Here is a 144179-nt window from a genome sequence, read left to right on the forward strand (position 1 = left end):
AACATAATATTTGTACCTGGATAGAGAACTGGCTAAAAGATAGACTACAAAGAGTGGTGGTAAATGGAACATTTTCTAATTGGACCAGTGTTGTTAGTGGAGTATCGCAGGGCTCTGTACTAGGTCCCTTGCTTTTCAACTTGTTTATTAATGACCTGGAGGTTGGCATTGAAAGTACTGTTTCTATTTTTGCAGATGATACTAAATTGTGCAGAACTATAGGTTCCATGCAGGATGCTGCCACTTTGCAGAGTGATTTGTCTAAGTTGGAAAACTGGGCAGCAAACTGGAAAATGAGGTTCAATGTTGATAAATGCAAGGTTATGCACTTTGGCAGAACTAATATAAATGCAAGTTATACACTAAATGGCAGTGTGTTGGGAGTTTCCTTAAATGAGAAGAATCTAGGGGTTTTTGTAGATAACAAGTTGTCTAAGTCATTCTGTGGCTACTAAAGCAAATAAAGTTCTGTCTTGCATAAAAAAGGGCATTAACTCAAGGGATGAAAACATAATTATGCCTCTTTATAGGTCCCTGGTAAGGCCTCATCTGGAGTATGCAGTGCAGTTTTGAACTCCAGTCCTTAAGAGGTATTTAAATGAGCTGGAGAGAGTGCAGAGACGTGCAACTAAACTGGTTAGAGGTGTGGAAGTCTACCCTCAAGATTAAATTATGAGGGTAGACTGTCAAGGTTGGGGTTGTTTGGCACTTGCGTGGGGACATGATCACACTTTACAAGTACATTAGAGGACATTATAGACAAATAGCAGGGGGGGCTTTTTACCCATAAAGAGGATCACCGTACCAGAGGCCACCCATTCAGACTAGAAGAAAAGAACTTTCATTTGAAGCAATGTTGGGGGTTCTTCACAGTCAGGACAGTGAGGTTGTGGAATGCACTGCCAGGTGATGTTGTGATATTGTGCTGATTCAGTTAATGCCTCTAAGAATGGCTTGGATGATTTTTTGGACAGACATAAAATCAAAAGCTATTGTGATACTAAACTCTATAGTTAGTATAGATATGGGTATATATAATTTGTGTGAAAGTATGGAGGGGTGTGTGTATGGATGCTGGGTTTTCATTTGGAGGGGTTGGACTTGATGGACTTTGTCTTTTTTCAACCCGATTTAACTATGTAACTATGTAAATCCTGATAAATATATTGTAAATATAAAAACAAGTTTCATTTTTATGCAATACTCATTACAGAAAAAAAACATTTTTTTGTTCCATTTTCCTGTAATATATAGAGAAACCTTCAGTCAAATCTGCCATTTCATCCTTCCACAAAATCAGATACTTCCTCCATGTCTCTTGTTGCATATAATACCGTGTTACACACTTTTGGACACACTTATTCACACTGTGCAATAATCTATGGTAACCAATCAATAACTAGCTATGTTCAACCATCTGCAGAAAGAGTAATGAAAGCAAAATGTGATTGGTTGCCATGTGCAAATCTGCTCGATTGCGTTTTCCAATAGTACACAGTAACGTTTATTTATCATGGGCTGCACGTGCCAGACCAATAATGGGGGCAGAGCCTGTTGGATAAAAGTGTGTGAACGAAAAAAAAACCTTGTTGATTTGTGCTTTTATTTACATTTACAGCAGCCTTTATTTTTCTAAATTAAATTTGCAAAAAAAAGAAATAAATAAAAAACAAAACAAACAATTACTGTTGATGTGGTTTTAAATTATAAAGAGAAGAAAATCATTTAGTTTATGCTATCCTGTATAAAGGAAGAACATGTAAATTGGAGTAAACAAAATGCTAGACTGAACAATAAAATCTATCACAATATATGCACATGTATAACAAATACGTACTTGCCGGTTCAATCAATCTACAGTATATGCATGCTTGCACAGATGTACTTTTGCTTTGTTTTTTTATTCTCACAAAGTCAAGAGATTCAAATTTAACTGAAAAAGAATAAACCTTTGTGGAAGGAACAAAGCCCAATAAAAACAGCACTTGTCTAAATTAAAGAAAGTAATAATACAGCAACTGTTCTAGATACAAATATTGTTGTATTGCTTCGCATTTTAAAAAATGCAAATAAAAATAACCCAATTGGATTCTGAAATATATTTTTAAGTGCCATAATACTAACTTAGGCCAGGTTAAAAATAGGGATGCACCAAATCCACTATTTTGTATTCGGCAGAATACCGAATGCTGAAAAAGGCTGAATCCCGAACCAGATCCTGGATTCGGTGCATCCCTAGTTAAAACAAAGATGTTCAGTTTAAGGCTTGTAAAGGACCAATTATAGCTGAACGTTGAAGTTGTCTTAAAAATAATTCTCTGGGGCTTCTGGGAATACTGTAGTCCAAAATAAAAATTGGAAAGCTGCACAAATGACACCAAAAATCTATATATAGATAGAAAGATAACATTTAATTAAACTGTATACAGGTGTGTTATCCAGAAATCGCTAAAATATGATAATGACTTCCTCCATAGTATCCTATGTAAACCTGTTTTTCCCTATTTTTGGGCCAATAGCTTTTTTCTCTGTATTATTATGTTAGCAAAGCTAGCATAAGTCTATGTAAGAACAGTTAGTTACTGGGTTTCTTAATGTCTTAGTAGACCTGAGACATGGTACCCCACATTAGAGAAAACTCCAGTTATTCATAAAACCCCAGGTCCAAAGCATTCAGGATTATGCCTGATGCATATACATGATACAAGTAATGATTAAGATGAAGGTGAGAAATCAATACAAGGCAGATCTATTAGCTACAAATCTGGAAATAATTGTTAATTATTCTCCTAATTCATTCATTTGTCCAGTTGTTTTTTCTGCTCTTGTTTATTGATTAAAGACCTGTTAATTTTGAAACATTATTACATAATTTCAGTCTTATATACTGTTATATTGTAAAATTTAGCATTTCTGAAAAATTCCATTTCAAATTTAAAAAAAATTCTCCTTAGTTCAATCTTCACAAAAAAAAAAATAAACAGCATCATAGACTGTGACTTTTTTGATATTTATTAATTCTCACAGGTCTTCTACCCAGAATTTCCTTGCCTAACATTTTTGCTCAGATTCAACCAGCCTTATGGGAACCTCGTTCAATGATAAGAGAAAATTTATTACAACCGATTAAAAATCAGGAAAAGGTACTCAAGACTTTTTAATAGTGAGATCAGGAAATTTGATAAATCTGACCCCATGTATTTGTAGCTCATTACTGTAATATTTTTCCTCTAAATACGTTTTTTTGTGTGTAGTTAACAAAATGCAGATTTGTATTGTTATAACAGATAATGTAGAAACGAAGCAATCTCTTATGCTTATGTATTCACCAACATAGAAAACCATTTAGAATACAGTGTGTAAGAAGGCAATTGTAGCAATGTTCTGCCAAGTATGAATTCAATCCCAGCTGCAGTTATCCGCAGGCTGCACTGGTAAAATAACACATATTTCACACAAATTGAACTCCTGAGATTCTAAATTTGCTCTTTAATGCTAATATCTTATGTTTTTTTTTAATATTTAACAGACCAGAATATCTGGCAGAATAAAGAAAAAAAAATTCTTAAAAAAAGTTATCTTATACTTTGATTAAAAGAAACCTCAGATGTGCACTAGAAATCGACGCTGGCAAGCCTAATCACTGGTAGCTGTTAATGCTAAGCAGATTTACATCAAGGGGCTGATTCACAAAGGGTCGAATATCGAGGGTTAATTAACCCTCGATATTCGACTGGGAATTAAAATCCTTCGATTATTCCTTCGATCGAACGATAAAAGCCTTCGAATCGAACGATTCGAAGGATTTTAATCCAACGATCGAAGGAATATCCTTCGATCAAAAAAACTTAGGAAAGCCTATGGGGACCTTCCCCATAGGCTAACATTGAGTTCGGTAGCTTTTAGATGGCGAACTAGGGGGTCGAAGTTTTTTCTTAAAGAGACAGTACTTCGACTATCGAATGGTCGAACGATTTTTAGTTCGAATAGTTCGATTCAAAGTCGTAGTCGAAGGTCGTAGTAGCCCATTCGATGGTCGAAGTAGCCCAAAAAACACTTCGAAATTCGAAGTTTTTTTACTTCGAATCCTTCACTCGAAGTTAGTGAATCGGCCCCCAAGTGTTCTTCAAAGTGATACCAGAGTCTTTTGTTAAAGTCTACAGTAACAAAAGCTGTTGAGTAAAAGAACAGAACGACAACATATTTCACACATCTGCCTTGCATGCTCAGGGATTACTGGTCATGATCTCCGTTCTGCTAAGTAGGTCATTTTACTACGTCCCAAGTATACGTTTTTTTTTACTAATTTTACCCACCTAAGAAACATTAAATCAATTAATCAAAAGTACAGTATGTTTGGAAAAAATAAACGCAAACATGGTTAGTGTGGATGTTTTCCTTAGTAGTTGTTTATAATTATATTTACTTTTTCTATGGGAAGGTGGCAGTATCGTTATTAAGTAAGCACATTTATTACAAAATATTTACTTCCCAGAAAAACACAAATGTTTTATCCTTTTAACAATGAGCTTTTTCAGCTCAGTGGAATAGAAAATGTATTTCAAGTTATGCAAGGAGAAGTGTGAAAGTTCTTCATATGCAACAAAGCGAGACTGCAATTATTAAAAAAATATTGTGGGCAATAAACTAACATAGGAGCCAATTGTATTTGACCAATTAGTTTTGATTAGTCTTATACAAGTTACAAACAAATATCTAGTTGGCGGTTGTGGGTCACTGCACTGGTGCAATTAGTGTTAGTAATTCATTTAAATTTATACAAAGCTTTTTATGCACATAGAATGAATTGAACTAAGTTTGTTAGTTGGTACTGGTAAGTTTTGAATTCCTCAGAAAAATGGTTTGCTCTAACATGACTATACTACAGCTTTACTCAACTCAGTGTAGGATTTTTTTTACATAAGCTTTCTTCTTTTCAAAATATATTTCTGTGCTGAACTGTTCCCTTAAATGTAAGTAGCTTCTAACTTGTCTTGCTGAGCTCCTTTTGTATATTTCCCCCCTTCCCTGTGTAGGAATTTTCCACCTTCCCCTGTTATACTATATAATATTAGCTTATCTCTTTTCCGTTTATTTTCCTACCGATACAGAGAGCTCCTTGAGAATACCGGTGATCAGCAAACTCGTAACTCCAATTTGTAATAGGCACACTTTGAACTTCCTTTGCTGGATCAGACCCAGTGCGTCCTATCTGATCGTCTGCTTTATGAATGCAATTTTTCTGTATGTGAAGACAAAACTGAACTGAACTGAATGTTCCCTACACTGTATTGGGAAGGAAAGGAAAGATAGGAGCCAGGCAGACACAAATAAGACAGCACACTCCCCCACTGCCAAAATGCCTATTGATTTCCAAAAAAGTAGATGCACAGGAACAGTACGATAATCCCGTTGTCCCGTGGGCCAGTCCGAACCATGTTCCATGAGCAGCAATGGAATGATTATGGATAATACTAATGATTGTTTTAACTTCTATTGCCCAGAGCTTTTAACTTCTCCCACTCCTTTTTTACTCTCATCACTATCAGGCTCCCTGTAGGGGAAGCAAAACACAGCTTCATAGGATCCCTGTAAGAACCTTCCAACTGCTTTCTGTGTGTATGTACTGCAGCACTGCCCCTACTTTTGAAGCCTGTCAGTTTAGACAAAATTATTAAATTATTAGAGATGCTGATTGTTCCATTGCTGGCCATAGACACAATGGAAATTAGGCACAGTTGACAATATGTGCCACTTAGATGGAAAGAACAGCTAGAACTGTAAAATACTGATATACTGGGCCAGAACACAGATTGTTTTACTGGTTATAAAAAAATGACATATGGCGATTTAAACAAACAGCTAGGAAACATCAATCGAAGTAACATATTATAGGTATACTGTTGTATTTACATTGGCATTTACAACTAGATAGTAACATTTTCTCTGTTACTTACATGCAGTTAGTTCAACTAAACAGTATCAATAACTAGTAGCAACAATATTTAGAGAAAAATATACTGTATTAATTACCATTCATTTACTTGCCATACCACAATTATTCAACATATCTTTTACATTTAAATGGTACAGCAGACGAATGCAAGGCATGTGTCATTATGTAAACCTTAGGTATGGCTGACAATCAAACATAGCCAGGCCAAAATTTGTTTATACACCTACTGAAAACAAAAGACATACTATAACCCCTTAAAAGGTGAAGGGCTACCATAGCATGGACACGGGTACCTACATCAGGCACAGACAACTTTTTGTAATTTTCTTATCTGTTGCTAGTATCCACACAAGCTGTGGCAACTCTATCTTAACTGTTGCAGGTAATGGCCGCCAGCGGCCATGTATTTGGACAGACCAGAATATGTACAGTTCGAATATAGGGCAACATGTCTATACTGACATGCTCTGAAAGGGGAGCCATCACTATAAAAATATACTGTACTGGAGTTTCAATATATCTGTTTCATGAATAGTCATTTTTTTCTCTCAATTGTCTATATATTTACAATTTCCTTTCGAAGAAATGAAAAATAAAATCTGTGAAAAAATTATTAATCATCCACTACAGTTTGGGTGCATCATAGTTCCCCTTTTAAGTGTTGAAATATGTAAAATAATTGTGAAATCTACTAGGAAATCAGCTGATATTTTTGCTGATTCGTTTTTTAAAAATGTCATTTACTTAACAAAAATTAGCGTATTTCAAATCACCCCCACACTTTCCAAGGCTATTTATATATAGAAACATGCTCTAAGCATTTGGTGAGTGACTCTAACTAGAGATGTCTCTGGAGGCTTAAATAGTCAATAACTGGAAAATGAAACATTTGTTGACACTTTTAAATAATTTGAAGCTTGATCTCCCAGTAAGATACAAGTACATGCTATATGGACAAACTGTGCACAATGGATGGGGAGTCTTTTTTGACTAAACATAGCAAAATAAGAATGTATGTAGTATCCTTTGCTGTATGTTTCCACTTTTCATTCAAGGTCAAAATTCAAAGGCATGTTGACTTTAGATGTCCCAAGCTGGTACACTGACGGTATTATTAGAGCTTTTATTGTCTACATCTTCAACTACACGGGCATGGTGAGCAATCCTCCCACTCCTTAAAGAGAACATACCACCTTTTGGAGCAGTACTGTTGCAGGAGTCTGAAGCCTGACCAGAGTCACTTGGCTGCACTTCAACAAAAATCCTGTTACGAACCCCAAAGAGGAAGCCACTGTTTTTCCTCTCTGAATATGTTTCTTTGTGCTCTCTTTTCATAGAACAGACCTGGACTTTAAAAGCTTCTTGGAAACCTCTGCGGAAGTTTTCATTGAAATATCCATAAATAATTGGATTGACACTACTGTTGAAAAAGGCTAACCAATGCGCAAAGGGAAACACATAAACAGCTATCAAATTGAGCTGATAATCACGGAGATGTCCATAGTCGGTGAGGAGCATTAATGTCCAAAGTGGCAGCCAAGAAAGTGAAAAGAAGAGCGCTACAATAATAAGCATATAGATAACTCTGACTTTTCTCTTGGAAACCCTCCGCCCTTCATTCTCTTCTGACATTGATCCTCTAATGGGACCAGATGACTTGAATAGCTTGAAGGCAATGCGGGCATACATGATAACAATAAGTGTGAGAGGTGCAAGGTAGATGTGGGAAAAAAGAACAGTGGTGTATATCTTCCGCATTTCTGTATCGGGCCACTCCTCCCAACATGAATATAGAGGATAATTATTGTTGTAGTCGTCTACCATAAAGTGAAAGTCATCTTTTGTTACAGTTAGCGTAACTGCAGAGGGGCACATAATAATTACAGCAAGAACCCAAATGATGATGATGGTGATTATAGCTTTTTTTAGGGTCAGCTTCTGTCTGAAGGGATAAACAATACAACGGAATCTGGTGGAAAGAGGAAGAAAACACAAATTACTTGGAATAATATAGATAAAAAAGGCAATATGCATGTGTTGAAAAAATATATACAGATGGAGAATAATTAAGAAAAGTATTTGACACAAAATAAAAGACATTAGAGCTCCTTTCACTCATAGTAAAGTAAAAAACGGGTGTGTCAATTCCTTCACTGAAGTCTTATCTCATTCTCTGAAGTATTATCTCCTTCACTGAAGTCTTACCTACATCTATACTACTGCCACTGTTAATTGACAATGAGAAATCTGTTTCAGGTTTTGGGCTAATGGTTAGTAAAATATAATTGCTATTAATTGTATAATTGCATTTGAAACTGATGTAAAGCCTTAGAAGAAGCTTCAAATAGCCATACATGTACATGGATACAATAAGTTTTTTGAGTTAATGTTTGTTTTCCATAGGCCCTTCTCTTGAACCTAAATTAACTTCCCCCCTATGATGTCTTGTGCATTTCTGGATGGACACTTACATTAGCACCGAGCAACTGCCCTTCAGAGCATTGCTCTACATGGCCACTTAACATATGCTTGGATGGTTGGTGTACCACAAGGGAAGAGAGCCAAAGCCTAAGAAAGATTATGGAGCAAAACTTAAAGTTGAAGGGTTATTGGATTTATATTTATTTTAATTGTACTTTGTACTTATTTGTATTTATGATTGCAATGACCCCCTGTTTGTTCTACTAATTTATTGTTCTGCTGTACAGTGCTTTGCTGTCAAGGAGTGCTATATAAATAAAAATATACATACAGAGATACTGTAAATTACATTAACTTTGTTTGACTTTTTTAGGGTTTTTTTAAGGGTTAGTAACACAGATTAATTATTAAATTAAATTATACATATTATTTTTTTATATGTTTTTTTAGGAGCTCAAAAAGTAAATGTTGACCTATCTACATCATTGCTTTGTATGAACATGCATTGTTAAGTAAAATAGCATGCAGAGGGGTTTAGAACAGTGATTCCCAACCAGTGGCTCATGAGCAACATGTTGCTCACACACCACTTGGATATTGCTCTGAGTGGCCACAAAGCAGATATTAAGGGACAGGTTTATCAAAATGTGAGTTTAGAGCTTAATAAATAAATGCTCACCCTTATTCTATTAATTTCTATGGGTATTTTAGAACTGTGTTTATCAAATGGTGAGTTCTATATTTCACCCATTCATAAGAACAATTTCTATTTATTAAGCTCTAAATCTGCCCCTTATTTTTGCTTAGAGGCAACTTTTAGCTGCATAAAATCTAGGCAAAACAGTCCAAATAGGAGCTACCAAATAATCAATCACAGTCCATATTTGGCATCCCCAGGGACTTTTTTCATGCTTGTGTTACTCCCCAACTCTTTTTACATTCGAATGTGGCTCACAGCTAAAAATGGTTGGGTACCCCTGGCTTACAAATACCTACTATTAAATGATTGTGGTTATTTAGCCAACATTTTTGTTGACCCAAGGAACATAAAGGAATGTATTGGCACTAAATAAAATGTTAATAATAATTACAATAATGATGATGTTTTCTGTGCTTTTCCTGCATGTTGTACAATTATATGTTGTTATTGTTTCAGATGTGTCATTGTTTTTCAAGAGAAATGTGCTCCTTTTTTGTAGACAAGATTGCCTTCCAGAAAAACGTCACTTAAGTTCTCTTGCCCAAGCTGTTCTTAATTGTGATTGATAACAAACATTCATGTGGAGGTTAGAGAAAATCATGGTTTCTTGTTTCTGTGGCTTAAGGGTTAGCTTCCTATAAAGAGTATGATTTATTATGGTAAACATACCATTATGGTAAACAACTATTGCACACAATAAGCTTCCTTTTTATGAGATACCAATAGGAAAACATTGGTGCCTCTTTTCAGCTGTGATGATTCAGCCTGCCAATTATCATGAAGTGTTTTCTAACTGCCCTTAAACCCTGGACCTACTATGAACAATGATGAGTCTACCCCCACTTGTAGTTAAAGTTATATATACAGAGCAAGAATAGCAATAAGTGTGTGTATTGGTGCCAGAAAAGCTTTCTTTTCTTTATAAGTAGCATTTTGAAGAATGCATTTTATTCATATAAATTATTAAATTTCCAAACTGGTTAGAATCAGCTGGAAATTTTGTATTTCATCTGCCTGCAGGGTCACTGCAGTTGTGTTCCTCAGTTTATGAAAAAAACGGTTTGTAAGAAAGACAATAAACCACAACCATCTCAATGACAGAAAAATAGCACAGCATAGATCAACACATCAATTTAGATAAAGCCTCAGTAGCAGCAGAATAATGTGGGCTGCATTGCTTTTATCTGAACTGTAATTCAGATTCTTATGAAATTAAGCCTCTAGAATGTTTAGTGGTAACAAAGCAACAAAGCATATAACACATTGTCAGAGCCAATTCTTTTGTGCAGAACCAATATGAACTGGGATGAGAGAAAATCTATGCCCAGTTTATTAGACATGGAAGAAGTCAAACTGTGACAGGCTATTTATGGGCAAAACAACCTGCAATGTACAGCAAAGCTTTTGCAAAAACATTATACCTAATGTATATTCTTTCCCAGATTTGCTGCCTTTCATAATCAAAGTGAGTGAAACTAGTGCACTGCTTAATTGCAATATAGGTCAGTATATAATGGAGATACAGTACATATAGAGATACAGTACATATAGAGAGACCACGTTACCTTGTTAATGAAAACTTTACTGTAAAGTTGCATCTGAGAGAGTGAAATTACATATGAATAACATATGACATGACTTCTTTGAATGCAAAATGGCCCTTAACCAGGGGATGGAATATTTAAATAAGACATTGGCTGCAGAAGCGGTAGCCATAAAATTGAGAATTTTTTTTAATTCATGTATGTCAACCTTCACACAAGCTTTCAAGGAGTTCCATGCCAATTATCACTTTAAAAAAAGAATTATGGAAATGTAGTATATTACATTAATACGAAGGAACTACTTTGGGGTGTGCTTCAGCAAAATACTCAGTTGATCATAAAATTCACATGGCTGTGAACCGGTATGCACATCGGCAACCTTTGGCTAATTCCTAGCCTTTTTAAGAATGGGGATTGACCTTCTTTAGATGTATTACATTTTATTGCGTCCTTTGTGTAGGACCCAGCACATTTTAGAGGGGCACAATGAACTAATTAGCTGTATGTTTAAGTACATACACAGACTTGCCAATATACCAGTATACCAGTATTATTCAAAGAATAGGTATAATAAAGTTTATATGTTCATTATACTGTAGCACCTATCCCCAGAGAGCCACAAAATATATTGGTCTAAAAGCAATCTCTTATCCCACCTAACTCTACAAATTAGGCACCACAGACTTAATTATTAGATTAATTAATTATTAATTAGTTGCAAAAAAAATATCCAGTGAGAATCTTCTTTACTACAACCAACTGGCTTTTATCTGGTACTGTGAGGTCATTATGCTATTTTACTCTGTAATCAAACATCAAAAAGAATGATGAAGTGCTATTTAGCTTTTTAGCATTTTTAGAAAAATATATTTCAATAGAATCTAAATACTGTGATTTAGCTAGACTTTACTCAGTTGGAGATGGCCCATAAATCTCAGCATCAAAAAGAATGATGTAGTGCTTATGAGGTTTTTAGCGTTTTTAGGAAAAAACTACTTAGAGAATCTAAATACTGTAGCTGGGATGAGAGGAATAAAATTAGTTGCAAAAGAAATCTCCAGTGAGAATCTTCTTTACTACAACCAACTGGCTTTTATCTGGTACTGTGAGGTTATTATGCTATTTTACTCTGTAATCAAACATCAAAAAGAATGATGAAGGGCTATTTAGCTTTTTAGCATTTTTAGAAAATTATATTTCAATAGAATTTAAATACTGTGATTTAGCTAGACTTTACTCAGTTGGTGATGGCCCATAAATCTCAGCATCAAAAAGATTGATGTAGTGCTTATAAGGTTTTTAGCTTTTTTAGGAAAAAAAAATACTTAGAGAATCTAAATACTGTAGCTCAGCCTTAATTTAATAAGTTGCTGATGGACCATAAATCCCAGCTCATGTTAACATATTACCAAGGTCAAGCAAGCTGAAAGCTATAGTCCAAAAACACCAGGGTTGTATTCTTAAAGAAATATTTTATTTCCCCACCAAAACTGCCCAATGTTCTTTGTTCTGCAACACAAGAGAGTTTGTATCTCAAAGAACAACAAAAGAGCAGTATGTTCTCCCCTGTGATGTGCTGGTAAGCAGCTTTCTAACTGGTGAATTCTCTAGCATTTGTAATTTGTTCTTGTAAGCATTTGTAAGTTTTTGGTCATCTCTTTTTGAGAAATATTGGAGTGTGTAGATCATGTTTATATTTTATATGACCTAATTTTGCCTTCTATGTTGCCTTGGGTCTAAATCCAACAATGACAAACTTCACAGAGTACGATAGCAGTTATACTTTGTTCTGATATGCATAATATTGTAATGTTCAAATTAATGCACTTCATGACATATCTAATTTCAACTTCTAACTAATAATTGTAATTTAAAATCACTTAACCAAATCGATGATATTGATCTCTTAGGGGGTTATTTAGTAAAACTTGAATTTATTTAATTTTTATTAAACAAAGCTCGACCAAACCATCCATGATTTTATTTTATTTATCAAAAAGTCAGTTTAATAAATAACCTCAATAATGTACGGATGTAATTGAAAACTGAAAATACATTCAGGACAATATATATGTAGTAAGGAAATGTTATATAGCAGTGGTTAAAATATTTTTTGATATATCCCCTATTATCTCCCAGGTCCTTTGTTAAGGAAACAATAACCCAGGTTGTATTTCTGGTTATTTGTTCCTATAATATAGGTAAAAGTAAAACTGTTAAATATGTAACATTAACTCTACCTGGAATTAGGGGTCTATTTATTAAAGGTCTCCAAACTAAAAAAATTTAATTTTTAGAGATTAAAAATTAGAATCCAAAAATATTCCTGCTAAAACCGGTCAAATTCATGTAAAAGTCAGTGGCAGAGGTCCCTTTAACTATTTGAAGATGTTTTTTGTCTTCATGATTTTGGGGTGTTTGATGCTGGTTTTTGCTTGAAAAATTTGATAAATGCAAGGTTTTTAAGCCTATAAACTAAAAAAAATTTGGGGTATTCATAATATTCAATTTTTTCTCAAGTTTAATCCTTAGTTAATTAGTCAAATTAATGGATGGGTGATAGGTTGAGTTTATTTCTGGTACAATATGAGTAAAAACAAGTTTTTGTAAATAACCCCCTTAATGTACTGTATCATTAAAATAAAAAATAATTTTGCAGATAGCTATTCTGTAAATCTTTGTGATCAAATTTGCATGTTTGTTTGGATTAAATAGCAGAATAAAGTTTGGAAAGAACCCAGAAAAGGGAAGTTAAAAAAGTCATCAGCAGTCTAGTGCTTAATTAGCTTCTGAAAATTGGACTTGTTTAGACATAATTTTCTTTGAACTCAGCCATTAGCCCTGGACATGGATGGTTTATTAGTTGGCCTCAGCTAAAAGATGTAACCTATCACTGACAACAGTCTTCCTCCTGATCTGAAGATACTTAAGACAAGGAAATTAAATCAGCTTTACAATTTTCTTTTTAACCTTTAGCAATTTAGTGAGTCAAAAAAGCTTAAAGGAAACATAACCTTCTCTAAAACTGATGCTATGGATGAAGATAATTAATCGGCACACATTCATCCTTGAAATTGACAGTAACTGTACCTGAATTTTTATATATTATTATAATATTATATTTAGCCCCATTAGCCCATTTATTTTAATAACTCAGTTTTATGTCCATACGTATTGGGGCAAACTTGACAATGAAATGCTTTATAGTAGGTGGCTACTGTGCAAATGAGTTAAGTGTTGCTAACCATTCTGAACGTAACCAGTATTTTTCTGGCCTAAGATCTAAATTGTGAATCGCTGCCATATTGTTGTTTCTACGTTCAACAGAATATACTGGCACAATTAACTGATTTTTCCTGGGGTAAAATTTCAATGGTGTGGATTGAAGAAACAGGAATTAGGTAAAATAGTGGATTAAAATAAACATCATAGGAAAGAAAAAAGCAACAAAGATGAATTTACAGGGAAAAAGAAGTGGCACATGTTGGAGGTTTTTACATAGGGAATATGGGTTTGTAATGGACAATTCAGCTGGAGCGTTTGGGGATGCATGTAGACTTTGTGGTCCTGGCCTGAAAAATATGCGAAATTCGCGAAACATCGAAAAATTCACGAAATTTTTGATGCCGGCGCAAACTCGCTGGCGAAAATGTCCATTTTTTGTGATGCAGGCGAATTAACGCGGCGGTTTCGTGAATTTATTTGCCGGTGGCGAATCGTGGGAAATCGCTGGAATTTGCCGCAAATTCGCACCTGCCGAATAAATTCACCCATCACTAGTCAACAAGTTATAGCAATGAGTCTTCTAATTTATTTTTAATTTAAAAAATAGAGTACTTGTAGGGTGTGTATGTGTCCAGCCAAAAGATTTGAAATCCTTATAATATACATTATGGAATATTTCTTATATGCATAGAAATATTCCCATTAATACCATATAATGAATTATTTTGCTTTTACATTGCAAATATACCAATTGCCACATTTTTCAGGTAAAAATCAACTCAACCTTTGATAAATAACCCCCTCAGCACTATTATCGGAATATTAGCAACTATTGTATCACTTGTAGCAGCTGCAACTTGGGATTCTGCTCAATAGGGCCAACTAAAAACTAAGGGGCAGATGTATCAAGGGTCGAATTTCGAGGGGTTAAATCCCTCGAAATTCGGCTGGGGAATAGAATCGAATAGGGAATTCGGGCGAATTTACGCGCTAACGAATAGTCGAATGAGCGAATATTCGCCGGGCGAATAGTCGCACGTTCGAATATTCGATCTAATGATTTTCATTCGATCGAATGATTGATTGAATGCCTTTTTATTCGATCAAAAACTTTCCCATAGGCTTTTAAAGCAATTCGGTAGGTTTAATCTGGCAAAGTAGGCAGTCAAAGTATTTTTAAAAGAGACAGTACTTCGACTATCAAATGGGCGAATAGTTGCAGCATTTTTTGGCTCGATCTATTCGAATCATTCTACTCAGGCGAATTTACGCCAATTCGATAGTCGAGGAGCACAAAAAACTACTCGAAATTCGAGTTTTTTTCACTCTATTCATTCACCCGAGCTTGGTGAATGTGCCCTAAATGTATCAATTGAGAACAGTTTACAGAGTTGGCCACCCCCCCTCCCAGAACTGCTTCAAAAGGTAAAAGATGAAACTTTACACTTAAGGGTCTATTTCTGGTGGAGTTTTTTAGGGGGAAACTCAATTTTTTAGAGGAAAAACTATTTTTTAGAGATTTATACAAAGCTGCTAAAAATCAATCCAACTAAAACTTGTTAAAGTCATGTATAATCATTGGCAGATGTCCCTTTTACAATCTGAAGATGTTTCTTGCCTTCAAGGGTTCTTCACTAAATTTTTTAATTCCTTTTTTTTTGATAAATTAGATAAATTTGTAGATGGGAATTAGGTCGACTTTGATTTAATAAAAAAATAGGAAAATCCCCCCTTAAATATTAGAAAAACTGTTAACATATATAGATAATAGCAAAAAAGTTATTAGAATAGAAAGAAATAGAAAGTAATTGGAAATATCTTTATTTCTGGTGAAACAAACTGAACTGGAAAACTTGTTGGAAGGTGAACATCCCCTTTAAGACTTGGGCCTCATTTAGGGGGTGATTTACTTAAATTTGAGTTTATCTCAGTTTTTTATTAAAACAAATTGACCTAACTTCGATCTACAAATTGAATCCATTTATCATTAATTCTCCTCAAAAAAGTCAGTGCAAAAAAACTTTGCAAAAAGTCAATTTGAATCGCATGATTGACACTATGTAAACTCGAATTTATCGGATTGTCAGGGATAACTGCCACTGACTTCTACATGAGCATGCCAGGTTTAATATGGAGTATTTTCAAATTCAGATTTTTAGCAGCTTTGGGATATCATAGATCTCTAAAAATTCAAGTTTTTTTTCCCCTATAAAAATTAGAGTTTTCCCTTGAAATACTCGACCAGAAGAATTTGAGGTTTAATAAATGGGCCCCTAAATGTTAATGATTTGTTTTATCAAACTGAAACAAAATTAATTAACTAAAATATAGAAACAAATCAGAGTGGTAAGGGTGCAGAAAAACTAATTTGACAAAAATGCATAACCTATTTTTTATTATAAATATGAGTTATGCCTTAAAACAGTGTTAAAATTGTCCATTCAATCACGTTTCATTTCCACTGTTACCTTTTCAGAAATTTGCATTTTTTCAGGGCCTCCCTGAGCCCCCCCTGCTACGCCGATGCTGAGCCACATGTGTGCGCACACGCACAATGTTTTTGCCGCAACCGCCCGACAAAGGGAGGTCGCAGCGTGGCCCACAAGAGCCAGGGGGCCAACCAGGTTTTTTTCCCTGTGTCCCACCGGTCCAGTCTGACCCTGCTTACAAGCATCTGATACTGGTATCATCTATTGTATCGCATGTATCTTAGATATAAGGCTCAAGATACATGGACACTTAAGCATGGTCATACCAAAATCAACTTTATAAGACATTAAAAGAATCAAAGAAGGGCAGAGAAAAAGAAACTAGTACCACAAGAAAGAGGGAATTGTGCCCAAACCATAGTTATCTGTTGAAAAAAGACAATAATCCATCACATTCAACCCCTCCAAATTAACCCCAGTGGCCCAGTGCAACTGTTAAGCAATTAAACATTTTCATAATGGGGGCCCCGATATATAAAATGTATTTTTGATTAAATTCATATTTGACATATGTAGTTATTTATTAGAAAAAAAAAATTCTTGAAAACTAAAAACTAAAAAAAAACAAAAACTAAAAACATGAAGCAGGCCCGAACTGGCAATCTGTGGGTTCTGGCAAATGCCAGAGGGGCTGCTATGAGGTGCAATAGAAAGTCAGTATTTTGTGGGCTGGTGGGGGCTGTTTGGGCCTCTGTGGGGGCTGTTTGGGCCTCTGTGTGGGCTGATTGGGCCTTTGTGTACTTGAAATGCCAGGGCCTATTTTAATTCTCAGTCCGGACCTGACATGGAGGTATGCAGTATTTTACTCCAACATTTATGCCAACATTTCAACTGTGTAATGTTTTTGATAAAAGTGATTTCCTATTTACAAACCCAATTTTTGTCAATAAAACTTACTTCTCTACAAAAGGAAATTTGAGATATCAAGAAATGTTTCATAATTTTCTGTGCATATTTCACCCAAAATCTTGGTTAGGACTAAAGAATAAATTAAAAAACTGAGTGTGCATAAAAAAGCACAATTTCTGCTGGCAAAACCCCCATAATTTCCCTAATTTTGTTGAGGTTTTCCTTCAAAAAAATGTTTAAACCTAACAAGTAAGTTGGTTGTTTATGCACATGTGTAAAAAATCAGCTGGCAGTAAAGGGTTTGTTTTAGTTGAGGATTTACATAAATACTGATCTTGTAAAAGGTGCTGTGATTTTTTTAAATCCAAAACCAAATCCTATATTTGGTTTATATTAGAGACTGGTGATAAATTACTTAAGAAGCTTTGATTCACACAAAGCACAAAGTTAAAGATAATAAATTAAAGAGAATATTTTTCAAAACTTTAGAATTTTTTGCACTTTTCTCATTATAGAGAGAAATGCTAGGGCCAAATTCAAAGCTATAGCAGGTGTTTCTCTGCCGGTGCAGCAACCACTAACATATCAAGGGTCGAATTTTGAGTTCATGGGAGGTATTTTAAACTCCCATGAACTCAAAATTCGACCAACTGCAATTTATTAAAAAAAAAAACAGCAATTCAGCAGGTTTAAGGTGAAAAATAGTCGAATTCGAGTTTTTAAAGGTCCAGTGTATGATAAATTTAGAAAATCGAATTTAGAAAACCTCAAATCTAATTTTAACAATTCCCTAGTCAAATTTGACAGTTTTGGCCATAAAAACTCGAAAATTAAAATTCAAAAATTCGAATTTTCACTTCGACCCTTGATAAATCTTCCCCTAAGTATGCCATAAGCGTTAAGTCTGAAGTTTGTCTTCAGAGAAAAATAAATCAAGATAAAAGTTAGAGCTTCTAAGTGATCATCTTACCTTTCCACTGCAATGGCCACAAGGGTAAAAACTGAAGCAGATACGGACATGCCTTGTACCAGACCACTCATTTTGCACATGATGATGTCAAAAGGCCACCCTAAAAACACAAAATAATGTTAATGATCATTAAAGGAGTATCTTTCTTGACCCAATGTTTTGTCAGATATTAAATTCTTACAGTATAGTATAATTAAGCTTTTTTTCCCAAAAAACATATTTACTAAACCACCATTCCCATACATGGTGCTCCTAACGCTTTACATTTGATCATATTTTTTATTGATGGTCACCTTGCTGCATTTCCTTGGGAGACATCTCCTGACAGTCCAACAGGCTGACCATCCCATCATTCATCCCATCAGCTAAAACTTTTATCTAAGGCAAAAGTTTCCAAGGCCAACACATAAAGCCTCATTTGCGGCAGGACATGTTGGAATGGATGCAAAATTATGCTCATGTTGATGCCATTCATAAAAAGTACTTGCACCCAAACATTCTCCTTGTACCCCAATGATCTGGTGGTAGTTTCCATACCAGGTGCAATCTATAAACTCAACAGACTTGCAGCAAGCGGATCACATGCTGTCAATATTGAAGACAATGGACCGGCAGAAGTGACACCTTCCACACTCTTATTAAAACAGCGACAAACTAACTTGACACAATGAAAATGTGCACATCTAAAAATGTGTGTGTTCATGCATCCAGAGCATATATGGTAATGCAGGTTGGTTTCTGAGAAAAGACACAATATTTGTCCAAAAGCTTCATATTGCACTTTGGTGCATCTAACTTGAATGAGGCTGTTATCTTTTAAAAATTTAAGGCCTTTATTGAAGTACCTGATTTGAGACAAGTGCTTTAATTACACTGAATTTCTCCCCCACATGCTCACCTTACCTGTCTGAGTTCTATCCTGGCTCCTTGCCTTTGCCCAGGGTAATTTGCCTTCTTAATGTACTGCCCAGGCCTGCAACATGTTGGGGACAGAGGGAAATTATTTGTAGCTGCATAATGCTGTTATATTTGGTGATGGAGCAGCCACATTCCATGTAACGTATTTTAAAACATGTTGATCTAAAGCTTTATTTGCCCTTGAAAAGTTAACATTGATACTCAACTGCCACCTTCAAAAATGATTGCTAATTAAACATGACACATGCAATGCTATCTAATAGAGAAAAATATAATTCCTCATTAACCAAAAATAGGACTGAATGGCGTGTTATGCATGAAATAACTACTCTTTCTTAAAAAATGGAAACATGCAAATAGGAAACACTTGTGTCTACAGGATGACAAAGGAAAATGCCCTAAGTATCCCTTAAGTTTTGCCCCTTAACTGCTATACTTTGTGCTTGCCATGTGGCTAGATCAGTGTGCAAATCCTTTTTACAATTAACTAATAGCATGTGTTGCACTGTTTATTCATGATTCCTCTTCTACTGTCACAAAATGATTAAGTTTGAAAAGAATAAAAAATGATCTGCATTCATCAAAGCTGACCTTGCCCTGATACTTTCTCGTGCTATTATCGATTTTGAGTTGAAAAAATAAGGGAAAAGACAAACAAAGCAAAATCAAGCAATTACCAGCGTTACCTTGAAAGGATACAGCTTGCACATAACCTTCTGCTTTATTATACCCTAAGTGATGTGAAATACAAGTCTTGTGATCCTTGTGGGACAACAGACATTGAAGAACAAGAAAGAAAAAGGGAAGGTGGAATATATGATAATTCAATCAGCAGCGGAGCTGAAGCCCCTTTAATCACAACTCAACATGCATAACAGAGCTGAGATAAATAAAAGATGTACTGCTAAGTATTTAGAAAGGCATGTTTGTTTTATTATGATAATAGCTCTGTGAATATTTTTATAGTCAATATAAAATTTTGCCATGAATGTTAGAGAAGGTATAATGGTCTAATGCAGAGAAGGCAACAATCCTGGTTCTTCCAAAAGCCTTTCAAATTTATACAGGTGATTTGGACAGGGCATAACTGGGGCGGTAGGCTCTATAGTTGGGCATGCTATGTGAGTATCCAAAAAATAGAAGAGAGAAGAACAGAAAAGATGTGCATTTAGTTGACATAAATACCACAGGAGTATAAAAACGTAACTTTCTCTTCTTTTCTTCTCAGTCCGATAAAATAATCCATGGCATTCTGTGTCCACAAACATTCTTCTTTCCCTCCTTTTGGCAGAATGTTCTCCTTCTCTGTGACGTGAATGGACTAACTGAATAGTTACATTGCATCATTGCGATTGGATTACTGGAGGAATTTATATGCCGAGGACTAGTCAGTTCAATGATTACTCAGCAAGTCCAGTTGTTTTAAAATTACTTCTGCTAGATATGATTTTTTATAAGTGAATATGGACACAAGAGAGTTTTGGAATTATCTTCCAGTGTTCTCTCACATAAACATGTAACTGCCTTGTACCCAACAGGCACCCCAAGCATCTCTTTCACACCCTCCTTCATACCACCAACATGTTAATCCATCTGCACTGGTAAATTGCATACAAGGTGTGGTGATCACTACTTAGTGGCTGCTTGCAATTGTGCCGGAATTCTCAGAGAAATACTGTATTGTGGGTAAAAAAAATTATCATTAGCAGCTGCTACCATTTCATTTTTATTTAGTAACCTACAGTGAAATCCAGAACATGTCATGGGTGTGTATTAAAATGACTGAAATTGCTTAATTGAATATACTTTAATGGACTGTAGATTTAGCATGAAAATAAGAATCAAATACATATATTTCATTCAAATAAATTCCAACAGTGCAGAATGAGTAGTTATACCAACACGTGACACTAAGGGGCCGATTCACTAAGGGGCCGAATATCGAGGGTTAATTAACCCTCGATATTCGACTGGGAATTAAAATCCTTCGACTTCGAATATCGAAGTCGAAGGATTTAGCGCAGATAGTACGATCGAACGATTAAATCCTTCGAATCGTTCGATTCGAAGGATTTTAATCCAACGATCGAAGGAATATCCTTCGATCAAAAAAACTTAGGAAAGCCTCTGGGGACCTTCCCCATAGGCTAACATTGAGTTCGGTAGGTTTTAGATGGCGAACTAGGGGGTCAAAGTTTTTTTTAAAGAGACAGTACTTCGACTATCGAATGGTCGAATAGTCGAACGACTTTTAGTTCGAATCCTTCGATTCAAAGTCGTAGTCGAGGGTCGAAGTAGCCCAAAAAACACTTCGAAATTCTAAGTTTTTTTACTTCGAATCCTTCACTCAAAGTTAGTGAATCGGCCCCTTAATGACAGCTAGTGAGAACATTAGAAAAGAAGAAACCTGTATAGGTATAACATGCACTTTACTTTTACTTTAAAAAATGCCTATTCTCTTCATATTCCTAGTTTCGAAAACAAGTCTCTCCCCTCCATCACATGCCGCATATTTAAAACCTTTCACTGCTATATATTTTTCCACAGACTCAACTACCAAAAGCCAAGCAATGTGTTCTTTCACTTAAGGGTGAGAAATTTTTATTTACCTAGCTTTACGAAGATTCCTGGCGTGTGTAGATCAAAAATTCCAGGACCAAAATGACCCAAACTGTGATTTGACCCCAAACCATTTATAAAGTTCACAATCTCACAAATTCAACTTGAGTTTTACCATTTGTAGCTTTTTTTTTTTTTTTTTTTAACTTATAGTTTATTGGATTTTGACAGTTTTTCATCACAAATCATAGCTGTTTATATTCACAGAGACTTATGATATCAAAGCATCAAGTCACACCATAATAGACAAGCTGAAGGTATATAAAGAAAACAGTAAAATCATACATCAATACAGCAGGTAAATTGACACAATATGTTCTCTTATTACGGTCACTATATATTCAATACAACAATATACAATGTTCACTCAGGTACATGTTATATAACCATCAAATCTCTATAAACCTCCCACTATTTCCCATTTCTGTGGATCAAACGACATATAGTCAATTCAATTCACCCACCAGAAGAGCAGCAATCATTCGCACTTGTAGCCTTGTAGCTACCCAAAAAGGGGAATAAGACCTCTATCTCTGAGAAATATATAATCCCACTTAGACCAAATTTTTTCATGTAGGGGCATCCTCCCTTTATGTTTGACCATTTGTAGCTTAACGCCAACATATTTTTGGGTATAACGGCAAGTCATAATATATTATGTGGTCTTCCGTATCTATAAATGATGTGTGGATTTCCTTCAACACATGGGGATAGGGATTTTTTACGTTTGTGGACTATACCTAGACACAGTGCTTTTGATACACTACTGCTGGAATTCTTTCACATAATTCATGAATCCAATATTTCAGGATTGCTCTATTGAATTTTAGTGATCTTAATTTACATTAACTTTGATATTGAACTAAAGATAATTTGCCAATGTTACTTAGCAGTTATTAATCAATTTATGGCATTGAGTTCAGTAGTAATTCATCACTATTTTATAGTAACCTTTTAGTAGTTTTTTGGTTTAGTAATTTCTGGGTCTACAAGACGAAGACAGAACAGAACACCTATAGGATTAATTTATGATTGCAGTACAAAGTTCAAAAATTAATGCAAAATTGCATCAGTTCCAAATGCTATTCACAAGAGTATTTGAGTTAATATATGCTCCACTACAGGTTATTATATACAGTAACACCACTACGGTACACAGTGCTTCTCAAGGTGTATAAACAAACACAAGTAAAGTTATTATAAATTAGTGAAAATAACTGCTTATGTGCCAAAAATGTCAATACACAGTTGGGACAATGTCTCTGTCCCGAAGACCTCACAGTCTATTAGGAGGAGGTGACAGACAGAAACAAAATACTCTTGCTGCAGGTGAAGATTAATGAAGTGCTTCTGACAGAGAATAAAATTCTGTGTATGCAGATTCCTCAGGGATGAATTCTGTTCTCAAGGTAGTCTTGGTAATTAGTACTTTGACCTTGGGGAAGAAGCATCTGATTATATATATGGTTATATGAGAAGTTTTTAATTTTTTGTGCTGTGAAGAGATATCTCTATGCTCTCTCACAATGGTAACAGCTTTTTACGCCCTTAAGTTCTTATGTCATACGTTTCCATGTTTATAAAAACTCTGTGATTCCTTTGTTCAGGGTTCCGACTCTTTGTGAGTTCAGAATCTTTTTTTTAACCTCAAGTGATCTCCGGTATGTGAAATTCCACCTCACTTCCTAGCCAAATTTTTAACGAACATTGAACAAGTAGAGTATGGGAACTTTTTGATGTAAAAGGATACAGAAATACAGTAACGTATCTATTTCGGTGAACAGTACTGTCAAGATAGGGATCAGAAGGGACTGCATAGCAGATGAATATAGAGAGAGAGAGAGAGAGAGAGAGAGAGAGAGAGAGTTATAAAGGACAGAATAGTAATTTTATATTTGATATGCCACTGAATTGGGAACCAGGAGACAGACTTTAGTTGGGAAATGGATTGCAGTCAGTTAAGTCTGCTTCATTGTATTAGGAACAAGTAGAGATGTCGCGAACTGTTCGCCGGCGAACTTGTTCGCGCGAACATCGGGTGTTCGCGCTCGCCGGAAGTTCGCGAACGTCGCGCGACGTTCGCCATTTTGGGTTCGCCATTGTTGGCGCTTTTTTTTGCCCTCTCACCCCAGACCAGCAGGTACATGGCAGCCAATCAGGAAGCTCTCCCCTGGACCACTCCCCTTCCCTATAAAAACCGAAGCCCTGCAGCGTTTTTTCACTCTGCCTGTGTGTGCTGAAGAGATAGTGTAGGGAGAGAGCTGCTGCCTGTTAGTGATTTCAGGGACAGTTGAAAGTTTGCTGGCTAGTAATCGTTTTGATACTGCTCTGTTATTGGAGGGACAGAAGTCTGCAGGGGTTTGAGGGACATTTAAGCTTAGGTAGCTTTGCTGGCTAGTAATCTACCTTCTACTGCAGTGCTCTGTATGTAGCTGCAGTGGGCAGCTGTCCTGCTTCTGATCTCATCTGCTGACTGCTGCAATAACAGTAGTCCTTGTAAGGACTGCTTTTATTTATTTTTTTGTTGTTTTACTACTACTACTACTACTACTATAAGAGCCCAGTGCTATTAGTCTAGCAGTGTTGGGGAGTGGGACTGGTGTGCTAATCTGCTGCTCCTAGTAGTTCAGCAGCACCAACTTTAATTTTTTTTTTTTAATATTCATTTTTTTTTATTTTACTTTTTTTTATTTTACTACCGCTGTAGTAGTGTATAAGTTGACCTTTTAGGCATTATTTGCCCTGTAGGCATTATTTGCACACTGTTTTCTTCAACCCGCCATCTAGCTGTGTGACCTTGTTCACATTCTGTCTAAATATCCATAATATTACCGTCTCCAGAAAAAACACCGGAGTGACTTTTTTCAAGCAGCCATAATATATTTTACGTAATCCGTATCCACCGCTGTAGTAGTGTATACGTTGACCTTGTAGGCATTATTTGCACAGTGTTTTCTTCAACCCGCCATCTAGCTGTGTGAGCTTGTTCACATTTTGTCTAAATATTGATAATATTATCGTCTCTAGAAAAACCACTTGAGTTACTTTTTTTCAAGCAGCATTCATATATTTTACGTAATCCGTATTCACCGCTGTAGTAGTGTATACGTTGACCTTGTAGGCATTATTTGCACACTGTTTTCTTCAACCCGCCATCTAGCTGTGTGACCTTGTTCACATTCTGTCTAAATATCCATAATATTACCGTCTCCAGAAAAAACACCGAGTGACTTTTTTCAAGCAGCCATATATATTTTACGTAATCCGTATCCACCGCTGTAAGTAGTGTATACGTTGACCTTGTAGGCATTATTTGCACACTGTTTTCTTCAACCCGCCATCTAGCTGTGTTGACCTTGTTCACATTCTGTCTAAATATCCATAATATTACCGTCTCCAGAAAAAACACCGGAGTGACTTTTTCAAGCAGCCATAATATATTTTACGTAATCCGTACTCCACCGCTGTAGTAGTGTATACGTTGACCTTGTAGGCATTATTTGCACACTGTTTTCTTCAACCCGCCATCTAGCTGTGTGACCTTGTTCACATTCTGTCTAAATATCCATAATATTACCGTCTCCAGAAAAAACACCGGAGTGACTTTTTTCAAGCAGCCATAATAGACTTTAGGCATTATTTGCACACTGTTTTCTCAACCCGCCATCTAGCTGTGTACCTTGTTCACATTCTGTCTAAATATCCATAAATTACCGTCTCCAGAAAAAAAACCGGGTGACTTTTTTCAAGCAGCATAAAATAACGTTCCTTGTAGGCTTATTTGCACACTTTTCTTAACCGCATTAGCTGGTGTTGTATCTGTCTAATTCCTATAGTTCAGACACCATATTTTTTAAATCATTATTTTTACTATTTCCACCGCTGTATAGTGTAAATACCTTGTTAGGCATTATTTGCACACTGTTTTTCAACCCGCCATCTAGCTGTGTGACCTTGTTCACATTCTGTCTAAAATCCATAATATACCGTCTCCAGAAAAACACCGGAGTACTTTTTTCAAGCAGCATAAATTTTACGAATCCGTATCCACCCTGTAGTAGTGTATACGTTGACCTGTAGGCATTATTTGCACAGTTTTCTTCAACCCGCCATCTAGCTGTGTGACTTGTTCACATTGTCTAAATATCATAATTTACGTCTCTAGAAAAACACGGAGTTACTTTTTCAAGCAGCATATATATTTTACGTAATCCGTATCACGCTGTAGTAGTGTATACGTGACCTGTAGCATTATTGCACATGTTTTCTTCAACCCGCCATCTAGCTGTGTGACCTTGTTCACATTCTGTCTAATATCCATAATATTACCGTCTCCAGAAAAAACACGGAGTGACTTTTTTCAAGCAGCCATAATATATTTTACGTAATCCGTATCCACGCTGTAGTAGTGTATACGTTGACTTGTAGCATTATTTGCACATGTTTCTTCAACCCGCCATCTAGCTGTTACTTGTTCACATTTGTCTAAATATCATAATATTACGTCTCAGAAAAACACGAGTTACTTTTTTCAAGCAGCATATATATTTTACGTAATCGTATCCACCCTGTAGTATGTATACGTTGACCTTGTAGGCATTATTTGCACACTGTTTTCTTCAACCCGCCATCTAGCTGTGTGACCTTGTTCACATCTGTCTAAATATCCATAATATTACCGTCTCCGAAAAAACACCGGAGTGACTTTTTTCAAGCAGCCATAAATTTAAAAATGTATACGTTGACTTTACTATTCACATGTTTCAACCCGCCATTAGGTGTACCGTCACATTCGCAAATTCCATAATATTACCTCTCCGAAAAAACACGAGACTTTCAAGCAGCCATAATAATTTTACGTAATCCGTATCCACCGCTGTATAACTTCTGTAGCATTATTACACTTTTTCAACCCGCATCCTTGTACTTCACATTTGTCTAATTTATATTACCGTCTCAAAAACACCGAACTTTAACACCATATATTTTCTAATTACACCCGTATGTAACGTCTTGTAGCATTATTTCACACTTTTTTTCACCCATCTACTGTTGACCTTTCACATCGTCTAAATCCATAATTACCGTTCAGAAAAAAACCGATGACTTTTTTCAAAGCCATAAATATTACTATCCTACACCTTAGTATTATACGTGACCTTGTAGCATTTTGCACATGTTTCTTCAACCCCACTACTGTGTACCTGTCACATTTGTCTAAATATCATAATATTACTCTCAGAAAACACGAGACTTTTTCAAGCAAAAATTACTAACCTATCCACCTTAGTAGATACGTACCTTACATTATTTCAACTTTTTTTCAACCCCCATCTAGCTTTACTTTTCACTTCTGTCAAATATCTAATATCCGTCCAAAAAACACGGATGACTTTCAAGCAGCCATAATTTTACTAACCGTACCACCGGTATAGTTATACGCTTAGATATTTGCACACGTTCTTCAACCCCATCTACTTGTGACTGTTCCATTTGTCTAATATATAATATTACCGTCTCCAAAAACACCATACTTTCAACACCATAATATTTTACATCCGACACCTGTAATTATACGTGCCTTAGCATTATGCCTTTTAACCCGCCATCTAGCTTGCCTTCACATTCTGTCAATACATAATTACCTTCCAAAACAGGAGTGATTTTCAAACCAAATATTTTAGTAATCGTATCCACCCTTATAGTGTATACGTTACTTGTAGCATTATTTGCACACTGTTTTCTTCAACCCGCCATCTAGTGTGTGACTGTCACATTGTCTAATATATAATATACGTCTCAGAAAAACCACGATACTTTTCAGCAGCATTCAATATTAGTAATCCTATTCACCCTTAGATTAATGACCTTAGCATATTTGCCTGTTTTCTCAACCCATCTACTGTTACCTTCACATTTGTTAAATATATAAATTACCTTCCGAAACACCAGTACTTTTTTCAAACCAAATATATTTCAACCTATCCACCTAGTTAACTACTTGCAATTCATTTTCTCCCCGCTCACGTGACTTGTCACATTTGTCTAAATATGATATATATCGTCTCTAGAAAAACCATGAGTACTTTTTTTCAAGCAGCCATCTATTTTACGTAATCCGTTCCACCGCTTAGTATGTATACTTGACCTTGTAGGCATTATGCACACTGTTTCTTCAACCCGCATCTACTGTGTGACCTTTTCACATTCTGTCTAAATATCCATAATATTACCGTCTCCAAAAACCCGGAGTACTTTTTCAACAGCCAAATATTTTACTATCCGTATCCACCGCTGTAGTAGTGTAACGTTGACTTGTAGGCATTATTTGCACACTGTTTTCTTCAACCCGCCTCTAGCTGTGTGACCTTGTTCACATCTGTCTAAATATCCATAATATTACCGTCTCCAGAAAAAACACCGGAGTGACTTTTTTCAAGCCATAATATATTTTACGTAATCCGTATCCACCGTGTAGTAGTGTATACGTTGACCTTGTAGCATTATTTGCACACTGTTTTCTTCAACCCGCCATCTAGCTGTGTGACTTTGTTCACATTTTGTCTAAATATTGATAATATTATCGTCTCTAGAAAAACCACTTGAGTTACTTTTTTTCAAGCAGCATTCATATATTTTACGTAATCCGTATCCACCGCTGTAGTAGTGTATACGTTGACCTTGTAGGCATTATTTGCACACTGTTTTCTTCAACCCGCCATCTAGCTGTGTGTATTATCGTTTCCAGAAAAACCAACTGAGTTTTTGTTGTTGTTGTTGTTTTTTTAAAAATAATGCCAGGCAAAGGCAGGCCGCCACGCAGAGGCCGTGCTAGGGGCCGTGCTGCTATGCAATCCTGTGGCCCTAGCAAATTGCCCAGTTTTAAAAAGCCAATGACCCTGAACTCCCAAAATGCTGAAGAGGTAGTTGACTGGCTTACACAGCACACCCCATCCTCTACCGTTTCTAACTTTACCACAACATCCTCCTCATCCTCCACTGCTATGGCCACCCCACGTAACACTTCCTCCACCACCGGTGCCCCTTCTTCACTGGGGTCAGAGGAGTTATTTTCCATGAGTTTCTTGAACTGAGTAATGCGCAACCATTATTGCCAGAAGAAGATGAAGGAGATGAGGACCTTACACCAGATTTAATTCTGGCAGAGAACACGATAGAGATGGACATAATGAGTGATGAGGAGGAGGTCCCCGCTGCTGCTTCCTTCTGTGATGTGTCAGAAGAAATTGATGCATCTGAGGAGAATGATGATGAGGAGATTGATGTTTTGTGGGTGCCTAGTAGAAGAGAGCAAGAGGAGGGTAGTTCAGATGGAGAGACGGAGAGTCAGAGAGGCAGTAGGAGAATAAGACTTAGAAGAAGCAGGGAGGACAGCCCGCAGGGATCAGTAGGGCAACAACATGTATCGGCACCTGTGTTCAGCCGGCCAACGCACCCGCCATTGCCGCCAATGCCGCCAACTTCTACTGTTACCGCCAGATCGCACACTTCCAAAAAAGTCAGCAGTGTGGGATTTTTTAATGTGTGTGCCTCTGACAAAAGCATTGTAATTTGCAATGAGTGCAGTCAGAAACTGAGCCTTGGTAAGCCCAACAGCCACATAGGTACAACTTCTATGCGAAGGCACATGAGCGGCAAGCACAAAGCACTTTGGGAGCAACACCTCAAAGGCAACAGGCAAACTAAAAGCCACACTCCTTCTGGTCCAGCATCTTACTGCTCTACCTCTGCTCTCCTTGACCCGTCTGAACCACCCTCCACTCCGCCTTCCACCTTGACCACCTGTTCCCATTCCCAGTCATCTGCCACCAGCCAAGTTTCTGTGAAGGCCATGTTTGAGCGTAAGAAGCCAATGTCTGACTGTCACCCCCTTGCCCGGCGTCTGACAGCTGGCTTGTCTGCACTCTTAGCCCGCCAGCTTTTACCATACCAGCTGGTGGACTCTGAGGCCTTCCGCAAATTTGTAGCAATTGGGACACCGCAGTGGAAGGTACCCAGCCGCAATTTTTTTTCTAAAAGGGAATACCACACCTGTACCAACATGTGCAGAGCCAAGTTACCGCATCTCTGTCACTTAGTGTTGGGCCAAAGGTCCATATGACTACTGACGCATGGTCCTCCAAGCATGGTCAGGGCAGGTATGTCACCTACACTGCCCACTGGGTGAACTTGGTAATGGCTGGGAAGCAGGGAATGGGTAGCTCAACAACAACAGTGGAGTTGGTGTCACCGCCACGGATTGCACGCGGTTCTGCTCTACTCCTCCATCGCTCTCTACCTCGTCTTCTTCTTCTTCTTACTCTGCTGCTGGGTCCTCCTTCTCCTCCTCCACACCTGTGCACCCCCAGCTCCCCCTAGGCTATTCGACGTGCCAGGTACGCCGTTGTCACGCTGTCTTGGGGATGACGTGCCTGGAAAGCAAAAACCATACCGGATCTGTACTCCTGTCATCTCTGCAGTCACAGGCCGATCGGTGGCTGACCCCACACCAACTGCAGATCGGAAAAGTGGTGTGTGACAATGGAAGCAATCTGTTGGCAGCGTTGAGACTAGGCAATTTAACACATGTGCCCTGCATGGCACATGTGTTAAATTTAATAGTCCAACGTTTTGTCTCCAAGTACCCAGGATTCCAGGACGTTCTCACCAGTCCAGAAAGGTGTCGGCCCATTTCAGACGTTCCTACACAGCCATGGCACGCCTTGCTGACATTCAGCAGCGCTACAACATGCCAGTCAGGCGTTTGATTTCTGACAGCCAGACTCGCTGGAATTCAACGCTCCTTATGTTGGAACGTCTGCTGCAACAACAAAGGGCCGTCAACGAGTACCTTTTTGAACTGGGTGGTAGGACTGGATCTGCACAGCTGGGGGATTTTTTTCCCCCGTTACTGGGTGCTTATGCGCGATGCCTGCAGGCTCATGCGACCTTTTGAAGAGGTGACAATATGGTCAGTCGCACCGAAGGCACCATCAGCGACCTAATACCCTTCGCTTTCTTCCTGGAGCGTGCCGTGCGACGAGTGACAGATGAGGCTGTAGACCAGCGTGACGAGGAGCTGGAAGCGCACGATTTCTGGTCGGAATCACCAGAAACGAACCCAGGCACCTGCTGCAACGCAGGGAGAGGTGCCAGAAGTGGAGTCAGAGGAGGAAGGTGGCTTTGTGGAGGAGGAGGAGGAGGACCAACAGGAGCAGGCTTCCCAGGGGGCTAGTGGTGACCTTTTGGGGACCCCTGGTCTTGTACGTGGCTGGGGGGAGGAGACCGTGGATGATGCAGTCCTTGATAATGAGGAAGCGGAGATGGATAGCTCTGCATCCAACCTTGTGAGAATGGGGTCTTTCATGCTGTCATGCCTGTTGAAGGACCCCCGTATCAAGAGGCTTAAGGAGAAGGACCTGTACTGGGTCGCAACGCTACTAGACCCTCGGTAGAAGCATAAAGTGTCAGAAATGTTACCAACATACCACAAGTCCGAAAAGATGCGGCATTTACAAACCAGCCTGCAAAACATGTTGTACAATGCTTTTAAGGGTGATGTCACTTCAGGAACTCATCAACATTCCAGGGGCAGAGGTGCCAGTAATCCTGCCACGAGCACACCTGCAAGGACAAAGCCCTTTGGCCAGTCTGTAACGTCAGACATGCAAATGTTTTTCTGTCCAAGGCAGCGCCACAACCCTTCTGGATCCACCCTCAAAGAACGCCTCGACCGGCAGGTAGCGGACTACCTGGCATTAACTGCAGATATCGACACTCTGAGGAGCGATGAACCCCTGGACTACTGGGTGCGCAGGCTTGATCTGTGGCCAGAGCTGTCACAATTTGCCATGAACCTCTTGTCTTGCCCAGCCTCAAGTGTGCTCTCAGAAAGGACCTTCAGTGCAGCAGGAGGGATTGTAACTGAGAAGAGAACTCGCCTAGGTCACAAAAGTGTCGATTACCTGACCTTTATTAAAATGAATGAGGGGTGGATCTCGGAGGGTTACTGCACGCCGGAAGACTTGTTCTGACTTCTATGCAGCTGTCCTTCTCTTCAAGCCTCATGACTCCACACACAGCTGTCCTTTAGCGTCCTCCTCCTCCCTCCGCCACCGTTACAAACTAGGGTGCAAACCCTACTGGTTTAATTTTTTCTGGCCTCTGTGCTTCAGTGGCTGCAACCAAAAAAACTGGGCAAACAATGTCTACAAGGTCAACGTATGGCAAAAAATTACTATTTTCAGCATTTATATGGCATATTTTTTCTGGCAACTGTGCTTCAGTGGCTGCGTCCAAAAAAATGCATATTTTCTGCATTTATATGGCATAATTTTTCTGGCCTCTGTGCTTCAGTGGCTGCAACCAAAAAAATGCATATTTTCAGCATTTATATGGCATAATTTTTCTGGCCTCTGTGCTTCAGTGGCTGCAACCAAAAAAATTTATATTTTCAGCATTTATATGGCATAATTTTTCTGGCAACTGTGCTTCAGTGGCTGCGACCAAAAAAATGCATATTTTCAGCATTTATATGGCATAATTTTTCTGGCCTCTGTGCTTCAGTGGCTGCAACCAAAAAAATTTATATTTTCAGCATTTATATGGCATAATTTTTCTGGCAACTGTGCTTCAGTGGCTGCGACCAAAAAAATGCATATTTTCTGCATTTATATGGCATAATTTTTCTGGCCTCTGTGCTTCAGTGGCTGCAACCAAAAAAATTATATTTTCAGCATTTATATGGCATAATTTTTCTGGCCTCTGTGCTTCAGTGGCTGCAACCAAAAAAATGCATATTTTCAGCATTTATATGGCATAATTTTTCTGGCAACTGTGCTTCAGTGGCTGCGACCAAAAAATGACTATTTTCAGCATTTATATGGCATATTTTTTCTGGCCTCTGTGCTTCAGTGGCTGCGGCCAAAAAAACTGGGCAAACAATGCCTACAAGGTCAACGATGTTGACCTTGTAGGCATTGTTTGCCCAGTTTTTTTGGCCGCAGCCACTGAAGCACAGAGGCCAGAAAAAATATGCCATATAAATGCTGAAAATAGTCATTTTTTGCCATACGTTGACTCAACGTATATGGCAAAAAATGACTATTTTCAGCATTTATATGGCATATTTTTTCTGGCAACTGTGCTTCAGTGGCTGCGACCAAAAAAACTGGGCAAACAATGCCTACAAGGTCAACGTATGGCAAAAAATGACTATTTTCAGCATTTATATGGCATATTTTTTCTGGCAACTGTGGCTTCAGTGGCTGCAACCAAAAAAACTGGGCAAACAATGTCTACAAGGTCAACGTATGGCGAAAAATGACTATTTTCAGCATTTATATGGCATATTTTTTTATGGCAACTGTGCTTCAGTGGCTGCGTCCAAAAAAACTGGGCAAACAATGCCTACAAGGTCAACGTATGGCAGTTGTTTAAAGAGAACAGTAGATTACTAGCCAGCAAAGCTACCTAAGCTAAAATGTCCCTCAAATCCCTGCAGACTTCTGTCCCTCCAATACAGAGCAGTATCAAGCAGATTACTAGCCAGCAAAACTTACTATCATCTGTCCCTGAAATCACTAACAGCTCTCCCCCTACACTATCTCTTCCAAGCACACACAGGCAGATTTTTCAGATACATTTTTGCCCTTGATCCCCCTCTGGCATGCCACTGTCCAGGTCGTTGCACCCTTTAAACAACTTTAAAATCATTTTTCTGGCCAGAAATGTCTTTTCTAGATGTTAAAGTTCGCCTTCCCATTGAAGTCTATGGGGTTCGCGAACCGTTCGCGAACCGCTCGCGTTTTTGCGCAAGTTCGCGAATATGTTCGCGAACTTTTTTTCCGACGTTCGCTACATCCCTAGGAACAAGGTGCACAGAACAAGGTACAGGTATGGGACCTGTTATACAGCATGCTTGGAACCTGAGGTTTTCCAGATAACGGATGTTTCTGTAATTTGGATCTCCATACCTTAAGTCTTCTAGAAAATCATGTAAATATTAAATTAACCAGATAGGCTGGTTCCGCCTCCAATAAGGATTAATTAGATCTTAGTTTGGATCAAGTACAAGGTAATGTTTTATTATTACAGAGAAAAAAGAAATCATTTTAGATTTTTTATTTATTTTGATAAAATAGAGTTTATGGCATGTGGCCTTTCCATAATGAAGAGCTTTCTGGATAATGGGTTTCCGGATAACAGATCCTATACCAGTATAATGAAAAAAGGAAGCCCTGGAATTAAATTAAGTCCCTGTTGATGAGTGTTGTATCGATACCTGCAACTGACTTTCACCTAATGACTCACATGCTATTGCCATTTCCAACTTTGTGAGCATCACCATGCTGGAGATTATACAATTTTCCCCCACATGGACACAATCAAATCACAGTAACAGCTTGTTTGTGATATACCAATCAGGATGCAAAATTGTGTTGAAGATACAATGTATGGTGCTTTGTGAGTATCCAAAATTGAAAATATAGCAAATATGGGAAATGTAAACCTATAATATCAGTGTAAGTGATAAAAAAAAGTAATAACTAATGAAATATAGAAGAAAAAATGCACAATCAATCTGTTGGGCCAATGAATAAGTGATCATATGAATGAAGGCAAAGCAGATAGCAGATCATATAATGGAAAGAGTCAAATTAAATCATCATATGCAATATGCTGCTGCTGATGCATGCATAGTTCTTTTTAAGCTTTAAGCCAATGTATAAATGTATAGGAGTGTTTTCCATATGCAGATATACGAATATAAAACAATATACATTTTGCTTGTGTCTAGGTATGAGTAAAGGTTTAGTCAAGTCACATATTATCTTTGATTGACCTAGAATAATTTCCTCACAAGAGTCATATATGGCTTTGTGGTTAGGGCCAGAATTACGGCTTTAAATGGAGTGCTTCAGGCTTCCCTAAATTTATTAGTAGCAATGATTTACCATTAACTAAATTCCCCTGCACAATTTTGCAGGACATATGACAATATGGAAGCTTTCAACATATACAGGTATAGGATCTGCTATCCAGAATGTTTTGGACCTAGAGTTTTCCAGATAAGGGATTTTTTTGTAACGTGGATCTCTATACCTTAAAGGCAGGGGTCCCCAACCTTTTTAACCCGTGAGCCACATTCAAATGTAAAAAGATTTGGGGAGCAACAAAAGCATGAAAAAAGTCCCTTGGGTGCCAAACAAGGGCTGTGATTGGCTATTTGGTAGCCCCTATGTGGACTGGCAGCCTACAAGAAGCTCTACTTGGGACTGTAATTAGTTTTTATGCAATTTAAACTTAATTTCAAGCTTGAAATTCAAAAATAAGCCCCTTCTTTGAGGACCCTGAGAGCAACATACAAGGGGTCGGAGAGCAACATGTTGCTCACGAGCTACTGGTTGGGGATCACTGCCTTAAAGGGGACCTGTCACCCTAAGAAATAATTCCAAATTCTTTTCTATCATGTTAGTTGAGTAAAATAAACTTTACTTGCACTATATTTATTATTTAAATTGTGTTTCCTTCAGTATTGGATTACACTATATCAGCAAGCAAGCAGGAGCCATTGTGTGGCAATCTGTTATTAAGATAAATTGTGTATCACCCCAAAATCTTGTGTATGCACCAGAATGGGGAACCTAATTCTCATGTACAATGCCCTATATAATTACAGAGTGTGCGGGAAGGGGGAAAGTGAAAAGTGCAGTGACATGTAAGAAGTGCTGAATGGAAAGTGAAAGTAATTGACTGCCCTACCTCTATGCCTCAGGTGTAGAGGCAGGGCAGATAATATTTGATTGAGAGCTCAGATACTGTATTTAAACACCTTTATAACCAGTATGGATGTTTTAATGGAAAAAAGGATCTAGGTTTCATGTTTAATTTGCAAAGGACTTTCATTATGCAGTTTTTTATGTGTAGGTGACAGGTCCACTTTAAGTATACTGAAATTTTTTTTAAATAAACCCAATAGAACTTTGCCTCCAATAAGGATCAATTGCAGCTTAGTTAGGATCAATTACAAGGTACTGTTTTATTAGTACAGAGTAAACGGAAATCTGAGTTATTTGATTAAAATGGATTCTATAGGAGATCACATCCCATAATCCAGAGCTTTATGGAAAACCGAACCCATACCTGTATGCATTTTTTTCACAAGAAAATAAATATACAACTTACCCTAACAGCCAGACAACAGTTTAAATAAAATTCTGGAAGGTGAATAGGAGAAGGTCTGAAAAGCTGATCACAATAAAATTCTAGCCTAGGGATTATTTACTTTTTGGTTGCTGGGATCAGTGACTCTGAAAACAAGTTATCATTTTCTATTTTAATATGGTTTGAGAGTTCTTACAACCACATAACATACAAAACACGTTCTACTGAGTTACTCTGTTGGATCATATTGGTTTATTTGCAGAAATTCCAGAGGCAAAAGCACTAAATGATAAATGAACTAATACCTATATTACGGGGCCTATTTACTAACATTAGGATTACCATTTTTTCCACAAATCGTATTTTTACTGTGATTTTTTAATTTCTCTTAGGGGACCATTTATTGTTCGACCCATATATTATTTATGGTTGAGGATTTTACATGGAAAAAAACTTGAATTTGTAGAGATTTATCATACCCTAAAGCTGCTAAAAATCTGAATCCAAAAATACGTCATCTCAAACCTGTCGAGGTCATGTAGAAGTCAATGGCAGATGTCCCTGAAGTTGTTTCTTGACATAGTGATCTGCACTGGATAATCAGAAAAAGTTAAGGTTTTTGTCCGTTAACCCGAAAAAGTCGAGTTTTCACAGTGTAATTTAGATAAAACTGAGTTTTCAGAGGGTCAATTGTACGATACGAATTGATGCTTGATTTTGTCATGATGTTTAATCACTACGATTTATTCAAGAAAAATGATTGATAAATGCGTTCAATTCATGGAAGGGAGTTAGGTCGACTTTGTTTTCAGAAAAAAATTAGAAATTCAAGTTTAAAAATTTGAGATTTATTAAGTGTAAAAAACTCAAAAAACTGTAATAAAAACTTCTCCAAGTAAAAGCAATCTAGGACCCATAGAAGTCAATGCTTTTCCTATCGCATTTTTTTTTATCAAAGGTCGAGTTTTAGAGGTTTGTGAGTTTTTTATACCTCAAATGAACTTACAACTCAAATGTTTTCTGATTTAAGAAAATACTAGAATGTAAAAAACTTGAATCAGTAAATTCGGGGCGAAGAACCTGAAAATGCAAATTAATTGAGTTTTTGGAAGAAAAAAAAACTTGAACTGCTCGAATTTATCAAGTTTTGATGCAAAATACAGCGAAAAAACCCCAAACATCATGAAGGGTTTTTTTTTAAACCCAAAAAATTAACTCGACCATTGATAAGTAACTCTTAGGGGCAGATTTATCAAGGGTCGAAGTGAATTCGAGGGAATTTTCGAAGTAAAAAAATTTGAAATTCGAAGTAATTTTTTGGATACTTCGACCATCGAATAGGATACTACGACTTTAATTCACTTCGACTTCGATTTGAAGTAAAAATCGTTCGACTATTCGACCATTAGATAATCGAAGTACTGTCTCTTTAAAAAAACTTTGACTTCAGTACTTCGACAACTTAAACCTCCCGAAGTGCTATGTTAGCCTATGGGGACCTGCCAGAGCGTATTTCTAAGTTTTTGGGTTTCGAAGGAATGAATACAATCCTATTCGATGGTCGAATTTCAAAGTATTTTCCACTTCGAAATTTGACCCTTGATAAATCTGCCCCTTAGAGTCTTTTTAAAAAAAATTCACAAGTAATTTTCCAAAAACTGGAATTTTGAGAGGTTTTCCTATTTTTTTCCAGATCATTTAGCACTTTTTTCCGTTCTTACTATTTCTTTCAGATCTCATAATAACTTTAAATGTGACCTTTAATAAATGGGCCTCTATGTGTTATAAGCCACCTAATATAAAGAGGTGAAAAAATCTAAATATTGCAGTGACTGTCATATCTAAAATAAATTATAAAAAACAAACAAGCATCGTAATATTAATGAACTGAAAATTTGGTATTTTCATAAAAATTATGTTTTTTTAACATTGCCCTTATTAGGGTCTCCCTTTCTAACACAAGGCTTTTTATTTTATATATGTTTAGTGTGTTGTTTATTTCATTCCAAAGTTTTTATTTCAAAGAACAGTTGTCTTATCTCAAAGAGCAACAGTTTTTTTTCCAAAGAGTAGCTGTTTAATCTCCGTTCTACTTTGGCATATGGGAAAACTTGCCTTCCAGCCCTATAGGTGAATAGATGTGACGTGTGAAGTAGTCCGTTTTGTAAGCCATTTTACTGCTAGAAATGCAAATTTTTCTCCCCCAAAAATACAGAACACACAAAAACAAATTATAACTGCCACAATAATGACCTGATCATTATTTTAATGTCAATTTTATGTTTATAACAAAAATTCAAGAATCTAATTTAACGCTTTTACATATACAGTATTTGCACACAGGCCTGCATATCTGCTTTTAACGTTTGATTGTTTTAATTGCCTAATGTGCATTAAAAACAGTGTAACCAGATATAATTATATAATATATAATCAATATAATTATGTAGCACACAGCATTTCATTTAATAATCACGCAACGACCAGAGTTTATTAATATGTCACTAAGCAGAAATTTCCATTTGACAGAAAAAAAAAGTTTATTATGATGCCCCACCAGCTGCTTACTTGGTAAGGGCTCATTAGGTTTGGACCCAACATATCTTTCTTACGGGAGAAATGGTTTATTATATGCAGCGAATCATTACCAGTTTTACTAAAAAAGGTTCTGAACATTGTTTTAGCTTATTTAGCACATACTGATATTTAAATGGTGATGTGTCAGCTGTTCTATAAGCTCCAGAATGAATGCATTGTATGAACACTGTAATTACAGTCAATGTACAAAAATAACAATGATTATAGCATCTGAATGCAGAGACTTTATAATGCAAAAGTGTTTGGAGCTTTGGTATGGTTTCTTATATCTTCTGCAATCCGTTGTATTCTTTTTATAATAAATTGAGGACCATATTAGGAATCAGCAATACTGAACTATGATGGGAAGAAGCATGCATTGCAACTGCAGCTAAATATAGCCAGGTGTTTCAGTTTAGGATCTAAAATTATCTAATAAATGATCTAATTTAGGTTATAAATTGTTTGTTATGCTTCTAAATTAAACAGCAAAATAGCTATAGTCTGAAAGAAATGTGCATAACTGAATGACTGAGGAATCATGGAAAATTGTGAAGCTTAATAGTACAAGTATGGGATCCATTATCCAGAAACCCGTTATTCAGAAAGCTCCGAATTACAGGAAGGCCGTCTCCCGCCATAAGCAAGTAATTCTAATTTTTAAAAATGATTTCCTTTTCCTCTGTAATAATAAAACAGTACCTTGTACTTGATCCAAACTAATAAATAATGAATCCTTATTGGAGGCAAAACAAAAAAAGTTTATTTAATGTTTAAATTAATTGTATGTACAATGAGGTCCCATTTATTAAACCTCGAATTTATCTGGTCAAGGTTTTAAAGGGAAAAACTAGAATTTATTATTTTTTTAAACCCCAATGCTGCTAAAGATCCGGATCCGAAAATAATCCATCTCAAACCTGTCGAGGTCAGGTAGAAGTCAATGGCAGATGTCACTGAAGTTATTTCTTGACATCACGATCTGTGCTGGATATTCTGAAAAAGTCAGGGCTATTTTAGCGTCAATTCAATAAAGTTGAGTTTTCAAGCGTCAATTTCTTTTCAAGAAAAATTATTCATAAATGAGTTCAATTTGTGGAAGGGAGTTTGGTCGACTTTGTCTCATACCTGTACCTGGTTATATCTGGCACCCCTGGGCCCCTTCTCAGTCTGTATTCTGCATTCTTCACTATGCTAGATAAACTTACTATAGCCCATACTTGTGTGACTTGACTGACACAGCCTGGTTCCCATACCCTATTTGTTTATCATACTAGGCACATGTTACGTTCATAATAATGAGGAGTATTTAGACACATAATAATCCTGAATGCTGAAAAAGTAGGTTGAATTATTTTCCACTCTTCAGCTCCATTATGCATTAATATATGTCTGAATGTCTACTTGATATATAAAGATTAATTAGACCAATTATGCCATCCACTCAATTGCAGTGAAATTATAATCTTATTTATAAATATGATATGTGTGTGTAACACTAATTTGGTTACTGTCTCTTTAAATCACCAAATCACCACTTACCCATGGCAATCCAGGGGCCCTGAGTTCCCTTTGCATATGAAAAGTACTGGGAACTGGGAATTACAGCGCAGTGCCTCCACCTAGTGAACACTGAGGAAGACAACTCAGGGGGTTACACTAGGAATAATAAAACACACAGTTTGCAATTTGAACCAATATAAACTTTATATAAACAGAAGTAAACACTTGGGCAACTAATACACTCTGCACTCCTACACTGGGGACACGTGGGACACTCCCTAAACCCGTATTAGGTGCTTAACTGTTGCTTCACACAGTCCTTAGTAAATATCACAGTCCTTGGTAGATATCACAGTCCCAATCCTCCTGAAGGGGTTAATAATCACACAGTTCAAATGATTGTCCCTTCCCCAGAGCTCTTATTCCCATGGTAGCACTACCTTATTCCCCAAAAGTACCTCTCCCTTTTGAAGTTGGCAGCAGCTCTCTCGTAGCAGGTAAATGGTTAAAAGCAGTCTTCAGTATGGGGCCCCACGCTTGTATCCGTGCCAGTATCCTCCCTTGGGTGGCTCACTCACCGGGGTGCTCTCAGAGGAATTCACACTGGAGATCACACACAGCTCTGCAGCAGAAACAATCTCACTAGTGGCACCTTTCTCCTTCTGAGTTTGCAGCAACTTGGTAGGGGACAGGCTGGGCTCAATCTCCCAAGATTCAGCAGCTTCTTCTCTGCACCTCACAGTCTTACAGCTACTCACGCTGGCTCTCTCTGCTCTCTCCCTGGGAGACCCCGTGCTTTTGGCTCCAAAGTCAGGCACACCCTTTCTCCCCAGGATGCACTGTGGTTCCCAGCCAATCGGGTCACTATCCAGCATGCAACTGGGCTGGATGATGTCACTGGAAGACAAACAGGGGAAGGATTCTTTCTGTCCCCTGCATTCTCCCCTTGGACAAACTGGCAACGACCTCGCTTGCCGCACGCCCTGGCATGCCTGAACAGTAACAGTCAATAATGTTGGTATCACAACTGTTACCTGAGACCCTAACATTTGCCCTACGTGAAGACCTGCGCTTATCCAGACCCAGTCCTTTAGATCTATCGGGGGTATCCGAGGTTTCAGGAACCACCTTCATGCCAATAGGGTTCTCCACAGTAGTCTTCTCTCGACTCAACACCTTATCCTCTTCAGGGGAGTCACTCTCACAGATGGAAGGCTCATAATAAGACTTCTGTACTGTAACATTTTTGTAAGTCTTACAATTCCGGGCCTGATGACCCATCACTTGGCACTTGTAACATCTTCCATAGAAACTTCTGCGCCTACGGCGTACTTTACACAGTGCAGATTGGGTTTCACCTTCATCAGGAACTGGACAGTTTGGCTGGATGTGGCCAAGCTTGCCACACCGGTAACACTTAGGAACTTTCTTAGCCTCAGCTGGGGGTGGTCTGGCTCTCTCAGACAGTTGAACTTTTAACTCCTCCAACTCTTTGCAAAGCTTCTTGTTTTTCTCCAACAGTTTAGCATCAGCAGGGGATTTCTCTGTATGCCCTGAAGTGGGACTTCGTCTGACCCTCACATAGGCATCTGCCTCCTCTCGCCGAACTCTCTCCATCAGAGCAATGTACCCAGGGGGTAGCTTATCCTGGTAGTGTGCTCTAATTGTCATGGCAACAGGGTCACTATTCAGGGTCCCTCTCTTCAATTGCCGAATTCTCAGAGGATCCATTTCACCGTCTGTAATTACACCAAGGCTCACTAGCAGTCTCAGGCCTTGTTCTAGCCGCACAAGATAAACAGACAAGTCTTCCTTCTCTTTCTGAAATGTAGAGTGGAAGTGATGAAGCATCTCTGTAGCACTCTCTACAGGGCCAAACGTCACCTCCAGGACTTCAATCAGATCACCTGAAGTAGCATCAGGGTGGCCAACCATATAGGATTTAACAACATCCCTGGCAGGACTGCGGAGACTCTCAAGGATCTTCCTTCTCATAGTCGTCTCGGGGCCAGTCCAATCTCTCACGGACACAACAGTGGAGTCTCTCCAGCTCTCAAAGGACTCTTCACCAGTAGGTACAGGATCTGTGCCGGAAAACACTTTAAGTCTCTTAAAATTACCATTCCAGGCCAGCTGTGTCAGTTGGTCAGTCAGTTGTCCCAGCGTGCTCACAATCTCTAGGGTATCCAGCCGGCCACCAGAGCTATGCCGACTCCCCTTGGAGACCATGCTCTCACATGATGGACATCTCTTTACTTGACTTTTTCCAGCTGGCGAATCAAACAATGTCTTGTCCCGCAGCACACTTTCCTGTGCCTTCACTGCATACTGAGTAGTAAGGGCATCACCCTGGGAAGTTAACTCATTTGCGTCATCAGACATATCAGGCAGAACAATCTTCCAGGGCCCTTCACTTTCAGCATCAATATCAGGGGGAACCCGGTCACGATCTATCTCTTTAGGGCTTTCTATAAGAACATTCAGTAGGACCCCAGCAGAATCTCTCCGTGATGCAGCCACCCTTGGGTGCTAAAAAGTCTGTTCCCCATCGAGAATTTGGTAAATAAATTCTTCTTTCACTCTGGGCACCATAGGCCCCACAGCGGCAACCTTTTGAGGGTTAAGTCCCAATGCAGTACACCACTGGCGAACAGTTTGTGGAGTTTCAAATGAAGACATATTTTCATCAAACATATCTCAGCAGTGTCTCCAAAATGTAACACTAATTTGGTTACTGTCTCTTTAAATCACCACTTCAAATGAAGACATATTTTCATCAAACATATCTCAGCAGTGGCTCCAAAATGTAACACTAATTTGGTTACTGTCTCTTTAAATCACCACTTACCCTTGACAATCCAGGGGCCCTGAGTCCCTTTTGCATATGAAAAGTACTGGGAACTGGGAATTACAGCGCAGTGCCTCCACCTAGTGAACACTGAGGAAGACACCTCAGGGGGTTACACTAGGAATAATAAAACACACAGTTTGCAATTTGAACCAATATAAACTTTATATAAACAGAAGTAAACACTTGGGCAACTAATACACTGTGCACTCCTACACTGGGGACATGTGGGACACTCCCTAAACCACTATTAGGTGCTTAACTGTTGCTTCACACAGTCCTTAGTAAATATCACAGTCCTTGGTAGATATCACAGTCCTAATCCTCCTGAAGGGGTTAATAATCACACAGTTCAAATGATTGTCCCTTCCCCAGAGCTCTTATTCCCCAGGTAGCGCTACCTTATTCCCCAAAAGTACCTCTCCCTTTTGAAGTTGGCAGCAGCTCTCTCGTAGCAGGTAAAGGGTTAAAAGCTGTCTTCAGTATGGGGCCCCACGCTTGTATCCATGCCAGTATCCTCCCTTGGGTGGCTCACTCACCGGGGTGCTCTCAGAGGAATTCACACTGGAGATCACACACAGCTCTGCAGCAGAAACAATCTCACTAGTGGCACCTTTCTCCTGAGTTTGCAGCAACTTGGCAGGGGACAGGCTGGGCTCAATCTCCCCAGATTCAGCAGCTTCTTCTCTGCACCTCACAGTCTTACAGCTACTCATGCCGGCTCTCTCTGCTCACTCCCTGGGAGACCCCGTGCTTTTGGCTCCAAAGTCAGGCACACCCTTTCTCCCCAGGATGCACTGGGGTTCCCAGCCAATCGGGTCACTATCCAGCATGCAACTGGGCTGGATGATGTCACTGGAAGACAAACAGGGGAAGGATTCTTCCTGTCCCCTAGATGTGTATGAAGGAATATGTCCATATGGTGTTGCTCCTTTTCTAACAGGCTGTGTATCTGTGGTTAGTGAGAAAATTTAAAGCATATTTAGGAATCCTACCCTAAATTGGTATGTTAAAAGTACAGCAATGTATTACTTTCCAATCATGCTTTCTGTTTTTATTGGTTATTGCCAAATACCTTGCTCTGTCTGTCACCTTGCACTATTTAATCATACTTGTGATAATATAAATAGGGCATAATGTAATTTCAAGGGCAAAGTCTGGCAGCTCTGGATGAGTCGGCAGTAAGTGTTTACTGATCTTATTCATTCTGGAAAATGAATACAATATTTGGTTGTTAGAAATTCCTTGACCTGGGAAAATTATATTATTACACTCTATAAAAACTATAAAATGCTAACTTCAATTGTCAGCATAAAAAGACAATTGTTAAACAAAAATTAATTTGTTACTCAAACAGTGAAATCTAACTATCCTCTGAAGAGATTCATAATCATTGTATAATTAGAGTTTCCATAAGAGACAAAGGGAAAGATCATTCATTCATACATTTTGTAAGGCAAAGATACTTTATATTATACTCAGTATCTAGAGCATTTAAATATTAAAAAACAGCTCAGTTAATGTCAAACCTGACTACAGTACAGTGAATATGCAGATCTTTACACACCATAATTAGATTAAAGAATCCAAGGAGATTTTTCACCTTAATAAATAAAATTATATATTCTTATGTTAACGTTTTGTGTTACTAATTATTTTGTGTTGTGAGTTCCTCCCAAATATCCCCATATCAGATAACCACCCCAACCCTGTGCAAGTGTAGGAGCTGAACTTGCAGTACTCCCTATTTGATCAGTTTATTTAGAAATGAAAAAATCACCCCTTGTGTGGCCCCCCACATGAAAGTCAGCCTGCTGTGACTGCTTACCTTGTGTAAACTTTAAAAAGGTATCAGTACTGAGATTGGTCGTGATATTTTTCCCTGTCTCCTGTTGTTTTGTGCCTTCCCTATGCTCCCTGTGTGTGTCATACTTTGCCTGACCTATGCTCCCTGCATGTCATTCACTACCTGCCCTATGCTCCTTGTGTATGCCATACTCTGCCTGCCTTATGCCCCCTGTGTGTACCATACTCTGCCTGCCTTATGCTCCCTGTGTGTGCCATATGCTGCCTGCCCTATGTTCCATGTGTGTGCCATACTCTGCCTGCCTTATGATCCCTGTGTGTGCCAAATGCTGCCTGCCCTATGTTCCATGTGTGTGCCATACTCTGCCTGCCCTATGCTCCCTGTGTGTGCCATACTTTGCCTGCCCTATGTTGCTTGTTTGTCTCCTGTTGTTTTGTGCCTTCCCTATGCTCCCCGTGTGTGTCATACTTTGCCTGCCCTATGCTCCCTGCGTGTCATTCACTACCTGCCCTATGCTCCTTGTGTGTGCCATACTCTGCCTGCCTTATGCTCTCTGTGTGTACCATTCTCTGCCTGCCTTATGCTCCCAGTGTGTGCCATATGCTGCCTGCCCTATTTTCCATGTGTGTGCCATACTCTGCCTGCCCTATGCTCCCTGTGTGTGCCATACTTTGCCTGTCCTGTGTTCCTTGTTTGTGCCATACTCTGCTTTCCATGGTAGGTGTTGCTTGCAAAAACATGATCTATTTGAAAGATCATCAGGAGGAAGCCTTATCTCAAGTGTCAGTGTTGGAGGTATGCAAAACAGCCTCTAGACAAACCATAGGCCTTTTGGAAACAAGTGCCGTGGGGTGTACAATTTAACTCTTTGGCCACAATCTGTTTGGAGGAACAACAGCAGAATTTGATGAAAACATATTTGCCAACTATTGTGGTGGATCCATAGTGGTGGCTACATTATTCTTCGGGGTTGGCACAGCAAACATTGTACAAGAAGAAGGAAGGATTCCAATAAATATAATTAAATTAAGTCTATCTTTATATGAAATATTTAAAATTAATTTAGCTGGGAAAAAGGCAAAAAAGGCATAGGTAATGCAGAAGATGTAGTGTATATATAATCAAACACTGAGTTTTGCAATTACAGAAAACATATTCCAGTGCAATGAACTGCAAAGTCATCTTTAATAAAACCTTTTTTTTCCCCTTCTACATTACTCGTGACATTTTAAATTTCATTCAAACACAGCAGAAGTGAATTATTTTAATAAAATATTCACCAGATCTGATTGATATCCCTCTGGGCTGATATGGAGGCATAGCTTTAAAGAGAAATTCACACTTGAAAATATTAATTCTATTTGCATTAAAACAAAATGTCAAAGGTATACTACTTTTTGCACACAGGTTTGTAACTGTTGGCACCCTAAATCTAGAACCGATGCCAAGTACCCTGGTCTCGGCTCGTGCTTCTGCCTGTAGCAGCTGCCTTTGGCCTCGAGAGGAGCCCTCAGCTACTCAGATGCCACCAGGTCTTAAAACGAGAGGTGCAAGGCGAGGGGTTCTAAACAGGCTGAGGGGCACAACTGTAAAGCAAAAGTCTTTGGGCAGAAGGTCGCAGTACAAGGCGTTAGATAGAATTGTAGTCATATCAAGCCGGGTTGAGGCAGGAAGAGTACAAACGAAGTCAGGCAGGCAAGGGTCAAAACTGGGTGATCAATCAGAAGGGATTTAGCAGGATCGGAGTCAGATAACAGGCAAGGGTCAGGTTTCAGAAATCAGGATTGTCGAAAAGACAGGCAGGGGTCACAACAGGAATGAAAACAGGATCAGAATACAAATAGCTCAAAGCTCAAACACCACAGGATTAAACCTATAATGGGCAAAGACTGGAAGCCCCAAATGAGCTATTTATACAGTCCAAATGTAGCGCCATTGCGCGCTGGCGTCACCACGCCAGCGCGCCTTTAAATATTGCAGAAGCACGCCGTGCGTGCCCTAAGAAATCGGCGCCTAGCAGTGGAATTGCCAGAACAACGCGCCGGGCGTCCCCGTCGAGGGGACTATACCACCAGGTATGATTGTTACAAGGTTACAAGGTTCATGTATACTGGTGTTAAAAAAATGTATCACATTTTAAAACAATATAGCCACTTCTCTAAATGCATAAGGCAGAATATCTAATTCCGTCTACTACTGTTTATCTGATTTGAGTTGTAGGTACGGTCTCTTAAACTATCCTGCACCATTCTGCAATTGGTGCAGTTAGATTTCTTTCCCTTATTTATATAGCACTGGCACATTTTCATAGCACTTTGCAGAGATTATGCATTATTCACATCAGTCCCTGCCCCATCAGAGCTTACAATCTAAGATCCCTATCACCTATTCACACACAGTAGGGGCAATTTTATCAGGAGCCTGTATGTTTTTGGAGGAAAAATAAACAGATACAGGGTGTACATGCAAGCTCCTTGCAAATAGTGCCCTTCTGAAATTTTGCAGGAGTGGTACATGCTGTTTGCTGGGGATGTGCTTGGGCTTATTTACAAGTTGGAGAAAATTGAAAAGCGCAAAAAAGTTTTAATACCTAGCCCCACAGAGGTTTATGTGTTCCAAGTGAATTTCATTGTGCTTGCAGAATTGCACACAGAGTTAGTGTTATGAATGTAGAACTGGCTGGGTACTTACAAATCTGTATGATCCCACGTGTATTCCCCTTTATGAACCGACCATCAAATTGCAAATGTCAAGGCCAGAAGAGGATGAGCCTCTACTGTTTGCCTTATCAAAAAGAAATAGGATGTTTTATCACACAAATAGCAAAGTCATTTTCAGCCTCACAACAACAGTAGTAGTGATTACAAGAGGTCACCTAGGACTCAAACAATGTGCGCTTCTTCAATTGGAAAAGTTAGTCCGTATCACCTCAAAGGTTGTTTATATCTCATCTTAAAGACTGAGGCTAAAGAGGATTTATTGTAAATATTTAAGAAGGTCAGATTCCAAATGACCAAAGTCTGCTCCTAGCTCTGTTATAACCTACCCATTTATGTTTCTGCTCTTTTGTGTCATCTATATCTGCCCTACTTTTGAAAGTAATTGAGATTTGTCAATAGTGCAAATGATTCTGTGTGGATAGTGGCTGTTGTCCCTCTTTCTTTTATTTTTCATATCTTTGGATTCTCTAAAATAAAATAAATAAGAGCCTTCATATAGATAAATATATTTATGTTATGGTCAATTTGGGAAAATAAAATGTGGAGGTCTTTTTTATCAAAGGTCAGATTTTTGTGATTTTAGAGGTTTTTGAAACCATGGCTAAGCTCACTTTCTCTAAAACTACAAATGTTATGATATTTATTAAAAGATCTGATTTCACTGAACGATGCGCTAAAAAATACAAATACCTTGAAAACCTCTAATAATAATAAATAATAAAATAATAATAAATAATATGTTTCTCTGACAATTCCTAGCCCTCCAGGACACCGGGGGAAAAAACGGTGGGCCCCAGTCCTTTTGGGCCCAAGTATATTCGTACTGTTCTTCTGTGCATCTACTTTTTTGAAAATAAATAGGCATTTTGGCAGTGGGAGAGTGCGCTGTCTAATTTGTGCCTGCCTGGCTCCTATCTTTCCTTCACCATACAGGGTAGGGAACTTGCCTTCCTCCTACTGTCCCTCCTGTTTGATAATATTAGCTTATTGTAATGGAAACTGAAGTTTCTTACCCTCGTGATGGCCATGGCGTCCAAGATGGCGAGGGCGTCCAAGATGGCAACGGCGTCCAAGATGGCGACTCCTTCCTCCCCCATGTGGATCCTGCTGGTCCCTGTGTGATGACGTCGGCTGCCTCTCGCTCTCCGATTGGTCGCCGGCGACGGAATGGTCGCCGGCGTCAGAACGTGCGTCGGCGTCACAACGTTAGCGTCTTGACGCCGGCGTCAGCGTCATGACGTCATCGCGTTCAAAATCTTGGCGCCAAAACTTGCCTATTTAAACCCCCTGGACATTGCAAACATTGCCCAAGTATAGGTTCATCTTCGTGATTCCTGGGTGTTATATTATTGACTGATTTCTTGTGTACCAACCTTGCCTGTTATTCGGATTGACCCTTTGCTGCCTGGATTGAACCCTTTGCCTGTACCTCGACTATTCTTCTGCCTGATCCCTTTGTACCACGAACTCGCTGACTACCTGCCTCCTCCTTGGTCCGCACTCCAACTGCGCCTTCGGGCCCTTACATTATACTTGGGCCATGGACCCATCTGAGGAGGCTGCGGCTCAACCAGATTTCAGAAGAGCCTTTCGTGGGATTGCCTCACGCATGGAGGCCTATGAAGCTCAGCAGCCGCACTTTGGCCAAGCTCTTGAGGCCATTTTGGACAAGTTGTCGGCTCTCACTCCTACGGCTCAGGTTCCTGCTTCTGCTCCGGCCACTATTCCAGTGGCGCCGTTCCATGTCTCCGAACCCTGGATTCCGGCACCTCCGCTCTTCAGTGGTGATTCTGAGGCTTGTAGAGGATTCATCAACCAGTGTGAGATCCAGTTCACTCTGCTACCTCATCAACACGTCTCAGAGCGTGCAAAGGTGGGATACATCATTACCCGCTTGACCGGGAAAGCTGTGGAATGGGCATCACCGTTGTGGGAGAAAGAGGACCCCCTGATAGATGATTTGAAGGCCTTTATTCGTGAGCTACGCACAGTGTTCGATGCTCCCGGCCGGTCTGCATCTGCCTCTTCTCGCTTGTTCCAGATCCGCCAAGGTACACGTTCGGTGCCAGAATATGCCATCGAATTCCGTACTCTGGTGGCCGAGACCAGCTGGAACAACGACAGTTATCACGCTGCCTTCTACAACGGGTTGTCCATGCGCCTGAAGGACGATTTGGTTTCACGTGAGTTGCCTACTCGTTGGGAAGATTTGGTGGCCCTGGCAGTCAAAGTAGACACCCGCCAAAGAGAGCACCTTGCCGTAAAGGAACGTGTGAGGAAGTTTCAACCTCCCCTGGCTCCTCGTTTCCAGAGACCTGTCCTTCCCAGCACTACTTCTTCTTCTTCTTCCAGCCCAGTCCTTGGTCAAGGTATCCTCTGTTGTTTTAAATTCTTCAATTCCTCCTGTTTATCAAGATTTCTCCAATGTGTTCAACAAGAAATCTGCTGAAGTCCTGCCTGCCCACCGGCCCTATGATTGTCCCATTGAGCTTCTTCCTGGAACCATGCCTCCAAGAGAACGTACTTACCCGCTCTCCCCCTCTGAAACTGCGGCGATGAAAAAGTACATCCAGGAAAATCTGCTTAGGGGCTTCATTCGTCCTTCTTCGTCTCCTGCAGGAGCAGGCTTCTTCTTCGTAGAAAAAAAAGATGGCAGTCTACGTCCCTGCATTGATTATCGCGGATTGAACAAGATTACAGTAAAAAAACGCTATCCGCTCCCCCTTATTTCCGAGTTATTTGACCAGCTCAAAGGTGCCAGCATCTTTATCAAGCTTGATCTCCGTGGAGCCTACAATCTCATTCGGATCAGAGAAGGGGACGAATGGAAAACCGCATTTAATACTCGTGATGGGCACTACGAGTATCTCGTGATGCCCTTTGGACTTTGTAATGCCCCTGCGGTTTTCCAAGAGCTGGTAAACGATGTCTTCCGGGACTTACTTGGCATAAGTGTGGTCGTATACCTAGACGACATTCTAATTTTTTCTTCAAACCTTTCCGAGCATCGAATCCAGGTACGGGAAGTTTTATCTCGTTTAAGGAAAAATAATCTGTTTGCCAAGCTGGAAAAGTGTTCCTTCGAAGTTTCTTCTATTCCTTTTTTGGGGTACATTATTTCCCAACAAGGCTTCAAGATGGATCCGGCCAAAGTCTCAGCGATCCAGGATTGGCCCCTCCCCACCTGCACTAAAGCTATCCAGAGGTTTATTGGCTTTGCCAATTACTACAGACAGTTCATCAAAGGCTTCTCCTCCAAGATTTCCCCTATCCTGTCTCTCATTCGGAAGGGTGGGAAGCCCCAATGTTGGACACCTCAGGCTTTAGAAGCTTTCAAGAACCTCAAAGACTCTTTTTCATCTGCTCCAATTCTTAGGCACCCAGAACCTCTTCTACCATTCTTCATTGAGGTGGATGCCTCTGACGTAGGGGCTGGTGCGGTGTTGTCCCAAAGGTCTTCTAATGATGGCAAACTTCATCCTTGTGCTTTCTTTTCTAAAAAGTTTTCTTCTTCTGAGCAGAACTATGACGTGGGAAACCGTGAGCTACTGGCAGTTAAACTAGCTCTTGAAGAGTGGAGACATCTGTTGGAAGGTTCTTCGGTGCCAGTATCTATCTTTACGGATCACAAGAACCTTGAATTCATCCAGTCCCTTAAACGCCTCAATCCCAGGCAAGCTAGATGGGCACTTTTCTTCTCCAAATTCAATTTCGTGATCACATTCCGCCCGGGGTCCAGAAACAAGAAAGCTGACGCTCTTTCCAGAAGCTTCATTCCCGAGGATTCGTGTTCCGAAGACCCTGAACCCATTGTGCCTCCTGTTAAAATTATTGCTGCCTTATTCCCCACCATGGCCTCTCAGTTATTGTCCGCACAGTCCTCTGTTCCTCCAGATCTCCGTCATTCTATCCTTGCTCAGTCTCATAATTCCAGACAAGCCGGCCATCCTGGTATCAAGAAAACTACTGAACTCCTGTCTCGCCTAGTGTGGTGGCCTTCTCTCCGAAAGGACGTCAAGGATTTTGTCTCCTTCTGTTCTGTTTGTGCAGCTTCCAAGTCTGGCCACTCTCCACCCAAAGGATTACTTCTACCTTTACCCATTCCCTCTCGTCCATGGACTCACTTGGCAATGGATTTCATTGTGGATCTGCCTGTTTCCCTCGGTCATACTGTTATCTGGGTCGTGGTTGACCGATTCAGCAAGATGGCCCATTTCATTCCCCTGCGAAAGCTACCTTCTGCTCAGGAACTCTCCAAATTATTCATTCAGCATATCTTTCGCCTTCACGGATTCCCGGCTGAAGTGGTGTCGGACAGAGGTTCCCAATTCGTTTCCAAATTTTGGAGATCGTTATGCAAGGCACTTCATATCTCTCTCCAGTTTTCCTCTGCCTATCACCCTCAATCTAATGGAGCTGCCGAGAGAGTCAACCAAGCATTGGAGCAATTTCTTCGTTGCCATGTCTCTTTGTGCCAAGACGACTGGGCAGACCTTCTTCCTTGGGCAGAATTTGCTCACAACAATGCTATGCACGCTTCTTCTGAAAAGTCTCCGTTCTTTTGTGTCTATGGTCAGAATCCTCTAGCTTTTCCGCAAGATCTTCTTCTCACAAACGTCCCTGCTGCCAATGATCAGGCCGCTCATATGCTTGCTATCTGGGTTGCCACTAAAACTAATTTGGAAAAGAGTTCTCTGTCTCAGAAGAAATTCGCGGACAAGAGAAGAATTTCTTCCCCACAATATTGCCTCGGTGATAAGGTTTGGCTTTCTACACGGAACATTCATCTTAAAGTTCCTACTCCTAAACTCGGTCCCAAGTTCATCGGTCCTTTCCCCATTATAGAAATCATCAATCCCGTGGCAGTTCGTCTTCAGCTTTCCCCCGAGATGCGGATTCCCAATGTCTTCCATGTATCTCTTCTCAAACCGGCAAAAGATTCTTCTTCTTCTTCCTCGTCTTCTCCTACTCCTGTTCTTATTGATGACAACCAAGAATTTGAAGTCAAAAGAATTCTGGACTCTCGAATTTCCAGGGGTAGGTTACAGTATTTAATCGAATGGAAGGGGTTTGGTCCAGAGGAATGCTCCTGGGTAAAGGACTCTGACGTCCATGCTCCTCTTCTTATTCGAAGATTCCACAAGCAATTTCCTTCCAGTCCCGGTTTTGGTGGTCCTGAGGCCCCCCCCTAAGGAAGGGGGTACTGTAATGGAAACTGAAGTTTCTTACCCTCGTGATGGCCATGGCGTCCAAGATGGCGACGGCGTCCAAGATGGCGATGGCGTCCAAGATGGCGACTCCTTCCTCCCCCATGTGGATCCTGCTGGTCCCTGTGTGATGACGTCCGCTGCCTCTCGCTCTCCGATTGGTCGCCGGCGACGGAATGGTCGCCGGCGTCAGAACGTGCGTCGGCGTCACGCCGTTAGCGTCTTGACGCCGGCGTCAGCGTCATGACGTCATCGCGTTCAAAATCTTGGCGCCAAAACTTGCCTATTTAAACCCCCTGGACATTGCAAACATTGCCCAAGTATAGGTTCATCTTCGTGATTCCTGGGTGTGATATTATTGACTGATTTCTTGTGTACCAACCTTGCCTGTTATTCGGATTGACCCTTTGCTGCCTGGATTGAACCCTTTGCCTGTACCTCGACTATTCTTCTGCCTGATCCCTTTGTACCGCGAACTCGCTGACTACCTGCCTCCTCCTTGGTCCGCACTCCAACTGCGCCTTCGGGCCCTTACACTTATCTGATCATTCCGTCTTTCTCTTTGCACACATACAGAGAAATCGCCTTCAGAAAACAGGTGATCAGATAGGACACAATGGGTCTGGTCCAGCAAAGGAACTTTAAAGTGTGCCTATTACCAATTGGAGTTACGCGTTCACCGCCATTCTCAAGAAGCTCTCTGTATCGGTAGGGGAAAAAAAAGATAAGCTAATATTCAGTATAGCAGGGGAGGGAGCAGGGAAGGGTGAATATACAAAAGGAACCCAGCAAGACACGAAGATATTTACATTTAAGGGAACAGTTGAGCACATAAATATATTTTGAAAAGAAGAAAGCGTGTGTAAAAAAAATTCCTACACTAAGGGGGTTATTTACTAAGCTCCGAATACCCAAAATTCCCCGAAATCCGAAAAATTTTCGATTTTTATAATAAAATCTGAATTTATTAAACCCCGTGGGCTAAAAAGCCCTAATATAAAAACACGGCATTTTCAAACCTGTAGAGGTTGCTTAAAAGTCAATGGGAACAGTCCCATTGATTTTTGGTTGGTTCTGGGGTTTCGGGCAATTTCCTGATGTTTTCGGAGCTTTCTGGTGAAAAATTCGGAGATTTCGGGGAAAATTCACGAACAATCGTGAAAATCTGAGCTTTTCCCACAAAGCAAATTTTCAGGAAAATGTAATAATAAACAAGCATTAAAAACCCGGCTTAGATCGGAGTTTGTAGCAGCTGATATTGAGATAAATTTGGACCTTGATAAATAACCCCCCAAGTTGAGTAAAGCTGTAGTATAGTAATGTTAGAGATTTTGCCTTGATAAAGCGGATGCAAAACGTGCGTCGGCAAGCCTTCAAACCTTTTTTTTTTAAAAAAAAAAAAAAAGCTTATTATTGAAATCTTACCTTTTTTAAACTTTAATTGAATCTCAGATTCAGAGAAATTTAATGGAATTGTAGCGCTACTAGCACTGCATTCATTCCTTTTATTCTCTTTTATCTCTAAGGCACTGAGGATTTGTTGGTTTTATAGCAAAGTTAGCTCTCCTTACAAGACAGTTAAACGTAGTAACGAGACCACAGTCCTCAGTGTTCTGCCTTCCTCCCACATGTGGTGTCCCAGGGCTTTGAACAACGCAGCTAGTTTCTTCGGGACAACTCCACCTCTATACTATTTTCTAATTTCTAACTTTTATTCATGAATTGCTGACGCTTTATTTTTAATTGTTTGGTACCATGAACTCACTTTAAAATTATAACTACAGCACTAGCACCTTATTTATTTCATATAGGAACCATGAACTTTTAGAGTATTCATTAATTGTGTGTAGATAAATGTTATTGAAGTCACAGCACTATTGAAATTTATAGCACTTAAGCACTTTAATCATTTTAATTATTTGTATATAACACAATCGATTGTATGTTGGTGCTAAATTGATTGAGATCTAAGCATATGATTATAACAGCACTAAGCACTTATATAATTAGATCTCAATCAACAATGGCATACAGTAAAGGTGTGGATTGCAGTCTATTTGAAGGCAGAGAGGCGCAATAATCTTCCTTGTCAGCACTGACAGTCTCTAACCATTGCACCATTCTACATATAGTCCTTAGCATAAAGACCTCTGCTCTGCTATTAGTTCAATTTCCAATCTCTTTAAAACAGTTAAATCACATTTGTGCCCCCCCCCTTTTTTATTAAACTAATATTGTCCATCTTGCTTTTATGTCACTATCATTGGACAATTCCAGAGCGAGGAACGCAAAATGTTGCCTAGTACATTCAGTCTTTAAATAATAATATGTGAGGAATTGCTGCTCTATGAAATAGCTCAGTATGTGCCTTGGATACCATGTTTTTTTTGCTTGTTAGAATATAATGTAGCTTCCGAAGCGAAATCTGATATTACTATGGAGATAGCCTTTGGTTTAAAGTATGGGTATTAGAAATATGGACCTTTCAAGAAGATTAGTCGCTGCTGGAGCTCCTCATATTTAATAACCCATTGTCGTGTTCAGCACCCTATATCCAGAACCCAAGTTAAGCTCCCTGGTCTTGGCTCTCACTTCTGCCTTTAGCCGCCGCCTTTCACCTCAGGAGGAGCCCTTGGCTAATCGGATGCCGCCAGGTCTTAATTGAGAGAGGAGCAAAGCTAAACAGTTCTGGACTAGCAAAGGGGCACGATCGTCTCACCAGGGTACTGGAAGGAAGAAAACCACCAGGAATAGGCAGGCCGGGCCAGCAAAAGCAGATAATCGTCAGACAGGCCAGAATCTGGATTGGAGAGCGTGGAAAAGTCGGAGGACAGGCTAAGGTTCAGTATTGGAGAGATCAGAGCAATCACAGACAGGCAGGATCAGGATTGGAGATAGAGTAGTAAATAGACAGAGCAAGAGTCAAAACAAGAATATCAGTTATAATTCACAATTGCAAGGCACCTAGGAACAAATAGAACCTAACATCAGGCAATCATATGCACAGTGAATTCACCTTTTATACTTTTGAAATTCGCGCCCTTGTGCGTGACGTCATCACGCCGGCGCATAAACCAGGAAGAGCACCATAGGGGAACTGGATGCACGGACAGCAGGACGCATTCGGCGGGGGTCCCGGCCGGAGACATGGCGGGGGACCCCGCCTCCCACTAGACCACCAGGGCAAGGTAAATTCCTTACACCCATAAAATGGCATATAAGAGTACACATTGATCTGAAAATGTAATAAATAACTCAGGGAATACATCCATTTGTAGTTCCTTTCTATATTTGTATAAATGGGATATTCATTAACATTAATGTTGGCTTCCAAATGAAACGCTAAGAAAATAAGTCTTAATTGACATTTAATAATGATTATTTCCTCAATATCATTTCTTATCTATGTGTAGATTTCTTTTTTAAAATTCACTTTTTAGTATGATTTAGAGAGTAGTATTCTGAGACAATTTGCGAATTGTTTTTCATTTTTTATTATTTGTGGTTTTTGAGTTATTTCACTTTTTATTCAGCCGCTCTCCAGACTGCTATTTCAGCAATCTGGTTGCTAGGGTACAAGTTACTCTATTAACCATGCATTGATTTGAATAAGAGACTGGAATATGAATAGGAGAGGCCTGAATAGAAATATGAATAATAAAAAGTAGCAATAACAATACATTTGTAGCCTTACAGAACATTTGTTGTTAGATGGGGTCAGTGACCCCCATTTGAAGGCTGGAAAGAGTCAAAAGAAGAAGGCAAATAAATCAAAAAGAAAAATGAAGACCAATAGCAATGTTGCGTAGAATTAGCCATTCTATAACATACTAAAAGTTAACTTAAAGGAGAACCACCCCTTTAATGAGCAACAATTAATTTAAGGCATTTAATCGTTAATTTTTGCATACAGAAACCTCAATTGAAAGGAAGAGGGGGTCCTAAAAATTGCCCTTGACAGGTGCAATGTTAACAAACAATGATTATGCTAAATATTTAAATTTTTCCTTACTTCACTTCTGTAGCGTTATTGGTGCACTTGTGTTCTAGCAGCATTTGAGGCTGTGCAAAGTGCATTGTAATGGCATGTTCAGCGTGCTACATGGTCACCGGACACTGCATTTATAGCAGGGAAATTAAAGAACAACATACTAAAGGGTCACTGTGAAGCACACGGAGGGAGCTCTGGCAGTCTATGCAGGAAGAATGGAGTGCTTAACAATGTCCTCTTGGATCAATGATGTGGACTGTAAAACTTACTACAGTCTACTGGGCAAACATTATGCTCTTTACTTTAATGGAAAGGTTGGAACTACCAGCCCTAAGACTGTCACAAACAGGGCCGCTGCTATGAATATGGAAGAAGATTAGACCCTAAGCAACTGAACAACAAAACAAAAAAAATTTGATCTTCTGGCAACTTGGATATTTGTGGATAGTTGCAGGACCAAAATATCCCACAGAGGTCCCATGAATTTCATAGCAAACTATGGCCTTCATAACCTTATCTAGAAAACAATTTCACGCTAATTGAAATAAAGTTACAAAATTGAATCTCCTTAGAACTTACAGACACCCATAAGGATGGTCTTTGACTAATTAGTGAGCAAAATATCTTCCCCTGCTCGGTCATTCTGTTCTGCACATTTACCCCTTGCACTATTATATAAGTAAGTGACACTTAGGGCCAGATTTGTCAAGGGTCGAATTGAAAACTCTCATTTTAAAAGTTGAATTTCAAGCTAATTTTAGTGTACTTCAACTAGGGAATAGTCCGAATGCGATTTGAATTTTAAAATTTTTTTAAAATTTTTTTAAAATTTATCATGTTCTCTCTCTTTAAAAATTCGACTTAGACTATTCGCCATCTAAAACCTGGCAAATTGCTGTTTTTGCCTATGGGGGACCTCCTAGAACCTATTTAGAGTCATTTGATGGACTTTGAAAAATTCAAAGTTTTTTTTTTTACTTCCGAATTCGATTCTAACGATCGAATACCGCCTATTCACTCGAAGTTAATTTTTTTTTTAAATACATTCCAGTTGATCATTTTTTATTCGAATTTCAAGTTGATGGGAGTTTAAAACTCCCATCACATTGAAATTCGACCCTGCCCCTTAATACTGCCTTTCATTGAGGCCAATCAATTAAGTTTCCCTTCACTGCTATTAATATGTATTCCCTTCAATGTTTTTAGCATGTATTATTAAGTGGCAACAAATTCCGCAGAGCCGTACAATAAGGGGGTTATTTATCAAAATCTGATTTTTTCTAATATTTTGAATAAAAAAAGGCAGACCAGACTAGAATCTACGATTTACCCTTTATTTATCATTAAAAAAATCAGACTTTTTCAGTTTATCACACAAAAACCCCAGACTATTTTGGATTATTGTCGGAGGAATCGGTGGAAAAGCACGAAATGTTCAGATTTCAAATAGGACCTCTGCCATTGACTTCTACAAGACCCATTTTAAAACAAATGTTCTGTAAGGCTACAAATGGATTTTTATTGCTAATTTTTATTATTCATCTTTCTATTCATTCCCTCTCCTATTCATATTCCAGTCTCTTATTCAGATCAATGTATGGTTGCTAGGGTAATTTGGAACCATATTGGTGAAATTGCAAATTGGAGAGCTGTTGAATAAAGCTAAATAACTCAAAAACCGCAAATAATAAAAAAATGAAAACCACATTTCAAATTTCTCAGAATATCACTCCCTGTATCATTCTAAAAGTTAACTCAAAGGTGAACTACCCCTTTAATGGCTTCAGCAATTTTAATACAATAAAAGCTATTGAACTTTTCACTGGAGGAGCCTCTTGTATTAACTGGACCACTAGCTCAGGACAATGTAAATGTTTTACTGAACAGCATTTATTGCTTTAAGGAATATGTAAACTTTTAAAGTCCAGCATACATAAAAAAAGATATATACCGTCCATTCATGTGCTGCTAGACTACAGTTTCCAGCATTTTACTGCATGTTATCAAGAATTATGTCCTGCAGTACAGCATCATCAGGGTTATATTAAGCAATATTTATTGGTAATACAAGCAAAAGAATCTATTCATGAGCATTCCAGGAGATTTTTGCTAATCTTGTTCTGTATTCTCTGTTCCTGCATTCTGAGCTGGTACTTTAACCACTTTTTTTCAATAATACGACCATTGTGCAGTAGTATATTGATGTTTGATCATAATCTAATTGTAAGAAACTTACCCTGGTGGTCTAGTGGGCAGCGGGGTCCACGCTGCGTCCTTGGCGTGGACGCCCGCTGCGCCGCTCCTATCCTGCCCTTGCCAGCGCCATCTTGGATTACTAGGGTGCGCGCGGCGCGCCTGCGTGCCTCTTAAAGGCGCAGTCGCGCTGGCGTGATTGCGCCAGCGCACAACGGCGCGAAATTGCGCATGTTTTGGCGCCAATTGGTTCCCTATTTAAGGCCCATTCAGACCTGTAGCCAGTGCCCATTATAGGATCATATCCTGTGGTTTCCTGAGCTTTTGCTACCTGTTTCTGAATTTGCTCTCCTAACTGATTATCCGTGTTTGACCCAGCCTGTTCCTGACTACTCTGCATTCTGTATCCTGATCCTTGCCTGCCTACGACAACTCTTCCTGCTTAACCCCTTGCTTGATCACCCGGTTTGACCCCTTGCCTGTTTGACGATTCTGATATCCGCCTGCCTCGACCCAGCCTGTCTGACCATCCTTCTGCCTTATCCAGTCTGTCTGATTATCTGGTTTTGACCCCTTGCCTGCCTGACGATTCTGTTATCTGCCTGTCCTGATCCGGTCTGTTCCGTTTCCACCTGACGCCTTGTCCTTGACCTTCTGCCCAAAGACTCTTGCTATCCGGTCGTGGCCCTTTGCCAGCCAGAACACCTCACCTTGTACCCCTCGTTAAGTCCAGGTGGCACCCAATTAAGCTGAGGTCTCCTCCCGAAGCCCAAAGGTGTTCACACTACTGGTGAAGCCGAGCCGAGACCAGGGTCCTTGGCATTTGTTCTGGTATTGGGTGCCGGCCGTGACAGTAATATCATGAAATAACACAATCTGTATGTAAGATAACAGAAAGAGGACATCTGACATCATTCATTACATCAGCATTATCACTGGTGAATTCTCTTGCATTCGTTTTTTTATCTATATTAGTAGAATCAATGGGACAGTTTTATGAAGGATTTACATTCCTTTTGGCTTCTTCCACCCAACTGCTGCTGGACTGCAACTCCCAGTATTCGATTGTATATTATAAAGGGTTGAAGCATAATAGGAGCTGTAGTTAAGCAATCGTAGAGATGGATTCATAAAGGAGACATATACCTTCCTTAAATCTGACTCTTTTGCTTGCCAATCATAAAGTCATAATGTGTCACATAGAAACAGAGTAATATTATGCCTTCCATAATTGCATTGTCTACTTATCTATATGAAAAGCATTTTGTGTTGGGTGTTAGTCTCAAGGGAGAATAAGCAATGCTTCTTGTTGCTCTACTTCCATTACTTCTTTATACCTTGCATTTACATGTCAACTTAGAGTGTCATTTCCATTGCAGATGCTAATGTATGGATTGTGAGGGAAATGCCAAGAACAGCACAGCGTCTAATTGTTTTATCAATAGCTGTCCATCATGAATTAATGTGTGGCTTTACATGCTGATTTAGGCTGTTGCTGGATGAACAGAGAGAATTAATGGAGGAATGAAATGGATCTGCCTTTGTGTTTAATTCCATATATTTAAAAGCATCAACAAATCCACAGACATGTATTCTCTAACAGCAAAATAGTTTGACTTTCATGAATTACATTAATCTCTGGTAAGTCTTTTTTTATCGGTACAGGTATAGGATCTGTTATCCAGAAACCCGTTATCCAGAAATTTCTTTTTTTCTGTTTTTTCAATTTCTTTTTTTCTGTGTAATAATAAAATAGTATCTTGTATCTGATCCCAACTAATATACAATTAATAACAATTATTGGCAGAACAGAATCCTATTGAATTTATTTAGGGGGTTATTTTTTCAAGCTCCGAATTTATGTCAGTATTTATAAGATAAAAATCCGAGCAACTCCGAATTCCCGAATGGAGCTTATTTATTATTCAAAAAAATAGGTTCGGGCAAACTTCGGACCATTCACCTGAAAAGTCTGATTGGATTTTTCCGCAAAAAACACGAATTTTTCGGACTTTTCAGCACAGAATCCCAAAAATCATTGGATATCTGTACTGACAGCAGCGCAGACACTGGGACCTTCCCCATTGACTAATACAGGACCCTGAGAGCTTTGAGATGATTGGGTTTTCGGATTCATAGTTTTCATACTATTGGACTTTAATAAATCCCGGATTTCAGGTATTCAGAGCTTAATAAATAACCCCTTAATGTTTAAACCATTTTTTAGTAGATTTAAGGTATGGAGATCGTAATTACAGGAAGACCCCTTAACCGAAAAACCCCAGGTTGTGATCATTGTGAATAACAGGTCCCATACCTGTTACTTATACCATTTCTGTACTAAGTCAATAGAGGTAATCATATTGGGATTACTACGGGATGCTATGTGTGCCAATAATATACTGCAATTCATATTCATAAGGAAAGACACAGCACTATTAAGGTATTTAGAGGCAAAAATCAATTATCATATGAATACGAGAAGAGAAAATCAGGTGTAAACAGATCAGGCAGAATTCTAACCAAATGATCCTTTTGTTTATCAATTGGGCCACTCGCTCTGGAAGAAACAACACTTTATATTACAGTAATACTTTTAGAATTCATCTCTGTGGTTACTGGAATAGAGTTTTTATTATCCTTTAAATCTTGATTATATGCTATAGAATCCTGGAAGTTTATTCCAGCAACATTTGGGTGGATCAAACTGTTATATAAGGTATATTTCTCCTCTAAACAACCATGCCAGGAAACCCAATTCCTTTGCATCAAACCCAGTTTCCATGATATCACATATTCTCTGTGAGCTAGTTGTGCATAACAGACCCTATAAACTGATCTTGCCCCTAATGCCCCATTTACACTGCAAGGCTAACCACTTCCCATGCACACGTTGGATTATACTAACTCCCTAATGCCATCTTTATTATACAGACACCGCAATTGACTTGCTTGCCCTTCCCATATATTTCAATATAAAAATGTTTTATGAGAAAAATACTAATACTAAATGCTTTAGCAAAATACAAAATATGAATTGATTTATTATATTCTTCCATCCAAATTTTGTTTACAAATCCTTACAGACACCTTTACAGTGAATTTGCAAGGCTTATGGTTCGTAAAACCAAGTTGACAATTTGTAATCAAATTAATATAAACCAACTATAGTAACATGCATTTTATGGTCATTCAGGCTGGGTGGATATTTATAGTTTACAATGGTCATGCTAATACAATGTTATCGGTTTTTGTGAGAAAACAAGTATGTGTTTGTCTTAAACTACATTTTAGAACACCACACTGACAAACTGCATTTTATTTTATATAAGTCCACACTAAATCGATGATGATGAATCTATAAAACCATTGCATGCCAGCATATTCTTTCATAAAGGAGGTGTATTTCAACTGCACACTAACCCACATTTGTAATAAAAGGCACAAAGTTGCCCAGATGCAGTAACCCATAACAACCAACAGGATGTTTGCCTTTCAGTAGTAGGTCAATAAATGGTACCCGCTAAATGGTTACCGTAGGTGACTAGGCATGTATCAGCATTGTATTACAAACCCCCAAGAGCTTTAGTGCCGGTTCATAAGCAACCTGCTACAGATTATTATACTGGCATGTCTGATGGGTAAAAAACTATGTCAAACCCAAATATCTCCAGCTTTACCAGGTAATAGTCTGTCTCTTTTTTCATTATGATAATGATAATGGTCTTTGGCACAAGTATGTAAGTGTTTTAGTTCCACTTTTCTTGCTTTGATTGTCTTATAGTTATCTAGCTGAATACTTTTACAGCTCCCACCATCCACTGTTACTTTAAAATCATTGTACAACAGATCTTCATCACTTACACTAGATGCATGCTTAGAATAACTTTTTACATTCTGTACATTGTTTCAGATTATTGCATTGCATGCATTGCCTGTAACCTTTCAGCTGAGAAATAGATGGGTTCAATAGATAATGTTTGTGCAAACTGCAAATATCTGCCTATGATGATAAATGTCCCCTGTGGGTGATAGATGTAGAATTGTAATGGCCATCATGTGTAGGTGGCTGATATTAGTAATAATAATGTCCTGCTGCTGGAGATCATGTCTATGCAGTAGAAAGTTCCTAAATGTTGTTGTGGTGCAACTCCAACAACAGACAAAGAGAAAGGGCACATATATGTGTTTGTGGGCTATCATCCTAAAGTTTAAGAAGAAGAAAAGTTAGGAATGCAAATTAAGTATGCTGTATGCTGCAGTTTGACTGTGTGCGTGCAACTCCACAAGTCCTCACACTAGTCCATGTGATCAGGTCACTACTGGGAGATTCTGTAACAGAATATACCGATAGAAACCAAACCTGCAGAGATGAGTGACAAAAAAGCAAAACCTATTGCAGCTCTTCTGGGAAAAATCACAATTTTTTTCGAGCATTTAGGGAATAACATTCTGTTGCAGAGGCAATTCTTTAAGGGAGTAACTAAAACACTAAATTTCAGACGTGCAAACTTTGACAGTATAAGGGCATCTCTGCAACATATTAAGTCGGAAATGCTTTTCACAGTTTAAAACACTGAACAAAAATGGGAAGTCTTTAAAATGCTGCTTAATAAATATACATGTCAATATATTCCCCTTGTAAGTAAGAAACGTTGTTGCAAAAGCAAAACCTTTTTGGTTCAATAGAAGTGTTGGTGTTGAGGTGGGTAAGAAAAGACATGATTTTAAGGCTTTCAAGTTAGCTGGGACAGCCAAATCATTTATAAGGTACAAAGAGGCCAATAAATCATGCAAAAATCAGGCAAGCTAAAATCGACATAAAAAAGGTTATTACAGCAAGCAGTAAAAATAATTATTTTTTAAATATGTCAATAGAAAAAAACATTAAGCAGGAAGAGGTGGGACCCTTAATATCAGAGGGGGGTCAGCTGGTTGATGAGAACAAAAAAAAGCTGGGATTCTAAACTGTTATTTTTCGTTCTGTCTACACAAATAAGGAACCAGTTAATGAAGGTTTCCTTTTCTAGTAATACAACTAATGATGCATGGTTCACACATGAGGAAATTCAAAAGAGACTAGAACATGTTAAGATAAACAAAGGTCAGGGGCCAAATGGTATTCATCCCAGGTTATTTAGTGAGCTTAGCTCTGTGATTGCCAAACCTCTTTACTTAATTTTTCTAGATTCATTGACGTCTGGCATAGTGCCGAGAGACTGGTGAATTGCTAATATGGTGCTGCTATTCTAAGACGTATACCATTCTCAGCCTCAAAACGATAGTTTTCGTACCTGGATAGAGAACTGGCTAAAAGATCGATTACAAAGAGTGGGGGTAAATGGAACATTTTCTAATTGGACCAGTGTTGTTAGTGGCTCTGTACTCAGGGCCGGACTAGGGGGCCCGGGGCCCACCAAGACTGCTGTCCAGGGCTCCCCTCTGGCCCCCAACCTCCCTACTGTGATGTGCCGCTCGGTGCACATGCTTGAAGGCGCCGCTCGGCACACATGTGCGAACTACACCACATGCATGTGCGAACTGCGCCGCTCGGTGTGCATGTGCAGACAGCGCTGCAGGTTCAGTGTTGATTAATGCTGTGGGAGGCTTTCATAACCGATACGATACCCTTGCAATATGACCCTTACTGATCCATTGAGTGCATGCCGGAAGGGTATCGTTTGTCTTTTTTCAACCCTATTTAACTTTGTGACTATGTAAGTTTCCTACGGTGGAAAAAAAGTGGAAAAGTCAATAGGAGTTGTAATTATAAAATTACAAAATTAAAGTTTTTGAGATCAATTTGGAAAACTGGCAGATTTAAATTGAAGGGTAGAATATAATCTCACAGCATTTTTCACTTTTAACACAAACTTCTATTTTAAATAAATAAGCACATAATCAAGATTTTCACATCATAGCATAGCGCCATGGGAATTTCACAGAAATAACTGTGCAAATTACACATACTTTATATACAACAACACTGCTTGATAGAACTTTATCCAAGCTCTTAGCAGCCTGTGGCCAATTTGATAAAAAAGAACCTCCAGTGGGAAGTCTGCCTAATTCCCTACCAGATGAAAGTATTACGGATGTAGCTACAATCACTTTAACAGCTCTATATCTACTATTATGATGTTTAATTCGTACTGGTAAAAACACAATTGCACAGAAACCTTGAGATATATTAAATAACAGCATGATGGTTGAAATAGTCCTCCAGCTCTCCAGTAAGCAATGCTTACACCAGGCTAAAAAAAGATCTAATTTGTTTGAGGGAGTATTGTATAACATATGGTTATTTAGATGTCAGTGCGAATACAGAGCAACAATTAAACTGAGGGAGTTTAAAAAAAAACATTTGGAAAAACACTATGTTAAATCATCCCTGTTGAAAGATAATCAGAACCAGATTTGTGTAATTAACACTCATGTTCTAGCATTGTTTTATGTGCAAAACATCTTGCCTGACAAAAGTAATGCCTTCTATAAGCAGGCGAGCAGAAACCTAAACATTGGTGTGCAGTGGATGTGATCTGCTTAGACTTGCTAAAGCATTTGGTACAGTACAACACAAAAGGTTACTGGATCAATTAAGGAGTATTAGCCTGTAACTTAACATTTGTACTGGATAGAGAGGAAAGATAAGCGCCATAAAACTGTAACTGCTGTCACTAAAAGAACCGGTTATGCCATTGCTTATCATTTAATCATAAAGAGTGGAAAAGGGTTTACAGAAAGTAAAATGATGGGGGTAAATAAAATAGAAGAAGGAATAATAGAAATGTATATGGCAAGGGAACAACTGTCTGGCCCCAGGGACCCCCAGTCCTTGTGCAACTATAGTTGTGCTCAGAGACATGACTCACTGCAACACTTGAAGTATGGTAAGTGTTCTTTGATTGTTAGAGAGGCTCTCATTCAAAAGAGCTTCTCTAGGGTTTCTGCTAAGCACAAACTATAGAATCCTACAGGGGTCACCACTTAAAGAGAGGTTTACATAAAACATTATAGAAGACTGTATTTCCACCATTCTTTAGAATCACTTTTCCATATCTGAGCTTAATATTTCCTCATATAGAAGCCATCCTTCAACAGGTTACTGGAATCCAGGTCTCTGTATACATTCTTTATGCTAATGTAAAAGAGAAGCATTTGCCATCAAAATGAAAAGCACCTGTTGATAACCTTTGTAAAGACTTAAGGTGGCCATACACGGGCCGATAAAAGCTGCCGACAGACCGTGTCGGCAGCTTATTGGCCCGTGTATGGGGCCCCCCCGAAAGTCGGCCAGATCTCGATCGGATGGGAGGTGGGATGGGATCTCAAGGTGGGCATTTCGGGGAGAGATCCGCTCGTTTGGCGACATCGCCAAACGAGCGGATCTCTCAGTGTATGGACACCTTTAGGTAGCTGGGATCAGCTTTCTGGGGGGTAAAGCAGCCCACGGCACAGTCAGAATTCATAAGGGGGTTGTTTCTTTCTAGCAGTTTATTTTCACTTGCAGCAAAACAACATAAACAATTCAAAATAAAATCCTTGCCACTTCATGGGCTTCTAACTAATATAGGTCAGTTTTCCTAACTACCAGGAGAAGGCCTACCGCCTGTCTCCCCAAAACAAAGAACATACAGGAATATATAAAATCCCAAACCTTTTAGTGATTTCAATCCCTCTCACACAGGCAGCTTTCCTGTGTATTTCCCAGCCAGGAACTCTCCACTCTGGCTTAAGATGCCTCTTTAATTACCCACCTGAAATACCTCAGGACAACTCAAAACACCCGGGCTGGACTAGCAGTCCTGGAACCACTCTGTTAGGAACCTGGGGCATAAATAAGCTCTGTCCTGGACTTTCCCAGGTATCCTAGTAGTGACCTCACCACACCTTTAAAGCCTTTGAGGTTCGTAGAGATGACATGGGGGATTTGCATATGTTAAGATGTTTGATTACAATTTAATTTCAGGAAGGTAAACTTGTACAGTATTCCCTTTATGCTTGCTAACAGCAAGATTGGTGATGTTGTCTGTCATCAGAATTTCTACCGATTCATTTTGCTTATATTTTGCTTATTAGTTTTGGGCCACCTATTTTATAACAATAAGAGGTGCAAAAGGGATGTTTTATAGAAAGTTCCTAACCCATTACAAATCACCATTCTTGAGGAAAACATGCAGTACTTATGATAAACTGATTTTTAGAATTAGCAACTGTATTTGTAAATCACACACAAGCTGAAGGGTATGCTATTTCCCGAGATTGTGTGTTAGAATTGAATCACTTTCCCCTTGCAATGCCATTAGTGTCTGAATCATATAATTTGCGGCTATGTAGGCAACTCTAAGGGAAGCCTGGAATTACTAGCCCAGGAGTGCCTATACTTTATAAATGTAAGGTCTATTTTAGTCATGATTTCCCATTATGGTCTCAATCCATAAAAGCATTGTTAGCATTCTGTTCCACAGAAAATATTACTTAAATGCTGATTTATGAGAAAATGTATAATGTTATATCTAACAAACAACATTTCTTATGTAACCGTAATGTAATACATATCTGAATTACTAGGGTGATTTAGACAAGCTGTTTGTTGACAGTGTCTTGAGATCTACTGATCACCAGCTAAAGGTCTACTGGTAGATTCCGATCTAACTTTTGGGCACCCCTGTACTAGCAGGCCTTCAGGATTCAATTGCCATAGTGCAAACCCTTGTGCACATAGGAGGCCAAATAAAATACTTTATATCAGGTAGTCCCCATAAGAGTTAAGCCAGACATGGCTTTGGTCAGTTTCACAGCTGGGAGGGGGGCTGTTAAAGTGTTCCCTGGATGTTTTGTAGTTGCCAAGGGGTGGCAGACTTTCATGGTCTTTAAAAAGGGAAGTCAACATGTGATTGGTCTCTTTGAACCCCACTTTCCGAAAAAGGTAGTTGATGCCGAAGTTGGACATAGGCCTCAGTAGTTAGTGTGAGAAAAGATCTGTAGTAGCTCACTCTAGGAATGATAGAGAGGATGAGTATGATAGATAGTAGAGCAGCCAGAGGCTCCAACAAGGAGACCAGAAGGGAGTTAGTACTCCACGGAGTGACCTGCAAGTATAGGGACTCAAGAGGTCAGGGTCAGGAATAGGAGATTTCTAGAGTGATTCACCAGTATGAACATCCTGTAAAGATGGGGCATAGTTCACCTATAAGTGAGTACTACCTCTAGGGTGTTGCCAACACTATTCCTGCGTAATATCATCAAGAGGATGAAAGCATCAAAAGTATCTATGAAGTGACTGTTACTGGACCATTGAACAGTACTACGAAAAAGATTGTGTTAGAGCCAGCAAATAAAGTTTATTTGTCAGAAACACTGGCACCACAAGATCAGTTCTGTCTGTGCAGTTAACCCTTCCTCCACCAACACAGCAAGGGCCACCTGAAAAAGAGTACCATGTATTGCATAATCTACTGGGAGTTGCAAGGAGCTGTGACTATACCCATCTAGAGGTAATACAGAATAGTGGTATCCAATCAGGTCTAAATAGCTGTCCATGCATAATTTTTCAGCACTTGCTAAATGGGTGCATTGGTACTCAGAGCAAGTTTAAAGGAGTGTGTATGGGACTAAGTACCTTTATATATGGTGTTGATGTGCGCTTAGTGTTACAGCCATTTGTGTGTTTTGTATGCCTTTGATGTGCCATTCATCTCTTAGTTACTCCATACTGCAATGTTATGTAATCAGTTATGTTTGATGTAAATATACCCATATTTCTAGATGCCTGTGTTTTAACACAAATTGAGTGCAAGTTTGTGTCCAGCATTTTTTTTAGAAAGTGGGTTGTGTCACTTCAGGAGCAATCATTCAAAAAGAGCTTTTGCATCTGAATCACTGGGCACCAGTCTGGTACACCAATAATGCAACCCACTGTGTCTGTGAGTACCCTGTAGCTACTGCCAGGTCCAGGATGGTGGTAGCTCCAGGCTTCCCCAACATTGCAGTTGCAGCCCATTTATCAGTAATGGCGAGAATAACACATTGGCAGCCAAGTGGAAATGCAGAGTGTGTTTGGATGGGTTTGAATTGAGACAATATGCACTGTTCTTTGGGTTATAGAGCACCTACACATGCAGGTAAGTTTGCAAATGACCTTGCTTGGAGAGTATTAAAAATTATATAAAAGTGAACACAAACACATCAGGACTAGATACTAACATACTAATTCTACTGCTGATCCAGATCACCTACTATATTGCTGGAAAAGCCCTAAAGGAAGTGACAGCAGCTTAAGTCATGGAAGAGAGGGTAATTCTATAGCCCTAGTTTCCACAATCAATGAAGCCTTTAGTCTTTTATTTAGACCATAAAGGAGCAATGTTATTCAGCAGCCCCATACAATAAATAAGTGTTTTTTACACTGTGGTGATGCCTCTAATAGGAAGGCCCAGAGCAGTGTCTGGGGGCCTCAATCTGAAGGCCAGTTACAATTACTGCGAGATTTGTACATCAATTTATTTTTGTTGCACTGTTTTTTTTTTCGCTGACAAATTTGCGTCGCATTTTCACAAATTTATTCGCTGGGAAAAGCAAATTTGCCACGAATCCACGACTGCCAAATTTGTCCATCACTACAAGAAGAACATGAAAGCTCATCCTAAAGCTCATACACACATACATACACTTTATTTTTTCACTTAGGATAGGACTGACGCATGGACACTGCCTTGACGGGGCGCGTCAGCTTATGCATGCTTTGTACAAACTTTGTAATTAAAAGTGTCTTTTTTAAGAAAGTTACAGTTCCGTTGTGCAAGAATATTTTTTCAGAGGGTTATATGTTGAGGTTTATTATGTTTATATGTTGTTGTTTAGTATGTAAATTAAGCCTTGCCCACGTGCACCCAATAAGAAAGGTGAGGAGCGGCATTTCAGCTTGTTTCATTTTAAAAAACTTTATATTTTGGGGAGGTGGCTCTCTCCTTAAATGCTCGCTCTCCCAACCCCCGCCCAATGGTGTCTTTGGAGGAGATCATGCTAAATAAAGAGAAAAGCAGGTATGGTCTGTCTCCCCCTCAAAGATAACACTTTATTTTTTCATTTAGGATAGGACTGACACATGGACACTGCCTTGACGGGGCGCGTCAGCTTATGCATGCTTTGTACAAACTTTGTAACTAAAAGTTTTTTTTTTTAAGAAAGTTACAGTTCAGTTGTGCAAGAATATTTTTTTCAGAGGATTATATATTGAGAGTGCTGGGGCTACATTGTTTAACACATACATACATACATGCATACATACACATAAAAGCTTTGCCTGATTCAGTTGGGATGAGCACGTATTTGCTGTCCTAGATATTCTAGGAACTATGTTTTATATATTTATATATATATATATATATATATATATATATATATATATATATATATATAAAGCACTCATAGTTATTCACATATGTTGGTCCTCGGTCATGGGGCATGTTCCCTTGTTTATCATGTAACCAATGCAGTTGTGTTTACAAGTCTGCGGTCTTCTTTTATCCATTAACGAGACGTAACTATCCATTGAAAGGGCACTTTACGTGTTTATCAAAATTTGTGGTGTACGCTGTGGTCTGCCCATGTGGTTTCATCTATGTGGGTGAGACCACGTTGCAGATAAAGACTCGTATATACCAACATTGATCGACCATTAGAAGGTCTAATACCAAATTACCGGTTTCCAAATATTATGTAGAAAAGGGACATTTCAGATTTAGAATTAATATTCATGGTATTGGAGGAGGTCCACCCACTCAGACGTGGGGGGGAGGATCGTAAGCTGTTATTGGGAAAGAGAGAGGTATGGTGGATCCATCAATTGAACACATTAGCCCCCAATGGGTTACATAAGGATAATGATTTGTATGTATTTTTATAGGTAATGTTTTCCACTGTTCTCTATTTTTGAATTATTTCCTATGTATGAAAGTGAAGCTTGACCAAAAATGAACCCTATGCACTGTTATGTATTAAAGGAGAACTATACCCTAAAAACAAATATGGATAGAAATGCCACATTTTACATTTACACTTTTAGAATCTCTCAATAACAGTAATTATCCAGGCTTTCAGAGTTGCCCACAGTGGTCCCTAGTTTGGATTGTGTTGGAAGTGTCAGTGACACCAGACCACATGCTTAGGGGCAGATTTATCAAGGGTCGAATTTCGAAGTACAAAAAACTTCGAAATTCGACTTTGAAAATTCCCTCCAATTCACTTTGACCCTTAGTAAATCTTCCCCCTAGTGTGTTAAGAAGCTGCTAATGATACAGGGCTGATTTTATAAATGTGATGCAAAGTTATTGATCTGAATAATCTGAATCAACCTTGTATGTTCTATACAAGCAGTGTACTGTGAGTCGGTCCCTAAACTAATGTAAGCTGTGGTTGCAGAACATTTCTCTGTTTACCTTCTGCACAGTTACAGGTGGAGCTGCTGTTACAAAATTCATTATAAAAGTTTGGGTGACAAGTTTTACTGTATTTGACCTCTTTGTATGCCTAAACAAAAAGTAGCTCTGACCCCCTTTAGGGTTGGGGCAGATGGGCAGATTCGGGGAGATTTAGTCGCCTGGCGGCTAATCGATTCTTCCACGCTAATGCACTTGCGGCGCTTCGATTTCCAAAGTCGCCCGAAGTTGCCTCCCAAGGAAATGTGGCATGTACAAGTCTCAGGTGATATTCACGGTAAACAGTTGCAGGTACAGTATATCAACAGCAGTGATTGATGCGAGTGTCTTTTGAATTAATAACTAAAAATGCTATACAAAAAAAGTTTTGCTTTCAAGGTTAATCAGGCTGCCACCTCGTAATGGAGTTCCTATGTTAAAGTTTAGGTTACTGGATGTGAGCAACTGTTCTCTATGTACTGGGGGCACTTGCCATCTGCTCAGGCTTTGGATCAGAACAGCAAACAGCAGGTTATTACCAGCCTCAAAGTCATTATTTGAGAACAGGGAATTAACAGAATACATTACATGGAAATTTACAGATTAATCAGAATTAAATATGTTAATAGTGAACATAGCGGAATAAGAGTGAACAAATTGTGTAATCTATGTAGAATGAGAACAACTGGAACACAAACATACAAAAAGGGTCGAGGATATTTCTATACACTAAGTTGGCTTATTTATTATGCTGTGTAAAATGAAATTTGCTGAAAAAACTGTAAAAATAAATGGCAATTTTATCAAGGTGCATTTTTTTTTAACGCCATGCGAATGCCAAATTTGCCACCATTATTTTCACTGCTTCAGACTTTTGTAAGTTAGTTTCAGCAGAAGTTACTCAAAGAAAATACCCCATTTTTTGCACGGTGATGCCTGTCGATGTGTGGCGAGTTATTCTGCCGTTTTTTAAGCAGCATAATAAATATGCCCCTTAGGGGTCGCATTGCATTAGTTTAAATACATGTATACATATATTAAGCATGTTGTGCTTTTTCTTTTAGGATCAGATGCAAAATGCAAGATTATCATGTCAGCAGATTTCTTACAGTCACATTATAATGAAGTCAGTTGCTAAAAATAATAGGAGCAGGCGACTGATAAGTACATTGCAGCTCGTGTACTTGTCATAGGGATAATCCATTCTCTTTTGTCAACCTTTCTAGAGGAAACAGCAGGGAAGTTCTTACCACGATCTTGCACACTATATATTTGTATCAAATGTTTTCAGAAGCCACTGTGTGTTACTTAATGTGTCAGGTAGAAAAACACAAACTTTATATTCAGCGTCACTTTTCAGAGTTCTTATTTTGGTGCTTTAAAGTATAAGCTTGAAAGTTTTGGGAGATGCTTTGCTAAAAGTTTTTGTTAGAGGTGAGAAAAACATGTGAGTACATTTTTTCACTGTGTTTCACTCACTGATGTACAGTAGCTAATGGCCCAAATGGTAAATTGTGCAATAAATGGTAGTGATGGGCGAATAAATTCATCAGGCCTGAATACGTTGGTAAATTTCTGTGTTTCACAGATGGTGAATAAATTTACGAAACTGCCGTGAAAATTCACCGGCCAATGGATGCTCGTCGGAAAAGTCACTTGCTTCAAAACCGTCGCACATCAACATTATTCGGGCGCCCATTGACTTTAACGCCAGAATTGACAATTTGAGCTTTGTGAATTTTTAGCTGTTTAGTGAATTTCGTGCGCATTTTTCGGCGAAGCGAAATGGGACAAATTCATCCATCACTAATAACTGGGTCGCCAGTTCAGTTTTCCGGGAGAATACTACAGGCAGGCTAGAGTGCAGTATGTAGCACTATATTTGTTTTTATCCTCCATGGAGAAAAAGAGATTAAAAATATGGAGAGGCACCATATTAGCTAGCGTTCCTCTTCTTCTGACTAATGTAAATCCTTACTGTGTTCAAGAATCACTGGCACTCAACCAATGTCAGAACCAGAAACTGTAGATATTGTTTAATTAAAACAACACACAAAAAGTATGCCAAGCTCAAGCCTTTTTTAATTTAATGTTCAGTTTTACTGTATATTGTAATTTAAGTTATTGTTTTATTTCACCGTCCTTTTATCTGTTGGACCAGCATCTAAATTAAAGAGCTCTAGGTGTAGCGAAAGGCTTTACTGTAAAGGTATGGGACCTGTTATCCAGAATGCTCAGGACCTGGGGTTTTCCAGATAATGGATCTTTCTGTAATTTGAATCTTCATACCTTAAGTCTACTAGAAAATAATTAAATGTTAAATAAACCCAATAGGCTGGGTTTGCCTCCAATAAAGATTAATTATATCTTAGTTGGGATCAAGTACAAGGTACTGTTTTATTATTGTAGAGAGAAAGGAAATCATCTTAAAAGATTTGGATTATTTGGATAAAATGCAGTCTATAGGAAATGGCCTTCCAGTAATTCGGAGCTGTCTGGATAACTGGTTTCCACATAACAGATCCCTGAAGAGCCAGTGGGTTTTAAAAATACTTAATTATGCTTTTTGTACAAAATAGTTTTATCACCCTTTGACAGCTACAGTATGTATCAAAAGAGACAATAGACACACTCCCATAGTGGAGATCAGATAGTTGAAATTAAATAAAGTACAGGAATAAGATCTATTATCAAAAATACTTAGGACAATCTATATCACCATACCTTATTAATGCTAAAAATAACAGAAACATTAATAGACCAATATTGTCAGTTTGGTTTTGGTCGACACATTTCCAGGTTCCAACACTATTCTATAGTAGACCTATCTACATCCATTGAAGTGGTACAGATATATACTGGGGCTAACTAAAGATATTGTATATGGGTAGATATACTAAAACAGATCCAGACATCCTGTAACCATGCCAGTAAGAGAAAGGTACATACAAGAAGTAAGCTACTTCATCCACATGTCTTGGGACTATCCACTTATCCAGCACTTCTGGATTGAATTGGTAGACCACATTCCAGATGATCTGAACTTCTCAGGTATCATGTCTCCACTGTTTGCTATATTTAATCCTCTACTAAAAAGGATATCTTACTACACTGGAAATCTACTGCCCCTCCATCTCTTCCCGTCTGCTGGGATTTGGTTAATAACACTCTCCCCAACCAAAAACGAATACTTATAGCAAAATATTGCCCCCAAAATGTTTGAGGCAGCGTGGGGTCCTTGGCTTGGTTTTTTTTTACAGTTATTTGTAAAGTAATTACAGTTGAAAGTTGTGTTTGTTTATCCCTTTTTTCTCTGGGTTTGATAATGTAACAAGAGTCAGTTCTTCTCTAGACCTATAAAATCAGATTTAATCAGCCTACTGGTAACATTGTTTCGGGAGTCAAGAGCGCAGAGAATGTAAACAGTCGGATATTTATTGCTTTTAATTGCAATGACATTTCAAATAATTTACTATTGAACGTGTTTGATGAATATATATTGGGAAGTTGCCTAGAATTACCTTTTCATTAACTGCCCAAGTTCATTCAGTGTCTCCAAGGGACTTTCTGTTCTGCAATTATCAACTTATTAACATGTATATATATATATCTTCCTATTTATAATGTGCTGAAAGCTGCAGTTGTTGGCTGGTATGTCATTTGCTATTTATTGTTACACCTGGATGGTTTCAAAATTTCAATTTACAATACTAATGAGAAAAATAACTTGATAAAAGTATAGCTGATTCTCCAGTTAATTACATAGTCATCATCCAGTTTTACTTTCATGAATCTATTATCCTCCTGCTGGCCCTAAGAATAGCATTTCTTACCCAATCTCTACTCACCATCTACTTATACAGACTTGAATTCTTTCACAACTTAATTCTACTGTCAAATTCACTTCACTCTTTATCACTCTGAGCACCCTTCACCAATCACTCACTGTTATAACCCTTTATTTACATACCAGCTCTTTTCATATTCTTCATTTCCTGTCTCTGAAACCCACAATGTCTTCTTTCTGTGTGCTCTCTTCTTCCTTCCAAAAATGTCTTAATCTTAGCCATGGAAATGTCTTCTTCTGTCAATTTTACTATAACTTTATTTTTAAATGAACATCCTTAACATTAACATAGGTGCTATATACATCTAAATAACTTTATATGCTGTGCCAATGCAAACAAACCTTTTGAATCATCGGTCTTCTGTTTTTTGCCATTAAAGTTATTAAACAGTCTACTAATTATATAATTTGAGATATAGACTAATGGGGGAAATTGAAAGTCATCTAGTATAAAACCCAAATGGTAATAATTATCTTACTGATTGAGTTTGTACTGGTATTATTTAATATTTTAGAAAACTATATTTTTTTACAAAATAGATAAAATTAGCAAGTTTCCTATTTTAGAGAACAGGACCAAAAAGTACAGTATATCTACTGTATTAAAGGGGTTGTTCAACTTTGAGCTAACTTTTAGTATTAGTATGATATTCTGGTTTCCAAAAGCAGCTCTCCAGTTTGCAATTTCAGCAATCTGATTGCTACTTGCTACTTTTTATTACTCTTCATTCTATTCAGACCCTACCCTTTTCATATTCCAGGCTTTTATTCAAATCAATGCATGGTTGCTAGGGTAATTTGGACCCCCATTTGAAAGCTAGAAAGAGTCAAAAGGCAAATACATTTAAAAAATAAGTAATGAAGACTAATTGAAAAATTGCTAAGAATTGGCCATTTTAATGACATACCAAAAGTTAAGTTAAAGGTGAACCAACCCTTTTAAGTTTCTGCTGGAAGTAGATTGGAGCTTAGATTCTTGATAGGAATATTGTTAGGTAGAATAGTATATTCTAGGTAGTATAGTATAAGCAATGAAACCTTCCTTGTTACTCCAGCAAAAGCAGCAAAGACGTCTAAGTTAGCTTACCTGTTATGAGGTTGTCCACTAAAGTGGTTGGCATACAGAAGATTCCCACCAGCAAGTCGCTGACTGCCAGGTTCAGAATAAACATGTTTGTGACAGTTCTCATCTGTCTGTTCTTTAAGACAATGAAACACACCAACATATTGCCAATCATGCACATGAGAAAAATAAAAGTATAAGCCAGGATAAACATGGCAGCAATGGACGTGGAGTGCTGGTAGTACAAAGAGAATGTGAAGTTGTCTCTGGAGACTTGAGTCGTGTTTCCATGTCCTGGGGAGCTGATGTTGAAAGGTAAGGGACCTGAGAAACAAAAATATAAAGTCTATGAGAACTGAAGAACAGTGGCATCTTTAAAGCAAGGGAAACAAAAAGAAAAGCCCTTTTACAAAAGCCTTTATTCATTGTTGCTTTATTTTTTTCCCCATTGAGTGGAAAGAAAGGTTGTGTAGTTAAAAGACTAAGGTTGCACTTTTAATCCTTTTCAGAAATACAGTTGTGAATATTGAAAATGTATCCATGTATTGTTTTGTGGTACAATAAGAATAAAACACTCCACTGCATAAAACCCATTATGGACCGAAGGGTCACCTTTTCATAAAAGACATATAACAGAGTCCATAAAAAGATAGATTAAATGTACATATGCATTAGATTGGAGGAAAAACAACAATGATGAAATCATTATGTAAGGGCTTAGAAAACTATGCATGTTATGCATGTTGCGTGTCTTCCTCAGTTACTAATTCTTCATTTCTAAAAGGTTTAATTATTTAAATTGTTAACAATAGAAAAAAGCATTACAAGAATTCCAGTTTCTGCTAATGAGCTGAGTTAAGCTTTTATCGTGACATATTGCCTATACATACAACCATAATGGATCTGCCATTATGTTTTAAACCTGTGGTAATAGGTTTTTATTGTGCCATTTTGCTTTAAGAATACAACACTGATGTGGTTTGACAACAGATGCCATCATGCTATAACTCTTCATAATATGTTAAAGTCCTATGAATACATAGAAGGAATAAAATGCCAGGTTTTGTCATACAACATAAGAACTCAAGAACAGAAACTTTCTGGTCTTATTTAGTTGAACTATATCATCTACCATGCCTGGTGGAATTAAGGAAGTTGTAAAGGCCTTGTGCATGTTTTATCCTCTAACTGTGAAATCATTTAGCCCTCTTCAATAGATCTGTTGGCACATCTGTATGAGTTTATTAAGAGTTGGGTCCCCAAGTCTAGCTTCAGTGGGTCTTATTTAATGGTTTTGTCAGGATCAGCTGGGTTTTAAACTCTGGGGTGTTTGTTCCAGGGACTATGCACTTTCCAGTTGAGCCACCAGAGGCTCTCATGACTGGTTCTGATCAGTCCTATTTTCATATTTATTGTGTTCTGTCTGCTCCCTTGTTTTCCGCTCTTCTGCGATGTTCTTCATCCCCCTATTAAGAACCCCTTATAAACCTGTCCCTGACCATAGCTCCTTGCTTGGTCAGTTTGCATCTTAGCCCTGATCTTGTTATTCCGTGCCTTGATTCCAGTTGTGATCTTGGCCTTATTACTGGACTCTGTTTGCCTGCTGCCTGACCCGACCACGGCCTGTTTACTGGACACTGTTTTCGTCTGGCAATCCCTTATTTCACTGACTGGTATATTATTTAATATTTTCATCAATTGTCTGTTTAGTTTTTGCCTCATTAAACCTTATTTTCCTTCACCATGTCTCTAAGACTACCGCTATTTTTGGTTATACCCTTGGTTCACCACCATACAGACTCCCATCTGATTATCTAAGTTCAGTGTCCAATCCTTACAGGTTTAGTGCTAATTACAGCCCAACACAAGTTTAACTGTATATGTGTTTTGTACTAGGTCCTGAGTCAAGTCAGTAACTTATTCCTGCCCAACGGGGCACATCATCTGCCAAAACAGACATTTAGGTATGGTCCAACACAAGGACCTGTCACAAACTGGCAGTTATACACAATGAACCAGGCTTCATATAATGTCACTATAAAAGTACTGGGTATACAGCAAAATATTCATGTGCACATTTATTATAAGATTTAAAGAATCATGGGAAATCATTCCCACTGTGAAGGATTATAAAAGACTAGACTTGACTACAACTGCCAGTGTGCTTTTCCTTAAAAAATAGTGAAGAGTGAAGTTCTAGGTGTTGTAGTCCCTAGGTAAGACAGGGCTCTAGGTGGACTGTTGCATAGATTTTAAGTCACTGGTCTGATTATGTGGAGTAAGAAAAAGCTCTAATCATTTCTTTTCATTTGCTAGTAGGTCCGCCTGGCAGCTCATAGCATCCTTTTAACTACTTGAAATGATGCCTTATGCTTTTGGACAGCTATGGAGTAGCATGGATAAACATTCATTGTATTATTTTAGATGTACAAACGAAAGAATGCGATGTGGCTGATGGCGGAGCGCTTGCACGCCAGCTCCTGCTAGATGATTTGACTCACTCTCCATGCTGCATCAATGGTTACATTTTGATAGTTCAGTTCTGCTGAATAAAATATGTGGGGTGCCAACAAATTAGTCTTCTACATTGTTTTTTATTGAAGGTTCTGTAAAGAGCTTAGGAATCTGTCTAGTTTCCAGTTTAGACGTATTGTAGTGCTTACAAGAGAAGTAACGCTTTTAACTATCTGGCAGGAATTCATTTAATCTAGAAAAGACCAAAAATTGGTCAAATGCCTTTCTGAATGCAGAGCTTTAGCTTTTAATCAGTGTATTTACTTAGCAGTTCACAAATGACTGATTGAGAGTACCGGAAATAAACTGATTTTTTTCCAGAATGCAGAAAATGTTACACTTGACATGGCAGTAATCCCCACCAAATGAATGCAAATTGTAATTGTAAGCAGTGCTCCTACACACGTTAATATGTTCAGTTTTATTATTTGAAGTCAGCTGTCCTCCAGTAAAGATTAGGTTACCCACAATGCCCTGCATACTTCTTTGATTGTTTTTTCTTTAATTGGAAATTGGAGTTTTGGCTGGAGCTAAATTTCACCCCACTTTTTCTATTAAACATTTAGTCAAAACCAGCAGTGAAGAGAATGGAACAAGACTACTTTTAAAAGCAATTACACTTACATATTTTTTTAAAATCATTACAATTTTTATATTATGGATGCTGCTTAGAATTTAATTTGCTTTCATTATGCAAAATGTTATACCAGGATTTACTTCCCCTTTTAATTTAAGTGGACGTTCAGGCTTGAGTTAACTTAATTTAGACATTGATTTGGGAGACAAAATGAAAGCAATCTCTGTTACTTTGTTTTGTGCGTGTTCAATTAACCATTCTGTTCCTCCCTCCTTTATCTGGTTACTAGGTTCAGTACCTCCACCAATTAGAAAGTAAATTCATTCTAGGACTGGATTATTTGCATTTTTTACTACTTATCTTCCTGGTTTTTATTTTTTAGTCTGTCACTCAAGCCCCTGCCTATTTGCTAGGGTAAGAGAGACCTAAATGTTTAAAAGCCAAAACTGGAAGGGATAAGAATAGCTAATAGTGATGGGCGAATTTATTCGCCAGGCGCGAATTTGCGGCGAATTTGCGCGATTCGCCACCAGCGAATAAATTTGCGAAACGCCTGCGAATAAATTCGCGAAACGCCTGCGAAAATTCGCGTCAAAAATTCGCCGGCGTCAAAAATTTTTTTTTTCGAAAAAACGGACGCCAGCGCCAAAAACGGGCGCCGGCGTCGGAAAAACGGCGCCAGCGTCAAAAACGGGCGCCGGCGTCAAAAACGAGACGCCGGCGCAATTTCGCGAATTTTTCGCCGTTTCGCGAAATTCGCGAATTTTTCGGTGAAGCGAAACGGCGCAAATTCGCCCATCACTAATAGCTAAGCTTTTATTTATGTAACAGTAAGAGAGACGGTATACATATTGATCTGTAGATGTTACTACACCCTCTTGAGACTGACTCACTTCAGGCAAATCTTACACCTTCCCCTCTACTTTGGGGTTTCTGTCAATTTCTTCCATATGTGGTGGACCTGCACAGTGGTTGCAGAGTTTTAGGAGATCATAGCTAACACATTGATAGAAGCATACAGATATGGGATCTGTTATCCGGAAATCCATTATGCATAAACATAACATGGAGTGTAATTCCCTATCCTTTTTACATTTCTCCAGAGACCCCAGATGCTAACAAATTTGCAACTCATAACCTGAGAGTAGCCAAATGGAAGAACTCTGTGCTCTGTGTGTGAATGGATCACTATTGAAGGGCTATTCTCTTGTAAATGTGTAAATTAAGGGAGTAATAGAATTTTATTACAGTAAAAAATAAAATTAATTAAGAAAGAGTCCTGTGCAACCAGCCACCGTGACTCATCCCCCTTGCTACTTACCCACCGACTTTTGTTGGTCCCCCCAGTTCTCAATTTGGAGAGAGGCTGGGTGGGAGAGTACAACATAACTTTAGAGGAAGGATCCCTGCCCCCCACCCACCCTGCATGACTGCAGGATCTGCTTCCTCTATAGTTACACCACTGTTTGTAACTAATTCAACAATATATGCAACAGCATTGACAATGTCACTATGGTATGGGATCCGTTATCCAGAAAGCTCCAAATTAAGGAAAGCCCATAGACTCCATTATAATCCAATAACCCAAATTTTTAAAAATGATTTCCTTTTTCTCTGTTATAATAAAACAGTACCTTGTACTTGATCCCAACTATGATATAATTAAACCTTATTGGAAGCAAAATCACCTTATCGGGTTTATTTAATGTTTACATGATTTCTAGTAGACTTAAGGTATGAAGATCCAAATTACAAAAAGATCCGTTATCTGGAAAACCCCAGGTCCAGAGCATTCTGGATAACCGGTCCCATACCTGTACTGTTAGACCTTGTCAATTGATGCACGTGTGTGTTTTGCTATACAATACATGCTATTTTTATGTATCTGTTTCTAAAACAAACTGGAAAGCTGCAGAACATGTTAAATACATCCAATGAACAGCAGCATATTAAAAGTTTAGCTTACAAGAATATTGGTTTATAGTACTTTATGAATGGATATTTTCAAAGTGGCGTTATTTCTCATTTATGCAGCACAGCTGAAGGCATCCTTTTCTGCTTTATGCCTTCATATTATAAAAGTAAATTCCAGCTATTCATCTCTCCATGGGTTCTTTGCTGTGTCTGCAGGAGCAATAAACATGGAAGGGCTAAACGTTACATATATGAGGAATACCAAGTACATATTTAAGGCAAGTGCTTAGTATATTGGGTATGGTGTTTAAGTTACTAGATGATTAACATCCTACAATGCCTAGCTTTATATGTAAAATCCTGGGAAAGTCTGTTGCCTAATATTGTGGCTACCATGGCTATAAGAAGAGACAGAAAGGCCATTATTGGTTCATGTATGTGAATTAAGTACAGTAATGAAGATTGATCAGCTTGCTGATGGTTGATTAGAAACAAGTGGCTAAGGTGATACTGGCCCAGAAGTATCAGTGATATACATTAACAGCTGAGGGCAGCAAGGGACTTGTTCAACACACAAAGAAAAATACGTGGGTAAATTTGAATCACCTAACTGCAAATAATGATCTTGGGCTTGTGCCATTATGTACACACACACACACACTTCATAAAAGGGACATTGTATATGCTGTCTGTGCAAAAACATATTATATACAACAAAATAGCCTGTGCTCTACCAGTGTTGACATAAAATAATAAAAAGGTTACAGTGAGCCTGTTCTCTACCAGTGTTATATATGTATACATATCTCTACCAGTGGGTTTATATATATTGTGAGCACGATCAGACAAACAGACAAGTCCATTTATTGTTCACATATAAAGACTTTGGGAGCAAAGCAGCATAAAACAAAATAAAACAAAACAAAATCCTTGCCACACTTGGGCTCTAACTAATACACAGGGTAGTTTCCCTCTCTACTACCGGTCCCCTACTGGGATTCCCGGTCAAACAAAAAAACAGTACAACTCCCCAGAGTCACAGTACCTTTATAAAGTCCTTTCCCTTTGGGGGAAAATAAACAGCAGCTTCCTATGGCTACATTCAGCTCCCAGCTCTCCTCAGTGTGTCTCAATCTTTCACTCTGAGCCCCAACCCTCTCTAGCAGCTAGCTGATCTAGCCTCTTAATTATTCCCCAGGTGAGACTTTCTAGGGGAATTAACCCACATGCTGTAACCTACATTAACCCATATGCTGTACATATGGGAGTAAAGGTGGCCATACACGGGCCGATAAAAGCTGCCGACAGACCGTGTCGGCAGCTTATTGGCCCGTGTATGGGGGCCCCCGACGGGCTTCCCCGATCGAGATCTGGCCGAAAGTCGGCCAGATCTCGATCGGATGGGATTAAAAATCCCGTCGGATCGCGGCCGCATCTGTTAGTTGATGCGGTCCCGCGATCCGACCGCCCGTTTGGCGAACGCTAGGATCCGATCGTTGGGCCCTAGGGCCCATGATCGGATCAGCCCGATATTGCCCACCTCAAGGTGGGCATATCGGAGGGAGATCCGCTCGTTTGGCGACATCGCCAAACGAGCGGATCTATCCGTGTATGGCCACCTTTAGACATGAACCTAGGGGAAATATATCTCCTTTTCTATATATATATAGAAAGCATTTACTTTAAAAGATGAAAATATACCCAGAGGAAAGAACTAAATTATAAACTTTCTTTTAAATCTTTAGTGTACTGTAGCAGAGTGAGGTACGGATTGGGTATGATTAGCCTCAGATGGCCAATCAGTAGCATTTAAAAACCAAGGTGGTCAGTCTCTCAGGGGCTCTGACTGAGAGAGGTCTTGGATTCTGACACAAATGGACCTATGTACCTGTTCACCTCCATGTGGAGGTCTGTTTTTAATATTTAAGTTGTTGTTGAACTCATATTGCTGCTGAAAGACACTTTTGTTGTTTTTGGAAGAAAACTGCCTTTATTTTTACCTGCCTGCTGAAATAAAAGCCATTTTTCTTTAAGAGACTTTTGCTGTCCTGACACTTACTCTGTGGAATTGCCACATATACCAATAGGGTATGACAGATGGCCATGTCATCTATTATATCTATAGTCAAGTGTATTTTTAATTTACATTAAAAAATAAATGCCACAATGTTGATATTGAGAAAAATGAGAGAAAAATTCTAAAAGGCAGCAATTTGCAATACCAGTCACTCAAATACTGTAGCAAAATCCACTTTTTGACCCACAAATATGCTTTATGGCAGTCAGTAAATTCAGAGAGAGGCAAGATGATATTCTATAAGAGCAGATAACTGGCCTCCAAAATGTTATCTCTTTGTGACATTCAGCATGTGATAAATGGATTAAACGTCTCCTATTCTTTAAAACTTTCCTTGCATTCACACACTTTAGCAAGTGATGGAATACAGGGTTATGGAAGATTGCTCATAGTACAAGTTTATCCAGGGACTAGACTGTTTGCCATGGAGTCAAGAAGGAATTTTCCCCCCTAGCAAATTGAAGAGGCTTCAAATGTTTTTTTTTTGCTTTCCTCTGGATCAACTGGCAGTTTTGCGAGGCAATATTAAGGCAAGAAAGACAGTATAATGGTGTGTTATTTCTTGGGGTGGCTGGACAGGACATAGAACCCAGTTCTCAAACAGCTGAAGAAAGAAAACAACTTGTGTGCAAGAATAAACTGGGCTGGAGAAATCAGTCAACGGTAAAAGAAAACTTTTGCACAAAAATTGTTGCCATGGTGGAAGGTCCCACTCAAGCTTTTTCTTTATTTCCTTCAGCTTTCTGAAGAGTGGATACATGACATTAAAGAATGAGACACTCGAGAATTGAATTTTCTCCTGACAAGAGCCAAGTCAAGCGTTGCTCCTTGTGTTACGGTTTCAAGGAACATTTTGGAAAAACCTGAAACTGAATATAAACTCACTGGTAAATAAAGTCAAAAAACTGTAAAAGAAAATGAAACCACATATAAATATGTCTTATTTTTATTAGGAGGTATCAAAATATATCAAATTACCTGAAGATGAACCCACTCTTTAAGAGTTACTGAGCCTCAATTCATTACAATTAAATAATACAACTAATATCCTTTTCCTCCAGACCCTGAGCTACAGAAGTTGCTATAGGTGAGCACAAATGCTCAATTAATTTTTACTCTGTTACAGTTGTGTGCAATACCTGAGCTTCTGTTCTATTCAGAAGTTAGCGTGACTGTATAAAACACACAGAGATGCAAGTTTAAACATAACAGAAAATATCTCCTCTCAAAGACTTGAAAGAGCTTGCACAGCAGTTTCAAATTGAACAAGAACATCTCCAACATTGTATAGAGTAAAACCCTAATTATTATAATTCAAAGGGAAAGAGGAGATGCATCCGGAATATGTTTTAATGTGTACCAAGATCAAATTGGAAATCACACTGTAAAGCCATCTAGTGTTACGGGAGATAACCCAGTAACTAATGGATGTGAATGCTGCAAGAGATTCCTTGTATTGGCTGCATTCACGTTCTTATGAGGCCTGTCATAAATTGGGCACGGAGTTTGCTTCAAATCTATTAGGCTTTTTTAAATGAATACTAAATGAAAGCACTGAAGTTTGCTTTTTCGTTATAGAAATTCAGATATATTAGAATGGCATAGAGATCAGTTGCTCATATATGAAAAAAGCTCATCATGCAAAGCCACTGCATCACAGCTCAGCCTATTAACATATTGATAACTGGATGGGAGAGGAAGTCCTATATAGGACTTAGCATCTTATGTATTGGCTCAAAAAAGTATTAAGAGCAATGTAGTATACCCAAAATGAAGGTCAATTGTTAATAGACTACAAAGTACTAAAACTGGATACTGCACCATGTTCTGCCCTCCCTCGGGCTAATAAGTGAATTCCAGTGGTATAAGGGGAAGCAGACCCCTGGGTGCAGGGCCCCCCCCAGGGGGCCCAGACCAAGGAGTTCCTCTGTAGTTAAGAGAAGCTGCAGTGTGCTGGGACCATCTGAAGTTTATTTGCAAGGGGGGGCCAACTTCTGAATCTGTTTAACATCCTGGCAAAAAAGACAACTGACTACTATAAAAACTGTCCATATAATATATTTAAATCCTTAATCCACAGGTTCTATGGTATTGAGGAACACCACAAAACCTACACCTTCAACATACAATAGCAATTAAAATTAGCTGCATGGTACATTTCAAACTAATTCTGAAATGCTGTTGTCTGTATGTTCTTGAAAATGACATTTTTGAATTATAATGCAAATTTGTATGGGAATGTACCCTTTTAATCCTTTTGACTTTAGTTGTGTAGTGTACTACTGATCAGCAAGTACAGGTATGGGATCCATTATCTGGAAAGCCATTATCCAGAAAGCTCGGAATTATGGAAAGGTCATCTCCCATAGACTGTATTTTATCCAAATAATCCAAATTTTTAAAAATTATTTCCTTTTTTTATATGATAAATAGTACCGGTACCTTTTTATCCAAACTAATATAATCAATCCAGCAAAATCAGCCTATTGGGTTTATTTAATGTTTAAATGAAATGAAAACTCCATGTCCCAAGCATTCTGGATTATCCGTTATCAGTATATAGTACAATTACAAAACACAAATTCAGAAGAGCTCTATCAAAAACAGCTTTGCATTTTTATTTTTTACAGGGAAAATATTAAGCGAGTCTTCTGAGTTTCAGTGTTTTTTTTTTCTTTCAAAAAGATTATTGATTCTGTGGTTCTGTTTTCTGCTTTCTTTTAGCTATGAAGTGGAACATGTAGGAAAAATCATGCTGCAAGATGCAAGATGCATAACATTTGCCTGCTAATCAATGTATGCGTTTCTTTATGCGAAACCATATGAATATTACATTTATACAGGCAGGTTCAAGTGAAGTAAACTCTGATTACTTCAACAGTATTCTTGGGTTAAAACATAGTAATTACCCTTTGTGTAAAAAGTAACATTTATATGTAATATATACAGGTCAGTCTTGAAAACAAGAGCATCATCAGCAAATATAAGTGATAACTAGCAGACATTTGGAAACTGGAAATCTCTGGTCAGTGCAGGGCAAGAGATCTACTTAGACCCTACCCATGAACAAAACAGTTAACTTCCATTTCTCTGAGCCTGAAATAGTAATTATTATCATTGCCTGAAAGTGGTAGAGTTTGTGTTTGCATTACATTATCTTTCTTCTAGGGTAAGCATCTAATAAAATTCTTATGCTGGTGGTGTCAGTACCAAAATAGCATGTATTTTTTTTATGAAATGGGCAATTCCATGTGACAAGTAGATCAGCATACACATGAGACACGAATTCAATACTTGATAAGGTACTGTACATATATAATTAGGCAACTGGGAACAGAGTAAAAATAGCCAAGAATTAAGCAGCTCTCAAGTCATTATAGAGAAAAGCACATTCAGCACCATGGATAGCAGCACCAGTTCCACAGGAAATGATCAGACTACGTTCAGCACAATGGACAGCAACTATGTTTATATGCCAACATTTGTATCAAAAGGAGAGCATGCTGAGAGTAGACCTTGTTTTCCCAAGACATCTGACTTCAGATTCAACTTCTAATTTTTGGCAAAGATTATTGTACACTGCTTTGCTAGAAGGTGGATAAGCCTGCATTTTTCTTTAGTCATGCTTTTAGTGAATGTCAAGCGATCAGTGCTTTGTTAAGGGTGGCTACTCTCTGTGACAAGTTCATTTTTATATCGATTTGCCTTTCTGTTGTATCACGGAATGTAAAAGAAATATCAAGAGCTGAAATAAGGTGTGAAAAGTGTGTGAGTTTACCACATCTAGTTTCTTCTTCCTATTGGATGTTCAGAAGTGTATTTATCAATGGGTGAAAGTTAGAATTTGCCATTTGATAAATACTCTTCTAAAAACTTTATAGGGATGAATAGACTTGTTGGTAAACTCTAATGTCACATTTTGATAAATCTGACCCTATATTTATTTTCATTTTGCTTAAAGTTGTACTGTCAGCCAGCTATGTAAAGTTAAAGTGATTAGGTAGTAAAATGCCAAGAGAATGATGTCCAGGGAAATTGTTGTATGTTTGGAGCTAGAGCAGCCCAAAAAAGTAGCTAGACTGTTTAACGATTCCTGGAAATCCCACAGAGAATAATAACTTAATGAAGTGTCAAGAAGTTTGGGCTCTCAAAATGCAGACATTTCCGCAGAATGAAGTGCCCTTATTAGGGGGATCACTGCCTAACAATATCACTTTAACAACGCATAACTTTAATCAAGGTTGCCTTTTCTGCCAATTGAACTCACTTGGCTGTCAAAAATGTTTCTTTTATCCTCAGTCTCTTAAGACCCAAAGAGATGCCGAAACTCTGATTTCAATTTATCAGCTGTTTGCCATGATTATTGAGGGGAATACGTATCCTTAATAAATCTGTTATCCAGATTACTTTTAATACTGAAGCCAGAAATGTTTCACTGTTAATGGGACCCAGGGACCATTCCATACAGGAAATTACCCACCGGAATACAGGGTTTCAGTTAGTTTGGTGAAATGGAATATGTATGGTTTTATTCATATCACAAGCTTTACCTATAAATCCCCACTTAGAGAGAAGATTGATCTGGAACCAACTGAATAAGAAAAAGGACCAAGGGAAGCAAAGCGCTTAGCAAGTAATTACTGTATCTCTGATTATAAACCAGGTGCTACTGCACAACCCAATTGGGGCAAATTTATCAGTGAGAAGAGGAAATTGTCCACACAAAATGTATTAAAAATGTAATAAAAAACATTTAATATGGAAATATTTTCCATAGTTGTTTCATATAATTCCTTGCTTCAATAGCGTTGGCCCATGCTAGGAGAATATTACTATAGTGTATGCATGCAATCTCCATATAAATTAATAAATTCATCTATTAAATTATGAATCTATCTATGGCTTGCTCTTTTCGGCTAACATAACCTTACCACTTCTGCATGGACAACTGAAACATATAATTCCTTTTTAGCTCATTTCCTCTCATGACAATTGAGTTTCAGTATTTTGATGTGACTTGTTTATGAATAAAGGAAACATTAAAGAGTCTTCACTTTGAGGTTCTAGTAGGCAAGGCTGAAACTGCATGTGGAATATGCACAGGCTGATTAAAGTTTAGGAAATAGCTTTTGTTGGTAATGATTTTATATGGATTTCATAAGTGGCAAACTATAAATTAATGGTTAGATTTATGTTCAGTCTCATAGGGCCAAAAGAGAAGGCGAAACACTGATTTAAATTCACCAGCTGTTTGCCAGGATTATTGAGGGGAAAAAGTATCTTTAATAAATGTTATAGATCTCTTTAACATAATCAACATCACTTTTAGAACTACAGTTTATCTAATGGCAATCGATTACGCCTCACCATCAGTATAAGAAATGAATACATTTCACACAGAACAGATAGAGAGACAGTGGCCCATCATTCTGTGTAAACAGTTACTAGGGAATATTTGAAATTAAATCTCTTATTATAACTAGAGCTAAACTCATTAAAGAACATTTTAAGTGAACATTGCTGTTTGGAAAAGCTTCACAGACACTTGCAGGAACAATTTGGTAGTAACAAAGAAAGAATGGAATATTGATTAATTGCTAAATTCAATACATTTCATTGCAAATGTTGTGGATTCACAGGAGGTCATTAACTTAAAGGGATACTGTGATGGGAAAAACATTTTTTTCAAAATGCATCAGTTAATAGTGCTCATTAAGCAGAATTCTGCACTGAAATCCATTTCTCAAAATAGCAAACAGATTTTTTTATATTTAATTTTGAAATTGGCCATGGGGCTACACATATTGTCAGTTTCCCAGCTGCCCCAGTCATGTGACTTGTGCTTTGATAATCTTTAGTCACTCTTTACTGCTGTACTGCAAGTTAGAGTGACCCCGCCTCCCTTTCACCCCCAGAAGCCTAACAACAGCCAATGAGAAGGTAACCAGATAGCAGCTCTCTAACACAAGATAACAGCTGCCTGATAGATCTAAAAACTAAGATCTAAGAGTAGGAGAAACAACAGCCTGCCAGAAAGCAGTTCCATCCTAAAGTGCTGGCTCTTTCTGAAAGCACATGACCAGGCAAAATGACCTGAGATGGCTGCCTACACACAAATATTACAATTAAAACAGAATAAACTTGCTGGTTCAGGAATTCATTTTTATATTGTAGAGTGAATTATTTGCAGTGTAAAGAGTGTAATTTAGAAATAAAAACGACATCATAAAAATCATGACAGAATCTCTTTAAGCCCCAGATGCAAGTGCTAAAGAGCTAAGGGATGGTAAATCACTCCCCTTAGTGCTTCACTTCATTCACTAAGCATTTGCATGCAGGGCCTTGCTGCACTATGTACCTCATGTTGGTAGGCCATACGGCAATAGGTTAGGACAGGGCTCCTTAGTAACCTGCAACTACTGGTGCTCCCTTACTTGCACATCGGAATAACGGGGCAGGATTGGGGGGGAATACCTGCATTCATCCTCACAGTAATGTCCTGCACTGGTCTGCTTTTGCAGATCTGCACCTCATTTGTTTCCCCATGAAGTTAAACGCGCCCCATCCCTGATGTAAGCGTTGTGGGGACCGGGAGTGATGTCTCAAATACAGGAAGTGGCTTCATGTTACAGTCAGTTTTCCACAAAGTTGAGACCATAAGGAAATCCTGACCGAGCCCCAACAGATTTGCGGGTATTCCATGGATACCCGCGGGTACCTGTCCTGCCGCAGAACTCTAACTCATGTGGGGAAATTTACTAAAGGGCCAAGTGGCTAACACTGGTGAAAAAATGTGATGTAATTTTCGGCACCTAAAACTGGAGAGTCTTCAAATGTACAAAAAATTTAGTTTTTATTGACGCACTACATGTTTCAGGCCCCAAAGGTCCTTCGGTGGTGCAAGTTAAAGTAAATTGGAGATATGTGTAGCAGCAAATACATTACACTACACAAGCCTGGGAAAGCTTCATATATAAAATAGAGTTGTTATTTTGCCCTATACATGTGCCCACTGTATAGTTTAGGTGCCATATGTTAAGAAATGTAGGGGGAAAAAAATTTACGAGCTTTTTCAGCCTATCACCCTTAAAAAAGTAGAAGACGCCAGTGTTTTTTGGGACTTAGAAAATTTTTTAACTTTTTTTGAAGCAAGCCCAATCTACTCTATTGCACTTCGCCTGGTCTGAGGTGGTGAAGGCAAGTCTGGGGCAAGAGGTAACGTACAGTAAAAGCTATAAAAAATATATAACTGGTAGTATAAAAATATAAAATATAAAAAATATAACTGGTAGTAATCTTGTTCATTTACCTGTTACTTTGGTGGTAATCCAATTCAGTTTAACTAGATACAGTATGGTTCATCTATTTTGTTAGTAATACTGTTTGGAGTTAATCTGTGCTATTATGCCTTTAATTTGTGCTACAACTAGTTAAAAAATTTGCCATACATAGATTCGCAGGAAAATTTTTAGTTTCGCCGATGGCAATTTTTTTCGCATCATAAATTCACCATGCAGCTCGTTTCACCTAGTGTGAAATGTAATTTTATCCTTCACCTTTGCTTCCGCTTCAGCCAATTGGATCTCAGCCCTCCCACTGTCTATATAAGGAGGTGCAGAGGCGGCCATTTGTGCATTGTTGTGGATAGAGTAGGAGCTAGGAGTGTTTTTTTCTAATTTAGCTAGAGTAGGTGTTTGTGGAGTTAGCTATTTGAGTCAGTGCAAGTAGAAGTTGTGGATTTCAATTTACTGCTTCTCCCTTCTGCTTGCCTGCTCACCTGTGAGACCCAAGAGCCCTTGTTAGAGCTACGTTTGGTTGTCTCTGTTTGTGTTTATCCCTTGTGGGTTCACACTACTAAACTACTGCTTAGTTTAGTGTTTTATTTATTTATCCAAAACTTACCCTTATTTTTTCTTTTCTAGTTAAGGTAGGGTGCAATATAAAGGGCTTTAGAAGAGGGAGGAAAGGTGGGATGGGAGTGTTGATGGTAGAGGCCATGGTGCTGACCATGGGCATGGTGTGCCTGTTACCCCAGCTTTGGCAATGTAGAGCAGAAGTAGGCTACCTATTCAGTTGCAGCACGCAGAGGCAGTCGTAGACTGGCTCACCCAAGCTACCTATCTGCTGCAGGCACAAGTGAGCGGCAGGAGGTGATGTCACCTGCCAGCTAAGCGCTGAGGGACACCCTATCCCCCTTATTTTCTGATCCTGAGGGGTACTTGGACCCAGGATCTTTTTGCAAAACTCACTTCAATTTAATAGCAGATTTGTCAAAAATCATAGCAACCTAGTGTAGTAATAGATACCATTATCAGTCAATTAGAGGTAATGTCAAAAATCACAGATGTTTTTAAAACACTAGCAAGATAGGATTTTTTTGAAAAAACAATGTAGGGCAATGAATCATGCATGCATTTGTCTTCCCATTGACTCCAATGCAATTCAGCAAATTTTGAGACATCTTGAAACAAGTCTTGAAAGTAAGGAAAAATGTTTTATTGGTAGCCCCAAAGCTGAAAAAAGGTGCCACAAACAAAACACCTATAGAGTCTAATTTAGTTTTCCTCAAATGTATTGTGCGGCAAAAAAATGATGTCTCATGACAAAAGTGAAACTCGTTTCATTGTAGCTATTCTGTAGCTATTCTCAAATTTATCACGGTTTTCGACAAAGTGAAACACAAGAGATTTGGTCATCATTACCTCTGACTTGTGTGACTATGCCGTTAATTTGTGCTACTATGCCTTTTTTTCTTTTTTCTTACTATGTTTTTAACTTGTGCTACTATGCCTTTAAAAGGAAGGGAAGTTTAGAGAGCAGCATTCCCTGATTATGTGTCACATGACTTGTAGGAAGTAGCTACAGGATTTCACCCAGGGAGCAGGAATAAGCTGGTCTTACAACTCCCTCACTGATTGCTGGTAGTACCAGTGAAAACTGTGAATCTCCTACCCAATAGACCTCAAAGAGCTAAAAAGTAGGGGTGCACAGGGAAGGAGAAAGGCTTGCATATTGTAGGACTCAAGATTAGTGATGGGCAAATTTAATCGCCAAGCATGTATTTGCGGTGAATTTTCCGAATTTCAGCACCTTTGAATGTTTTCGCCAAACTGCGGCGAAAATTCGCAGTGGAAAATTCACGCGATAAAAAAATTGTTGTGCGATTGTGCATTTATACAAAAGAGTCGCGCATATAAAAATTGTCACTTGTGTCAAAATTGTCACACGTTAAAATTATTTTGACGCCCATTGACTTCGAGGGGTTTTACAATTTTTATGCCCTTTCGCAAATTTTTTAGGCAAATCGTATGCTAATTAATGTCCACATGCAATGTAACCTGATCCAGCAGATCCTGCTTTCCAGGGTTATGCTCTTTTAAAATCCCACTTATGAGTAGTATCCTAAGGAATAGATTTTTTTAAAATGTTTTTATATCATACAATATTGAGCATGCAGTGTGAGCATGCTCAGTTTGCTCCTCTTCCCCCTCCCCCTTCTCTGATGTAATCTCAGCCTAGAGCTATAAGTGAGCAGGGAGAGACTCAAGCAGGAAGTCACACCAATCTAATATGGCAGCTGCTATCCTAAACAAACAGAGAGCTTCAAGAGCTTTTACTCAGGTATGGTAAAACATTCTACAGAATAAATATAGCATTCTAGCTTGCACTATTGCAGCTAATCTATTGGCAATAAAATGCCTCCGTAGCTTTCCTTCTCCTTTAATAGAGAGACAGTGCTCGAAACAGTACAAATAATTATGTTTGAAATTATTCTTCAGTTGCACAGCTTTTGCATCATCAAGCACAAAAAATAAAAACGTTTTAATAATAGGAAAATTCCATGCATTCCAAAGGGGTTAGAACCTAAGTATGTAATTATAGGTAGCCCATTGTACTGTTACATTAAGGATGAATAAAAAAGCATATTTGAATAGTATGAAAAGAGAGCAGATTAGAAAAGCAAAGGACCAGAAGTGAAAAGAAATAGGATGAAACAAGGGGAAAGAATGAAAGAGAGAAGAGGAGAGAAAAGAAACAGAAGGAAAAAAAGAATTAGAATCACTGGGAGATGTCAAGGGTGAGGATTGGGACAGTATATAAAAGATGAGAGTGGGAGAAAGGGGAAGAGGTGGGTGGTAGAGAGGGGGTGAGCAAAACATGAGCAAAAGAAGTGCAAATTATAAAAACAAAAGATATGAAAGGAAACAATATAAGCTTATGTAAACATAATAAAAGTATCTCATTTTGTAAAGGCAATTACTAAAAACTCAGGGGAAAACAATCCAAATTTTCATATTCCAATGGCACTTGCTTATTTATCTAATGCTGCCAGTGAAATCAATGCATAGCAACAGAATTATACTATACCCTTTGTTTCTGTTTCTTGATCTTGTTATGCTTTTGTCTCTATATTTTATGCAAACCCTATAACTATTTAGCCTCAGCTCCCAGGAACTACCTTTCCCTGTCATTGCTATATAATGGCAAATTGCTGTTGAGAGCAAGAAAGATCTATTGTAGCTGGAGATCATGTGAAGAATTCCTACATTCTAATTCGGATAATTAACTGTCATACTTGGTCTAAAAACAGCTCACACAAACAAAGAAGGATTAAACAGTATCTCTTGGTCAATATTATGTCAATGATTTAAATTTAAATGAGATTTAAAGACATGGTTAAATAACTAAGGAAGGATAGGTTGTTGGATATTTATACACTGGAAAAAATGTGTGGGCACTTCTTGGGTGCTCTGATTGTACAATCACTTAGGAAATAATTTAATCTTAAGACTTTTGCAACAGATGAGAACGAATTTCAGTTAATTATTTTGACTTATTTTGATGTGTTTCTGGACTATTTTAGCATATTTGCTGCCAAGCTTCTCAGCGTGTTCCAATGTGTTTATAAACCCTAGTGAAATGATTAAAATAGGTGCTTGAAAATGATTGATTTATATATTAATTCTGCCAAGTCACTGTATAATGCCAGTTGGCATATACTGTATTTCCAGTGTTTAACCTATTATTATTGAAATTAATGGTTATGGTTTGTATTGTTTTTAAATGAAAATGTATGGGATCCCTTATCCTGAAACCCACTATCCAGAAAGCTCTGAATTACAGGAAGTGTGTTGGCTGGTTCCCCCACACAAAAACGTGGTGGTGCCCCAGATACCTTGTAGGATATCAAAGACAACAGTAGATCACAAAGGGATGTTTATCCACTGGAAATGTTATCCTGCTTGACACTTTGTGACCACAATAAACAGATATAACACCTTCTAAACTACACTGGCTGTGATCTGACATTTATTTGTCAGGTCTTTGAAATAATTCAAGTAATTCTCAACTGATCAATACTCTACATGGCTTTAGTGGACATTGTAAAAATAAGAGAGGTTATCCTAGGCCTAGCAACCCGCAAATCGTTTTTTAACCAGAAGACCAGTATTTACAACGACAGGCTTATTGACTGCTGTGCGTACTTATACTTGTTATTATATTGCACTGTTTGCATTTACAAAGACTCATATTTACTTTTAGCTTCAATTTTGAGATCATTAAGACAAGATTTAATTGATTTTTTTGAGGTCACAAATTCCAACAAATGGGCACACTTTGCACCCTGCCCTGCAATTCTGTGGATTTCTACAGGTCTCTGCACCTCAAAATAGAGGCCAGAAACCTGCATCCACAGCCCCCCATCAATGAACATGGAGCTGCTTGTGTTTGCCCTCTCCTATTCATATACAAATCTCTTTTTCAAATTACTGCATGGTTGCTAAGGTCAGTTACTAGTTACCCACTATTTAGCAGGGACGGCAAAAATGCTGCTCCTGGTAACTTTAGGAGCCAAATTTCTGGTTTTTAAACAGAGAGTGTCCTGGACATCCCTAGATTCCTCCGCTGTCATTGTGAACCCCCCTTGACACCTTCCAGTGCAAAAAGGTGAATGTGTGGGGGAGGGATGGCAGCAAGTTGACTCAGGTGGAGGAGGGGCCAGGAAGTCATTTGGACTTGCAAACTGGAGAACTTCTGAATACGTAGTATTATTCTGTTGCTCAAAGCCATCATTATATTTGTGAAATATATATATATATATATCACAAATACAATGATGGCTTTGAGCAACAGAATCAAACTTATGTTTGCATTACAAAAAATGAAAAGTGTTCAAAAGAACATCCTCTCTATTGTGCATAATATTCAAACTTTATAAGTACATGGGAATTTCAAGGGAAACTTTTACTATAGAACTCTTCAGTTGTCTCAGGGCCATTCCTTGTGATCTGAGAATGCAAAACAAACAAGCCCAGGTATGAATTCATGAAATGTTGTTGTGGAATTCCTTGTCAGTGGAGGGAGAATACTAGCCAGTTTGTGGTATTTAGATCAGTTCTTTAGACATGCAGAGATAAGGGGAGCTCCACATCTTGTGCTATATTGGGCTACACTAAGAATATGTGCATGGCTCAGCAACTGTTTTGCATGCCTGGACTGTAAAGATACAAATTTTTAATATGCATGAATGAAAAAAAATTCAATGGTTTGAACATTATTTGTGAATTAAATAACATTTGAAAATGGTGCTGTCTTTTCCTTTGAAGGAGAATGAAAGCTACTGAAGCAGTTTATTGCCAATAGATTAGCCACAATAGTGCAGGCTATAACACTATATTAATTCTGCAGAATGCTTTACCATTCATAGAAACAGCTCTAGAAGCTTTCTCTGTTTGTTTAGGATAGCTGCTGCAATATTAGAGTGAAGTGACATCACTTCCTGCCTGCCTGAGTCTCTTCTTGTTCACTCATAGATGTGGGCTCAGATTACAACAGGGGGGGTGGCATGAGGGGGGAAAGAGAGGGGGAGAGGAGAAAACTGAGCATGCTCAAGCCCTAGCCCTGGAGGTTTATGCTAAAAACAGAAAGTCTGAGACAGAAGCCCATGTGTACACAATAGAAGGAAAGAAATGCTGTGTTTCATTTGACAGAGGACTCAGAGCAGCACTACTTTGAGGGTTTACTGGTGTATTTAACTAGTATAAATCTAAAAACAACTGCACTTGCAGAGTCATCATTGAAGACGTTTCACTACTCATCCGAGCAGCTTCTTCAGTTCAACTGACTCGTGTGGGAAATTCTCGGCATATAAACTCTTCCACTAATCCAATCACAATGGCACATTGTAACTCTTCAAAGAAATGACATCTGAAGAAATTCACATAGGTGTTGATTCTGTGTAGTTACTGTGATAGGATTATCCAATGTGTCATGCAATTCCTAGAAGGAGGTGTTACTTGTGAGAGTTGCATGAATAGATGTGTGAAGTGTTCTGAAACCGCCAGGGTACAAATGTTAGAACGGCATTGTATGTAGCAGACGTGTTGAAAGCCCCCGCCTCTGTTCAGGGATGGTTTCTCCACCTTGACATGAATCTCCTCTTTCACGCCTCATTCAAACCAGCGGTTTTCTTTATCCAAGATTTGGACCTTGGTATCTTCAAAGGAGTGTCCCTTGTCTTTTAAGTGTAGAAAGACAGCTGAGTTTTGCCCTGTAGAGTTCGTCCTCCCGTGCTGAGCCATTTGCTTGGTGAGCAGTTGTTTTGTCTCCCCAATGTATACAGTGGTGTGAAAAACTATTTGCCCCCTTCCTGATTTCTTATTCTTTTGCATGTTTGTCACACAAAATGTTTCTGACCATCAAACACATTTAACTATTAGTCAAAGATAACACAAGTAAACACAAAATGCAGTTTTTAAATGAGGGTTTTTATTATTTAGGGAGAAAAGAAATCCAAACCTGTGTGAAAAAGTAATTGCCCCCTGAACCTCATAACTGGTTGGGCCACCCTTAGCAGCAATAACTGCAATCAAGCGTTTGCGATAACTTGCAACGAGTCTTTTACAGCGCTCTGGAGGAATTTTGGCCCACTCATCTTTGCAGAATTGTTGTAATTCAGCTTTATTTGAGGGTTTTCTAGCATGAACCGCCTTTTTAAGGTCATGCCACAACATCTCAATAGGATTCAGGTCAGGACTTTGACTAGGCCACTCCAAAGTCTTCATTTTGTTTTTCTTCAGCCATTCAGAGGTGGATTTGCTGGTGTGTTTTGGGTCATTGTCCTGCTGCAGCACCCAAGATCGCTTCAGCTTGAGTTGACGAACAGATGGCCGGACATTCTCCTTCAGGATTTTTTGGTAGACAGTAGAATTCATGGTTCCATCTATCACAGCAAGTCTTCCAGGTCCTGAAGCAGCAAAACAACCCCAGACCATCACACTACCACCACCATATTTTACTGTTGGTATGATGTTCTTTTTCTGAAATGCTGTGTTACTTTTACGCCAGATGTAACGGGACGCGCACCTTCCAAAAAGTTCAACTTTTGTCTCGTCGGTCCACAAGGTATTTTCCCAAAAGTCTTGGCAATCATTGAGATGTTTTTTAGCAAAATTGAGACGAGCCTTAATGTTCTTTTTGCTTAAAAGTGGTTTGCACCTTGGAAATGTGCCATGCAGGCCGTTTTTGCCCAGTCTCTTTCTTATGCTGGAGTCGTGAACACTGACCTTAATTGAGGCAAGTGAGGCCTGCAGTTCTTTAGATGTTGTCCTGGGGTCTTTTGTGGCCTCTCGGATGAGTTGTCTCTGCGCTCTTGGGGTCATTTTGGTCGGCCGGCCACTCCTGGGAAGGTTCACCACTGTTCCATGTTTTTGCCATTTGTGGATAATAGCTCTCACTGTGGTTCGCTGGAGTCCCAAAGCTTTAGAAATGGCTTTGAACCTTTGAAATAGAACTCAGGTGTGATAAACCACAGTTAAGTTATTTTTTAACAAGGGGGGCAATCACTTTTTCACACAGGCCCATGTAGATTTGGAGTTTTTTTTCTCCCTTAATAACGTAAACCTTCATTTAAAAACTGCATTTTGTGTTCAATTATGTTATCTTTGACTAATAGTTAACGGTTTTTGATGAGCAGAAACATTTAAGTGTGACAAACATGCAAAAGAATAAGAAATCAGGAAGGGGGCAAATAGTTTTTCACACCACTGTAGATCTGTGCACTCCTCGCTACACTGGACTCCGTATACCACATTGCTTTGTTTTTCTTTTGGTGTTGGATCCTTTGGGTGTACCAGTTTTTTTTTCTAAGTGTGTTGCTAGGTTTGAAAAACACAGTGACGTGGTGTTTGTTGAAAATCCTCCTGAGTTTCTCTGACACACCAGCTATATATAGTATGAATATGTTTCACCTACTATGTGTCTCCGGGCGGTTATTTCTATTGGTGTTCCTATTGGGCTTGGTTGCTGCTGTTTTGAAAAGGCCCAGTCTGGGTAGCCACACACTTTCAAAGCTCCTCTGAGATGTTTTTGCTCTTTGTCTTTAGATTCTGTATCAGTTGCCACAACTTCCGCCCTGTGGTGCAGAGTTCTAATGACACCCAGTTTGTGTTCCAGCGGATGGTGGGAATCAAGCAACAGATATTGATCCGTATTAGTGGGTTTCCTGTATACTTCTCTCTTCAAGTTACCCCCCTCTTGGATGCATATCAAACAGTCCAAAAAGGCAAGTATGTTCTCGTGGACATCTTCCTTTGTGAACTTGATGTTATTGTCCACTGAGTTAATGTGTTCTGTAAAGGCCGCCACTTCATTGGATCTGATTTTAACTCAAGTGTCATCCACATACCTGAACCAATGACTCTGTGTAGTTCCCTGGAAAGTAAGTAAGGCCCTCCTTTCCACTTCCTCCATGTACAAGTTTGCTAGACTGGGAGAGACTGGATAACCCATTGCACAGCCATGTTTTTGTCTATAAGGTTCTTGTACTTGAAGTATGTGGTGTTAAGGCACATATCTAGCAACAAACATACTTGGTTGGGACTGAGCTTCGTTCTGCTGCTGAGGGTGTTATCTTGTTGCAGTCGATTTCTTACAGTCTCTGGTTGGGTCTTTCCTTAAAGGTTCATATGTATTGCTATCACTGAGTAGAGTGGTTATCTTGCAGTCATAGTCAGTTGTGTTGAGCACCACTGTGCATCTCCCTTTATCTGCTGGCAGGATAATGATGTTCGGGTCCTTACTCAGAGAACTGAGGCTCTCCTCTCTTGTGTAGTAAGGTTCCTAACCCATGTGTCTTTGGTGTCTCATCTTTCTGCCTCCAGGTTAGTTCTTCAGTCCTTTTCCAACTGCTGCTTCATGACAGTAATGTGGTGAATTTGCTGAATTGTCACTCCTTACTCTTAATTTGTTTGGCAATCTGTGCATGTTCAACAAACACAACCACCCTTTCCAGAGTTCCATCAGGCATTTCTTTTACCAGACTCAGTTTCAGATGTTCAACTTCTGCTTAAGGGCATCAATGGTAAAGTTGATCTGTCTGACCCGTTCATTTAGTAGATGTTTTTGGGCTTTTTGTAAAATCTTGTTGGCTCTGTGACTTTTTACGGTGGAACCCAGGCGTAGGCTACAAGGGGTGAGTCCCTGATGTCGGCATCTGAGATTAAAGCGTAGATGGTTTCGATAGTCTGCCAGTTTTCTTGCTGTTTTTTCATATTCTCGAACCAGTTTTAGAGTATTCTCTCCAAAATGAATGGCAATATAACTATGAAGATTTCCATTCATCCAGGTCATGGTATATCTAATATAGGTAAATCTAAAAACAACTGGACGGACATAACTCCACAAATTCACCAAGATGTGAATTTTACTGAACGTTACCTCGTTCGCCAGACTTGCCTTCACCAGCTCAGACCAGGCGAAGTGCAATGGAGTGCATAGGACTTCCTCAATTTTTAGTGCAAAAAAGTCCCAAAAAATGCTGGCGTCTTTCTTTTTTCTGAGTGATAGGCTGCAAAAGTCCATAAATTTTTTTTAGGTAACCAAGTTCCCACCTTCATTTTCTAACATTTGGCACATAAACTATACACTGGGCTCATGTGTAGGGCATTATAACAACTCTATTTTATTTATTAAGGTTCCCTGGATTTGTGTAATGTAATGTATTTGCTGCAACATATGCGTCCATGTAACTTTATCATCTCCCGGCGTATGCAAATTAGGAAACACTAGCGAATCTTCGCTTTGATTGCTGAAGTAACGATTGCAAACATTTGCCATCGTTCAGCATCCTGGACGCAACTTCGCACTTTAGTAGATTGGCGTTGTCCTAGCAAATTTATGCCTGGCAAAGTGTTGCGACGGCTGCAAAGCTGTCGCTGCCAAATTTTCATCGGTTAGGGAATTTGCCCCCTGGAGTACAGAAAGCGACTTCTGCTACATTGTCAGATCCAGAAAACAGAAAGGGTTAAATAAACACAGCTTTAATCTGCTATTATATTTACAAATAATGTTAAAACCATTTAAATATTTATCATTAATGTATATTGTAAAGTTGCAGTGATTTGGGGCTTTACATACACTTTAAGGCTCTGTGGGATTATGCTTACCGCGATAAGTACATTTTCATTTGGATTCCAGAACATTCCTATAATACCCTGATTGCTAATTGGCTGTGCTGATAGCTATGCAGTAGATTTACAGAATTATGCTTTCAAAAAGCTTTACCTGAAGTTCCTTGAATAGATTCATCAGGCTTATAGGGATTCTGTCATGATGTTTATGATGTCGTTTTTATTTCTAAATTATACTGTTAGCGTTGCAAATAATTCTCTCTACAATATAAAATTTCATTCCTGAACCAGCAAGTGTATTTTTTTAGTTGTAATATAGGTCTGTAGGCAGCCATCTCAGGTCATTTTTTCTAGTCATGTGCTTTCAGAAAGAGCCAGCACTTTAGGATGGAACTGCTTTTGGCAGGCTGTTTCTCCTACTCAATGTAACTGAATGTGTTGCAGTGGGACCTGGATTTTACTATTGAGTGCTGTTCTTAGATATACCAGGGAGCTGTTATCTTGTGTTAGGGAGCTGCTAGATGGTTACCTTCCCATTGTTCTGTTGTTAGGCTAGTGGAGGGAAAGGGAGGGGGAGCACAAGTCACATGACTGGGGGCACCTCGGAAATTGACAATATGTCCAGCCCCATGTCAGATTTCAAAAATAAATATAAAAAAATCAGTTTGCTCTTTTGAGAAATGGATTTCAGTGCAGAATTCTACTACAGTAGCACCGTTAACTGATGTGTTTTGAAAAAAAAAACAATTTCCCCATGACAGTATCCTTCTAAATACATATCCAGTCATTTGCATGGGAGGATAAACGGCAAACAAAGGGGTTATATTTTACATTCTGTGCTCTTGCAATAATATTTTAATTTACCAAAGTGTTTTAAAAAGACCTCAGGGATTTAAATGACAAAATATGACTAAACAGCCATATTTGCCTTTGAAATTTCCATGTATAAAGAGGATGTTCTTTTGCACACTTTTATGTTATCAGTTTGATATTGTTTTATTGATTATTTGTGTGTAAAATAATAAATCCTATACATTCATGTCACCTGTTATCCAGAATGCTTGGGACCTGGGGTTTTCCGAATCTTTCCATAATTTGGATATTCATACCTAATCATTTAAACATTAAATAAATCCAATAGACTGGTTTTACTTTCAACATGTATTAATTATATCTTAGTTTGGATCAAGTACAAGTTACTGTTTTATTATTGCAAATAAAAAGGAATTTCTAAACATTTGGATTATTTGATCATAATGGAATCTATGGGAGATAGATAGCCTTCCGTAATTTGGAACTTTCTGGATAACGGGTTTCCAGTAGTGATGGGCTAATAAATTCACCAGGCATGGATACACTTTGCATTTCCACGTTTCGCCGCCAGCGAATAAAATCGCAAAACTTCAGCGGAAAACTTCAGCGGAAAATTTGCCGCTTTGAAAAATTGTTGCGCGTCAGAACAGTCGCGTGCAGGTTAATTGTCACAGGTCAAAATTATTTTCACGCCCATTGACTTTAGTGCGTTTTGCTAATTTTTCGCCGTTCCTTAAATTTTAGGTAAATTTGCTAATTTTTTGGTGAAGCGAAACACCACAGATTCGTCCCATCACTAGTTTCCAGATAATAGATCCAGTACCTACAAAAATAATGAAACTACAATCAATTAACAAATCAAAAGACTTCTGGCATCTTCTGTCTGTGTCAAACAGAGTTTAGTATTGTATCCCGCTGCTTGAGTCTGTGATGAGATGGTAACTAATATAAATGTGATAACAGAGAGAGCCACTAAATATAAAAGTTCACTGCCCAGTGCTAATACACACACATATGAATACAATTTATATTTAGGAATGCAACTTTACATTTGTCTTGATTAACATTGGGCAAAACTTGAATACTATGATGGAAACAAACAGGGAGGGCATATAAATAATGATGCCATTGCATAATCCCATAATGAAATAAAAAAATTATTAAAGTCTGTCCCTCTGGACACAGTAGGAGAGGAGTAGCCAATCACAGCCCTGCAGTCACACAAGCAAAGAAAGGCTTCAGTTCCTTAGAAGGTTAGCCTAGCTGCTGATTGGTTCCTATTCTACAGTGCAGTGTGCTGAGTGCCAACTGCTTCCCTGCACAGCCTGGGAAAGGAGGCAACCGGAAGTGGAACAGATTGGTTTTTGCAGAAATTTTAAATAAATCAACCTGCAACACTACTTTTTTCAGCACTTTTTTTCTATATTGAAAAGAGTTTATTGCACTGGCACATCTTGTTTTTTGCACAATATGTCTCCTTTAAGGGCTAGCATGGTAACAGGCAGCATTTACAGGTCTAAAAGTAAACATCTTGTTGGTTGTCATGCGTTACTGCTCCTGGGAAAACTTTGATTTTTTTATTGCAGACATATCTGCAAATATCCCAGAAACTATTAAAAATAAAAATAGAAATTAATGTTTGGGTTTAGATTCCCTTTAATAGATCAGACTGTACTGAGATGGTCTGAGAGCAACATGATCTTTTTGTAAATTATTTAGACATTTTGTGCAACTGGCAGAATGGAACAATCATTTAAAATGTGAGTTTGTGTGCTTGGCTTATAGGGGACATTTTTCATGATTCCAAATTTAATTACGTTTTCCTGCTCCGTTACCTTATAATTAGGCTAGAAGCAGAATGCCAAGAAATATATGGCTAAACCCTACTGTTCTCATCTGTGAGGCAAAGGAAGTGATAACAGGCTTCTTATTTTAATGAATACACATGAGATATGCACACACACACACTTGCTCACCTGTAGCTGTGCATTAAAATGTTGTATTTACCAAATACCACAATACTTGGAAGCTGGTCTTGATAATCTCAACTGTAAGGTATGTGCTGGGATATGAAGTGGAAATAGTTATAATTTTGATTGCATTCAAACACATTTCTTTTGCATAGGTGTGCTCAGGGGTAGGGAGGGTGAAATGTTTTGACAGGTTTCACAGCAAAAAAAAATACCCATAGAATGCATGGGGGAAAAAAAGTTTGGAAAAAGTTGCTTGAAAAAATGCTTATTGACATCAATGTGTTTCGCTCATCACTACTTAGGGCCACCTACTGCATCTGCTCCTCCTATTGATGCTGGTGAACCCTGGAGGGGAGGGGATGATAGTAATCCACGGGTTTCCTCAACACCTGTCATTTTGATGCTGCATGTCAGATATGATCAGATAAGTCCTACTCCTAACTATGCCTTATCCAAAAAATCAGTGCAACTGTATCCCATTCACATAGAAACACAAATACAACAACTGAGTGCAAACTGACGCATCAGACAAAAGTGGGTTGCGTGCATTTCCCAACCACCTGTGACTGCAATTAAGCAGGAATAGTCCCAAATTGCACTCTGCACACTGCACTTGCAGTCATCAATGACCCTGAATATCTAGATATTTGCTCTCAGTATTGTGCACCAAAACATTCATTCCTTCTCTACTTCAACTACTAAGGGATAGCATGACAAAGGCAACAGATATACAAAGTGCTTCCATGCACCAAGCTCCATCTGTTACAAGCTGTGGTCAAATTTCTGAGAGTGGGGGTTATGTCAGTTCCACAGCACAGTGTTAAAGATTGTGATTCTTTTGGTGCAAGTCTGTTGTGCTCTACTGATGCTGCTCTCTGTAGGAAACCTAGAATTGCTGTGATGTCCCAGGTGGTGGTATCTCCAGGGTTTCCCAGAGGCAATAGGCACACTTGCTATGGCTATGCAAAAGTGCAAGGAGTGTGTTAGAATGCGAGTATAATGTCAATCAATACCAAATTGAGTCAATTTTAGTACAACTGCACTTAAACTTGGGGTTGTAAACACCTTTGTAGTTACAGGTTTTGGTAATATACCCATTTGCCATGTTTCATTAGCTGCTTTCTGGAAATCTAATATGAATGCTGCTATGGTGTCCACTTTTTCAAGCACAAAAATGCAAAAACATTGAGAATGTTTTTCTAATTACAAATCTCAAAGATTTTGGTGGGTACAATTTTTGACACTAAATTAGGGGCAATATGTTTAAATAGTATTGGATTTACTCTGGTGCAAAGTAACTCACACACACAAGTATAGGCATCAGTGATGGGCGAATTTGTCCCATTTCGCCACGGAATTTGTGAATTTCCTGCAAATAAATTCTCCCATCACTAATAGGCATCAGAATATGTTTTTGGTTGGGGGGACCTGGCAGAGGGGGGCTGAACTCACAGCACAATGGTACAGTTACTATTTTATGTACAAATACCACAGAACCCAGAGAAGGATGGCACAGTTACTATTTTATGTACAAATACTCCAGAACTCACAGCACAATGGCACACTGGCAATGACATGTACAATTACCCCAGAAGTCACAGCAGCAGGGCACAGTTACTATTTAATGTATAAATACCACAGAACTCATGGCAGGATGATACATGGACTATTTCATGTACAAATACTCACGCAAGTAACAAGTAATAAAAACTGCAGTTCTGTTCTTACTAGTATTCTGCTGCTGCACTGACAGTGGGGGTGGGGGGGGCAGAATCTGCAGAGTAGTCATGCCAACTTTCCTTTTGTGTCAGCTAAGTAATGAAAATGTTTTCCCTCCCTCTCACCATCAAAACCCAGTGTGTAGGGGGGAGATTCAAATACTGGTCTGTCATCCAATCACTGCAGCTCTTCGGCACTTCTGCAGTTTATTTAGTGCTGCCTGCCTGATCTCTCCGTCCTGCACTGGGATGCCTTGAATCAAGATTGCATCCTACAAAAGGCACCATTCATTTACATTTTTAACCCACCTCTCTCCTGAGCCACCAGATTCCTGCCTTAGCTGCTTTCTCTACAACTAAAATAAAAAGCAGTGGCCAGCTTGCTACTGGTGCCCGCACCTTACAAATCTGGGTGGAGGGAAATTTTGAGGGGGCCCCCCTAGTTTCGTCGTCTATGCACACAAACATTCAAAACACTCACAGTAGTGGCTGGAAATGAGTACTTTTATAAACAGCATTAATGGCTGCACCAGAATGATGCACTTTTATACATCTAACCTAATGTATGCCATTAGTCTAAGGCTCATATCACACAGGGTGATTACTAGCTGCTAATATTTCCTGTTAGGGCGTAATAAGCCAATTGTCACCCAAAAAGCAATAAACCTATTCCATTCAGTTACAGGTTGCAGCTACTTATCTCCCTGACATCTACCTAAGTTATGTTCAGTACACAAACAAGGGCAATATATCATGTGTGTAGTGTAGTCCCCATTCATATTATACATTATGTTCAGTAATGCTTAGTTACACTAATATATAATATATATATATATATATATATATATATATATATATATATATATATATATATATATATATATATATATATATATATATATATATATATATAATTGTCCCAAAACCAACCATTTATTGCAGTAACCACAGTGTACAAAACGGGTGCAACTGCATGTTTTATCTACAAGTCTCTGGCTGAGCATATGGTGGAGCTGCAGCGAGTTTGGCATAAAGGACACCCTTCACTGCATATTGGCATTCAGACCATTTAGATGCTTGAAATAACATCTGCTGCTGTGGCTGAATGACATTTTACAGAAAACGATTATACTAATTTCTAATCATTCTATCCACAATAAACAAACAAATTGATCAAATAAAGAAGCATAAACAGGAGGAGAGCAGAGCGTTATGTCTGGAGATGCATCCAATCAAATGGTGCAGAAGAACGCACGTCCTGCTCAGAAACAGAATATACGTTTTGCCAATGGGACAAGATTTCCAACGAAGTATTAGAGAAAAAGAACTACAGTATTTTATGTAGTTACAGGGCAGCAGCTTGGGATGCAAGTGGCAGTTCTAGCTGACACTTAGCGCTCCTATATGCCAGCAGGAGACTTTATGGAATGAACACATTGTATAAGAATTCTTTTATAAATTGCAGTTGGTTGCTCACCTTCCATTGTGATCGTTAAGCCAGCAGAGGGCAGGTTCAGTCCTCAAGCTCTTTCCAACGAGGACAAGTAATTCACTTCTGTTGTCTCAGTTCTCCAGCAGCTGTAGCAGCCTCGGTAGCGATCTAGGGAACTGGATGAAAACTGCAAGGACACTTGTCCACATCGCTCTGAATGGAGTGATCTCTGATCCTAAAGACAGCATTAATTTCTTTGCCTGCTTGCAAAGGTTCAAGCAAGATTCCGAGCACCACACTGACAACCGCCTTCAAAGTTTGTGCAGGAAAGGGAAAATGCAAAACTGCTACAAGTGATCACTGCAGAAGAAACCTGAATGCCTGCTTGCTGCTGCAGCTCACAGAGTCTTACAATAAATAGGATCATTGGGATCAGGGATAGGGGTAGCCACAATCTTTCAATAAATCCCCACTACTCAGAAAACAATTGGATTCTTCATGGTTAGAGTGTGAGCTAGAGAGCTGCTTTTGGAGCCAGCAGGTTCAGTCAGTGATGATGTGCTTGTGCCTCTATTTCATTCAGAGCCAAGTGTCTGGACTGCATCAGTAGCATCTGTGTGACTCACCAGCAGCAGCAGACTGAGCTACTTTCTACAAATGAGTGGGGTCTGCAGACTGATTACCACTCCATCACTCCCATTGCTATGGATACAAGAGAAAGACCATTACCATTATTGTGCAAAATTTAATCTCACAGCTCTTGTGCCTCATTATGTATGAACCTGCCCATGGGTGAATGGGGTCCTGGGTTCTAACCCCACTCCTGTCTGAACCTTAAAGTTTGTCTCTCTAAACCAAATCAATAGAAATCATCAATTCACTTCCCAGTCACTTTCAATGTAATACACATCCACTTAATCTAAAGTGTTCAACTGGTTGACTAATACATGAACACTGATTGATATATTAGCATTCCATTTAAATATTGCTTTTTTTAATCAATACATCTGAAAGCAGATCTTAGCTAACATTTCATCTCAATCATCTGGAGTATGCAGTGCAGTTTTGGACTCCAGTCCTTAAGAGGGATATAAATGAGCTGGAGAGAGTGCAGAGACGTGCAACTAAATTGGTTAGAGGGATGAAAGACTTAAATTATGAGGGTAGACTGTCAAGGTTGGGCTTGTTTTCTCTGGAAAAAAGGTGATTGTGAGGGGACATGATTACACTTTACAAATACATTAGAGGACATTATAGACAAATAGAAGGGGGCCTTTTTACCCATAAAGTGAATCACCGTACCAGAGGCCACCCCTTCAGACTAGAAGAAAAGAACTTTCATTTGAAGCTACGTAGGGGGTTCTTCACAGTCAGGACAGTGAGGTTGTGGAATGCACTGCCGGGTGATGTTGTGATGGCTGATTCAGTTAATGCCTTTAAGAATGGCTTGGATGATTTTTTGGACAGACATAATATCAAAGGCTATTGTGATACTAAGCTCTATAGTTAGTATGGGTATGGGTATATAGAATTTAATTAAAAGTAGGGAGGGGTGTGTGTACGGATGCTGGGTTTTCATTTGGAGGGGTTGAACTTGATGGACTTTGTCTTTTTTCAACCCAATTTAACTATGTAACTATGTATTTATCTAAACATAAATTTTATAATGTTCTTTTAGAGATGTAAAGTCCAGTATGAAATGATGGTCATACATTCAATGACATTTTCTATAGTCAAGCACAGCTAATTATGAATATTATTAAAATCAGGACTGCTCAAATAAATGAGCACAATAGGCACTATTCCCCTGGACAGGGGAGGATGAGGGAACCATCAAGTTTAAAAAAAAATGGCATTAATTAAAGGTAAATGTATCATTATGCATTCCTCACACTTATATATAATTGCACTTGGCACAGCTGCCTTGCTCCTGCCTCTGGTTCCAAATTAAGCTCTGTTATGGCAACTTTGGACTGGGGGGTCTGGGGCCCACGGGGCTGCCGGCTCAGGGGCTGACCGCTTCCATAGCCACATCCCCTCTCTGCTCCTGGGCTCCCCGCCTGCGGGCCTCCTGCCCCAGTAGCATCCCCCCACAGCCTCTGGGCCTCTCGCCCTAGCCACACACCCCTTCTGCCCCACACCTGTGCATACCATATATTATCTTGTTGCAGCCGTGATCAGGGCCAGGGTGGAGGTAATAGTACAGAGCACGGGGAAGGGAGCAGGTCTGGGTTGGTGAAGACTGGGGCCCAGAGGGTTGCTGGCTTAGCATTCCTCTCCTGCTGTGCTGCAGGTGTGCTGATACCTGTGTGCTGCTCCATGTGCTTCAAAAAGGTGCCTTCTGAGTTTGGTAGGTTCCAACAATATGGGAACCTGGCTTTTATATGTTGGGTATGCCTGGCTATTATTATTTACATCTGCTGCAACATGGAAAATGTCAGGCAGAGGTCGCTTAGGAGCTCTGGCTGAGGGGTGAGTGTATCTAAAAGAGAGAGTATATACATATACACATTATGATATGTGTTACTGCAGGGCATTGTAGTAGTAATAACATGAGTTTCTTTTTAGATCTTCTGAATCTGAGGTACAAAGAAACTGTACTGAATGCGAGAGACCTGCTTTGCAAGTGGAAAGAGTGTGCAGAAGATGTTTATTTATGGCTGCGGAGGAAATGTCTGAAGACTTTTCAAATTTGTCTCAATGGATGATTAGTTGTCAAACAGACCAAGATCCCAAACAAGTTTAGATGAGGATTTTAACTCTGACTCGGAATACCATATTGATTTATCGGAAGGAAAATATGTTGAGGAGGAGGAAGCTCGTATGCAGGAACAATTTAATTTTGAAATGGATATCATTGCTTCTTTGGTTCAGGCAGTGTTAACATATGGATGATCCCTAGGAAGGAACTTCTGTTAAGCCCCTTATACCCAGATCATATAAGAAATTTTATTCATTTTCTTGGCATGAAGATTTAGAAAAGAAATTCGTACAGAAATGGCAACAGCCTAAACATGTTTTATATCACTAAATGGTATAATTGCATGTACCCTTTTGATGAGGATAAAATAAAAATTTGGTCAAATGCTCCTAAAGTGGATGCCCCTGTTACAGGGTTGGCTAAAAACACAACACTGCCTGTAGACAAAGGGGTTTCTGATGTTATGGAAAAACTGCAAGTGGCTATTTTACACAAATCGTATTTAGTTGCTGGGGCTTTTTCTAGAGTTGTTGTTGCTATGTTTTGGGTTGTCAAAGCTTCAAAAAAATGGACTAAAATATTCAAGAAGCACTTATTGAAGGAATTCCCAGAGACAAAAATTGTGGAAGCCATATCTGAGATCAAATTGGCAAACTAATTTCAGAAGCAAGCTTGGATAGTTTAAATGTGTCTTCTAAATCCATGTCTTTTTCAGTTATAGCAAAATAAGCCCTTTGGTTGAGGCAATGGCAGGCATCCTCCAAACACAATCTGGTGTCCTGATCCTTCAGTTTCTGCAGGCAAATCTTCATTTCTCCCACAGGAAAAAAAGTTCCAAAAAATAGCATACAACCAAACTGAGAGACAATATAATCAGAGTTTTATAGACTTCAGACAGTACAGAACTGGCAAGGGAAAACAGAGATTACAGCGATAGAGAGGTCAGTCTCATCTTTTTTAGTCAGGCAAAAGGGAATCGAAAAACTCTAAACCTAAGTACTTAAATGACATCAGCAAAAACAGTTGGAAGTTCACAGAGATAAAGTAATTTCAATCTAAAGGTGTCAGTGGGACAAGAATTACCAGCATCTTCAGCAGATGATAGAGATACCAGCGGAGGTGCACCATTCTCTCTTATGATGGACAAAACCGTACAATCTGTCACTAGAAAAAGTTATCATCAAGATTAGGAAGCCTTCATTAAATAGTGTGCAGAAGAAATTATAATCCATTCAAACCAGAGGTAAACAACATTTTAAAATTTTTACAGAGTGGATTAAGACAAGTCACGGCAATATCAAGCTTATCTCAAACTAAATGGGCTTCTAATCATTTGAACATTCAATTCCAGGATTGCAACATATTAGACCTGGTAAAATAGTCAAGGTGCCCCCATGGGATCTACCCATAATACTAAAAAGTCTTATGGGGGATCCATTTGAACCTATTGAAAAAATTCCTCTTAAACTTCTAACTTTGAAAACGGTGTTTCTATTGGCCATAACTTCAGCCAGAACGGTCATGAAAACAAGTTAACCCTTAGGACTGAGGAATAATTTATACCTATGATATGCTCCTCTTTTCATCGTAGACAATATATATAACTTTTGTTGATTGCCCTCAGAATAAGGAGGAACCCAGATGGCACAACTTGGACATTGTACGATGACTTCAAATTTACCTAACTCATACCAAAGAACTAAGGAAAACTAAGACTAAGTTTGCTGTACCAGAAGGTCCCCAAAAAAGCTCTCCCAGCAGCTAAACAAACACTGGCTAAGTACATCGTGAGATGCATTTAAATAGCATACAAATGCCGAAGCAAGGAGATTCCAGATGAAGTACACACACGCACAATCAAAAGTATGCCAGCTTCTTTGGGACTAGCATCTCCAGAAGAGATCTGTAGAAGAGATGCCCACAAAAGCATAAATAAAGGCTTTTTAACCATTTGAAGAGTTGGTGGTGCTGTTCAATCTTCTACTACACAGTTTTGCCAATAGTAAGTGTCCATTGTAGAACGTGCACCATCTCCAAAGAAAACTGAGAATCGATGTGCTGACTACTCTTCTCCTACAATAAGTGGGCATGGTCAAAAAAATTGCAGCAGCATGCAGAGCTCATCAACAGCCCCCCTCTGCCTGCCCCCAACCCGGCAAAAACATGTTTTGCTGCCTTTGGGGCAAATAGTCTACTGCACCAGACAGAGGGAAATTCAGCTTGCAGCACCCCTGCTCCAACCACCCTCTAATCTCCCAAGTGATACCAAAAATGTAAGGGAACATGAGGTCATGTAAATCTAAATCATTCATCAGTGCGGCTTTATCATCAGATAATCTCTGTTTCTCTCAATACAAAGACAATGTAGTAGTGGTTGAACAACATTCAAATATTAGTAACATAGTAACATAGTAAGTGAGGTTAAAAAAGACACACGCCCATCAAGTTCAACCTTTTAACTCTATTTTAACCTGCCTCACTGCTAGTTGATCCAGAGGAAGGCAAAAAACCCCATTTGAAGCCTCTCCAATTTGCCTCAGAGGAGGAAAAAATCCTTCCTGACTCCAAAATGGCAATCAGACTAGTCCCTGGATCAACTTGTACTATGAGCTATCTTCCATAACCCTGTATTCCCTCACTTGCTAAAAAGCCATTCAACCCCTTCTTAAAGCAATTTAATATATCAGCCTGTATGAGAGAATTCCACAGCATCACAGCAATCAATGTAAAAAACCCCTTCCACAAACTTAGGCGGAACCTCCTTTCTTCTAATCAGAATGGGTGCCCTCTTGTCAGCTGGAAAGACCGACTGGTAAATAAAGCATTAGAGAGATTATTATATGATCCCCTTATATTTATACATAGTTATCATATCCCCCTTAAGCGCCTCTTCTCCAGTGTGTACAACAATCATTTCTATGGCTAGAGAAGGGTTTTCAGAATTTATATCAAAGTTTTGTTGTTCAAAGTCTATTACTAGGGAAAATAATGGAAGACGGCTCAGACAGCAAGAACAGTATAATATAAGAGAGAGTGAGCGTGGAGTTCAGTTCATACAATGCTGAGGTCTATGGTATGAGCACATACAGTTGTATAGTAGAATAGATTCTCTTTGTACAGTGATGATGTGACAGACATCAAGCCCCTTTGTTTAACTCCTCAGGCTATTTTTTCCAAGTGTTCAAACATCCATCATTCCTGAGATGCTACCCCAATCTGTTCATTCATCACGCAGAGCTTCTTCAGATGCTTTTATTGATCATCTTAAAGAAATACCCAGTCTTTTTTACCCAGTGTTTCAAAGGGAAAGTGATGCAAGTAAAAAAAATAACAGAAAGAAAAACATATATTCTTTTCAGATATATATCACCTTCCCCCTATAAGGGATGGTACATGTTAGTTGTATGTTGTTTTCCCAAATTGAGATCTCTAAATTACTATAAAAAAACAAGCTCTGTATCATTATATTCGTCTACGAGGGCATCAGCAGCAAATCATTGGGCAGGGGTGGGGCAGGAGGATTTGTTGCTCAATTTGCTGAGCCTAGAGGGGGGGCAAGTGGGGCAGAATGTCTTAGGAGCTATTACCTTTTGGCCCAGCACCGCTTCCTATATCCAATACTTTTAAGATTATATATTCCTTCCATAGCAGTGTTGCTTCACCCAAATGCTACTGGTCTACCACACCTTCATTCTAAAGAATATTATAAGATCTATAGTCCCTCACCCTACCAGAAAGACATGGGTTGTACCCCAACTCTGTCAACTCTTCCGCTCTATGTAGGTTATTGTGAGAAGAAAGTGGCCTGATGGATACCCCCTCCGACCCATGGTTTCAAGGAGTTATGATTTTATTACTCCCTGCTTCACCACAAGGGAAATCAGTCTCCATCACTCTCATAAATCTCCATAAAGATTGTCCCAAAAGCCCTCCATTAGTTCTAAGTGACCAGAAAATGTATACAGATATGACAATTCAACACTAAGGGGGTCATCAAATTTAGATTTTTTCTACAAATCTCTAATTCAAGATTCAAGTGTAAAAACCATGACAATCTCTTATACAAAACTTCTCCAGGTAAAAGTTGTTGAAGTCCTATAAGAGTCAATGGGTTCTGCTCTGATCCTATTGGACCACTCTAAATAAATTACAATTTTTAGAGGTTTTTGAGGTATTCGGATTTTATAGTGCATTTTTACGTTTGTAATTTGGATTTTGAAATAAATCTCACAACATTTGTAGTTTAAAGGGGACCCGTCACCCAAACAAAATTATCCAAATCCTATTTTATCATGTTAGTCAAGCAAAATTAACTTTAATTACACTGTATAAATTATTTGAATATTGTTTCCATCAGTCTGGGAATTCATAATTATAGCAACCAGGAAGGAGCCATTTTGTGGACACTGTTATTAAGGCAAGCCTTGTATCATCTCAGAATCTTGTTTGTGCACCAGGGGACAGGGACCCAATGTCCATCCCCATGCCCTGGTTACACAATTAAATTGTTAAGAGAACTGGGGGAATGTGGGGAGAGCAGTGACATCTAGGAAGTGCTGAATGGAAAGTGAAAGTAATTGCTTGCCCCGCCTCTATGCCTAGGCATAGAGGCGGGGTAGGCAATACTTGATTGACAGCTGATATTTTTAAATGAGTTTACAACAGCTATGAATGCTTTAATAAAAAAAAGAAATTGGATTTCATATTTAATTTAAGAAGGACTTTTATTATACAGATTTTTATGTCTGTGTGACGGGTCCACTTTAAGAGTTTAGTTGTAGTCCCGATGATGAAAATTTGAACAAATAAAAGGGAGGGGTTGGGGGGGGCGAAGAATGACACCGGGCCTAGGGGCACCTGTTATGTAAATCCAGCCCTGCTCACTTAATGGTTTAAAAATGATTGATGTGCACAATTTTCCCTTGTTTGTTAGAAACCTGGTAATTTATGTTTGCATTTTCAAATGAGTCTTACAACCTTTATCTGCAAATGCGTGATCGGCTTAGTTTTTTTTGTATCAATTATAATGCTGTGTTAATGCTATATGTAAATAATGGATAGCATTAAATGTAAATGGATAACATTACATGGATAGGAGATAAGTAGAACAAAAATAAATAAAGGGGAGTTTCCAGAAGTCCTTACAGTGTGAATGAGACAATATCAACTCTCAAATACTGATTATGAAGCATGTTCATTTTTATTGAATCCCTTGGTGCTAAATGTAACAGTGTGTACTTAGAATATTCTCATAGGAGCATGCAGGAATCAATCAGAAGAAAAGGTACATTTACAGTATGCAAATAGTGTCAGTCCCTGATTGTTGCATCAGCGTTCCCCTGAGTATTTCCTAGAATGACCTGTTTTACGAAAATAGATTGCCCATTGATTACTTAGTATATTACATAGCTCAGCGGTCATATCTAATTACTCTTTTATAATGCTACCTGTCCATACTCCTGGGGAAGTATTAAGGTGATTGCCAATTTGTGGCCAGGATTGGCCCGTTCTAATATTCAATAGGTTACATTTAGGATCAAATTTCCAGTATTTAAGCACAAGCTCCCCATAGACTCCCAATGAGAGTTGAAAGTCTAAGATGTATGTGAGATGATAAATGGCTAAAGCTGGCCAAATGGAGCTCTTCTGAGTAACACGGCGTCTTTCCAATATGTGGAATCAGGTAAATGTTAAAGGGGTGGTTCACCTTTGAGTTAACTTTTAGTATACTGTATATAGAATGGCTCTTTCTAAGCAACTTTTCAATTGGTCTTTATTTTTTTTATAGTTTTTAAATTATTTGCCTTCTTCTTCTGACTCTTTCCAGCATTCATATGGAGGCCACTGACCCCATCTAAAAAACAAACTCTCCGTAAGTCTACAGATTTCTTGTTATTGCTACTTTGTATTACTTATCTCTCTATTCAGACCCTTTCCTATTCACATTCCAGTCTCTTATTCAAATCAATGCATATAGGGTATTTTGGACCTGACACGGCAAACCAGGATAGGAAGCAAGTTGTAATTGCATAAAAACTAAGTATAGTGCCAAGCAGAGCCTCCTTTAGGCTGTCAGTCCACATAGGGGCTACCAAATAGCCAATCACAGTCCTTATTTGGCACCCCAACGAACTTTTTCATGCTTGCGTTGCTCCCCATCGCTTTTTACATTTGAATGTGGCTCATGGGTTAAAAAGGTTGAGGACCCCGTCTCTACATCATACTATAAGTTAATTTAAAGGTTAACAACCCCTTTAATGCAGTATCTATTTCTGGACGTTCAGATAGTATTTATGCACCTTTTCTACATAAACCCAACTGAATGAGCTCATGTCAATAAGGGGCGTATAATTTATTTTTATCCAGCAGCCCTTTACCCATTTCCAAATTTGTGGGGACCCAATACAGTAAGTGACACATTTTGTATTATATGTCGGACTCTATTGTTTCAAATTCCATTCTTTTAATATAAAAAATAATGTATACTCAAAATGGAACGGTCATTAATATAATCATGTGGCCAAACTGTCATAGGGATTTAATCATTCTTTTGCACAGTGATTTTTTTCTCCAGGTTTTAAATATATAAATCGTTTATCAGTGTTCTTTATCATCAAATCATTTGTTTTCTACTGCAATCAACGTTAACCATGCTGTGCCTTGCCAATTACTGACTCACGTTGGAATCCACCAGTTAAATCAGGTGAAATCTGCAAGTGACTCACAGTATGAGAGAGTTGTCTGCAGTCACAAACTCACTTAATGGTTAAACATATAATCAACAGTACAACAAAAAAAAAAGTTTGTTTTTGCAACAGGTTTATTACCAGTTTTATTAAATAACCACTGCAGTATAGTGGATTTTAAACAAAGACAGTTCCCCTTATTAAATGAACTGCTTAACATTTGTTAGATACATTCAGGTTGCCATAAAGCTGATTCAAAGTACATTTAATATATAGAACAAGTGGGAATATGTAGCCAGTGGCCATGAATTCAATCATAGATTTTACTAACCTAGGAAACATATACTGTATCTGTACTGGAGGCTGCAAGAAGCCTCTGCTAAAGAAGGGCATATGCCAGTTCCCACTTAAGTATTCTAACATGTGCCAACTGAGATTCAAAATCAACCCTGGTAGCTCAAGTTCATAGAGGCCCCTACAACCTTTCCACATGCCCAAAATCTAGTCACTGTCTATGGCATCTTGTAGCAGCCCCTGAGGCATTTGCCAGAATTTACAGATCCCCTGTCTGGGCATGTGTTTAACCAATAATAAGCAGAGAAGGAATATCCTGCATACATTACAGGTCTGGGATCTACTATCCTGAAACCCATTATGTAGAAAGTTCTGAATTACGGAAAGATCATTTGCCATAGATGCCATTGTAATCAAATAATTCAGATTTTCAAAAATGATTTTCCCTTATCTCTGTAATAGTAAAACAATACCTTGAAGTTGATCCCAACGAACTAAGAGATAACTGATACTTACTGAAGCCAAAAAAAAATCCTGTTGGGTTTAATTAATGCTCAAACTATTTTCCAGTAGGCTTAAGGTATGGAGATCCAATTTATGGAAAGACCTGTTATTTGGAACACCTCAGGTCCCATACCTGTATAAGTGAGATTATTAAACGCTACCATCTGTATACAGAGCATGGAACACAAATCTCCTATAACGCATACTATAAACAGTAAGATCTGTAGCTGGCAAGACCTTAATCTTTTATGATTGAATTAAAAACAAGAGATTTTCTACAGATTCCAGAATTTCATCTTCAAGCTTAAAATGATATTTAGGACTCCCTGAACTGTAAGAAAAGAATAACACTGTTCAGTTCTTTCACACAGAGCTAATACATCAGCTTGGAAAATATGGAATGATATCTTCTGCAAAGCCCATCCAAGCGGAGTGTCTGAATTTCAGAGGATGAAGCTTTAGCCGTCACTGTGCCAAGAGATTTTGTAACATATTATGCTGCAAAAACAGATTTTGCTAAATAATATATCAAGAGATCTATCCTCTGTCCCTTTGACAAAACACTTAGTAGCCCATTTATTAAACCTCGAATTTATCTGGTCAATGTTTTTAAGGGGAAAACTCAAATTTCTGGTGGAAAAAAAAAAACTTGAAAATACTCCATTTCAAACCTGTTGGGTTCATGTAGAAGCCAATGGCAGATGTCCCTGAAGTTATTTCTTGACATTGTCATCTGCGCTGGATAATCCAATAAAGTCAGGGTTTTCGTCCGATAAAGTTGAATTTTCTAAGATATAATTAATCCTTAATGGTTGTAAAACAATCCTATTGATTTATTTAATATTTAAATAATTTTAGCGGACTTCCTTTTCCATTTGATCCAATACAATTGTACATTGACTTTAGAGGTCATTGACATTTAGAAGGCAGGGTGCAAAGTGCAAAGACGCAGTGTTTTTTGCACTTTGCATTCTGCCTTCCACGCTAGTTGACTTGCACTTTTGTTTGAAGCACAGAGACATGCCTTTGGCAGCACTGTATTCATGAGGGGTTGGCTGAGGCACATAGATGCCCCTTTCCCAGCCCACTACCTGTCCCCTAACTTGTTCATAAATAAAAAGAGCTGGTTAGGCATCAACATTGGACACAAATCACATTGGTTTTGTGTACCTACTGCTTGCACCTGCTGATGTTGAGATCTGCACTTGTGCCCAATCCAGACCCTGGAGATAATACTCTTTGCATGAGCACATAGGGGCGTGCCCTTACTCTTCTGTCCTGGGTCCTCTTGTAGCTATTTCTTATTGAAAGAAGACTACTGATGCAAATGGATGTCAAGAAAACAAAGACAAGAAGGCATGCAAATTTTGATTTAGATTTAATTAAAAATAGTTTATTTTATGTGTCATGCTTTTAGATACATTTTATTTATAATCTGTATGTCATTATGCAAACTCCTTTCATGGTATATGAGTGGAATAGTGGTGCAGTATATGAATTATACACCTTAATGTGTAAATCAGCTTTTCATTTCACAGTAGGAGCTTATTGAAATGACATTTTCTCCTGAATCATAATAAAGGCCAGTATTGAAGGTAAATCTCTATAGGATATTCCTTATGGAGTCTTAGTTCCTGGAATAGTTTTTAATGTATCTGTGTTTATTACATGCTCATATGCATAAATTCATTTTCCATTTGTTTGTGACATTAGCATTTGTCCCTTCAGGGCCTCATGTGATGACAAAGTGGGTAAAAAACCATCTAAATAAACCCTTGGAATGTACCAACACCTTATGAATATGGTTTAAAGGAAAGCTATCGAGGAAGTTTATTGTCAATAGACTAGCCACAATAGCGCAAGCTAGAGTGCTATATTTATTCTGTTGAATCAATGCCGTAACTTGATGTTGTCCTGTTTTACCAATATATATTGAAATTGCTCATTAATTAGGGCCTCATAGAGTATGCTATACCTCCAGGGACCCCTGCAGCTGCAGGGTCTGCTGCCTCTGTAGTTACACCCCTGTGTTGAATTCTTTACCATACCTGAGTAAACCACTCTAGAAACTCTGTTTGTTTAGGATATCAGCTGCCATATTAGCTTGCTGTGACATCACTTCCTGCCTGAGTCTCTCCCTCATAGCTCTTGGCTCAGATTACAGCAGGGAGGGGAGGAGGAAGAAGAGGAGGAGGAAAGAAGAGCAAAGTGAACATGCCCATGTCTGTACCCTGGAGGTTTAAGCTGAAAGAAGGAAGTCTGATACAGAAGCCCATGTGTATACAATAGAGAAAAATAAAAAGCGTTTCATTTGATATAGGACTCAGAGCAGCATTACTTTGATTGTTTACTGATGTATTTATATAAACCTTTCTGATAAAGCTCAGTTAGTTGTAATCTTTCCTTCTCCTTTAACATCTGTAGTAACATGAAAGGGCAAGCCAACCCCAAAATAAAAAATTGCCTTAGAAAAGAAATCAACTTTCAATATTAAATTTATTAAACATTACATTTATTAAACAAGTTATTTGTAAAAACAATTGCTAGAGAGCCACCTCCCCAAAATATAAAATTTTTTAAACAAGCTGAAACGCCGTTTTTTTTTAATTTTATATTTTGGGGAGTTGGCTCTCTACTTAAATCCTCGATCTCCCAACCCCCGCCTAATGGTGTCTTTGGAAGAGATCATGCTAAATCAAGAGAAAAGAAGGTATGGTCTGTCTCCCCCCAAAGGTAACACTTTATTTTTTTCCACTTAGGATAGGACTGACGCATGGACACTGCCTTGATGGGGCGCGGATCTTTCCATTATTTGGAAACTTTACCTTAAGTCTACTAGAAAATCATTTTAAACATTAAATCAATCCAAAAAAATTGGTTTTGCTTCCAGTAAGGATTAATTATATCTTAGTTTGGTAAAGTACAAGCTATGTTTTATTATTACAGAGTAATAAAAAAAATAAAAAGTCCTTTTCAAATTAAACATTGAATCCAAATTTTTTTTTATTAAAGCATTCATAGCTATTATAAATGCGTTTAAAAATCTCAGCTGTCAATCAAATATTGCCTGCCCCTCCTCTATGCCTTAGAGCAGTGATCCCCAACCAGTAGCTCGTGAGCAGCATGTTGTTCACCAACCCTTTGGATGTTGCTCCCAGTGGCCTCAAAGCAGGTGATTATTTTTGAATTTCTGGCTTGGAGGCAAGTTTTGGTAGCATAAAAACCAGTGTACTGCCAAACAGAGCCTCCTATAGGCTGCCAGTCCACATAGGGGCTACCAAATGGCCAATGACAGCCCTTGTTTGGCACCACCCAGGAACATTATTAATTCTTGTGTTGCTCCCGAATTCCATTTACATCTGCATGTTGCTCACAGGTAAAAGATTTTGGGGACCCCTGCCTTAGAGGGATAGAGACGGGGCAAATAATTGCTTTCACTTTCCATTCAGCACTTCCTAGATGTCACTGCTCTCCACACATTCCCCCTGTCTCTTCACCATTTAATTGTGTAGCCAGGGCATGGGGATGGACATCGGGTCCTCCATTCTGGTGCACAAACAAGATTCTGAGATGATGCAAGACTTGCCTTAATAACAGTGTCCACAAAATGGCTCCTGTCTGCTGGCTATAATTATGAAATCCCAGACCAAGATTTAAATAATTTATATAGTATAATTTAAGTGTTTTTTTTTTTTGCTTGACTGATGTGATAAAATAGGATTTGGAATAATTTTTTTGGGTGACAGGTCCCCTTTAAAAAATGTGACATTGATGATGACACATAATCTATGAGAATATACAATGCTATGGAGTTCTAGCACACAGTGTAAGTGTGTACCTATGCCAAGGAACATTTGTAGTTTCATAAAGTGCAATAAATTATAACAGAAAAACCAAAGCATGGAAGTTGTTTTGCACACATTCATAGATATGAGTGGTTAAAGGGGTGGTTCGCCAAGGAGAACTAAAGCCCCCGTACCATTGTCCCCCTCCATCTCCCTCCCAGCACAGTGAATTAGCAAAAAAAATAAATAAAAAAACCCCTTAGAAACAAATGCTCTGTTAAGGTACAAATGTATATTGTCATCGGTACTTTTTATTACTCATCTTTCTATTTGGTTTCTTTCCTATTCACATTTCAGTCCCTTAATCAAATAAATGCATGGTTGCTAGGGTAATATGGATCCTAGCAAACAGATTGCTACAAAATGCAAACAATGGAGCTGATGAATAAAAAACGAAATAACTTAAAAATCACAAATAATGAAAAATAAAAACTAACTGAAAATTGTCTCAGAATATCATTTTAATGGCAATCTTTCCAAAAAGCTTATAGAAAATGTATCTGAAGTTTTAATCGCATTTGGATTAAATATGAAAACTCTGAAAGCACAATAATTAAAAAAACTGCATACAATTTTCTGTCCATTTCGGCGCATGCGCAGTTGGCAAATACCGGCAAATTGCTCCAAATGCAGCTGTGCTGCTTCGCCGGTGTTCCACTCAGCTTACCGAAGACCTGGAAGATGGCTGCGTGGAACTCTAATTCCTGAATCTGTGCCGAGGGGTAAGTATAAAGTTAGGAGAATTTCCCCGGGGGGTAGCTATGTTGGGGGGGGTCTATGTAGGGTACGGGGTAGGGTTTTTTTTTATAAAAACAGTTGAATTCTCCTTTAAAAGAAGCTAGATCTTCCATCATATCTTGTGTGTCCAAAATGCATTAAAGTTCCAAAAACCATGTCCCTGACGACTTTTCCTATTTTGGAGCGGGATTGCCTGCAAAAGTTCTAACAAACTTTTTTGGGTAACTGGTTTTCTCCAGACATTTCATAACATATAGAACATTCATTTTACAGTGGGCTCATGTGAAGGGCATTATATTAACTCTCTTGTCTTTATTAAGGTTCCCTGGACATTTCCAATAAAAAGTGGTAACTTCAAGCATTTTCAACAACATTTATAATAAAGACCTCCGTCCAACTTTAAATTACCCACCGTATGTAAATTGACCTAAGCGCAAGATCACTAGCGAATTTTCGCTAGGCACAAACGAACGCTAGTGCATCTTCGCTATGAAATGCTTGCGAATTTGCACCTGGTGAAGTGGTGCGATGTGTGTGAAGCGGTCACTGGCGACAATTCGCCCTTTAGTGAATCTGCCCCTATGTATTTCTGCTAGATAATAGACAAGTATTTCATGGATGGGTTTTTGCTTTGTATGGAGAACACAGAAAAAACTGGAATCCAGACTTAAAGGCCCAAGGTGAATTCCAAAGACAAATATTTACTCAGCAGGATTGCTCCTTCTAGGCTTCAAAAGTGATCAAGATTGAAGGGGAAGGAGTTAAAGGCTGGCATTAATGTTACATAGGAGCATTGGATAGATGAGAACTTCTTCTGATAAACCATTTATTTGAGTAGAGTCAGTAGACCACAGGATTGTCAGGAAAAAAAATTCACAAAAAGAACAAGAAGGCTTATTAATGATGACTGTACAATGGGCAAAATATTGATGCAAATTACCATACTTTTGTTAACTAGAATGTTTTTTCCCCCAGAATTATAACATAATTTCGGGTCTTCACTAAGTGGTGTTTACTGCATCTTGAATGATATAGACCAGTACAGTAAACTGCATGCAAGGTGCAGAGCAAGCTATTTCTCCTGTATTTTTGTTGGAATGGCGTCACTTACAGTGCACAGAGTTAATAAAAGCATTAGTTGTTGCAGTTTTGACTATTGACGTAAACTGATAATAGAACTCTCAAATCAATACCAGGTCCAGGCTCCCAGTAACTGCAGGGTATACTTCTATTAACGTCAGGTCTGGACTAAAATTACTAAAAATTACACACCACTCGCTTTACCCAATATCCCTTTAATAAGTTGCACACAATTAAATCAGACATTTCTAAAATAGCTTGCCAGCTAAGCACACAATTCTGGATGTTTTGACCAAACGTCATTTGGATTGTAAATCACTTGTACAGTTTTAGGACTGTAAAAACCATTGCAAGAAAGTTTTTTCAATGTCTGCCAAACATTATCAGTTATTATGCTGTATGTTTCTGCATGGTACAACAAAAAACAACACAATAAAAAGTCCATCAGGCATTAGAAATCTAAGTTCTGCACTTGAAAAGTGCGCAACACACGTCATATAATGTTTCCCAAACAAAGGGATTCACAGTTTAATAGCACTGCTGGGTTATGTCCTGATTCTGTATTTTAGAATTCAGAGCAGCATTAGGAGAGTGCTGAGACTGCTGGTTTCAGTAGAGTCTGGAATTTGTTGAAAGTTTTCTCCGCTGTCTAGTACAAATTATTTATATGTTATAGGTTGGTTAGATATACAGTATTCCTGGATATAAACAGGCAAATTAAAAATTGTAATTTGTAAAACAATTTTAATTTCGACAATTGTATACTGCTAGACATTATTTCAGCTCAACAGAGTGTCAGAAACCCTATGAAAGTCCTGTATTTGGTCCTGTATTTGGTTAACCTTTGGATTAATGACTCTCAGTTGAGCCAAAAGCCTGATATTAGCAGTTCTTGTTGTGTCAGGCTGTTTTCGCAAATTGATGCCATGAGGAGTGGTTTCAGGCATTCATGTCCGGAATTAAAGGAAAACTGTACTCCGCACAGAATGCAGATCTCTATAAAAAGTTTGCATAAAACAGCTCATATGTAAATTCCTGGTTCATGTAAATAAACCATTTTCATAATAATATACTTATGCCGAGCATGTTTTGTTCTCCAAACTCAAATTGGATGCGCGCCTGTTCACGTGTGCTTGTTTGTGCATGTACACTCATGTGTGCCTGGGCAGCTAGGTTGCATGGGGCGCTCTGCCAGCCTGACCTAACCCTTCAGGCATTTCTCTGCCAGTTAAAATACACTGTGGAAAACCTGACCCATGTGGTACTAGCTTCAGCTTGTGCAGTAAAGGTCATGACTGACAATGTGTCCTCATTTATTGTGCATTCCCCTAAGGTTTGGTCACTAAAGCGACCCTTAAGTCTAATGGAGGGAGTATTTTGCCCTTTCCTGGGTCCAGCATGACCCCTAGCTATCCAGAGTTTGGCTGCTAACTTGGTGGCACTGTGTAATAATATATATTGAATCAGCCATGCTGTCTCAGGGCTTTTTGCCAAAGACTAACCTAAGTGGAAGTGAATCATCTGTGGATCATATCCTTAGCAAGGGTCAACCAGGCTTAGGGCTAACTATATGAGCAGCTTTTGGCTCCACCAAGGAGTATAGAAGAGATTAGATTCCCAAGGGCATTATGGCCTAGTCAGGGAACCAGTGATAGATAATAGGAATTAGCTAGATTCCCACCTGGGTTAATCTTAAGAGGTGTCCCCAGAGGAAACAAGAGAAACTCTGGGTGAACTGTGTGATATCCCATCTATCAAGCTATATTGAAGGAACTGCTATGTTAATGATCTTTATCATGAGTATACAGTATATTGAATACTCAATGACCATGATCTGTACCATAGCTATATGCTCCTTTGTTGATCTGTTCTAATAAATCAGCTCTGTTAAATATTCAAAAAACCACTGGTGCCCATTATTTGGAAATTATACTGCTTACAATACATTGCACCTTGCCTCCACACTGTTGCGAGGGCTCACCCCCTGAGAATAAAAGGTCTCATGCAGAGCAAATATAGGTGTAAATCTAATAATCAGAGTAATGGTACCACTCAATTTACTATAACCTTACACATGTACAAAATCCATTATCCAGAAACCTCTTGTCTAGAAATTTGGCTTTCTCTCTGGTTTTGCTTCCAATAAGGATTAATTATATCTTAGTGTAGATCAAGTACAAGGTACTGTTCATTATTATGGATTATTTTAATAAAATGAAGTCTATGGGAGACAGCCTTTCCATAATTCAGAGCTTTCTGAATAATGGATTTCCAGATAACAGACGATCAAAAAAAGGTTATAGTGGCTACAGTAAATATAAACTAGGAGGAGACTTTGACAAAGTTGCGGAAAAGAGAAGTGTACTGGATATTTCATTTACAAACCAGGTTGCCACTTGCATTGAATTTTACTTTTTGATGTAACTTGCTATGTATAACTATATTTACTATTTTGTATAATATGAATAACACAAAGCAGGGGTAACACATTAAAGTCCAATAAATCCACTACTCTATAATCATGCTATTAAAAAGTATAAATTTATTACATCATTTAAAATAACATATCATATCCCCACATGGAGCCTAATGCGTTTTATGCTTACCCAGCATTTAACCATAGGCAATTCCAAGAGAAACAGAACACATATCTCCATGTATATATACACATTTTCAGATGTACCCTCCCATTCATTAAAACCAATCATGGTTGAGCAGGGTCATTAATAGATCAGTATCTCATTAAGGTATCCCAGACAAACCCACTTAACCATGAATTTACTCAGCCTTTCTGATTCTAAAAAAAAGTCCATGTTCAGGGGTAAAACCAAGGCAGTTACAAATCATTACATATCAATCTATAGATTTATATATGAATTAAATAAAGCAAGTCACATCAAATATAAAATTCATTCCCAGTGGTAACCGTGTCTCTAAGTAAAAAATCCAATAAAATTCTCATTTCCATAAAGTAGTTAAAATATCTCCTCCTCTGATGCCCGTTTTTACCTGTTCAATCACTTGAGCTGAAAAATATTTTAGATCCCCGTTTATTACATTCCGTAAAAGTGTCTGGTGAGATTAGTTTTATTGCAATAATTAATATTGCTGATCTGATTTATATGCACTCTAATACGTTCTTTTAAGGACCTCATAGTGCAGCCCACATATTGTTTATTGCACTTTTTGCAAGTTATTAGATAAATGACTCCTGTACTATTGCAATTAATAAATTGTTTAATGCTATATATTTTGTTTGTGACTGTAGATTTAAATTCTTGAGAAACATGCAGAAATTTGCAAGTAATACATTGACTGCTACCACATTTATAACAGCCGTCGAAACTCAAGAAATTGACCTGTTTAGCTGTTTTTTTTCTATATAGACTGGGTGACAACATATCTTCCACGTTATGTGCTCTCCTAGCTACACTGCTCACCCCTTGGTACAAAGTACCAAATAAGTCTGCATCTGTATATAAGATAGGAACAAAGTTTTTTACTACCTGAACTATTTTCTTATATTGTCTGCTATATCTCTAATAAACGACACCCTATCATTAAATCGTCTGATTGGTCTCTTATTTTTTGGAACCAAAAGTTGGTCTCTGTTCTCATTAGCTGCTCTCAAGATGGCTCTATTAGTTTTATCATATCCTCTCTCCCTAAATCAATTTCTCATATCCCCTGTCAGGTCATAAAAAGTCTGCAGTCTGAGGAACTCTCCCACTGGTATTCCGCCAATTAGATTTATAGGGTGACAAGAACGCGCACGCAGTAGGGTGTTACCACTGCATGGCTTTCGGTAAATCGTGTGAATCTCACCTCCCTAAGACATTAATCTTACATCCAGAAATTTACGGATAAAAGATCCCATACATGTAGTCATTTTTTAATACCCACCTTCCCTTTTTGGCTAGCGGCCTTGCAGTTGAAATTCCAAATTTTAAATATTTATGAAAACTCAGAATACTACAGTACATCATACTAAAAGTTAATTTTAGGGTGAACTCTTAAAGTCTCCATTTTTTCCCAGAAGAAGCAATTCTGTTCTGATTTATTGCTGAATAACAGAGCATCCAGAAAACAATGGTGTCAGTTTTAAGACTTTGATCCTTTATTGGGGTGGTTCACCTTAATTAATGTCAACATGATGCTGAGAGGATTTCCAATGCAATCAACAGTTTGTTATCTTGATGTTTTCAATGATTTAGGGCAGTGCTGTCCAACTTCTGTGGTACAGAAGGTCGAAAATTTTTCCGGCCTACGTAGTGGAGGGCCGATAATGTAAGACAGTGTTGACCACTCCCTGTTTTTAAACCACACCTACTTTAGACCACACCCATGTTACCACAAAACCATGTTACCACATTAATTGTGATTGCACACCAAAAACCAAATGGTTGGTGCTCACTGCAGGGATATCACTTATCGCTCATATGTGAAAAAAGTAGTCATATTAAGACATACCTTTAAATCCATATACCTCATCTTCCCCCTGGATAACACAGCACCCCCAGCACATGATTAAACACCTTAGGGGCCCTAACAATAATTTATTTTCAAATGCTAACAAACCCCCAGAACTAATACCAGGCTTATGTTTCACAGGCAGAGTATGTCACACACAGGCAGAGCAGGGCACATATAGGCAGAGCAGGACACACAGAGGCAGATTATGTCACACACGGGCAGAGTATGGCACACACAGGCAGCATACGGAAGGCAGAACAGAGCAGGAGACAGGGAAGCCTATGAGGACCACTCTAATATGTACTACATACAGTGACACAGTGCTGGTGCCCATTAGCATTTTGTACAAAGTGTGAACTGAGGGCAGTTTCAGTCTGGGTCTCAGGTGTGAACAGTACAGGGTTTTAGGGATGTGAACAATAGAGGTGTCACAAGTGTGAACAATGCAGAGGGATCACAGGTGTGAACAATGCAGGGGATTAGTCTGAATTTGAGGTTTAAACAATTCAGGGGCCAGTTAATCTCTGTAGTGATAAAGTTTAAAGTTTATACTTGGTAAGCAAACACAGCAGGTAGGTGGGGAGGTCACCAGTTGGGGGTTATTTATTATGCTCCGAATATCTGAAATTCAAATAATTTGTGGTTTTTGGACAAAAAAAAAAAACCTATGAATTTTTCGGAATTTGTTAAAGCCTGATGCTCTTAAAAGTCAGACTGAAAATCCAACATCTCAAAGTTCTCGAGGTTCTGTATAAGTCAGTGGAGAAGGTCCCAGTGTCTGTGCTGCTTTCCGTAATGATATCCAATAAAAAAATTTGTAGTATTTGCGGAAAAGTACAAAAAATTAGTACTTTTCGGACAAAGCTCCGAAGTTATCAGATTTTTGCCCAACCCAATTTTCTCAGACTTTTTAAATTATAAATAAGGTCTATTCGGGCAGTCGGAGTTGATCGGAGAAATAACCCCCTTAATCTTTTGTTTCACAGCACTCAGGGGGAAGTTTGAATGACAGACTGTACGATGCATAGGAAAGGGTCTGAGTAGAAAGATGAATGATAAATAATAAATCAGTAGAAAGTGGTTAATTTGATTTCAATTCAAGATTAGGATGAGCAATAATTCAAAACCCACTGAAAAAGGTAAAAAGAATAATTGCAAACTATCTTTGTTATACAAAAAGTTAATTGACCATGAATAAAATTATTTAGGAGGATAAATAAATCTATTCCACTCCAGTATTAAAATCAGATTTTGGGAACATTTTGACCTGAAAACCACTGTAACTAACAGCCCCATCTCATTTGTCCTATAACCCTGTTCATTATCGTTCCAGTTATTCATCTCTTCTGACTTACTTGTACTTGTGTCTCTTTCAAAACTTCAGTTACTTTGTACTGACATGTAAGTCAGGGTTGTCAAACACAGTTAGACAGATTGATGCTGGGAGTTATCTGCTTTCTTGGTGTTTTCTGTGTGTGAGATTAAATTAGCAGATGTCCTGCTGAGAGAACTTGTTTGACTTGCTCTTCCTCACTATAGAAAAGAAAAGTTTTTTTATTCATTTAAAATGCTGAGATGGAAATGATGTCAAAATTCTCCTATTAGGAATTCTGCCACATGGCTAATGCACTTTCCCTTAATATAAAGTTATGGCTCTTCCCATGTGACTAAATTAGCAATTGCCATACTGAGAAGATTTCCCTGTCTTTGGATCAAAAAAAAATAGGAAGAATTAATTGCGTGCTAAGGGGGCAAAAAGGTTTATCTTTGCACAACGTGAATCATGCTTTGCACCTTGCACTGGTTTTGCCTTGTTGGCACATCTAGAGCAAAGCACAGGGCAAGGTCAAATGCTGTCTTTAGTGGTAAGTACAGATTTTCTGAAGCACCTTTAGCTCACAGATGCTTTTTCAGGCATTTAAGTAATGACACAAAGGTATGGGACATGTATGATGCCCATGGGACATCCACATGCACAGTCAGGTGCAGGCCCGGATTTACAAAGGCCCCTAGGCCGTCTCCCCCGTATGCCTCTCCCTCTCTGTCCGTGTCCCCATTCCGCCTCCTCTTCCCCCTCCCCTTCCACGTCCGCATCACCCTCCCTGGCCGCGTCACTCTCACCATCCGCAACACCCTCACCTTCCCATCCGCGTTGTCCTCCCAGTCTTTAGTGGGACCTTCAAGACTTTGTGACTAATCAGTTTATATTGTCTTAGGGGCATATTTATCAAGGTCAGTAGAAAATATTTGATGAGCACTAAATTCACCGGTAGAGTTAAAAGAAGTATATATTTATTTTCAACTTATTAAAAGCATCAATTCCCTGACACTGTTTTAGGCATTTGTGAACCCACGAGCGGGACCCGGGGTATTTACACCCGGGTCACCACCTTGCTAATTTTGAAATTGGCAGCTGGAGATGTAAAGGGCACTGAATAGCAAAGCTATTGTATATGGATTTGTAGTTACCCTAATAAGCGGCGTTAACTATTGTAAAGATGTAGTGAATGGAACCAAATTTAGCACACAACTCATAGTTTTTGAACGCATATTTATCAAGGGTTGAATTTCGAATTGAAAAAAAAAACGTCGAAATTCAAATTTAAAAAGACCAACTGAAATTAAGTTGATGGGTTTTTTTTGGTCGAATAGGTCAGTTTTCGATCGAATAGGTCCGTATTCGGCCAAATTCGAATCATATAGCACATTTGAACGAATTTGATTCAAAGTTTTTCCCAGAAAAAACTTTGATTCAAGTCAACAATTGACTCCAAGTAGGTTCTAGGAGCTCCCCCATAGGCTAAAACAGCAATTCGGCAGGTTTTAGATGGCAAATGGTCGAAGTTGAATTTTTAAAGTCAGTACATGATAAATTTCGATATTCGATTTTTCAAATTTTTTTCAAATTTCCTAGTCACAGTACACAAAAAATAGCTCGAAATTCGAATTTTTTTTCATTCGAAAATTCACCTCGACCTGTGATAAAACAAACACATTACAGGTATGCGATCTGTTATCTGCAACCCGTTATGCAGAAAGCTCAAAATTACGGAAAGACTGTCTTCCATAGACTCCATAAAATGATTTCATTTTTCTCTGTAGTACTAAACCAGTACCATGTACTTGAAAAATTATTTCCTTTTTCTCTGTAATACTAAACCAGTACCTTGTACTTGATCCCAACTAAGGATATAAATAATCCTTATTAGAGGTAAAACCAGCCTATTGGGTTTATTAAATGTTTACATGATTTTCTTTTAGACTTAATGTATGAAAATCCAAATTACAGCAAGGCTCGTTATCTGGAAAGCCTCAGGCCAGAGCATTCTGGATAACAGGTCCCATACCTGTGCCATCATATACAGTAATAATAACCATTAAGAAATATATACATAGTTTCTGGGAAATTTCCTTGTATCCATTACATTATAAAAGCATTCCTCTTTGACACTGAAATATATTGCACAGAAAAACCATTTACATCATAGCAGATGTGTGGTTGAAAGCAAAGGTTCAATTTGCACTCTGGTTCAATGCTCTTCATGAGAAGCAGATCAAAGCTCTCAGCATGAGCAAAACCCTTTACCAAGCAGAATATTTATGTAAACCCAGAGTGGAAAAGCAAACCATAAAGGATTTTTTTATTAATGTGCAGCATACAATGATCAGAGGTGTGCATAATCATGCCCTTTGCATCGTTGCTGGGAAGAAAAAGTTTGGAGAAACAAGAAGAATGTTGACCACAGCATAGATATGGCGTGTTCCTCTGATAGAGCAATGTTATTATATACAGTAGATGTCACACCATTCATTGGATTTAATTTAGTTCCATGCAAGAAAGTATAAAAGCATAACATTTTATTTAAGATATCCTTATGGTTTCCTTAGCCCAAAGCAGTGACTTAAGTAAAATGGCAGGTCGGGTTTTATTCAAATATTTGCCAAACCTATTGCTTTTGGCTGCTTTTCTGCCAGCACAGAATAAGCCCCATGAGCCATCAGCCTTCAGCCGTGTTGTACATCACTATCTGTTCCATTACGCTGAACACTTTGCATACACTGAACGTACAGTCTTTTTCACAGCGCTTTTAAATGAATTTAAAATTCTAAAATCTGTCTTTCTCCTGAAATGTTTTCAGAAAAGAATAGTTATAGAACAGAATGTCAATGGCACAGACATTCTTTAAAGCAATGATGTTTTGTTTTCAAGGCATCCCTTGAGATGTTTCTAGACTATAAAATGTGATCTTAATAACATGCCTGTTTTGTGATTTAGTAGGCACCATCAATAAGGCATGGCTTGAAAATCACAAGTTAATATTTTGTAATGGTAATAAAAACTTTAAAAGGTGTGTGTGTGGGGTTATGGGATCATTAATCATGGAGGACAAGGGGGAAATGCAAAACACAGGCTGGAAAGTTCACAAAGATTGTGCTTGGTTTTGTATGTTACGCAGCATGTAGAGCCCTATACACTTTAACAGCTTTATAATGCTTTGTCATAGCCTAGGTGAAATAACCTGTCTGATTAAAAGGCTTCCTGAACTCTAACTTCAGGGAACATCCTCTGTTCTCTTTAGGAACACATTTAGTAAGTAGATTGGAAATGCAGATATTTCCTAACGTCTCCTGTCTTCTGTTTATGTAGAAAGACTCCAACATAAAAGAGACAAAGTTAAAAGACAAAACTTATCTTGCTACTGGAGTTATGCCAACCCTTGCTTTTTACTTAGTAAAAGAAATAGCTAATTTGTAGGCCTTTGAAATCTCTCTTAATAGCAGTTCTTCAGACAGCATCCTAGCACCGACTAAAATTTTGAATTGATTTTTGAAACTTTTATGTAAGCTGCCTTATTGTAATAGTGATGAGCACTACTCAAAATACTCTAGTCATGTTCTACAGGTAGGCAGGAGAGGCACAATAGGGAGCAACAGTAGGGGTGCTAGGGGAACACCACTTTTGTTGCCTACCCCATGATGTTCTTGTTTACTTGCGTGTTTGTTTGTGCAGGTGCGATTGTTTTTCGCTTAGGTGCAATCCTTTCACTTTTGTGTGCTTCTTTGTTCTTGTGCGTGTGCATGCGCAGGGGTGAGGTGTCCGGCCAGGTTTCTTAGGGTGCCCAGTTGGCTTGGCATGGCACTGCTGAGCTCTAACATGCAACTGAACAGATTGGTGTTTGACTGTTCAGAGCAAGCATTGTAGATTAGCACTAAGTGCAGAACAGGGTGCCAAGTGCAGAAAAATATGGCAACACGGCATGACATAAGCCTAAGGCTAATGCCACATAAGGTTAATTCTTGGCCTGCAGATTAATGCTGGGCAGGGATCAGCCGCATCGCTGGCATCGGCCTTCTTCTGTGACTGCACCCGGAGCCACTGCATTCTTGGGTGCTGCATTCTGTAGATTCAGTCCAGATTCAGTCCATTAGACATGCAACTTTGCACTTTGACTAATCTCTACTTAAATGTGATATAAGCCTGCCAGTCTTACTAACCAGGCCCGGATTTGTGGCGAGGCCACCAAGGCCCATGCCTAGGGCAACAGGATTTTAGGGGGCGGCATGATGCCCAACCACACCCACATTGGTTCAGGAGGCACAGGAGATACGATAGTTTTTAAAATTTCCTGTACGTCAATCCCCAGTGGTCTGGTTCCGATGATGAAAATTTGATTGAATAAAAGGGAAGGGAGGGGGCGACAAATGACAGTGGGCCTAGGGGCGCCTGCTATGTAAATCCGGCCCTGCCTCTAACAAAACAAGAGATTGTCCCCTGGACTCAGTTTAGAAGAAATATCACTAACTATATTGTTATATATTTCTTCTTCACAAATTGAATGTTTGTAGTTTGACCTTCCCAGCATGGGATACAATTTAGATAATCCAGTTGTTAGAACTGTGAGTATTTGAAAGCATTTCTATTAAATATAAATGTTTGTAACTGCAGTTCCTTGTTCCTAGATGCCACAAGTGTCAGTGAGAAACCTTTCTGCACCTGCATTGTCTACTTTTTACATTCTACAATGAAAGCTGCTAGCATGTAATTTATTATTACGATCAATACTTTACCTATAGAAGCTTGTTGACAATATAGCCTCCTCTATATCAATATTCACATCAAGAAAATTAAGGTATTCAGTCATATATAACCTGCAGCATTTTTAACATTTCATCCAACAATTCTAGGGTTCCTTTCAGAACAACAAGATGTTGTCTACAAATCTAAAATAAGCAAAAAATGGGGCAAGCATAGTTCCCATCGACATGCCCTCGGTTGGCAAATATAATTATTGCCAAACATAAAATAATTTTTACTCAGTACCAAATTCAGACAATCCATCAAAAAAAAATCCTCTGATTTGGTACTGTAGGGTCCAGTAATACCTCCCCACTTGTAATCATTGTGTAAGGGGCAATCACACTGGTGGTCTAGTCGGCCGGTGGGGACGCCCGTCGCGTGGTGCTTCCAGTTTGCCCGCTCCTGCTGGTCTGCCTTAGGGTGAGCGCAGCATGCACTTTCAGGTTTTATGCGTGCAACGTCGCCGACGTCATTGCGCAATGGTGCGAGATTTAAAGGGGCTTTCCATTCAAACTAATTGCCCATTGTGAGGTCTAATTTGTTTAGTATCCTGGGTGTGACTTTGTCTGATTCCTGTTATTGATCCTGCCTGTCTGACTATCCTGAATTCTGATTATCCTGACCCTTGCCTGCCTGACTATTTTGATTCCACCCTTATTGACCCTTGTCTGCCTGACTATTCTGATTCTTTTAGTTTTTGACTTGACTTTTCTTTAACGCTGCCTGCGCTGACCCGACTTGTCTGACCTTGCTTGAACTCTGCCCGCAACGACCCCGGCCTGTCTGACCACGATTTGCCTACTCCTACTACTAATCCTTCCGTCCAAAGACTTTGTGAACAACCGTGCTCATTTGCTCGTCCAGAGCCTTTACTTGGCTTCTTTCTTTTAAGACCTGGCCGCATCCAATTAGCACTATGGGCTGTCCTGGAGCACTGTACAGAGTTTTATGTACTTTCGGCAGTATAATATTGGGATAAGTGGGTGTGGTATCAATAAAAAATCTCTTTCCACTGAATTAATTATATTATTAAAGTATGCGTCTTCCACTTTACAATCAGTATCTTTTGTTATGTCCCAGGTAGGATATTTATTTATTGTCCCAGAACTGCTAGTTACCTTCATTAGTTGCAAACTAATTTAGCATGCTTCTTTTATTTTGTGACAAATTAAAATGTACCCATGTCATATTTTTTCTACTTTCATGTGACACAAACTTTTTAAAAGCATAATATCAGGAATATATTAATTTCTTTAAGCCATTAATAAATGATGTCTCTGTCTCAGCAAAGCACATCTTAAGTTTGATCTTTTTGACAAACTGTAAAAAATCAATTTCCTAGTCTTCAATTTTGGTTTTATATGTAGGTACAAAGCCTAATCCTTTGTTAAGTACAGTCACTTTGTCTGCAGTGAGTTTGTAAGATGCAATATTAATGACAAGGTTATTTACCTCTGTTGTATTCTGTTCCTTTTCGGTTACTGGTCTGTGCAGATTGGCACTCTGGGGTTTACTCAAGTTTGTGCCCTTTCTCTGCTTTGTGAATTCCAGAACAACTCATCATCAGTGCTTCTCCATTGCTTTGCTATAATAGCATGAACCCCCCCCCCCCAGGGCCCTGATGCCAAGTGTATACCTGTTATTGCACATAATTATTAACATCATTTTCAAACCTGGCCTGGAACATAGTATTTGTAATTGGATGGAGAACTGGCTAAAGGATAGATTATAAAGAGTGGTGGTAAATGGAACATTTTCTGATTTGACCAATGTTGTCAGTGGAGTACTGCAAGGGTCTGTACTTGGTCCTTTGCTTTTTCAATTTATAAAAGGAACAGTAACACAAAAAAAGGAAAGTGTTTTAAAGTAATGAAAATATCATGTAGTGTTGCCCTGCACTGGTAAAACTGATGTGTTTGCTTCACAAACACTACTATAGTTTATATAAACAAGCTGCTGAGTAACAATGCCGGAAATTGAAAAAAGGGTATATGGCACAGGATAAATAGTGGATAACAGATAACATTATGTTCTACAGAGTTTATCTGCTGTGTAACCTGAGCCTTTTCTCCTTTGAATGGCTGCCCCCATTGCTACACAGCAGCTTATTTATATAAACCATAGTAGTGTTTCTGAAGCAAAGACAGCAGTTTTTCTAGTGCAGGGCAACACTGCATTATATTTTTATTACTATAAAACTTTTTCATTTTTTGATGTTACTGGCCCTTTAATGCCCTTGAGGAGGGCATTGAAAGTACTGTTTCTATTTTTTTTGTTGCAGAACTATAATTTCCATGTAGGATTCTGCCACTTTGCAAAGTGATTTGACCAAACTGGAAAATGAGGTTCAATGTTGATAAATGCAAGGTTATGCACTTTGCCAGATATAAAATAAATGCAAGTCATACACTAAATGGCAGTGTGTTGGGAGTTTCCTTAATTGAGAAGAGTCTAGTTTTTTTTTGTAAATAACGAGTTGTCTAATTCTGGGCAGTGTCATTCTGTGGCCACTAAATCAAACAAAGAACTGTCTTGCATAAAAAAGGGCATTAACTCAAGGGATGAAAACATAATTATGCCTCTTTATAGGTCCCTGGTAAGGCCTCATCCGGAGTATGCAGTCCTTAAAAAGCATATAAATTAGATGGAGAGAGTGCAGAGATGTGCCACTAAACTGGTTAATGGGATGGGAGATTTAAACTATGAGGGTAGATTATCATGGTTGTGGTTGTTTTCTCTGGAGAAAAGACATGATTACTCTTTGAAAAGTATATTAGAAGGCATTCAAGACCATTACCAGGAGATGTATTTTTCCATAAAATGAATCATCGGACCAGAGCTCATCCCTTAGACTAGAGGAAAACTTTATTTGAAGCAACGTAGGGGGTTCTTCACAGTGAGGACAGTGAGGTTGTGGAATGCACTGCCGAGTGATGTTGTGATGGCTGATTCTGAACTTGGATTATTTCTTGGACAAGCATGATATCAAAGGCTATTGTGATACTAAACTCTACAATTAATATAGATATTGGTTTATATAGTTTCAGTGGGTGTGAGTAGGTATGTGCTCTGGGATTTATTTGGAGGGGTTGAACTTGATGGACTTGATGGACTCTAGTAAATTTAACCACAACTTTTCTAAAGTGTTGTTACACTTCATACACAGCTTCTCAGCTTCATCTGCACCATATTTATTTTATTTTCATTCATCCCTAATTTGTACAATATAAACTCTCAGTTCTGTCAACTCCACATGTAATCATTCTACCATCAAAACCAAAAGATCAAGATTACATTTGTTAGTAATCTCATGCCATTTCTGTAGTAAAACCGTATCATCAATTCTGGGCAAGGTCCCAATGAATGAACATTTATTTGTGTAATATAAGGCTCATGTGTACTGTATTTATACTAAATATATATATATAAATATATATATATATATATATATATATATATATATATATATATATATATATATATATATATATATGCACCTTTTCTACAATGAGTCTAAATCCCTTTTCTTCACCTTGAAGCATTTATTCCTGTTAACAGGTTCCATGGCCATTTTTCTAGACCACTTTTACTTTTTTGCTTTATACTTCACTCATGTAAAAAAGAGCTGCTTTCATCAAGTTGGGGTGAATTTAATGTGTGTGCTTCTCACTCATTTCCCACAGACACCAACACAATTATTAAGGAATACAAAATTGCTTTTAATCACATATGCTCTTTTAAATCGAATCGGGTTGAAAAAAGACAAAGTCCATCAAGTTCAACCCCTCAAAATGAAAACCCAGCAACCATGCACACACACCTCCCTACTTTCACACAAATTCTATATACCCATACCTATACTAACTATAGAGTTTAGTATCACAATAGCCTTTGATATAACTTTGCCAACTTTGGCAGTGATGGAAAGAACTCTATCTGTCAGTTGAATATTCTGATAACACTGATATTAGTTTTTTAGTTAATATAATTATTCACAACTTGAAAGTTGCATCTGCATGTCCATGTAGCACATGCACAAAAGTGACATTTTACATATCTCCCGCTTTTCATGGTGATCAAGGGAAAATGATATTTTCAGTAAAGAATAAGGTATTTTATCTTCATAAGCATTTTTTCTTTTCATGAACAAAATTTATGTAATATCCATAAATTTTTAATGGTGTCTTTAGAACCAAGGTTGATATAGGTGATATAGCCTGAAGTTATTTAAAGACAGGTACAACTTAAAGAGAAATGGGTACTGTCAAAGGGATACTGTCATGGGAAATTTTTTTTTTCTCAAAACGCATCAGTTAATAGTGCTGCTCCAGCAGAATTCTGCACTGAAATCCATTTCTCAAAAGAGCAAACAGATTTTTTTATATTCAATTTTGAAATTTGACATGGGGCTGGACATATTGTCAATTTCCCAGCTGCCCCAAGTCATGTGACTTGTGCTCTGATAAACTTCAGTCACTCTTTACTGCTGTACTGCAAGTTGGAGTGATATCACCCCCTCCCTCCCCCCCCAGCAGCCTAACAAAAGAACAATGGGAAGGCAACCAGATAACAGCTCCCTAACACAAGATAACAACTGCCTGTTAGTTCTAAGAACAGCACTCAATAGTAAAAACCCATGTCCCACTGAGACACATTCAGTTACACTGAGAAGGAAAAACAGCAGCCTGCCAGAAAGCATTTCTCTCCTAAAGTGCAGGCACAAGTCACATGACTGGGGGCAGCTGGAAAATTTACAAAATGTCTAGCCCCATGTCAGATTTCAAAATTGAATATAAAAAAATCTCTTTGCTCTTTTGAGAAATGGATTTCAGTGCAGAATTCTGCTGTGGTAGCACTATTAACTGATGTGTTTTGAAAAAAACATGGTTTTCCGATGACAGGATCCCTTTAACACTATTAATGGATCCATAACACTTGATTCATTTACTATGAATTGTTTAAAAAACGCTTTAATTCATAATATTTTATTTCTACTCACGGTTCTCCCAAATCATCTTTTCTGACATTGTGCTGATGATATTTGATGATATTTGAGGTCCTCTCATGTACAGTGAAACGTAGAAAAACCAACATACAGGTATGGAATCAGTTATCTGTAAACCCGTTATCCAGAAAGCTCCCAATTATGGGAAGGCTATCTTCCATTGACTCCATTATAGTCAAACAACTCAAATTTTATAAAAATTATTTCCTTTTTCTCTGTAATAAAACTTGTACTTGATCCAAACTAAGATACAATTAATCCTTATAGGAGGCAAAACTATCTTATTAGGTTTATTTAATACCTTAATTATTTTTATGTAGACTTAAGGTATGGAGATCAAAATTATGGAAAGATCCCTTATTCGGAATACTGCAGGTCCCGAGCATTCTGTATAATAGGTCCCATACCTGTATTTGCAAATGCTAATTTACAGTTACCAACTTTAAAACATAGTAAGGACAAATAGTGATTGTTATATGTGGCTTTAACTGAATCATCATGAACTCATTAATAACAGAACTCTCAGATCCACATCAATAGATTCCAGATATGTTTAGCCTCATAAGATCTTGGATAGCCTAGACCTAGAGTATGGACTCTAATGGCCCAATTACATATTGAAGCTCCATAATCCATAGTTAATGGGACTCTAACCAAGGTAAGCCAGATTTTTATGAAGAAGGGGTGATTACCTGTACTTGAGGCAATGGAAAGATCAAGAAGAATTAAAAATAACATAGAAATAAGAGAGATGGGAGCACCATCCATCAATTGGAGAAAGAACATGGAGTGCAGGGTCCAGTGAAGTGATCACATGTAGGGGGGAGAGAGAGAGAGACTGACCCATGTAGCTGCACCTTCCCATCTATCGAATCTGAAAGCTCATATGTATAAGTTTTAAAATATAACATTTAGGGCTGGGACACACTGGGCGATTTGGGGAGATTTAGTCGCCTGGCGACTAATTGCAGCGACTTTTCTCCCCGAATGCCTCCCCTCGCTCTGCGCCTGGCTAAAATGAAAAATCGCCTGCGCTAATCACACGCGGCGATTCGTTTTCCGAAGTCGCCCGAAGTTGCCTCACGAGGAAACTTAGGGCGACCGGAAAACGAATCGCCGTGTGTGATTAGCGCAGGCGATTTTTCATTTTAGCCAGGCGCAGAGCGAGGGGAGGCATTCGGGGAAGATTGGTCGTGGAAAGTCGCTGCGATTAGTCGCCAGGCGACTAAATCTCCCCAAATCGCCCAGTGTGTCCCAGCCCTTAATAAATATTTAAAAAAATGTCCAAAAGGAAAAATGTATCAAAACTAAGGTTAGGAACAGGGGGACAGAGTAACTAGAGGCAGTCAGTGCCAGATTTAGCGGATGGGTGCCCCAAGGCCGCGTGGTCCTAGTGTCCGGCCGCATAACCCCTCCGGTGTGAGCGCGCATTCGCACCTGCACCGGAGCGCTGCAATCATAGGCCTGGGCCTTTGTGGCCTCACCACAAATTTGGGCCTGGAGGCAGTAGGCTGACAGCATATAAATGAGCTGTTGTGAGACCGGGTATTGAACCTGCCTAACTGATGTACTCTACTGCAGCCTGAAGGCACGATCCAGCAATTTCCACTGTATACCCATATGTTCCACATCACACCCCTTCACCAACATCAAGCCCCCTCCCGGTTTGATGATAGGTCAATGCCACATTTAAGTAAAATTCTGACACCCTGCTTTCTCCCCTATATAGAATTAAAAATAATAAGAAAACAAAATAGAATTAAAAATAATTTGAATTAAAACACACAGCCCAGAGGTACTTTAGTGTGATGTTTTCTCTTTGGAAGACAAACAAAGAAACACAAAAGAGCATTCTTATGGATACAATGGATTGAATACAGGGCAGCTTCCAATAGAAAAGATGTATAACGAATGCATAATTATAAAAAAAGAGGAAATAATTGATAAAAGAAAAATATGTTAAAAACATTTGTCAGGAACACATCAGATCAGGAAAGAGAAAGAACAAACAAGATTTGAAGAATTGGGATCAAGAGGGCAAGAAATTGGGAGGGAAAAAAGGATGAGACTTGCTTTTATAAAATAGTCAAATTGGAGAGAGAAGATCAAATAAGCATATGAGCAAGGAAAGTAAGTACAATTTCAAAGCATTTTAGAGCTTATGTTGTAGCTCAAACTGCTCGGAGGCTAAAGTCTGTCTCCACCACCTTAATATACAAAAGAGAGGAGGTGTTTGTTGATAACCAAAAGAGAAGGCTCCAGCTCACTGCTATTCCCATAACCAGGTGCTCAGTCCTCATTGTCTCCACTGTAACCATATGACAAACTCCACAGAAGGACGGCACTTCTGGATAAAGGTTTATTGTAGCAAACTGCTGGCAAATGCCTAGGCAATAAACCTTTATCCAGAAGTGCTGTTCATCTGTTGATAGTTATCTGCTTAATCATATGGGGGCTCATTTATCAACACTGGGCAAATTTGCCCATGGGCAGTTACCCATGGCAACCTATCAAATTGTTGCATTTATTGTTCTACTTGCAGCTGCTTGGAAAGAGCCAAGCACTGATTGGTTGCTATGGGTTACTGCCCACGGGCAAATATGCCCAGTGTTGATAAATGAGCCCCATGGTGTTTAAAGTGACTTAGTAGAATTTGCTTTTTTGCCTATAGGCTATGGAGTCAGGTGTATGACCTGATTAATATACCTTAACCAGTCCCTTGGAATATTTTAAGTGATTTGCTTCTGTGTGGTGGGTCCTGCCTCTATTCCTTCTAGACAGAGAAAATTATTAAAATTATATTTTTCCCCCAATTTTTATACATCTACCCCATATTACAGCTGGTTTAATTTATTAGAATAAATAAGGCAATTGAGCATCCCCCATTAAGCTGCTATGAAGGAGCAAGCAGTATTAGCCAGTACTGCTTTAAGAAGGGAATTCTGTGTGCAGTCCTACTTAAACATGCTTCAACTAAGAGAAATAAGGCAGATCTTCCTGCTTACAGCTTGTAGCTGTTTTTTTTAACAAGCAGTAGACCAAGTACAGGTATGGAATCCATTATCCGGAAACCTGTTATCCATTAAGATCTGAATCACAGGAAGGCTGTCTCCCATAGACTCAATTTTAAGCAAATAATTCACATTTTTAAATGATTTCCTTTTTCTCTGTAATAATAAAACAGTACCTTGTACTTGATCCCAACTGTATAATTAATCCTTATTGGAGGCAAAACAAGTCTATTGGGCTAAATTTATTGTTCCTTTTTTGGTAGACATACGGTAGGGAGATCAAAATATGGAAATATCCCTTATCTGAAAACCCCCAGGTCCTGAGCATTCTGGATAACAGTCCCCTTACTTGTATTTGTAAATCATCCCCATTATGGTCAAAATCCACAACAAATACCCAATTTAACAATTTCAGCTATATTGCCATGTATGTGATCACTGTCCCAGATGCACACAAGACATAGGCACTTTTTCTAAATGTTTTGGAACTGTCTCATAGTTGATTAGTTATGGAGAACAGTGTTGACTGTTGCTCAAGACTCCTTGGCCTTTCCCAAAATTAGATCACCTTTGCTTTACCTGCTTGTGCACACTAAGAAACTAACCCTTACAGCTTACAAGAGATGTTATTTTTTTTATAAAAAGGTTACTTACCCTGGTGCTCCCAGAATTTTCATAATATAAGTAAGTAGAAGCTGGTGCAGGTAGGGAATTTTTCAAGATGTAGCCTTTATTCAATCGACGTTTCGATCCTCTATTGGGATCTTTCTCAAGATAAAAATAGCAGTGGTTCACAAACATTTTGATTTGATTGAGGACCTATGGTTACCCATACGCTCCTGTATCGAACTTTGGGCTTTGCCTACATACATGAGGCCGCATGATGGGCACATAATCATATAAACAACATGTGTAGATGTGCATGTAATGCGTTGTTTTATTGTAATACTTCTGCCTGAATGGAGATGGTGGAAGGTGGTGCCTGTTATCATGTTATAACATATAACGCACCCAGCACATTTAAAACATCCTTCCCTTAGGGCCCCTCAGGCTCCCTCTGTGTCCTGATAGCATTGTATGGGGTCAGTTTTCATCAGTAGATCTTTTAGGTTCTTACACCGTCTGTATCCCCAAGTGGGCTTAGATTTAATTGTTTTAGACAAAATTTTGTCACTTTCAATGATACTCCAATGGTGGTTAACAATTCTCTTAATTTCATGGGAACCAGTGTCATATTTTGTAGAGATTACAAATTTGGCCTAATCACACTGTTGTCCCACCCGGCCCTCTACATTTGTCTTCTTGCTTTCAACTCTGAATGATTTCTCTATTATGGGGAACTACTTCTTGCTTTGAGGAATGCAACCAATGAAACATTTTCTAGCAGTAAGTTTGCAATTTTCAAAAAGTAGGAAATATGAAATACAGTTTCACAAGGATCAAATGCCCTGTATGGTTTTATTAAATTATAAACTTAAAACAATAGAGAAAGGGCCCTCTGCCCTTTGAAATACACTTAACATTTCCCTCTTCAGTTAGGAATAAAATATAGAACCTCAGGTCTCAGTTTTCTTTTTTTTTCAACTTTGTGTTTATTGAAATTTTTACACATACTTGACGATATGTATTTTTCTTGGCAATACATTAAATAAAGACATTTCTGATATACATTCTTAGTTTTTTTTGTTCTGTATTGTGTAAGTTTAGTTTTTATCATGAACTTATAATTATGCAAGGGGAAAAAAGAAAAAGAAAGAAAACAGGGAGGGGTGGGGTATAAGGGGAGGCTTCGGTGGTTGAGGTATTATTTATACACTCAGTTTTCTTTTTATTGCAGGAATAATACTTAGCTTCATTTGGGTTGAAACTGACAACTGTACAACAAGTTCAACCCTTTTACTATACACAGGTCAAACTAAATCACAGCAACTCAGGAAGATTGTTCAAACTGATACAAGTACATTCCTAAATAACATATGGATCACGTCAGTACATTCTGAAACATGGTTTAGGGCTGTTTTTTATTGCTTCCTTTGCCATCCCCACAGCATAGGCTTACCAACACTGCAGTGGGTTAAGGGAAGCTCTAATATGCTCTAAGCATTTTTTACATCTGTCCTGTTTCTTATCACATCAAATAGACTAGGAGACAGGCCCGAACTGGCAATCTATGGGTTCTGGCAAATGCCAGAGGGGCTGCTGTATGGTTCAATAGAAAGGTACCATATAGTGGGCTGGTAGGGGGCTGTTTGGGCCTCTGTGTACTTGGAATGGCAGGGCCTATTTCGACTCCCAGTCCAGGCCTGCTAAGAGAGCTTAGTTGTGTGGAAACACTGCATTACAGGTATCTTTCATAACCAAGACTCTATATGCATCTAGTGGCTGTGCATTTGGCTGACCTAATAACTATAATCATAAGTGTGCAGAAAGTTAAACATTGCAATCCCTTGTAGCTGAATGTTCTCAGTATGTTAGCAGCACAGAAGGCACGTTTAAGCATCCTGAAAAATTCCAGCGAGAATATATTTCAACTACAAATACTGAGTGCTCTGTCATGGCAAAACCTGTTTATTTACAAAATGCATCAGTTAATCCTGCATTGAAGTATGTTTTCAAAAGAGCAAACTGATTTTTTTTATATTTAGTTTTAAAATCTGGCATGGGTTAGACATGTTGTTAGTTTCCCGGGGCCCTCATGCATGTGACTTATGCTCTAATTACACTCATCAGTAAAGAGTGACTGAAGTTTAAGATGAGCCTATCAACAGAACAATTGGAAGGTAATCAGATAACAGCTCCCGGATACCTGCATTGCTAAAAAAAATGATATCTAGTGGTAGATTTGAGAAAAGCACTCTAGTAAAAATCTAAGCTAACCCAAGTTGCAAATCCTTCAGTTTCATTGAGTAGGAGAAACAATAGCTTATCTGAAAGCAGTTCCACTATGAATGGTTGGCTCTTTCTGAAAGTACATGGCCAGACATAATGACCTGAGATGGCTGCCTACATACCAATATAACTTGCAATGTACACAGTCTAATTTATTAATAAAATCAACACCATAAAACCATGACAGAATCCCTGTAACGATGGTGGTTGCAAGATTTTTGAAGATGTCTTATGTAGCTCAAGGGACAATTCCATTACCAAAAGTGTTTTATAAAGCCTGATACTTTCTGCATTTCTAATAAATCGTTTCTGAAGACAGTATTTTCCCACAAAGTCTCACTCTGTCTTTCTCTCTTCCATCCTGCATACCTAAACTGATTTTAACTTTGTGTAGGTATACAGTAGAGTATAAA

The 144179-nt window shown here is 38.6% G+C and overlaps 1 protein-coding gene across 1 annotated transcript; it reads right to left on the reverse strand.

Annotated features, from left to right (window-relative positions):
- Nucleotides 1-5908: 5908 nt before the first annotated feature.
- npffr1.1.L (neuropeptide FF receptor 1, gene 1 L homeolog) lies at nt 5909-107269 on the reverse strand. The gene is made up of 4 exons (XM_041568821.1): nt 106507-107269; nt 76057-76356; nt 18155-18254; nt 5909-7925 (listed from the first exon to the last, which is right to left on the reverse strand). The coding sequence occupies exons 1-4, from the start codon at nt 106511-106513 to the stop codon at nt 7037-7039; spliced, it is 1296 nt and encodes a 431-aa protein (XP_041424755.1). The 5' UTR covers nt 106514-107269; the 3' UTR covers nt 5909-7036.
- Between the last annotated feature and the right edge of the window lie 36910 nt (nt 107270-144179).

This window comes from Xenopus laevis, chromosome 7L (assembly GCF_017654675.1).
Source record: "Xenopus laevis strain J_2021 chromosome 7L, Xenopus_laevis_v10.1, whole genome shotgun sequence".
Lineage (NCBI taxonomy): Eukaryota > Metazoa > Chordata > Amphibia > Anura > Pipidae > Xenopus > Xenopus laevis.

Excerpts from the sequence above, each read along its gene's own strand:
- npffr1.1.L (XM_041568821.1), bottom strand. Across the intron at positions 18,255-76,056 it reads AGTGGACAACCTCATAACAG|GGTGGCCTTTTGACATCATC; the intron begins GTAAGCTAACTT and ends TTGTGTTTTTAG. Across the intron at positions 7,926-18,154 it reads GTGGCCATTGCAGTGGAAAG|ATTCCGTTGTATTGTTTATC; the intron begins GTAAGATGATCA and ends TCTTTCCACCAG.